The sequence below is a fragment of the Thunnus albacares genome, chromosome 17 (assembly GCF_914725855.1).
Source record: "Thunnus albacares chromosome 17, fThuAlb1.1, whole genome shotgun sequence".
In the NCBI taxonomy this organism is placed as follows: Eukaryota; Metazoa; Chordata; class Actinopteri; order Scombriformes; family Scombridae; genus Thunnus; species Thunnus albacares.
Window position 1 is genome coordinate 19,305,142 of NC_058122.1, and position 117,070 is coordinate 19,422,211.

At 40.7% G+C, this 117,070-nt stretch overlaps 7 protein-coding genes and 1 long non-coding RNA gene across 10 annotated transcripts; 6 read left to right on the forward strand and 2 right to left on the reverse strand.

Annotated features, from left to right (window-relative positions):
- Positions 1 to 416: 416 nt before the first annotated feature.
- Positions 417 to 13,066, reverse strand: dnmt1 (DNA (cytosine-5-)-methyltransferase 1). Its single transcript, XM_044332196.1, has 34 exons — positions 12,866 to 13,066; positions 12,371 to 12,407; positions 11,447 to 11,554; positions 11,127 to 11,367; positions 10,822 to 10,894; positions 10,625 to 10,709; positions 10,455 to 10,495; positions 10,320 to 10,374; positions 10,124 to 10,207; positions 9,926 to 10,035; positions 9,680 to 9,798; positions 9,471 to 9,563; positions 9,236 to 9,387; positions 8,638 to 8,825; positions 6,827 to 7,010; positions 6,609 to 6,706; positions 6,206 to 6,353; positions 6,006 to 6,121; positions 5,709 to 5,910; positions 5,484 to 5,617; positions 5,210 to 5,389; positions 4,906 to 5,130; positions 4,609 to 4,801; positions 4,381 to 4,471; positions 4,140 to 4,280; positions 3,733 to 4,015; positions 3,471 to 3,612; positions 2,496 to 2,662; positions 2,169 to 2,346; positions 1,859 to 2,054; positions 1,599 to 1,762; positions 1,099 to 1,215; positions 822 to 915; positions 417 to 709 (listed from the first exon to the last, which is right to left on the reverse strand). Exons 1-34 carry the CDS (start codon positions 12,910 to 12,912, stop codon positions 672 to 674), a joined length of 4,524 nt encoding a protein of 1,507 aa, XP_044188131.1. The 5' UTR covers positions 12,913 to 13,066; the 3' UTR covers positions 417 to 671.
- Positions 13,067 to 13,281: 215 nt separating this feature from the next.
- Positions 13,282 to 15,129, forward strand: LOC122967514. Its single transcript, XR_006398622.1, has 2 exons — positions 13,282 to 13,526; positions 14,071 to 15,129. It is a non-coding gene; the product is annotated as an uncharacterized LOC122967514 (long non-coding RNA).
- On the reverse strand, positions 14,673 to 33,297 carry s1pr2 (sphingosine-1-phosphate receptor 2). The gene is made up of 2 exons (XM_044332197.1): positions 32,717 to 33,297; positions 14,673 to 17,827 (listed from the first exon to the last, which is right to left on the reverse strand). Exon 2 carries the CDS (start codon positions 17,693 to 17,695, stop codon positions 16,580 to 16,582), a length of 1,116 nt encoding a protein of 371 aa, XP_044188132.1. The 5' UTR covers positions 17,696 to 17,827; positions 32,717 to 33,297; the 3' UTR covers positions 14,673 to 16,579.
- A 21,187-nt stretch (positions 33,298 to 54,484) lies between these two features.
- On the forward strand, positions 54,485 to 78,576 carry LOC122966987 (hemicentin-1-like). Its single transcript, XM_044331336.1, has 21 exons — positions 54,485 to 54,692; positions 57,229 to 57,498; positions 57,573 to 57,887; positions 58,208 to 58,429; positions 58,569 to 58,796; positions 58,908 to 59,171; positions 62,811 to 63,071; positions 63,175 to 63,333; positions 63,792 to 64,001; positions 64,099 to 64,341; positions 66,256 to 66,451; positions 69,192 to 69,298; positions 71,094 to 71,369; positions 71,510 to 71,836; positions 72,085 to 72,342; positions 72,610 to 72,751; positions 76,116 to 76,273; positions 76,935 to 77,201; positions 77,287 to 77,619; positions 77,724 to 77,978; positions 78,063 to 78,576. Exons 1-21 carry the CDS (start codon positions 54,632 to 54,634, stop codon positions 78,068 to 78,070), a joined length of 4,560 nt encoding a protein of 1,519 aa, XP_044187271.1. The 5' UTR covers positions 54,485 to 54,631; the 3' UTR covers positions 78,071 to 78,576.
- A 291-nt stretch (positions 78,577 to 78,867) lies between these two features.
- cmc4 (C-x(9)-C motif containing 4 homolog (S. cerevisiae)) lies at positions 78,868 to 79,493 on the forward strand. The gene is made up of 3 exons (XM_044331820.1): positions 78,868 to 78,977; positions 79,077 to 79,136; positions 79,225 to 79,493. Exons 2-3 carry the CDS (start codon positions 79,079 to 79,081, stop codon positions 79,359 to 79,361), a joined length of 195 nt encoding a protein of 64 aa, XP_044187755.1. The 5' UTR covers positions 78,868 to 78,977; positions 79,077 to 79,078; the 3' UTR covers positions 79,362 to 79,493.
- A 2,623-nt stretch (positions 79,494 to 82,116) lies between these two features.
- Positions 82,117 to 86,665, forward strand: LOC122967356 (hsp90 co-chaperone Cdc37). Its single transcript, XM_044331962.1, has 8 exons — positions 82,117 to 82,492; positions 82,750 to 83,031; positions 84,430 to 84,535; positions 84,634 to 84,749; positions 84,974 to 85,096; positions 85,710 to 85,892; positions 85,984 to 86,055; positions 86,271 to 86,665. Exons 1-8 carry the CDS (start codon positions 82,385 to 82,387, stop codon positions 86,409 to 86,411), a joined length of 1,131 nt encoding a protein of 376 aa, XP_044187897.1. The 5' UTR covers positions 82,117 to 82,384; the 3' UTR covers positions 86,412 to 86,665.
- Positions 86,666 to 90,435: 3,770 nt separating this feature from the next.
- On the forward strand, positions 90,436 to 99,765 carry tyk2 (tyrosine kinase 2). Its single transcript, XM_044330459.1, has 24 exons — positions 90,436 to 90,598; positions 91,126 to 91,328; positions 91,468 to 91,591; positions 91,699 to 91,831; positions 91,946 to 92,109; positions 92,436 to 92,799; positions 92,901 to 93,083; positions 93,394 to 93,551; positions 93,656 to 93,773; positions 93,878 to 94,061; positions 94,200 to 94,318; positions 94,426 to 94,599; positions 94,745 to 94,832; positions 95,080 to 95,207; positions 95,668 to 95,803; positions 96,309 to 96,460; positions 96,556 to 96,706; positions 96,807 to 96,898; positions 96,983 to 97,172; positions 97,532 to 97,650; positions 98,173 to 98,345; positions 98,645 to 98,762; positions 98,850 to 98,960; positions 99,058 to 99,765. The coding sequence occupies exons 2-24, from the start codon at positions 91,145 to 91,147 to the stop codon at positions 99,199 to 99,201; spliced, it is 3,507 nt and encodes a 1,168-aa protein (XP_044186394.1). The 5' UTR covers positions 90,436 to 90,598; positions 91,126 to 91,144; the 3' UTR covers positions 99,202 to 99,765.
- Positions 99,766 to 102,662: 2,897 nt separating this feature from the next.
- On the forward strand, positions 102,663 to 112,751 carry raver1 (ribonucleoprotein, PTB-binding 1). 3 transcript variants are annotated; one of them, XM_044330462.1, is made up of 15 exons: positions 102,663 to 103,041; positions 104,049 to 104,115; positions 105,879 to 106,348; positions 107,315 to 107,506; positions 107,599 to 107,719; positions 107,810 to 107,910; positions 108,080 to 108,151; positions 108,529 to 108,607; positions 108,981 to 109,183; positions 109,307 to 109,388; positions 109,524 to 109,666; positions 109,857 to 109,928; positions 110,043 to 110,177; positions 110,425 to 110,490; positions 110,617 to 112,751. In XM_044330462.1, the coding sequence occupies exons 1-15, from the start codon at positions 102,718 to 102,720 to the stop codon at positions 110,761 to 110,763; spliced, it is 2,274 nt and encodes a 757-aa protein (XP_044186397.1). In that variant the 5' UTR covers positions 102,663 to 102,717; the 3' UTR covers positions 110,764 to 112,751. The 3 variants fall into 3 exon arrangements, with proteins under 3 accessions (XP_044186397.1, XP_044186395.1, XP_044186396.1); XM_044330460.1 differs by lacking the exon at positions 108,080 to 108,151 and having other exon boundaries at positions 108,526 to 108,607; XM_044330461.1 differs by lacking the exon at positions 108,080 to 108,151.
- The last annotated feature ends 4,319 nt before the right edge of the window (positions 112,752 to 117,070 follow it).

Consider the following 117,070-nt stretch of genomic DNA (forward strand, 5'->3'; position numbering starts at 1 on the left):
GACACAAATGAATGTACCTCATTGGTGTGGTGTAGAGACATTGTCACACTGTGGGTTCTTATATTTTACCTTCATGGTTGATATTGATGTGACATTTCATCAGTTGCAATGTGATGAATTGGAGAATAATATTCAAAATATTATATATTACTTGGTTTCAAGTGGAAATGTTCCCATACTTTAAGTGTATGTCACCATATTTAACAATTTTGCTCCTGCCTTTTCTGCAAAACTGTTTGCATCAGACGTCATCGGTCACGTGGTAGTATTAATTTGACACAAGCTCCGTGACAACATATTAAACACTGCGTTCCAGAGTTAGATCTTCTGCCCATCAATACTTGACCCTTAATACCATTTTACCAGACTTGACATAATCTTCCTAACTGTCCATTGTTAATTATACACACAAATCATCAATTTCATAAGAGCTTTATTTGAAATATTACATATAAAAACTACATACAATTTATTCCACATTAGGCGAACATTTCCCAACATCATGATTAAAGCACATTTAAAACTTAAAACATGGAATGGCACTGCACAGAATGTCCACGGTGGCCACTTAGTGACACAGTTGACTGCCAGCTTATTTAAAAGAAATGACTGCCTGACATAACAGCATCAGGATTTATAGATCCGATTCTTGCTGGGAAAGGAACAAAGGACTAATCAGAGACCTCCATCTTCTCTTGTTTGATTTTCTCTGTGGAGGAGAAAGATAATACGCATTAGTATTTCTGCTTATTCTATTGCTTGAATTTAAAACATCTTTTCATGTTATTCTTGAATGACATTGAGACAGATGGGAAAGTCACCTGATGCTTGGTCTTCCTTCATCCTCTCCAAGACACACTTCTTAATCTCCAGTCCTATGGCCCTGGAGAGTGGAGGGGGGACAGCATTTCCAACCTGGGAAACAGGAAGAAGCAATCAGGTCAATCAGGTCCTTAAAATTTCAGACAGACAGACAACGCCTGCTACATCTCAGCTGTGGCCACTTAGTAATAAAACATGTTTGGGGATCCTTAAAAAAAGAGCCAAGTAGGTTGGCATGTAAACCATGACACTGGCAGCCCAATGCAATGTGGTTACCTGTCTGTGTTTGTCCAGGATGTTTCCAAAGAAGCGGTAGGTGTCGGGGAATCCCTGAGAGCGTGCACACTCCCTCACACTGACCACTCTGTGCTGCTCAGGATGCAGAACACGGCCCTGAAATTAAAATGCAAGGATTAAGATCCAGATGCAGGAAATCTGTTAGACTGGGTTTGAAGGCATCAATACGGTTGTTGTCCTCTTAGTGTACATTTTTCCAACCACATTATAAGTCAGTTGATTTGAGTTAACTTTATAACATTCAAGCATCTCCCGATATCTGGGGCAACTGAAATTTGTAACCAATGGGATCTTTGTGACCAGTGTGATTCCTTGATTTAATTCTCTGTCTGAAACTGTTCAGTCGGCTTTTTTAGGCAAATAGGATACAGGGAGGGATGTTTCACAGTATGAAACAAAGTGAATGATCTCTAAGCTAGTTTGTGTCAGTTAAGCAACATTTTGGCTGAAAATAGGTTTTATTCAGAGAGTTCATGTACCTGTTTGCCCATTGGTTCAGGGTTGGTAACAGTTGTGCTGAAGAAGCCGTCCCACTCCAACCTGCCGTAGAGTCCGGCCCAGTGGTTGTGGCGGTTCCCAGTGTGAGGCAGACACCAGGGGATCAGGGTGTTAAACTGCCTGTCTGCGGGGTCGCAAGGCTTCCCTATGACGAGGCATAAACACAATCAGACATGTCTCCACACTCGAGATGTAGGTTCTGTAATTTCCACTACAAAAGTACTTGACTAAACCTGCCTACCTCCTGCACAAGTACATACGCCTCTGAGAGCACCAGTGCTGCTGCGTCCGTTCTTTTTATCAGAGTGTGTGTAACGGAGTTTCTTGGTCATGGTGCCGTCTTTCAGTCGAACCTCAATGTTGGGTAGATCCCTCCAGTCAGAGCCTGGGGCCAAGGGGATGTGACGCATCCGAGCTTCCACCAGAGCACTCATGTCCTGAGAACAAAGATCTTCATCAGTTACAGAAGTGGCATTTGCATTTCAGTCCTACATACTGGTAAACACAGTACATCTAGATCTGGTTAATGTCACAAGTGTGAGACAGCTCACCTTGCAGATGTGATCTTTGAGGATTGGCTGATACTGTGTGCCTCTGATCTGCCTCTGGAACCAAGACTGAGGCTCCCCATTATAAGAAATCTCCAATGCCGCTGCACCATTGCGAATCTCTGGCAGATCTGACATGGTGTCTCTGACAGTGATGGTTCTGTAGATTCCTCCATTACCCCTATTGGAAGACAGGAAATTTAATCTAGTCGATAGTCACACTGAAGCATTATTATAACCTGTTTGAGGGGCTGAGGAGTGTGTGCTGTATTGGTATGTGATCTAGAATTACAGATCAAGAAAGAGGAAAGTGGATTATGTTCACATTACCGTGTGACATTACTGACGTATTTCTTTTCATCCACCACCACGCTCAGAGAGCAAGCTCTGGGAGCAAACACATGCAGAGGCTCAGGATAACGAGGCAGCTTCTCTCCAGGAGCAGCAGCCAGGATGATTGCCCTACGGCGGGTCTGGGCAACACCATACTGACCAGCCTGATAAAGAGGGAAGCATCAAGCATGTTACTGTCTAACAAAGCAGACTTCAGTCATAAAAATACAAGCATGTAGGTCTGTATTTTTTTTCCTTGTAAAATCTGTCAATTTCATCTCTTCATGCCTCTAAATTATTCATTTCAAAACAATCTGGGAGGAACTGCTTCCTGTTCATATAAAAATACTGAGAAGGGCTTGCAAGAGTACGTTGCTTTTTTTGTAGCAGTCACCAGCCAAAATGGTGGGAACAACTGCATTGTGGTGAATATTTACATCAGGTTGATGTGATGGGTTTATTGGTGAAGTTTTAAGTTATCGGTAAGGGTCTGAGGATGGAGGGTTTGTATGTGTTGGTCAGATTGTAAAGCCCTTTGAGACTGACAGCAGATTTTCAGCAATATAAATAACATTTAACTGAAGCACATGCATCACAGTGCATTGTAATGGGAAGTCTCATTTTCAGCAGCATCCTCACATTTTTAAGGAAATTCAGGGAGATGCGTTAATAACTTTTGTGTTACATTCATTTAAATAAAATGATTGTCAGGTTTTGCTATTTATTTTGCACTTTACACCTTTTTCTCTGAATTTGGCCAGTTGTTTGATGCTGCTGTTCCCACTAATGCCAACATGTTTGGTGCTTTGGAGAGAATATAGCCATGAGTCTCCTCCGATACACACTGAGTTGCCAGGCATTTTTATTTGCAGATGAGGATTTTTTTTGAGGATCACACATGCATATGTCCATGCTATTCATTCAGATCCCAAACCTGATGAGAAATACAATACCGAGTAGAGTCAGACCCACCTGAAGGACACCAAAAGTACACTGGTAGCCCATTCGTACAAGACAGCGTAGTGTCAGTTTCAGGACCATGGACCTTTTGAATGACACGAAGTTCCTCACATTCTCAAGCAGGAAGAATTTGGGCCTGTAGTAGTCGCAGTAACTGCAACAAAGAAAAACTTATTCCAGTTGGGCACACTTACATGGATATGTATGGTCTACAGTGCAACAGCCTGTTACTGCAACTCTAACAAGATAAGAATCTGCTCTTACAAACACTCACCTGAGATAGGAGACCACAAGTGAGTTCTTGAATTTGGAATAGGTGCGTGAGTTGAAGCGGTTCATCCCACTGAACCCTTGGCAAGGAGGTCCTCCACACAGCATCTCCACATCACCCTTCTGAGGCAGCTTCTGGCCAAGAGAGTTGGTCTTCTCTCCAGACATGACCAACTTCAGCAAGACGTTGCAGTCTTCAGTGAATACTGTAGTGCCGGGGTTGTTGAGCCTAAAGGCCTGTGCTGCAGGCTCCCACATCTCTATGGCCCACTCAGTCTCAGAGATACCTTAAAAAACAAGCCAGTCATAATTTCAGCATTGTATTGAAAAATAAAACCGAAGCTTTCCATATATGCTAACATTTGTGGATCAGAGAACACATTTTATGGGTAGCATGGGACAAGCATTTACCAGCCTGGTGGAAGCCTTCAGAAAGTCCTCCGCAGCCAGAGAACACGTCCAGTGTGCGATATTTGAGCACTTTAGGTGTCTGTGGTTCATTCTGGGGTTCCTGTGTTTCCTGTACTGCTGAAGCTTTTCCCTTGCCCTTACCTTGTAGAAAATAGTAAAGTTGATGGATTAGTATTTTAGTGACCCTAAAAACCTATTTCAGCTTAAGAATATATTCAGTTTTTTCATGTTAGCATTTTACCTTTTCCTTTGCCCTTTCCTTTGCCTTTATTAACAGCAGAGCGAGCATGATTTGGAGGGTCTTCAAAGCTTTTTGATTTTGCATTATAGGCCTGTGACAGGATTAAAGATTAAACATGTTAAGATTAAACACAGCAATTAAGATATTTTTAAGTGTGGGCATTATGTTTTCCAATTTTCATTTTAGATGATACACACAATACTGTAGGAACAGTGTAAATAGCTGTACCTCCAGGAAATAGAAGCGATCAGGTCTACCACTGGAATAGTCCTGGACTGATTCATTCAGGTCTTCTGCATATTCTACTTCACAGCGACCGAGCACCTCAGACATGCTGACAGTTACTTCTTCATCACTCCAGTACAGCTGATTGATGTCTGTGTGGTAACTGCCTTTGACACCTTTGTGAGTGTTCTCAGGCCTGGGACATGAGAAAAAAAAGCCAGTTAATTTAAGAGTTGCAACAGTCACTTGTTACAGACTAACCTCTGAATGACAAATCAGATTCATTGCAATGCATTATACCTGTAGAACTTGTAGAGTCGCAGTTTGACCTCTGAACTGTCTGGTTTCCCATTGCTACGTCTGTGACAGAAGATCTCCTTAATGCGCCCAATGCGGAAAGGCTGTGGGGCATCCAGGTTTGACCCCTTGATGTAGTCCGAGGACTTCCTGTAATACTCTGGGTACAACTCCTCATCAACGTCATCTTTCCGATGGGAGCGCTTCACTGGGCTAGCTGGTTTCACACTGAGAGCCAGAGACAGAGGCAGTGAGTATCACACATTTCCTGATTGTGCAAAGTTGACTTAAAGTTCACTTCACTCACCTGAAATTAAAAGCGTCAGGAGGCAGGTAGACACCGTCTCCCACCCGGAACTGCTCCCCTTTAAAGCAGGCCAGAGCATACAGAGCCTTGGAGTCATTGTCTTCATCATCCAGAGGTTCAAATGCACGAGGTGTTTCCTGTTCTTCCCCCTCTTTTGTCCTAGTACAGCTGCCACAGAACCTGAGAGCAAAATGGAGCACATTCATTATAAAAAGGTTAGAAGAGGGAACAGAGAGACTGTCAAATGTGCAGTATATGTGTGGGTGGTTCTTACTTGAACTTGCAGTCTTCTGATGGAGTGGTGTTGGGAGGTGTCACAAAGCGGGCAAAGTCTGTGTCATACCAGAACTGATAGAAGAAACTCTTCCCGTCATCCTCAATCACCTTGATGTCAACATCCATGCCACCCTGAAATAAAAAAGTAACAGTGAAATGAATTTAAGAAAACCAAACAAGAACATAATATATTACAAATTAACCTGCCTTCAATTTAACCTACCTCCATAAACCAGTTGTTAGATGGGGCCTTATACATGACGTTTACTTTGCCAAGCACGTAATTGAGCAGCATGTCTTCACACTCGTCCACAATGAAGAGCTCCAGCGGATCAGAAGACTCTCCCAGCACTGTGTGAATCCCACGAAGGAACCAGTGGGCATGGAACATCTTTCCATTGTTGTCCTCCCATAGTGCTGTGATCCTGATGGATGAAATATGTCATTAGGTTAATACGAGCCACTGTGAAAAAATGTTTTCAAGGAGTGTTTTTCCAAAAAATAAGAAAGAAGGCCATACCTTGCCAGATACAGAGGAATGGATGGGTCCTCTGATGAAACTGAGACACAGTCTCCCACTTCCAGCACTTCATCATTCACGCGGACCTTACTGTAGTACTGCTTCTTCCCCTCAGTCTGAAGGGGGCAGGAGACAAGTATGAGTGTGTGCATATATAAACCTCAATCCTCCAATAACCAACAGGGGCAGAAAGCAGATACCTGAACGGGCTCTCCAATCCATGACAGTTTGCACTGGGTCTGCTTCTTTCTCTTTGCTTGAGAAATCTTTTTGGGCTTCTCCACTGGCACATCTTCCTCTTCAATGTTCTCATCATCTTCAGCCTCCTTTACTGCAAGGTTTGGGCATCTAAACAAAGGAATCAATATTGGATTTTGGCAAAAGTGAAATTAAGGATGGAAGATGTAGCTGTATCATGCTTGAAAAGTTCCTGAGACAAACATTTGTCCCTTTTCTTTTCCATCTTCAAGATGATGTTTGCTGGATTATAGTGTTATAATTTACACAATTCGCAATTCAACTTTGAGAAAACTCAGACTACAAAACCCTTTGTGGACATACATTCACAATGCTACAGACTAAATTGCTTAGAGACATCCTCACCTTCGCTGCTTACAAGCCTGCTTGCTTTTGCCACTTCCTCCAAATTTGATCATGTCCTTGCAAGCTGCACACTTGCCACAATCAGGAGATTGGCAGACCTGAAGACACAAAGAACAGCATGTATTTCCACTGTTGAACTTTGCAGAGCACATGATCTGTTGACTCACATGTTAAAAATGCTTTCTAAACAATGGGGCTTCACTTTCAGAATCACTCACCTCACACACACCACAGCGATGTCTTTTGACCCCTCCGCTTTCTTTATCATTCTGCTCTATCTGATCAGAGAAGAAGGTATCAAAGATCTGGTAAACCAGCTTGGTGGTAGTCGCTTTAGTTGGCCCCTTGCTGTCCTTCTCGATCTTTGTTGGGTGACGAATGGCCTGCCTTCTGGCAGCTCTCCTGTTAAAAAGAGTAAAGTTTGCATTCAGACGAGAGGTCCATTTTAATCAGCACAAATACCTGATGATATGTGGAGCGATAGCATTATGAAGCCCCTGGCCGTCAACACACCACAGCATCAGGCCATGCAACATAATAACAAGCAAACAAAACCAAAACAGACACATTAAAAGATGTACAATGCAGAGTTCCCGTTAGATGCAACTGGCTGATAAAATTCTTCAACATTCTGGCCTTTAGAGATAACAACAACACACTGACTCACACTTAAAAAAGGTTTAGTAAGTGTGCTTTGAACTAACCTGGACAACCAAGAAGTTGTTTTTCCCAATAAAGTCCATCAAGATGATTCTTCCACTCAGTTTTATAAATATTAAATGTTGTGAACATTTAACTCCACCTTCAGTGTTGGGCGTTTGTCTCACCAAATGTCTCCTTATTGACACGCACATAGGCTACAAAAAGGTTAGAATAGCTTAATATACTGTACTGCTGGACTGATAAATTGTTACCTAAAGCCCTCCACTGTTTCAGAAAGGGTGCAGGTCTTTTACAAGAAACTGGTTAACAGCCCTGTGGCATCATTCATCCTCTCCTCTGCCATCTTCTCTGTGGCAGTTACTGCTGGTAGAAAGGAAGCACTGGCTGGTTTCAACCAAGTCTACGAGAATTCAACTAATTTTGAGATATGTGGCTTATTTCAATCATTACATAGAATTCGCAGTTGTCTTTAGCTTGTTCATAACTATTCTCTTTTAGCATAACAAGGACTGTATGACTGTAAAACACACTGGCTGTAGATAAAAAGGGGAGCAGGAGTTAACTGCTGGCAGAGCAGTTGAAGATGTCGCATTTCTGCACTGAACAGAGACTTCAAAGTAACTGTAAGTAACCCTAAATCCTACCAAACATTTTTTTGAATAGTGAATTGTGACAGAGTTCAAATTATGTCATGATGATTTCTGGACATTGGTCCACAAATACACACAAAGTGTTTGGCCTGAATTAAGATATGCCAGATAACAAAAATAAACTACAATGTAAAGCCAAAAAACAAGAAAATTCTAGCGTGAACTCTGGTATGATGTTCTTGTCCATATAGCTTCTAAATGCTTCTCACTAAACACACCATACAAGCTAAGGATGCATTCACAACAAGGCCTACCTACCAGTACAGCAGCATGCTGCATTAGGAAATGTCAAAGGAATGTTAGACATTAGGGAGAACAAGGAGCGAGGAGCAGTAATACAGGAATACAAGCAAAATAAAATGGATAACTTCAAAAATCCAGAAGCATGTGTTGCCGAGGAGCTGCTGCTAAATAAATTCAGTGAAGCAGAGAATGGGGAGTGTTCATGTAATTTAAAAATATGTAGCATGTGCTCTGCTCATGTTTGTTTCCACTTTGAGTTACAGTAGCTATGGAAGACTTGCTTTTATGAATGATACAATAAATTGATGGTTTCAAGTATTTAGAGTCTGCAAACTATTAAAAGCCAATAGTCTGCAGGTTCACAAGACTGACCCTCCCCCCCTTTGACTACTTCCGCTGACATCACTTCATGGCAAGGAGGAAGGGGAAAAAAGTTTTAAAAATTAAAAGAAAGAAAAAAAAAAAAATCGTACCTCTTCCCTAGTGTGACTCCTGCAAGCTTGATCAGGTCTCTCATGCAGGGAGTAACAATGATGGGCTGCTCATCGGAGTCGCCAGCCTCATCATAGCTCTCCACCTGCTCCACCACGAACTGGGCATGACGCAGTAGTGTGTCTTCGGTGAAGCAGTTGAAGTTTAGCCCTGCAGGAGGCACCGTTGTCTGAGGGCGAGACGAACAAAACTTTCAGTCCAGGGGCCGTTTTCACAAAATATCCTAATGCGCTCCTAAAAATAAGAGGCATGTCACTGCTAACTTTACATAGCATTTATCTCTAAAAAAAGTAGCCCCTAAAAAGTCCTCCTGAAAAGTTAGAGGTTTCCAAAGGACTTCTAAAGACCTGCTCACATTCAGTCAGTTGCTGCAGGTAATGCCTGATCGCATCACTGTTTTGGGGAAAATACAACGATACTGAACTTTTCAAGGTATATTTTGATTGGGGACACCCAGATTAAAAAAGGCATTGTAGCAGTGATCACAAATAATCCACAAGAAAAACAGAACCATGCTGAATATGGCAGAAATGTTCAATTCGCAAGTAGACAAAGACACTATTTCACACAATTCCTCACCTCAATCTTGTTGAGAAGGTCCTCATAAGTAGCGTCAGGGTTCTTCTGGAGGAATTCAACCACAATCTTGCTCATATAGATTTTCTCCTGCATCAGTGCAAAGATGGGCGCATACTCCTCACTGGAGTGCATCAGGATGTAATCAGCAAAAGCTGGATAATTGAGACATTACTGTTAGATCATGACATGGGTAAAGTGAATTCAAAGTCGGAGGAGAAAGCTTAAACTGTGTTACCTGTAGTGAAACCAATTAAAGCCTTTTCTCCACCATCAAACCCAGTGATCCACCAGGCATTAATGGGTCCAAGCTTCTTGGCAGGAACACCACCTGAAGGAAAAAAAAATATCACAGGTATTCAGCTTCCAATTGGTTGTAGTGGTTCAAGGAAATAAAAGTGTATAGTTACCATGGGGTTTCCATGATTTAAATGTGAATTTTCTTACCATCCATGCAAGGGTTGTCATCATAGATGGGTTTGACAACACAACTGAAGTAGAGCTCCACATTCTTCTCAATCAGTCCAGAGTCGAATGGACAAAGGTGGCCACGCTTGTCATAAACACTGCAAGACAAAACAGTTAATAAAACTGACACTGTGGTGTTAACACTATGATAATAGTAATCATGCTTGTTTCTTTAGGATAAGCCATCAGTCTGAGGTTATTTTAAACTAGACAGAGAATCCTCACCTGAAGTTTGTAATCTTGTGCTGGGGCAGATCCTCATAACTCTCAAATCCATCCTCATTTGAGTCAAACAAGGAGAGGCGCTCATCTGTTAACATTTCTGGTTCATCCAGCTGAAGATGCAAACAGCAGAATTGTTTCAGTAAACAAAAGTAATTACATTAACATCTTTAAAACCTTTCACTTCTTGAAGGTACTCACTGCGTTATCAGGATCCCCTTGAAAGAACTTGAGGTCTGAGTCATCCAAGTATTGTCTACAGTCTGGACATTTGGGGGGTGGTGTCTGGGAGAAAAAACAAAAGACAAAAACAACAATTATAGACGGGCAATTATGCAAGTAGCATCAGTACTATGCATTACAAAAAAGTGCACAGCTGAATGACCCAATTCATTACCTTTGCAGCAGAAACTGGCTTAACCATCTCACTCTTTGATTCTTCTGGAGCATCACTGCATAAAGAAAAGTATTAGTGCGTCCACTTGTGCAAGTTCCATCACAATTATTTGTTTAAAAAGGGCAAAAGACTTACTTTTCATCTGACTCAACTTTGAGACGCTTCTCCTCCCGAGACTACAACAGATTTGAAAATTGAATTATGTGGTTATGTACCAGATACTGAGAATTATACAAGCTCTCTGACTGACATTTAAACATCATGAGTACATCCCCCCCCCCAAAAAAAAAAAAAAAAAAAATTACCTCCTCAACATCCTCTTCCTGTTTTTTCTGCTCATTTTGTCCATTAGTGGCTTCTCCATTCAAGTCCTCAGACTTGCGTTTTTGACTGCAAGAGATTTACTTTTAAACAGAATGCAAGAGACTTTGTGTACATGAAAACTTTATCTTCTACTTAAAGAAAAATGTGAATGGAAAAAAAGAGAGAGACATATACGCACACTTTAGAGAACATTGACAAGATGGTTGGCTGTTTCCCACTGTTTCTTGTAACCCTGGTACTGACTGGAGACTCTAAAAAGATGATAACACGAGATTAAGTTCAACATTGTTTTTTAAAAAATTCATTTGCTGGTCATCTCCATCTTAGAATACGGTTATATGATAAATATTAATAAGGAACACTACATCACACACACACAACACCAGTGCAAACACTTATGTCCTTTATGTTTGCACTGATTCCATCAGCCTGGCCGTGTGGTAATAAAAGAAACTTGAAATTTGGAAGGAATCTCAAACTAACTTTTAGTGTCAGAGTTGGCCTTGCTCCTGCGTCCACCCTTCCCTTTAGAAGCAGTTGGTGACTTGACAGCCTCCTCTTCCTCCTGTACGTCCATGGTTACATCCTCACTGTCCTCGTCTTTGTGGGAACCATTTGTGAAGCCATTAGTCTTTCCGTTCTGCTCCTCGTCATCAGCATGTGAGCCATTTTCAAGATGAAGCTCCTTTCCCAGCAAGGCCTTTACTTTAGAGATGTAGACCTCCTGAGGAGTACACGGTGAACTAATGAGAAACAATGTTTCAGAATTTGTAGTGTTTCACATATTGTTAAGAGTCACTAACCATTGAAATCTCTGAACTTTTCATCTTCTCCTCGAGGCTGCTCAGCAGGTCCTGAGCGTCAACATGCAGGAACTCCTGCACCAGCTTGAGCTTCTCCTTCACATGATCCTGGAATAGCATTTTAAGGAAAGAGATGTACTTAGCAAGGCTTAGTTTGCCTTCAAGAAAAGAGAACCTTTAACTGTTTAAGGCGACATTAACTTGATCAGTTGTAAAATAAACGTGAATTCATGATGCAGGCTTAAAAAGTACAAACATACAATATATTGATTTTTTTTAATGTGTTGACAGACACTATTGCCATAAAATGCATCCTGTAACAGAATCAGAGGCCACTTGCAGCTGGATTTTTTTTTTTTTATGTTAAACTGGTAAATAGTTCACAAACATGCAAAACCTAATAATCCCATGACAAAACACATTTTAATTGAAATGTCACTTTTTCCCTTTCAGTCACAGCTGCAAAGATGTCTGGACACATGCTTACATAAAAATCTGAAGATGACAGCATCAAGACTTGATCCGATGACTTCTTCACATGACACTTTTGGCAATTGGCTTATTGATAGTGTTTGACATAATTAATCCATTAATTCGGTAACATTCAGGGCACCTGTGGAGCAGCTCGGGTTAGGGGGTCTTGTGTCTAGATGGCATCATCTGTACGACTCCTCTCTTTAGCATTTATGTCACGGAGAGACTCAATCAAAATCATAGATTACAGTTGAGCAAGGCAACACTACAGATTTTGGATAAGGGGAATCTAATTGAGGCTTCTCTTTAACAGAAAGACACTATATTATGACCGTACAATCATGACTTAATAGTCGTCGGCAACAACAATTAACGAGCAACTGCAGCAACTAGATAACTTGCAGGTTTTCACGTGTAAGTTATCAAAGTAACGTTAAACACAGAACTCACCTCGTCTGAAAATCCATCTTCATCCAACACCTGCAGCCTGTGAACAAAGAACATGTCCAAACAACGTCAGGGTAAGTTAGATTAAGTTAACTAAGGAGCTACATAGCGCAAACTATCTATGAGCATTATTTCCTGCGACCGGTGCGACAGGGAACAAGCAGAAAACATAGAAAGCAAAACTTTCAGAGTGGCGCCAAATCTCCCACGCCCCTCCATCCATTAAGGGGCTACGGTGCTAACTAGCTAACGTTTAATGAACGGGGCTAACGTTAACGGTATCGGTGCTGACTGTCAGGTGGCAACAAGCTAACGCTAGCTGCAACTGTCTAGTATAAACGATAGATTAAAGTGATAACCGCCAAGCCCAATCCCAAATGCACCCAGTTATCCGGGGTTTACTGTTACTATTATCGGCTTTTGAATCACGACAACAAGCTGCATGCATGCTACATCTTCAGGACATTATTAGCACTCCGGTTATTAACGACAACGTACCTTTTCCTGACATCCTCTGGCAGAGACAGGGAAGTCCTGGCTGGCATGGTAAACAGCTATCTAAACGTTCAAGACAAAAGAGATAAAAACGACTTTAAAATCCGTTAAAACCCGCCGCTGTTGACAACAGTGCAGCTCTGCCTGGCGCGTGCTGTTTCTGCCAATGGATGCTATAAGCAATTCGGGCGCGCGGGCCGTCTTTTCGCGCGGAAACCCGGGTGTTGTGGACTGTACCACTGCAAAGATCTATGGGTAAAAACAGCCAATCAAAGGGTTATAATATAACGCTGCTGAATTCCTCGTTTTATAATACGAAACACATTTTGTATGTTTTATATTTATAAACTATAACTATGACTGATATGTGGTTGTATCTTGGGAAATGTAATTTTCTTGAAATGTCAAACTAACTTCACCTACCCCTATTGTTTGCCAGATGTTGTAGACAACTGACCAAGCGGAAGCAAATCTGAATGTTGTTTACTAATGAGCAATATTAGCAATAAATCTCTGCCTTTCAGATATTGTCTGTATCTACGATTGAAAGCATTTCATATATGACGCAATGCTTTCAGTGAATGACGGTGTAAATGTGTTAGTGCATGGAGACAGCGGTAGATAACTGTATAGTGTGATGTGTGTTTATGATTCACCTGGCTGGGTAATGTTATCTCTCTATCTCTATCTTTTATATGTAGTATATATATGTATAAATTTGAGCGATGTCTATGATTTCATTTGGCAGACGTGTAGTTTTAAAAGTATATGGAGCAAAGATCCTTCAGATATGTCTAGCCATGTGACTTTTTCACCACGAGGTGGCACTATGTCATCGATAACTTGAAAACAGTGTGAGTCTAGCTTTCTCATGTTCCCAAATCATGGCTTTGAATCGTCTCCCTCATATTGTCCATGCAAACCCAAATATGAATACGTTTACCATCATTTTCCTTAAGTAAATTCAATCTACAGACCTACATTAACTGAGCCGTGATCATTCTTACAGTTTATTATAGTTAATTCTCATACTGGCCACTCCTTTAAAGGAGTACCTCTTGCGCTTGTGTGTATGTACTATATATACATAATCTAACAGAAATTATCAAGTGTGTTTTTTTTTTGCTGTAAACTATGAACTTATAAACTCACATTGGTCTAGTGTGCCATCTGGCTTGAATGTTTTGTATATACAACTTCACCTACAGGTTTCTGAGTCTGATGTCACATCCTGCAGGGCACTGGAAAGACTTGGCAGACTTCCTAGCGGCGCAGCCTCCTGGGGCTGATTCAGCCAATGTTCCCACCCAGGAATCCTGGACGTCTGACAGAAAACAGACCCAACTCTCCCAAGGCCACTATAAGTCAGCCTCTCCCCTCACTCCAAAGTCTCCCCCTTATCCGAAAACCTCTCCCGGGGCCTTTCTTTATGCTTCTCTCAGACAAACTATCTTACAAATAGACATGCTTCTTCACCGCACCCCATGTTCACTCTCCCTGCCCTCTGCCCAGCTTCCCATCATAGCCTTGTCTTGCTTTGGCCTTTGAGCAATTGGGACAATTTTATTAGGTAAGACAGCCATGATTAATAGCCAAGTAGCATTTGCATGTACAATTTCAGGCTTTCATGTTGAAGCTAGTTGTTTTCTGACCTTGTCTGAGCATGTTTGGATTAAATGCTTCATCTTGAATACTTCTCAGATGTCAGTACAATAGGGAGTCATTCCAGGACCTGCACATATACTACAATTAAATGTTTTTAGGCTTTACAGATCAGAAGTACTAGTAAACTCAAACACACAAAAACAGATTCTGTCAGTATTTTTTTTATTTTATAAAAAGGGAATGCAATTAACAAACGTTTATGTACCTACATTAGTGTTTCAGATTGTACCGATTTAACACAGGCAGCGTGCTACTGGACACACAAGGCTATTGCACACAGGACATTTCATACAACACAAATTATACAAACTGTACAAAGATACGTACAACATACTTACAAACATACATAGTTATTTATATATTTATAATAAAAAAACATAGTCAGGCAACACAATGAAGTGATAGGTACACAGATTAAAACACCTCTCCATCTGAAAAAAAAACTGGGAGAAAGCAAACGTCACTGAAGCTGCCAAAGTGCTTTTCACCATTTCTACTTGGCCATCTAAATGTAAAAGTCAACAAGAAAACACTGAGGAAGAGAAGAGTTTTTAAATGTGTGTCTACAGGAAGAAGGCTAGTTTAACCCTGAACAACAGGAACCGGACAATGAAAAACAGGACTTCCTATGACTGAAGGAAGTTGCGTGTTGTAGGAAGTCAGAGAATGAGGATGAAGCTGACCTCCCAGGGGGCAGACCCCCCCCCCCCCCCCCCCCCCTTTGCCTTGCCTTTGAAACCGGATCTTCTCCCATTTTGTAGGCGTCTTTGGAAAGATGAGACGTATTAACACTTTTAGCTGCACAAGGCATATGGCTAGCAGATTAAACCAGGATGTTCAAATTCAACAAATTATTGTTTGTGGTGCTATTTAAGACTTCACAGTGAGATTGACGGACCCTGTTCATCCCACTCTTTGCTCACTTGGTAATTCAAAATGATGATCAATAATACTGTCAACAATGGAGCGCCTGCCCCAAACACTTCATACATACATTCAGCCTAATTCCCCAAGAGGAAGGCACAAACAGAAACAGTACATTGCCAGTACGTTGCTACAACACTGTCAGGACATTGGTCCCATTAGTCTGGACAACTGTCATTGAGTAAAATTCATCAGTGCCAACTCACTTCAGGAAATGTGCTTTCTGATTAGGCCTTCCTCAAAGGAAACTGTTAAGATACAAAAGACAACAGTAAAAGCAAGAGGGACAGATTATGAGGACAAATGAGGGAAGGGGTGTTAGTGATGGAAGCTGGAGCTGGAATATATCTTAAACATTAGCGCTAACAAATGAGTTAGAATTTCATGCATTAAATGTAAGCAGATTATGTAAGTTTGTTGTACTTAATCAAATGATTTTAAGCAAGGTTATATAGGGAATATATAGCCCTGGTTTTATTGAGGGAGTAATAATTTGGCTTCTATGGAATGCAGTGCTGAGTGAAGTTGATCACTGCCTCCGGTTCTGCAAAGAATTAGTGATAAATATGTAGGCCTAATGTATACATATATCAGTGAAAGAGTACTGTGGTTAATTCTTATAAAGGACAACAATCTCTGGAGAAATCTACAAAGTGTGACTTTGCGACCTTTGTACTGATGCAGATGCATAGGCCCAAAATAGTTCACCAGAGGTGTGATATCACACACATTATAATTCTGTTTTTTGGCTTCTAATATGGGTTTACATGTTAAGAAAGAAAAACAAAAGCAAGACAGGCATATACATGAAAATGGTTTGCAACTCCATGTTAATTTATCAGAGTACCCATGACAAAGCTATTTTCACATTTCTGAAATTTGAATGTTTTTTACTCCCCTGCATGGGTGAGTCGATTGAACGCTGATTGTGGATTCACACAGTTTTGATTGTAATACGAAAAAGTCTGGATTGTAGAACACAATGCCAGACATCTTTGTTCAGGATGTGCTTGCTTCTTTTTTTATATCTCTTTGTCTCATCACAGTCTCTCTACTTGATATACACACACCTGCACACATACATACACACACACGCGCACACAAGCACCCTGATGCGTTTGCACCACATCAGACACAGGTGGTACAATCTTGCATGATGGGTGTGGTCTGGTGTTCATGTTTGTTGGTGCAGTGTTCCAGAGAGCTGGAGCTCCTTAGAGGGACCAGACAGCGGTCAGCTGGTCGTCCACTTTGCAGCACCCCCCAGCAGCACAACACACGCAGAAACTCTTTTCTCATGTCCTTACTGCGCAGTGTGTAGATCACTGGGTTAAGTGCTGAGTTCAGAGTGGCAAAGCCAAAAAAGATGTCTGCTTTGGAGAGGATAGGGCATAACTGTATCCTGCAGGATGAATCTAGGAGGAGGATGGTAAAAGCAGGCAGCCAGCACATGATGAAGACACCCAGCACTATGGTGACTGTTTTCAAAAGGGCATAGGCCTGTGAGTTGGTCGCTTCCTGGTGGCTGGAGCGTACAATCAAATAGATCCTCACATAGAGAATGAGAATAGAGAGTAGTATCAGGCTGAAAATGGTGACAACAAAGAGGATGTATTTCTTTGAGTAGAGTGGCAACACGGCTGAGCATTCAGGAAGGTTGTTAATACAGTTCCAGCCGATGATGGGAAGTCCTCCAAGCAGGATGGAGGTAACCCAGCAAGCTCCTATAAGGAGGAACATGCGGCACGTTTTGTTGGAGCCATACACCTTGACCTTGGTGATGGCAATATATCGCTCTATAGCTATCGCCAGCAAGCTCAAGACTGAAGCTGCCAGAGCAATAAATGCTGTGCCCTCCCGGATGAACCACTGCACGGGTACCAGCTCAAAGGTCTTTGACCCAGATAGAAAAATGTTGGCTATGTAAGCCGAGCCTGCCAGCAGATCTGAGAATGCCAGGTTGCCAATGAAGAAAAACATAGCAGAGTGGAACTTCTTGTTGCGGCAGACAGCAATGAGGACCAGGAGATTCTCCAGAATGATGATGGTGCAGAGTACCACGATGACAATGTTGAGGTTGGTTAGCACCTTTTTATCCTCACTGCGTTTATGCAGGTCCTGGATGGTCATGTTTTTAGCAAATGCATAATAAGAGGGGATCAGAGTCCGATTGTAGTACTGGGAATACTTGTTCTTCATGGTGACAGGGTGGTAGAGCACAGCGGCTTTACAGCAAAGATTCATTCACACAGTGGAGTTATGCACAGTGTCTAAGCCGATAATCATTGCCTTTAAGGAAAGGACAGGAAGAGGGCCAAGGCTGGGAGGGAGACTGCCTGTCCCACAGTCACGTCTCAGGAGCTCTATGTGGGTCACCTGCAGACACACAAAAAGGAAGAAAAGGCTTAGGTTACTGACAAGGGAAATTTTGTTGCACTAATGAAATAAACAGTGACAAAGCAAACATACATTTTTAGTAAAGCAGTGTACTTGCCAAAGTCAGTCCTCTAGCAAAACAGAGTATCCAGGCAACAACCTATTCCTCAGTACTCTGTAATCTGTACTCTGTACAGTGGAAACTTAACATATTTTTAAATGTACTTGAAGAGGACTCCATTGTAATGACCCAAAGTGAAAGGGTGGAGGAACAGCAATTGAGCAGAGCTGAAAAACAAAACCCCCTTGATATCATATGTCCTTGAGGCAGTTTAACAGATAAACAGGTTTGAAAGATTTGGCATTTACATTTATAGTAAATCTCAAACCGAGCACCCACACAGGAAGATAGTTGCAGCTTGTCGCAGTCTACAAGGAATGGAAAACTAATAATTCATTGGCTTACAAGAAATTTGTATTATTATCATAAAAAATGACTCTGGGGGGAAACTTTATTTTGCTCTGAGGGTAATCAACAATCAAAGATCTTCCCTGCACAGGCAGAGATCATCTTCAGGTAGAAGAATAACTGCTCTATGAGGCAGAGTGCTGGTGCTTAGACAAACGGCTCCACTCGCAGACTGAAGAGGACATTCCACTAACCCTGTCCGAGCACTCGGCTGTCAACACACAGCATTGTTGCGGGGAGCAAACCATTCCACTCCAGTGAGCTACCTCTTGAAACTTCAGCATAGCTTGTGGATCAGCCACATCTCTTCATCCTGACCTGCCCATTTCAGCCGGTTCACAAAAGCAAAGTAACAGCAAATCAAATAGATACTTGAGAGGCAAAGGTGGGAACTTCTCTGACAGCATGATCATAATAATTCCTACACACACACACACACACACACACACACACACACGCACACACACACACACACACTCTCACAAAATTAGATTATGTATTCTGGTGCTTTATGTTGTTATAAACACTTTTTAAAAATCATCAAAATCTACAAGCAAACAAGTACATAAACAAGCTTACAAGTGTGAAGCCAATGCAGGAAACCTTTGACCTAATAAAATGTAAACTTATATAATTACACAAATCTTGTGAATCACTAATGTGGCTTCAAATTACTGAGACAACTGTTTTAAAAAGGAGAAACCTATAAACCAAATGAAATAAAAATGGACTGCAGCTACAGGGCTGAAAACAAAGGAAAGTTGGAGGCTCTGGAAATCTAATTAGAGGTGGAGCTGGTGTTTTAAACCTGTCAAAAGTAACAGGATCCCTCTGCAGGCTAGCTCCAGAGGTAATTCAACACTGATGCTTCCACTGCTTGTCTTCACAGCTACACTGGATGGCTGCAGCAGCTATTAACAGGAAACCTTTAGTCAAAACTGCATGCTGCATGAGGCAGAACCTCTACTCTGTCTGTTCTGCTAGGCTTTGACTCAAAACCCGAGAGACTGAAAGATGGAGAGGGAAACGAGACAAAGCCAGACAGAGAGCATGCATGTGGAACGGCATCTGGACACAAAGGCAGGAATCTGAAACATCACTACCATGACGTGCCCACACACACAAACTCATCCATGTGACGTGTGGCACCACACAGAACTTAACTCTACACGTGCACAGACATCTCTTTTTCACACCTATTGCTAAATGTGACAGATGTAGACTAGTGTAGCAAAGCCCCTGCATACAGGCGAATTCAACACACAGCTGTTATTGGTTGCCAGTAATAAGCAGCGCACTGTTTCCTCAAGCAGGAAGAAAGAACAATAGTCTCCTTCAGCGTGCAAAGCATTGCCCTTCAGCCTTAATAATGGGACAGCACACTTCCATTTGGCTGCTGTGTCTGTATCATAGCAGATATTTATTTACAGTTGAGCTCTCCCTTATCAGAGCTCCTGTATCAGGACGGCTGGTCTACCCCCCATCCTCTTAGCTCCATTAATAGACACAAATAGCAGGCTTGAGGCTGAGCACATGTGCCAGCTGCACCAGCGTAATTACATTAGGTTGCATTATTGCAATGTGTAATGATTTTATTAATGTAAAAGTCATCTGATATAGACCAGCTCTGTATCTCCACAGTCCCTGCTGAGGGAAAAACACGCTGGATTCACTTCGTTTATATTGGTTTTTCTCTCAGCTCTGCCAGGTTTTCTCAGGAAAGTGGACTTTCCATGTGTTGTGTAGACAGCTTGAGGTCCTCCTTTCACCAAGGAGTCCTTGCAGTCTGTCATCAAGGGATTTCACAGTGTGTTTGTATGTGTGTGTGTGCATGTGTGTGTGAAACCTGATGGGCTGGTTTGCCTAGAGCACTGTCTCGTCGCAGCCCTGCCCCTCTACCTGCCGTGTGCCATTCAGATGTTTCAATGGTGATTGGCTGACAGAAGTGCAGACTTCCTGCTATGTAACCCCCCTCTTTCCAAACCCATCCACAAAATTGTGCCCTGTGTTCGACCCAGACATCACTGTCACAGTTCCACAATAGACATAATACATTGTCAAACATTTTGTCACACTGTGTCAACCAATGACTATTTCCTCACTAAGACAATGGACAACAACAGCAGTGCAACTCCAAAATAACCTCACTTCACTATATCAACTACTTCAGGTATTTAAAAGAAATTGTATACTACTGTACTATACTGCTACTGTTTATAGAATACTAAAAGTATACTTAGTATTTTATGAGGGTATTATTTCAAAAAGAACTAAAGGTATTATTATTTTAATTATGAAAAATTTTGCACCTCAAAATTGCTCAAAAGTATATTTAAATAAATTCATACATTTCATATCAAATGCTGTGTCTCATAATTATTTTTGGAACTTTCTGCTGTATATGCTTTTGCATTTAATGCATATATGCATTTAAGATATACTGTATTTCAATGTAACTTAAATATAATTTATGTGCAATTAGGTTGCATTAATAGTTTTTAAAATTAGACTTAAACAATACTTTAAATGCATTACTTTGTGACAGCATATATAAGCGCAGCTTGATTATTCAAAACTGGAATTTGTTCTCAAGTTGTTCCATAATGACTTAAACATCATGTAAATATAGCATTTACATAACCATAATAGAGCAATGCATTTACTAAATATATTAAAGTTGTATTAAGTTGTTCCAAAGTAATACATATATGTAAGCATATAGATGTTGGAAGTAAATGTATTTAAAGTACTTTTTAAAATTGCAAACAGGAGTTTTGTTTGTTGCACAAATGTCATAGCACTGTGATGTAGGTGGTAGTGTAGGTGGTTGTGTAGACGTTTAGTTTCACAAATAATACAATATCCTGTCAGGATTTCATAGCAGAGCTTAGGTGCTGTAATAGAACATGATGAAAGAAATAACTGTGGAAAGGAAGTTCAAAACGGATGACAAAGAGACAAAGGATGTTTAACAAGAGATACAGATCTGTATCATAATAAAATCTGCACCTGTTTGTCATCATTTGAGAAATAGTTCAGAGATACTCTTGTAGTGCAGGTTCACATGAACACCATCTACCAGCTTCACAGCCATGCCTACTTTCACAACCACATAAGCGTTGCCAACCATGGAACCACAGTTGCATAAAAGGTGCATATAGTGCACATATGTTTTTGCAAAAACAGACCCAAAAACAGATCCAAAAACAATTGATGGTTGCTGCTGAAAGCTGACCCTTATTCTTTCATAATCCTAACAAGAGACAGAGCTCCCCTCTCCATCATGGGAGTGAGGGTGGCACAAAAGCCACAGGTGTTTTTCTCAGAAACACCTGATAAGCCCTAATTAGCAGAATGTCTGCTCACCAAAAACCAAGGCAACGCTGTCCCACTACAACACCTGCTACCTGTCACACTCTACTTAAACCTGGCTCTACTTTCTCTGGGGGAAAGCACTTAAAACAAAGACACAGCATGCATGCCCATATTTCTGTATACTCAAACATTTTGGTCTACACTGTCATAAATTGCTGGAAAAATAAGGCCAAATTCTAACAGTAAAGTACCGTTTCTAAATATGGTAAAATACCGTAAATTTTGATGGTTTTGTAGCCAAAACCAATAACAGATATTAACAGTAGGCTACTGTAAGATTTGACAGTAAAATACAGTATTTTCATTTTCACTACCGCAGTAATGGAGGGACAGAAACCACATTCGGCCATCAACATCATTTCATCACCATTCATCCCCCTCTGCGGTATCAAATAAAAAGGTCAGGAACATCTCACTCAGAAAACAGAACTACATTTGTTCATCAGAAAATTTTCATGTAGTTTTCTTCAACAGCTGGAAGTTTGAATTACTGGTATTTAAACATTATTTTCACTGCTGTTTGCAAGTCTAGTTTAAAGATTATATTTGGATGACTGTTTTCTCTTACACTACATATCAGTGAACGCTAACGTTAGACCAGCCTGATCTATACCTATAGCTTGTTTATCCCACTTGCATTTCATAATTAATAATAGATTTCTATGTAAAGCTCATAACAGTTGAAGTTGATTCAAATATGAAACCAATTTGGTTAAGATATTTTGGCTGCTGAGCCCCGAAAGACAGAGTGGAGTGGTTATATTGGTTATTTTAGCTCAACCACAAGTGTTTTTACGCTGTTGCTAGGTCGCTGAAAGGATTCTGTAGTTTGTTGCCAAGCTGTGCTAAAACCTGGGGCATAATAGGTGATTTCCAGGCAATACTGTTTACTCATACAAGTGTTACGTGTTGTTTTCAGGAATTTCAGCGCGGGAAAGTCATTCCTAAGAAGACAAACAAGCTCACAGTGAGCTCATTACCACTCTTCTAAAGAACTTCAGAAAAAGTTTGTTAGGTAACCTTTTGCAAAATATTTCTCTCTGCCATTAAATTGTTTAATTTCTCCTTCTATGGCTCTGTGCTTGATTTTTTCTCACTCAGTGAGCTGTGAGCCTGGAAACCTGGATGCTGACCTTCTGCCAATTAAAACAGAGGACATGTTAAGGCATTAGAACATTTTTTTATCCTGCAATCTGTTTATTTGTGCTTTTAACAGTAGTTTGCAAAGCAGTTTCTGTGGATGTTTTGCTGGCAGCTCAGGATATTCTAATTAACAGATTTACATTGACCCCCTGTAGAAGGGCATGAACCTTGAGAATTATATTTTTAAACATACTTAAATATACTTGACATATTTGAAAGCCTTTGAATAAATGTTCACTTCCAGATGTTCAGGGTTGCGCATTTTTAAATGGAACACTGAGCTGATCTCATTACTGGACCATTAAGATTGAAGACATATTGTTAGTTACAGTATATGTCTGCAAATAATAGTTGTTTTTATTAATATGAATAAGAAGAAAACCTTTCAGTTGTTTACTGTAACATTTACAGTAAGAAACTATTAATGTAGATTACAATACAACACTGTAAAAATACTAAATAAAATTACTGCAGGCCCAGCTACACAATCAAACTGTAAACCTCATATTCCACAGCAGAATACTGTTTTGACAGTAACTAAATTCCGGTAGTGACATTGTAAAAAAAAAAAAAAAAGGTACAACACTGGCGACCACAAATGCCAGCTGTAGTTTACTATAACTATTGTGGGTAAATTTGTTACTGTGATAAGAGCGGTGCCAGTTTACAATAGCTTATCTTGTTTCCATTTGAATTTGTTTGCTGTTTGTATAAGCAGAAGAATCACTTTTGAGAAGCTTGTGGTCTGGAACATCCTGTAACACATCTTTTTCCATCTGCCCTTCACACTCCATGCACAGAAGCCGCTGTAGTGGCAACATTGTGAGACAGCATGGCCGAGTGTTTCTTCACAGAGCGTCCTCTAAAATGTCAGTAGCATGTGACTATAACAGAAATGTCTTTGTTAGGAAAAGTTAATCATATATTTAAGGAGATTTAATGACTTCCTGCACTCTCTACGAGACAGTAGGCCTTTCTTGGAATAGAGACTTCATCTCTCCTCGGTTTTGAGAGCAATAGATATAGATCATGGATACACAGAAAGCATCTGCTGCTGTGATTTGTCCTTTCCTGTTCTCCTCTGCTCCCAGTATCCACCATCCTCTAACTGACCTGGCCACCAAAGGACACACTGTGGGGTGCTGCTCACTCAACCATAATGACCAGCACTCATATGAGGAAGAAATATAAAGGCTACAGGGAGATTGCAGCTGTGTGTGAGGCATGGAGATTGTCTGCTAAAAAGCAAAACAATGCCTTAATTCTTAACACTAAAATAGGATATACTTTTAAAGATGTCCTCTGGGGTATTCCCACTGAGGTAAACCAAAAGGTTTAAATGTATCTACATATAGCAGAAGTACAGCAGAAGAGCTGAACCTTCAGAGAGGAAAATTCCATATGCAAAAGACAGCAAGGCAATCAGAAAGTTCCCCAAGTCAAGTGTTGACATGTCAGACACACAGGAGACAACACAGGTAACTATTTCCACCACAAAGTTTCACCACCGCTACCACAGTAGCTTCATTTCTAAGGAAATGATAATAGCGAAAGATGCAACACCCACAGCTTTTTTTTTCTCTTCACTTTTCTGTCTCTTACTTTATCAGTGTTGACATACTATACCTTCTTATATTTAAACAGCCAGTACAGCCCTCCACTAAGCTGTCAAACGCCACTGCATACATGGATCTGTTAAGGAAGGCCCTATTTTGCATTGAGTGGCTCCATGCAGTCATGCTGAAAACATAGGCACGGACTGTATTTGCTGGCAGGTGGCTACAGCGTCTCTCTGCCGCTGTGTCTATCGCTGAGCCCCGGGGCTCTGTGTGTGGAATCTTTTCACATTAGCACAGCAACACTATTGATTGACCGCAGTCAATTTCCAGGAAAAAAAACATTAATGTTTCCAGACCTAGTGTAACTGGGATGAAGAGGATTCATGTTGCTGCTGTGACATGACTGAGCACAGACTAAATAGTCACACGTAGTGTCTCTCATTTAGTAGTGTCTCTTCAGTATGGTCGAAAAAGGCCCCGAACAGTCCTCACATCCTCAGTCATGACTGTTGAAACTTATCTTGAGCTGGCTCTGTTATCTATGTTACGTGCCTCAATGCAGACAAGCGCACTGATAAAACTGATGCCAAAATCAGTAACGATAAAAAAGGACAGCTGACATTAAAAAACAGTATTTTTAAAAACAAATCATGTTTGAGGTCAAACTGAAAGCATCAGCAACCTCAACTTCCTACTGTGGTACAACGTACCATTTGCTATTCAGAGTACAAATACACGCACTTCAAGACCAGACCGCTTCATTACCAGCACTACGGTACTGTACTACAGTACAGCACTACTACAGTCATCCACAACACTAAATGCCTCAAAAAGCAGATTCATAAATGCTCTCTTTAGCAATGGACAGGCAGCATTAGAGCAAAGAACTTCTGTTCTTCCTCATCTGTTTGACTAGATAATTACAGGTGTTTACTCATATTTTCTGCACACAGGAAATCAAAGTAGTAAAATCTAGAGACACTGACAAATTCTGGCAGTGATTTCACTCACTGCAGCCTTGTACTGTAAAAAGGAAAGCGTGGGCAGTGTGCGGAGGAGTAAAAATACTGGCATATACGTTGGTACAGTCTGTTATTTTGAAACACCAGCAGTTTATGAAATCACCAGACAAATAAAAACTAGGAGTTTCAAGGGGAAGTGCAAACGAGAAAGACGAAAGCCTGTTTTAGTGTCGCGCTGAGACTTGCACAGTCGTGAGGCAGGACAGACAAGAGAGATATGAGATGGGGGGCCTGCAATATCTCACAGTTCCTAGCTTGGAGAGGAACTGAACAGGGGGAATAACAAATTTAACAGAAAAAAAAGACTTGGCAAAGAAATGTCTGTAACTTGCCAAACCATGTCCCAGACATACACAAATCAGATCCTTTTTTGTGACTTCAAAAAAATATATAAATATATAAAGAAGTATTATGCTATCACAAATTTGCATCAGTGTCATGATAACAGCATCATGGCATGAGATGAGCAGCAAAGAACAAACAGTTCCTTTTTATTGACAGAATAAATGGTTCCCTCTTGTTTTTTCCACTCTGTTCTAGATTTAATTTTAGCATCAAAAGCAATCCCTCTTCTGTCTTTGTCCGTTATATGCTAACACAATCATGCTTCATTAAAACTGTGTATAAGCTGCTAGATATAAGGGGAGTGGGTGTCCCCAATACATGTGGTTTCATCATATAATTAGGGATTACCCTTTTGCTCGTCAAACAGTTTGACAGTTTGGGTACAGCCTCTCGTGAGGGTCCAGTCTGTCAACACAGTTCTATCATCAACAAAAACGTTTTTTATTGTGTGTTTTGTGGTGACTCATCTCGTCCTCTCTTCTTCTCCTCAATCGGTTCATCTCTGCAACTTTGCAATGCATGTGTTTATTTATGGCAGCTGTTCGTGTGCTGTGGGGCTCTTAGAGTAGCGGTGAGAGGAGCTGCAGACAAAGAGCTGCATAAAGAAGGGCATCATAGAGCCTCAGGAGCCAAAGCCCGCATGACCAGCAGACACCCTCCTCCCCCCCCAGTCTGTCCCACTGGGGGTGGGGGGATCTCCAAGAGTGGCGCCTCAGAGGCAATTACTATAATATCTTCACCCTCTGACCATTTCTGTCAACTTAAAGTCACCGGCTTCCAAATTATTCATGTTTTTTATATTGCTCTATTTTGCATATTTCCCTTTTATGCTGCTCTTGGATTTGCAGAGCCACACCGTCCTCACTCTAACACCCCCTCCTCCCCTCGTATATTTTCAACTTCACCACAGACATCAAAAGACAAGGCCATAAAGATGTCATTAAAACATCAAAAAGGATTTATTTAGCACACATCTGGGGCAGACATGTTCTTATACTCCCCTATTAAAGACTTCATTACAGCACATGCTGTGTGCAATCAGCTCTCCATTCAAGAAACTCTGGAGCTCTGTAGCAAGAAACTACTGCATGTGCATCTTAAATCCTCTTGTCAAAATGTGCAAAAATGTGTGATGTTTCATGCAGCTTTACTAATAATTTTTTTTTAAAAAAGTATGATTATCATCCCTATCATTAACGCCTGAAGACACATTTATGTATTTCTACAGCATGCAGAATGTGTAACTGATGTGCAAACTGACCTGAGATTTTCTCATCACGAAAAAGGTGAAAGGTTCTCAGAATTCAAGCTTAACATGGTAAAGCAGCAAACCGCACATAAAGATGCTCTGCTGAGAATCAGACGGGTTTGCATGTGTAAAGGTGTAAGCTAGAGTTAACCACATGGAGCCCTTAACACTGGTACAGGACATGTGCACACAAACTGTTATGATGCAAAAAGAAGTTGGGTCAGGTGTGGCTTGCCTGCATTAGAAACCTCAGGTCTGAGGGCTGACGTGTGCTTGATTCAAGTTTCAGTCACAATGTCCTTCTCACACCTTCCCATGTTCTTGTCTTTACAATGAGGTCTCCCCTAATGAATGGCTTTGAACCCTCTGTTAGGTCTCTTTTGTCCTCCTATTCTACTCTGTAGCAAGACCTTGAACTCCACCCCTTCTCATGTTCTGTTGCCTTGTTGGAAAACTGTGAGGTTGCCGTGAGAGAGCTTGTGATTGTTTGTTGCAGGCCGTGTCAAGAAACACAAGACATGACAACATATATCCATGCAACTGTGTATGTTTGTAGCGAGGAGAGTTGCTGTGACTGTGACACTCAAGTTTGTTCCACTCATGTTGCTGTGATTTCCAGTGGATCGTGACAGAAAGTCACAGGACAGCATGGCAAAATCAAAGACATAGCAGAGGAGAGGGCAGGAGAGAGAAGACACTGTCGACAAAGCAAAGCACCACACAATGGAAAACGATACCATCTACACAGGCTAACACACAGGGGGCACAAAGCCGCCCTGACTGCCTCTGCCTAGCACCCGCTGATAAGATGTTAAATTGATGGAGGCCCTCCATCTCTCCTCATGGTCCAGCATAGAAAAACAGCTCCAGACTACTCTGGCAAACACAGATCCATTAAACACAGCTCTGTTGTTGGAGAAAAACATGGTTGCCTGGAGAGGGAACATTGTTGTGTCCACACATTTCACAGTGTTTCCTCTATATTTTATACAATTTAAGGATTTCTTGCTTTAAAGAGCAAATTTATTTCTTGAAAATCTCTTGTGATGTCAACATTCATAGGTCTCTTTGTGAATGTAAATATAATATATTTGCACACAGTTACGACTTGCACTTAAAAACTAGTGACTGTATGCATGAAAAGAGACCTGAGGGTATTTAAAGTTCGAGAGTTTTGGAGGCAACAATTTTCCTGGCAACATTAAGTGAGTAAAAAAAAAATGTAAAGAATTGGGCCCACAGCAGCTAACTTTTTTGTGCGGATTCACTGTGCCTTATGCAAGGTTTGGGTAGAGTGACTTGCCAAAGGACATTTTGCAACAATAACTGGTCAAAAGTGAGTATTGCTGTGTGGCTTTTCAGTGGGTATGAGAGAGCAGCTACTTGACTTTGACCGAGGCGCGGCTCATCTGAAATGTTTGAGCAGTTGTCATATTAGTTTAAAGTAAACAGCATCCACTTCCACTCAATCTGTCTGTTCCAATGGAGCAGTCTGGCCTCTATCATGACCCGGCTTGTGTTTGGCTGGAGGTTAATTCCATCATGTCTTTAAGCTTGGAAAGACTAATGCCGAGGCATTTGCAAGATAAACAATCTCAATGGCTATTTCTAACGAACAGGCTATCCCAAAACAAGGCTTATTTTTAAATCTAAAAGAGCTTGTTAGAAGGAGAGATGTTAACTTTCAGCAATTTCCACACGAAACGAATGGCTTCAACAGGCCCTTTAGACCTCTGAGCTCCAACTGGCTGCATGGGACAATTCAAAATCCAAGAAAACTGTTTCCAGCTTACTCCTGGTTTTTTGGGGAGGTGGGGTGTTGAAGTAATCCTGTTGAGTTTTCCAGCTGCACAAACAAAGCTGACTGGATAACAAAGGCTTCCAAGAGAGAAAAAGAAAGAGGAGGAGGAGTTCTCCAAAACCACAGCATCTCCATGTGTACCTGCTCCAAGATTGCTCTGGGGTGCAGCGTTGAGAATGACCAGAAATAAGGAAACCACGACATGACCACACTGATTAAGCCCGCCGCTAGAACAGACAGTATGAGGTTGTTCCCATCCAGTTCATAAATCACACTGTATAACCCAAAGAGAGGTTGCAAAGTGCCGTTGATCCCATCCAAAGCCACAGTAGTAACCAGAGACCTTCTATTCAATGTATTTGTCAACTGTATGAAAGATTATGTGTAACATATAGAGCAACATCGCAAAAAGCAAAATGCCAGTCAGAGCTCTACAAACCATTTTTAGCATTATTTCCAACTGGCAGCATTTGGGAACAAGAGCTGGCCCAAGCTTGAAATGTGACAGAAGAAAAACAGCCTTATCCCCACTTTAAAAAGCATCAGGAAATCCTGGCATGCTGCTACAAGCATCAGCGCCTGGTCATGGGGGGGTCTTATAGTTTGTCCAAGTCCCTCAAGTGGAAAAGGAATGTAACAGGAGACTTTAAAGCTAATGGAGTCTTTCATTGGGTAAAACACCTTCCTAAAAAAAAAGTCCGCCAAGTATCAGCTTATGTAAATGTTTATATGATAATCCGAACAGAACTGACATCATCTTCATGCAATTCAGAAAGGTTGTTTTGAAAAGGAGAGACAGATAGGTTAAGTAAGTGTGCATATGTATTCCTTCTACCTGCCAGCAAAGAGCAAGCACAGTCTTTAGTGACATCCTTTTCCTCAACCGTGTTCACTTTTTTTTTCAAAGGAGATATTCGCATATCTAACTATCTCAGATGCAGGTGCCTTGGAAAGTATCACTTCAGTCATGGGAAAAGGAAGATTCTGCACCCTGCTCTTGTTCAGCATATTAATGTTTCAGTCCCTCTGGACCTTCTTCAAGAGTATTAGAGTATAGAAGAGTTCCTTTCTCAAGACTCAAGCGTGTTCACAAAATGGGTAAAAAGCAGCAGAGGACGCCATATTTATTTCTCCGCTCTGAGACACTCCCAGCTCTTGGCTGTGAATCAGAAACTACATGCTGTCAGCTGTGTGTTGTGACTTGCGCTTCGGCAGCTTGTGAACAGAAGGCGTTTATTTTGCTCCAGCTGCCACACCCAAGGAAAGTGTTTTTCAGGCTAAGGGGGGAGTACCAGCTAGAGCAACTCTTGAGCCTGTAGAACACAGATGGCTGTCCAGGCACAGTGCTATTAATATCACAGAGAAAGGGCCAAAAGCAATGTAAAAATATCTGCATTGTCTCCTGTGATCTGTCATGCTTCCTATTCTTAAGTTATGTATTGACCTCTGACTGGTTTCATTTAACCAGGTAAAAGCCAGGACGCCTCTGGCAAGTCACTCCTCTGATCTTTCAATGTTGTTACCCCTCGGATCAGGCTGAATAAAGTGGTGCGTGTAGACAACAAAAGAGAAGTCAGTCTCCCTATGGAAAAGCCTTCTCGCTGCTTCCTATTAGCAGACCGCTCCCAGGCCCAAGCTGAAACCCGAGCATCCTTCAGGGATCGACACCACCCACCCGCCACCCATCTCCGCCTTCAACCCCCTAGTGACCTGTCCCAGTAAAAAAAAAAAAAAAGTCCCACAAATCCAGTTCCCACCATAGAATTATCATTAATTTATTTATCCGTCCATGCACTTACACATCTATTTATTTATTCAACTCATCTATTTGTCTCCATTTCTCACGCTATCCCTGGCAGTTCCCATTGACAAGGGTCTGATTACAGTCATCTCGTAGAGGAAAGCGGGGCCACTGAGCACAGTGAGCTGGGTCAGCAACACACAGATCCTCAACGCATGATGTCATGGGCCGCTGGAGTGAGCCAGTCTCCCTGTGCCCTGACAGAAAAGATTTTAGAGTTCCTCTATATAGACTAGTAAGACTAAAACCATGTGTGCTCCACAACTCTGCGAAAGACTTGCATCTGCCTGGAGCTGTGGGGTGTCTGGCCAATAAGGCTGCATGGATCTATTCGCAGCACCCTGGGGTTTCTCTCATCCTGGCCAAGGATGGTGAAGAGTGTGAACGCGTGTGTGAAGAAGCCTAGCTGTGGTCAGGCCTGGTGGAGTGGCGGGTGTTGTTCTGGTGCAATGAGCCATGTGGTCACATGGGCCAAATGCAGACGGCCGGCTGGCTGTATCATGCCCTGTATCATGCCCTGTCTCCATCCGGTCCAAGGCATGCTGGGAGAAGCACCTGAGTCCCAAGACAGCCGTGTACACCCCAAACAAACCAAGCTGCTCTCACCCAACACTGACATCAGTGAACCTGCTGACAGGGCCTTCCGCACTTGATAGTTCTCTCTTAACACTGCTGAGCATGCTTCCTCTCCTCCCCCTTTCATGATGTTATCAAAGATAACAAGATACTTGCTAGTCTAAATTTAACAGGCTTTGTAGCATCCGTCTACATTTCACAGTCTGATTTCTCACCCACTAACCTCAACCAAAACTCGAGATAATGTCAGCACATTCGCAAGCCTTACTGCATTTAAGACAACCTGCTAATGAGTTCCACACCGTGCAGGCTGAACCAGACCAACCACAGGATAAAGGATGACGGATGGAGGCTTTTATCTGGGCAATAAACATTAGTTCCCCCACCTTATCATCTTATCTCACCGTGACTTGAGGATTCTCCAACAACAGGATGCCTCACTGGACTGCTGACACCTACCTCTCTGCAGGGTTTACTCTTTAGGAAACACCAAGCAGCTGTTTAGTCAGTATGACCTTATAGTGGTGATGAGATACTGAACTGGGAAGAGATACAGAAAAGTTCTGCAAATATTCGCAACAAATTTAATTTCAATACTGTAAATATACAACTACAGCACATCATTATAATAAAAAAATGCATTGTATTTAAAAGGTGTATTCAATTCTTTTTGCTGGTGTTAAATCTCTGACAACAATATACTGTAATCTCTTAAGACTTTGCATGTTAAAGCTCTGTGCTGCCTTTCTCTGGGGAGCCCATCTCCAACCCAAGAGATTTACTCCGGTGCATGAGGATAATGGGGGCTTTTGTCTTATTAATACATCCTTTCAAAACAATGCCTTCTTTAGAGTGACGGATGAACAAGCCTCAACACCATCGGAGGGGTCAGAGCGGGGGGGGGGGGGGGCACAGCAGGCTGCGCAACGGCTCTAAGGAACTATGTGTGTGTGTGTGTGTGTGTGTGTGTGTGTGTGTGTAGTGTGTAGTGTGTTTGGAGGCCCCTGCGAGGACGCGCCTGCGATGCACGCAGCTCACCAGCCTCTGACAACATGATGCAGCAGACTGCACTGACCCCACCGTATGATCTGTGCTATAACCCCTGAGTGTTAATATTTAACACCGCACTATGTTATTCATTAAAACACACACACTGTGTTTAACAAACGCAGCTGTCACATCTGAATCCAAATATTCACCCTGGCTGAAGGCTGCAGTGTTTCTACTTGTGTTGCCATCCCGCTGTCATGGGTGCTTGAGAGTCCACGGCACATTTTTGAGTTTTTGAGCGTCAATAAAGACATTCACTTTATTAGTTACTGGTCGTTGATAGCCTTATCAGGGGGAACTTCATAAAGCTGACGTGTAAAGGTTTACATGCTTGATTGTTCAGCCTAACAAATTGAACAAATTAATAATAAACTGTGTACGTTTAATTTTTTTTTTTTACAGTAATACGCAAGACGCACTAGATCCTTTTGTTAGGTTGCTGCAGCACATGTATATACACTGTCATACACAATATTTTTGAGAAGGTGCCATTACTTACCCCATGAGAGATACGGGCTACTACAGCAGCGAATATACTCTCAGACAAATGTTTGTCTCCAAATGTCCTCACATGTGGTCACCGGTTTCCACATAAAGTTTAGCGCTTTCCCCTGCTCCGGTCGAGAGGCACCGATGACAATCAAAACTTTGGTGGCGGACTAGACGGCGTGTCTTGTCTAGTCAATGGTAAATCCATACCGGTCTGTGCGCCACCGCGGAAACAAAGCAAAAATCACTGAAAGCTCGAGAGAAAAAAAACCCAAGAAAGTAAAAAGTAGATGTGTGATGATCGCACTTTCTCTCTTCTCGCTCTAATCCAGCAGTCCGTCTGATTGTCCTCCTGGCTCTCTCTGGGAACAACAGCTCCACGGGGCTGTGGAGCGTCGGGGAGGCGCGCACACAATACGCGGTCACACACACGCACACACAAACACACACACAAACACACACCCACACACACGCGAGGCACAGTATGGAAACGTCATAGCCTATGCCCATAAATCGCCTCAGCGTCTAAAATCTAAGGTTGATGCGGATTTGTGGACAACAATTAATATGGAAAATAGTTTTAAGCCTATTTCTGGACCGTTCCCCCCACTTTGGAGCACACAAATGAAGTCCAGATGTTCCACCTCCACACTTCCTCTCTCTCTCTTAGCAGCATGAACCAGAGTCCTCACTTTTCAACTCATCCTGGCTCAGTTTCCCTTGTGAGCAGTGGCCAGCTGTAAATGCATAACCTACCTATAGCTCCATGACAGAAATAAACATCAGCATTTAACCTGCGCCTGCTTCTTTAAGATTTTTGTTTTCCTAGCTAACCACAATTTTATTTATTGTTTCTGATGAGTCATTCCTGTAATTTCTACATTTATCCCTCAGGTCTGGGTAGCTATAATAATGAGGGGTGAGGTGAAGGTAAGTCAGGGCTTGTTAGTCATCAGGGCTGCACCTAGACATACAGCGGTGCAGGTGCTGGATCCTGTGAAAGAGCCTCTGTCCAACCCCAGAGGAGGTAATAATGTCTTCACAGTCATTACGCTGAAAGCCAAAGTCATCCCAAGTGGCTATGATGTCATGTGTCTGTGATAAGAAGATGGAGCTGTGTAATGTTGTTATAGTTTATTACTTAGGCTGTCTAACAAAACATATAGGAGCTACCTGGCTTCTGTGTTTAGCAACATTTATTATGTGAGCAAAAGAAATAATCAAAAAGAAATAAGCGCTATTAGATTTTAATTAGGAATTGTGTGCAAATTTGTGTTTTGTTTTTTCAATAATGGACAACTCATGCTTGAAAAAAAGGTGAAAATGAGAACGGAAACTTCTTCCCCGCTTGGAAGACTTTGATGAAGCAGTCGGCTGTGATGATACAGAGCTGAACTTTTTGATATCTGTCCTTTTACGATGACCACAGTCAAAAGAGCGGAAAGCAAGAGGGACTTCAGATTCCTACATGTAGCCTCTCTGAATGAGAGCAATTACCGACGGGAAAACACCTCACTGCTCATCAGACAGTTCACTTATGAGAGTGAATGACATGAAACATCCCCAATAGCCCAATAGAAATAACCAGTAGTTCCCAAATGAGTCTTGGCGCGTCTGGTCTCCACTGAAGAGTTTCGACCACTTTGACTCATGTCTGCTGGTGGTTGACAAGGGTGAGAAAGGACTGAAGATTGTGAAATCCACTGTCATCGCACTCATCTCTGTTGTCCCTGCAGCAGCTAGTATGTGGCAAGTACTCATTCTGAAGAAAAGAGAAGAACTTTTGGGGGAGGAAAAAAAATCATAATCTTTGCACTTTTTCTGTTGCGGTTAGCAAAATTTGTCAAACAGCACTTTAATGGTGCGATGTTTTTGTTTTCTACACTCTGTGCTCTCAGCTGAAGTGCTGGCAGGTTGAATAGGCAGTGTGTAATGGATGTGTATCAGACAGCCTTTATGGACTGACTGCTCACTGTCAGCAGTTTATGATGGGACACTTTTCAGAAGCCGCTCCATTAAAGCTGCCCCACTGCTGTGTCTCTCACCAAGTTTAGGGGAGGGGTCGAGAGCCCTGACCTCACTTCCTGTAGGGGCTCCTCACAAGCATTCCATTGTCTGTGAGAATGTGCACGGGCTCAGGGGACTCTGCACATCTGGCAGCTGTTATTAACAACCTCCTATACCCGCCCCCTCACCCCCTGAGGAATATTACAACATCTGCTGGTGGATGTGCACCCCAAAATGCACCTCAAAGTCTCTCAGATGCTATTTTTTCATGAGCCTCTGCTCAGGTAGAAAGCTACATTACATTCTAGAGATTTCTAAAGCTTGACACCAAAAGGTGCAACATGAAAGCAATAGTTCAAATACATTTATTCGCTTTCTTGTGGAAAGTGAAGTGAGAAGACTTATACTTCCTCACTGTTTTAGAGCTGTATCAATTTTCTCATTTCACTTGGCAAGAAAGAAATCCCTTCCAAATGTCACCTTTACACCACACAGCCTGCGAAACGGCCTCGTTTACTAGACGCATACAGACAGACAGACTGCGTTCACATGACCTTGGTTTGAACTTACCGCAAGTGGGACAGTAAGCAGATTTTAAGTCAGAGAAATGAAAGCAGTGACATAAAGTAGGTAAAGTAAGTTGTACATCAGATGTTCAACACATAAAAAGACATTACTATTCATCTCTATTGACCTTTTTTTCAAAGAGCTCAAGACCCAAAAAGGCGAAGCGGTCTAAATATTCTATGTTCCTACTTTTAGACACGAGATTACACTGGGAAAGTCATTAACAGTAAACTCTAAAGTTCTCAGGCCCTGTGTTTTGTAAGCTGGGAAACTTTAATGCACAGTAAGCTATCCATTCAAAGCACATCTAAAGATAAAACTGTTTCCATTTCAGAACAGAAATACATATAGAAAGCGAAGGGGAAGATCTTCCATTGCTTCCTCTGTTTCTGTTTCCTCTTTTCCACACAGATGCTTTGACCAAAGTTGAAAGAGTATTTTTAGCTCTGTAAATGTTCTTCAGGTCATATGCATCAAAGTTGTCCAAACAGTCAGTCAGAAATGATGTGATCCAAATGACTTGATTCTCAGAGGATTGTAGGTCACGTCAAAGGAAATGAAATATGCTCAGTTCGCATCTGTGAAGCTGTTGTCACCACTGTTTTCTGCAACACAACGAGAAAGGTGTTGAGAGGTTTCTTTTTTTTTGATTCAAAAGATTCACACCAAACGCTGTCTCTGCATTTAAATCAGCATTTGCATTTACTGAGAGTTGGTGATGAAACAAAAACCTCCCTGCTGTGTTAAAATAATTAAAATGCATAATCTGGGGCACTGTGCGTCGAGCTAATTGGCACAGACAGTGCTTGTGGCGGTAGAGGTTTGGTTTTCTATCTCAAAACTGAAAAGCAGGAGTTCTGCCTCTAGTCATGATGGCTTATCTCTCTCTATACCTCAAACAGTGGGCTTAAATGCTGGCTGTGCCACATGTCTCTCCTGTTCACAGGTTTAGAAGAAATCCGTTCACCCTGCATTCCCTCCCCCCTGAAACCTGCAGTGTTATTTTACCGCTTATCTCTAGACCATCTTTTTTTTTCTTCCTTCCTGCACAAAAGAAGTCAAATCCTTTTTATATTTGATCTGTTTACTGTGCAGAGATTAAGTTTGAATCACTGTCAGCATTCAGGTCACTCACAGAAAATATAGGACTCATGTGTCACTAATGAATAGCCACTTGATAGAATATCTTTGTGATCATTTAAAAACCATTGTGATTTAACTCTCATCACTGGAATCTTCCTATGTGGAATTTTACCCTGGGTGCCTATAACAAAACATATTGTCTTTTGGATATGACTGAATGTCTCTACGGTGCTTTTACAATATTTCATTGCTCCACCCCTCTACTGAGGCGTCTCTCACAGGAGTATAGAGTTACCTTATTTTTACAGTCAGGCCTGAAAGGACTGCTCCCATGGTCCACTAATGCAACCGTCTGTGTACTGGTTACTATGCGTGAGTATTAGTATTGAGTTGTGTTCACTGTCCTCTGCTCCGCCGAGGGGTAGAGTGTTAGTGGATAGTAAAGTGTGGGGCCCCACATGGTTGGGGGGGACGGGGAGTCATGACTTCTGTGGCTTCCTGCAGATTAGGGCAGTGTTTATAGAGCCTTGCTGAAGTACCCTTAGCAAAACATATTCAAATCCACACATTCATTATTAGTCTTTTCCATTAACATTAGAACTGAGAGCGTGTGTTTTTGTAGCAGCCATAGGAGAAGTGATGCAACTGCTGTCAGTTCTGTGGTAAAACGGTCATTTGGCAGTTGGGCAGAGCCACAGGTAGTATCCCTGTCATTTAATCTTCAATCTGTTGTTTTGATCTGAAACCAAGGCAGCCATCAGTGGCAAAGAAACCCAACTCTGACATTTCTTCATTTCTTGGTGATTAATTGACCAGAAAGTAAGTTCAAAAGGTTAGTCATAGTCGTGCATGTGCACATGTGCGTGTGTGTGTGTGTGTGTGTGTGTGTGAATCTGTATACTCAGATTGTATAAGACAGTCATGGGATGCTGTTTGCTCTTCTGTTACATCTGTAATAGCTATATAACATCTGCTTCCACTCTTTGACCTCAGCGGTTTGCCGATTCGTGCAGTTTCGCAGAGTGCTACGTGCTCGTCAAGGTAAGAGTGAGAATTAGTGCACAGATGTTGCACAGCAATCACTCAGCACAACAGGAAAAACAGACCTGTTCTTTTTTTTGTGTCCGTTCATGAGAAACACAGGAGACAAGGTAAAGGAGTCAAGAAGGAAATAGAAAAGGGATGGTATGTGTGTAAGCAGAGGAAGTGAAATGAAGTTGGTCAATAGAGGGTAAAATAAGCTTTCAGTAAGCAGGTCAAGCGTGCACCTATTGGAATCTTGCCTGGAGAAGCTTGCATGCTAGCTGTTGGTTGTATGACGGAGAAAGGGAGGCCAGAATGAGTTGATCTCAGTGCATTTTTGCTCGAGGCAGAGCGCTGAGTATTTGTTTGTAAAAGTATGTTTACAAAAGGCTGTTAGTGCTAACACATGCGTCAAAGTTGCACATTTCTCTCCTCGAGCAGAACTTATCTTCTCTTTCCCAAAGGGAAACTGGCACTTGGCTGCTGGGGTCAATGCTGGGGGTCATAAGATAAGAAGGATCAGGGTCAGGCCGTATATTTTAATCCAACTGTTTGTACCAGCCTCTCTCGTGATCAGGACTTTTCTCCATGCGCTCGGTAAAAGAAGACCGTCCACAGAACCAACATGTTGTCAAAGTGGTAAAATGTATAATAAAAAGAAGAGTGTGAGGAGAGATGGCAGGAGGGCAGCAGGGGTCTAAACCTCACACTCTTCTGATAAAGCCTGAAGCACAAACACACACACACACACACACACACACACACACATAGATCATGACCTTAGGCCTGGATGTGGCCTAGACAATCATTTGGTCACGGAAGTGGGAGACCAAAGTTTCAGCAGGGACCATGACAAATTTGCAATGCCGGAATGACACCGAAGGACTTTAAAAAAAGAGGATAAAATAATAAGAATGTAAATTAAACAGTGAACTGCAATAATATGTTGATAGTGTTTTACAGTGTTTTTTATTATGTCATTCCGAGTCACCTTTGAACTGGTGAGAAACCCACCCAAGTTTATTGACTGCACACTGTTGCGTCCCCTGTGGTCAAGCTCCACACACCACCCGGGAAGTGATGCTTTGATCAGCACACTGAACACATTCTTCCCATCACCATCTCACTTCCCTCCCCGGTGTTTATTATTGGCTGCAGCTGGAACACCTCCAGTCACTGAGACCTCACTCCACCAAGGTCGTGCTAACAAAATCCCACTCCGCAAAGCTGGAACAGCCCACCTCTGTTTGACTTTAGCTCAAGTTATTATATGCAGTCATAGCAACACGAAGGAAAGTTTCTGTGCAGGTCCAGATCAAATGTGTCATTGCATTGTTTCAAGAAAAAGTCCATTTATTGTAACCTGGTCAGTACATTGCACATAATGGGAGATCATTTCTTCCCCTTTCCACTAATATTTTCAAACAGTTTTGCTTACCTGTTGCTGCAGCCACTCATTTCCTTTTTCCATGACCTCTGACCCCTGTGTGTGAAGGGCAGCAGTGATAAGGCTCCAATTGTGAGTGATCAAACATGTTATCTTCATGTTTAACTAGTGTGAAAGGAAATAAAGAAAGAAAGAAAGAAAGAAATGAACAAACACACAAAAACATACGGAAAGAACTGCACTACACAGTCGGTGAACAACCCTGTGTTATTCTGAGTATTATAGGTTTCTTACATAGTTCATCAGCTACTCCAGTCAAAGTTTACAAAACACACTCATTTCATGCTTCTCTCTTCTCACGGTATCTGAGTCATTTCACATTTCAGTTTTAAGATGTTTAAGCCTTGAGCTCTATTTAGATACAACTAATCCAGTGTTGCATAACTGCACAGTCAAATTAAAAGCCCTGCATACAATCAATGTTTGAACATTACTATAAGCACTCAGGATTTGTGTTTCCAAAAAGAAAGTTACGTCACAAACTGTACAGATAAGTTTGTGACATTTTGGCATTGTTTTCTCGTAGGTGTATATATATATATACATGCACTGGGTTGGTGGGTAACTTGAAAGTGCTTCAAAGGAACAGCAACAAAAGATCAGCAGCAACTTTCCCACTATAGTAAAAGGTTAGAAGGTGGAAAGGAAAATTACACTGTGGCCAAGAGAGATTGATGATATTCATACAACTGTTCATACATACATTCATACATGATTACCTCACTGGCCACAGCCAGTCCAGTTCAAAATTACTTATCACCCGCAGCCAAATCTATAATAACCATAGCAATAAAAGGAAAGTTACCAGACACCATAGAGAGGGAGCCAAATTGCAAGTTAATTCTTTCATACACTGCTGTAGAAACACAACATAAATAATACTTTAAAAGACCATTAACTCCAGCTTCAGATTCCACAGACTTGCTTAAGAGCTGGCAACTCATCCCACAAACAATATTTCATCACAAAATAATCAAGACGCTTGTTAATGACATCCAGCTGTCACTTTTTCCCCGCTGAAGTCCACAATGAGCCACGATGACTAAAGTGCGCCGCCCTCTACTAGATTTCTCACCAAATAAATTGCAAGGAGCCCTAACATCAGTGGATCTGTCAGCCCTTGGTACACATCTGTGACTGAGGTTTTCACATGATGATGAGTGTTAGCTCATGCTGCTGCTTGCCAGCTGGGCTGGTTCTGCTTGAAGATGTATGAGTCATACCATTCGAGTTTAAAGTCTGCCTGGTGGAACAAAGAGTCTGCTGCATCATTACCAGACTAATCAGACTTCAGGTTTGATAGGGATAGCATCCGCTGTGAAAAACATATAAACAATCACCCCTCTGAGCGATTAAATGAGCAAGAGTGGATGATGGGAAATACAAAGACGGAGGTGTGCATGTATACATATGTGCGTGACTTGGTTTCCACATTCGAGCGCTCAATACTAAAATGCAGAATTTGGCAACATCGCGGCTGCCACAGAGAATGCTCCATAAAACTGACGACTATCGCTGCTGGATAACAAAAAAGAAATCTGGCTTTAATTAACAGCTCACACGAATTCTTCTATGACTGGCAGTAATCTTGCTAACCTTAAACAGATTGACTTAGACTTTCTTTCTTATGATGAAGCAGCAACAGGACAACGGTTTTTCTATATTTGAATATTGTTACTAATCCAGACCTGTTACGCACACATGGACAATCAAGTATAATCAAGTATACTAATCAAGTACATGTGCGTATAATTTTCTAAACCAAGACTTTCAATTGTTTACAATCCTTTAAACACTATCACATGTTTTCATTTTGTGGTGCTAAATATTTATCCAGTCGAGGTGTCATTTCTTAAAATGGTTATTATTTAATTTTTCACCGAGGCTACTGAAATAAATTCATACTGCTCCCGGTGGAAAAGAGCAGGAGGGTCACTCATACTAACTGTGGGGCTTTTATCACTGTTTAGACAAACTCCTTGCCCCTCAGTTCCAACTTTCTTCTTCAACATTGTACTTCGGATGAATGCTAGTCACTCAATGAGTTCCAATAACATGGCAAAATTGTAGGTCTCCAGATTGGAGAAACACCCCTTCAACCTCCAGGGACTCAGAAAGGCCTTGTAAGTCAAAGAAAGTTGCAAAAGGACAGAATGTTCATCGGTTCTCTAGCTTGGCTCCTGCTGGAGGTGAATTGATTTAACGGCCTGAGTGAAATATTGCTCTTATCCTAGCCTTGGACCACTCTTGCCCCCTAACCCTTTCCACAGCCCCCCCCCACCCCCCCACCCCCCCCACCCCTTCAGAACAGCCCCGAATTCCAGGAAAAAGTTGCAGCAAAGTTTCTGGCTCCTATAAATCACTGTTCCACTCCCCAGCCGCTCCCTGCAGAGCACCGAGGGAGAAACATCATCCCCTTCCCTTTCCCTGACCCCCTACAACTCCACCCCCCACCCTTCTCTGACTGTTTTACAGCAGTGTAGAGTGGCAGATGAGAACTTCCTCACCATTTTACCACAACCTCAACAGGTCTCTGTTTCTCTTGACTCACTCGCTGTGCGCTCAGATCTTTATGGCCCCGTCTGTCACACCACAGTGGCGTCAAAGTCATGCTGCTTCAATCAGTCTCCATGCTTTATTTACCTGTTAGCGTTTCTGCATGTGGTCATGGTGTCGTTAGGCTTTTATTGCCCACAATCCACAACAACGGTGCCAGTCAAGTCTGACTGCCTACTAACAGTAGTTTTTACAGTGAGCACAGAGGCAAACGACAAAAAAAACTTGACCAAAAACCCCTGCAGCAGAATTGCTAGAGGGAGGCTTGTGTTGCAAAAATTATAGAAATAACTGACAAAGACAAAGCTGCAAAATGTTCCATGACACAACACACTCTAATGGAATAAAAATGTGTTACACAAGCATTGTTTTACGGTACTAGTGGAAAAGCTTTTCATTGATTAGTCTGCGATTATGCCTAAAAAGAGCGTGTGAGTGCAGCGCTGTAGCCCAACCCATGTGAGGGATAGACCTGTCTTTGCATGCCCATTAGAAAACAGGAAACCTGATTAATACACAAGGTTGAGTTTGCATATGAATGACATATCCATCACATGACAGGGTTTCTGGGACAGTCAGGCCAAAGGTTCTGACAGGAACTCTTGACACAGCTCTCATGAATAGCACATAAACAGAGAACATCCGTAAACAGTTTAGAAGACCCGTTTGGACTTTGTTCCAGAGGAGTGGGTGGGAAGGAGGGATGTAGAAAGGGGACTGGGACAGGAGGGGTGAAAGAGTGAAGTACTGCAGCTGATATTCCCTCTATGGCGGCCAGTTGGGAGGAGCAACATCAGGCTGCCTCTGTTCTCCTTTGGGACGTTCCGCCTGTACAAACAAACTGATCCCGGGCCTCTGGTCTAATGGGAACCAGACCTGCTCAAGGACCAAATCCCCTCTTTCTTCGTCCCTCCTCTTCTTCTCTCTCCCCCTCTCTCTGTACCGACACACACTCCAGCTGAAGGACGCACTTCAATTATCCCAAACAGACCTGAAAATATTCCCCTGTTCTTTTTCTCAGTTTTCCCACACAGCAACGGTTCATGACGTTCCACATTTCTACATCAGCGCTGACCTTCTTGACCTCGGAGCAGCCAGACTCCTGTGACCCACACTTATCTCCACGGACACACTTTCTCTCACTTTCAAATGCTTTCACTATCACTCCTCCTCTCTTCCACTTTATTTCCCCTCTAAATGACACACAAAGCCTTCCATTGACTCATGTTGAGACCTTTCATTTTTTTTCAGATCAATCCATATCTCTCTATCTTTTCAACAAGTTCTGTTGAAATGTGTTATTTTTAACCCAGTTTCACATGACAGTTAGGGGCATTTTCCATAGAAGTACCGGCATAATTAGATCTCGAAAGTGTCCCTAATCTGTGGTGTAAAAACGGACTGGAGGCATCATGGTGACCTGCTGGGTGCTGAGGGAGAGTAGCTCATCCCTGGCTACAAAGTCTAAATGTTCTCATTGTGAAGGTTCAGAGTTTATCAGTGAATGTCCTCCCAGTCTCACTGCAGTCTCTATCTGAATGTTCTGTTTCACGAAAGTATGAATATTGGCATAGAGTCAGACAGAGAGGAAAAAAGGCTCTTAAAACACATAGAGCCTCCACATTGACGGCACGTCTGAGACAGAAAGGCTGATTGTGATATGGCCTGGTGACAGTGGGCCTCACAGACATGTGGTGCTGTTTAAATTGCATCACTTTATCACTACATTCTTTTTCCTGAATGATAAGTCCAAGATAAAAATACATGTTAACGCTTCCTTCTGTTACAGCTTTTACAGTTTTTTTTTTTTTTACAGTGCATGGCTAGTGTGCACTAGTGTGTGTGCGCGTGAATGCTATTTTCAAGGCCAACCTTTTATATGTGCGTGCAAGAATCAGTGATCAAGTCACTGACGCCAAGGTAGCTGGAAGCCTGGAAGTATGGCAGATTTATTTAGGAGAATGGACCGTGTCTGAAGAGTTGGAACAAATTCACAAACACTGGATAGCTCTGTCTCCCTCCCACACATCTGGGCACAAACCCGTCAATGTTCCCATAGGCAAAGATCTCTGATGAGCTGAGTTGCTGCCCAGCACACAGTCATTTTACATTCATCAACCCACCCCCCCCCCCCCCCCCCCCACACACACCCAAACCCTCCATTTGTTTTTTGCCTGGTCTTGTGAGCTCCTCCAGGGTTCTCTGTATTGCTCTTTTTCTGCATGGAATGGCTGTGGGCTTTCTGGCAGTGCTTACGTCTTTGTGCCGTGCAAGCCGGGAGTGGCCAAGCCCAGACGCAATCCTCTGGAACTGAAGTGTTTTTGTGCAGAGTCAGCACAAACCTAGACCTGCCGGTAACAAACGTGTTGCAACTCACTCACTTTTGGCTCCCTGAATGAGTGGGAGGTGTGTATATGAGATGTGAAAGAAATTAGTCTCAAAGTGTGTTTTCAGCTGTGAGTGCTTGGACAACATATTGTATGTTGGGACTAATATATAATCTGCATGTGCTTTTGGTAGTGTGCATTTGTAAAACTGTGTGCTTGCATGATATAGCTCCAGGATACATTAAATTGGGGCTTCATTGATCCACTGTAAACATGTACTCACATGCCACATGTTTGAAAATGGATCAATACAGTAACAGAAACTCCCTGAACAAAACATGCAGCAGTTTTTTGCTCTGTACTTAGTGTTTATGTTTTGTCACATGTGGCTTTGCCTGTCTTTACAATTTCAAAAAAACGTAATAAAATCTTACAACAAAAAAATAACACTAGTAGTATGCTAGCCTTGATAGGACCAGGTGGGTGTGTCCAGGCAGGAGTTGGTTTATATTCTCACTGATGTCATTTGTTGAGGCAACAGTACTTTGGCAGGAAGGGACTGACAAACAGTCAAGGTCATTGACCCACTTCAGGAAAAAAAGCCACCAATCTGTTTGCGTGTCCCTGATGTTTCAAATTAATGATTATTCCCTGATGTAGGACCACAGGCAGGGGAACAGAGCAGTCTTTGTCTATTAATGGTCATATATATATACCACATCTTTGTCCATTAATGGTTAAATATACACAACCTCTTTCGTCATTTGTTAAAAGATCCTTCCTCTTCTGCCCTTTCTTTTCCAATCTGACCTCTTCCTCCACATTGTTCCACTGCCACGTTGCAGCCATTTGGAGCTTGGGAAGTAGAGACACCTGGATCTAGCTAGTTTTCCTCTGAGATTGTTCTCCTTCCAAGGTAGTATAAGCCATAGTCGGTGGTCATGTGATGACAATGATGATGTGGCAGGGTCTGATTTTGAAAAACAAGTGAGCATGGGGACTCCACACCCCCGTAGCCCCACAACGCTCTTCACTCTGCTGAATCAAATATGCAGAGATGTGTGGGATTACTCTCACAGGAGGAACTTGAACCCCCTGACTTCCTGCCCGCTGATGAGGTCACTGGTCTCAGTGGGAGTGTCTGTGAAATGCCTGCTCAATAACAGCAGACTGATGGTAGGGCATGGTGGGAGAGGAAGGGGGGACAGAAAGGAGGAATGGGACATGTAGTGGGGGTAGGTTAATGTAGGGGTAGAGGAGCAGGAGGAGGGGGGAAAGGATCATCCAGTGCCTGTCTCTAGTGAGCCTGAGGGTGTTGGCGAAGCACAGCATGTGTTCATGATATGGAGAGGACTCAGCGCTCTCCCTCATAAAAAATTGACAAAGGGGGTGGGGGTGTGAAAACTACACGGCCAGGAAAATCTCACAAAATGACTAAGAATGTTCCCGTGCTGTCTGACAAAACTGTTTTTCATGAATCACATATGGATCACTTAGTAATTGCTATCCTAGGCAGTGAATAGACCTAAAATCTGACTTTCTGTATTAATCTGTGACCTCAGATAAGGATCAAGACTTCATATGCCAGAATGCTCAGCTTTGCCCTGAGGCGGCATGGCCTCATTTATGACCGACAACATGGCCATAAATGAACCGTCAACAAGCCAGATGAGCATTTACAACAGTTGTACTGTCACAATATATTTTTGCACAAAAGGGGAGAGTCTTATATGTGGCATAAGGAACGTCAAACTTGTGGTAGCACATGCTGCTCCCTGTCAGCTGGTCTGTCTCTCTCTGGCTCCTGGCTTATGTCAGAGCACTCTTGATTAAAGAGCAGACTGTCTTTAGTCCCAGTGAAGGTCAGGTTGCGCTGAGGTAACTTCTTCTCCCTATAAGTAACAGGATTTGAGCTGCTGTGAGGATAACGAGGGGGAGCACCTGGTACGCAATGCCTGAGGCTGCAGCCCTATAGGTAGAGGTCAGGGGAAGGAAGGGAGGAGCAGGATGGCGATCACACATACAAAGCCATCTTGTTTTAGGCCAGACTCAAATGGAGCTGCTCTGTTGCCAAGGGTCCAGAGCTCTACATCCTGCTACCCAGTGAAAGACTCAGTCTTCAAACAAGTTGCATGAACAAAGAGCCATACAGGCTGTGTGCTGTGCCGCACATATAAGCGCCCATACACCACCCCTCCACCATGAATAGAAAGAGTTTGCTGTGTTTCTCTATCTCCCTTTATCTTTGTTTTTACTTCCAGATGCCACCCTCATTCAACTCCAAGTATTTCTCAAGAGGTCACGGTTTCATAAACCTAACTCTCACAAAACAATGTAATTAAGTCATTCTCTGTAAAACACACACAGCTTGGTCAAAACACCCCCCCCGTCATCATTTCCCTGTGTTTCACCCTTGGGTAGGAACAGCATAATGCCTTCCAGATGTGCAGATGCTGTACTCTACAGCCTCACCAAACCTTGGAAGTCAGTGCCCCTCTCTCATGGTGTTAATGGTGCCCAGGAGGCCTCTGGGGGTGGTGGGTGGGAGGGTCACAAGACCTTTCAAGCTCCTACTGAGCCTACAAAAAGAGCTTGGCATCCTTTCCCTTTCACAGGGTAATCGCTGATCTGTCTCCTCTTTTTCACTGATCAGCAGGGTTTCCAGTGAAAAGCTGCATAAGGACCATGGGTGTGGTTTAAAAAGACATCCTGGTAATGTTTGAGAAAAGAACATGTGCTTACAAACAGGGTAACAAAGTCCTTTGCAGCTGTTGTCCATCCAGATGGGTAGTGGTGGTAAATAATATTAGGTTTCATTTGTCTGCATCTTCGGGTTGGGTCTGTGGGTATCTTGTGTCAGCTGCTGCTCATCAACTTATCACAACCAAGCCTGTCTCTTCTTTCCCTTTTCCAGTCTAGTTCTATGAGTATCAAGCGTGGAAAATCAATGGCTACTCTCAGGAGCTAGCTTGTGTTACTGCCTTCCCTCCTTTTCCTTTGATTTTTACTAAATGATCTTGTGTCACAGTCTCAGATTTATGCTCCATACAATGTCCCGAGCTGTGTTCTATTAATCTGTAAAAGGCCGACCATTAGGGCCCTATCCGTTTCGCAGTATGGATCCTAAAACGCCAGGGGACATGGTAGACAGCCACAGTCCCTCAGGCCCTGTTTTTTAAATGCTAATCTTTTCTTCCTCACCAGTGCTGGAGCTCAACTAGCTGTTGTGAAAGGTATTTATCAATGCTCATTTGTTACAGTAGTTTTGTAGTGGTTAGATGATATATTGTGACACAGGACTGCTTCCAAAGATGGTTTGGGGGTGTTTTTGTTGTGTTGGCAACTTGCAGCAAAACAATAGCAGACCATTCGACATATATTAGCATGGCTGGGGCAAAGGGACACGAAGCGAGACGACACAATAACATTTTGGCTGGCCAGTGGATCCACTGAGGCCATGAGTGAGCCCCAGACTCAAACCCAAAGAAGAGGGAGTGAGCTAGAGAGAAAAAGCTCCAGGCTGAGGAGCTCTGTGAGAAAGTGTCCATCTGCAGCACATGTTGGAGGCGGCCCAAAACAAACAAGTTAAAATTAAACCACAGAAAGACAGCCAATCTCCATGTTTAAAGTTCTTACAAACAGAGGATTACCGTGTTACAATTTCAAAGGTCTGAGAAATTGTCAGTTTTGTGGTTTTCCCCTACCACAATACAACCAATAATCTCTGTAACGGCTACACCACTGGCTGAGGCACAGCTGGTTGGCACAAAACGTTTTGAAGAAAATGAAACAGGTACTAGATTAAGCAAGATGTGAGTCATACATACGATGATGGTAAAGAGCTATATCTCACTTTCATTTCCTTAAGTGAAGTATTACTCATTCCCTGTATCAAATGCTCACTCGATACTGCCACCAAGCTCTCAAAAAAAATCTGTGCATGTGTGTGCTAAAGGAAGGCAAATGTCTGTTCCATTGGGATACAACAAAACCAAAATAAGTCACACCAAAGTTTTTAATGACAGGAAGAAAACTGTATTGTCTCCTTACACACAGAGGCTGATGAGCACATGTGAGCTACGAATGATTGATTAGTTAAATCTGTCAAACAGGGATCCCACGTTTTAACCCAGTGGGCTTTGACCTTGCTAATTGAGTTGTCCCAGAAGCTTTGTTATGGCTTTAGTGGTCGCTGTGGTTGCCTCCGCTGAGGTTTCTCAAATCCATATGATATGTTTGCAGCAGCCCCCTCTTTCACCTTTGCCAGAGGCCTTGTCTGCCTCTCAAATCTCTGCACAGCCATCCTTCAGAGAGAGAGAGAGAGAGAGAGAGAGAGAGAGAGAGAGCGCAATGGTGTAGTAGAGAGTATACACAGGAACCTCTTTTTCTGATAATTTTCAGCACACCCACTTATCAGCCAAAAAGCCATTGAAATATATGGGAGAGTATATTCACTTTCTCCATAGTGATATACCCATCTACCTAATAGTATACTCACCTCATCGACTGTAACTAGTGTAACTACAGACCTGAGAGAGAGAGACATAGAGAGAGAGAGAGAGAAAGAGGAGATCAAATTTGTATGATGGTTAAAGAGTGTGTGTGAAGTTTTGGCTTTTGAGTTGACACTATGCTGCTATCTAGTGGTGACTAACAATTATCAGGCACAGTGTTGGTGGTGTGTCCTTGAAAAAATACTATAAAATAAAGGAAAACTGCAGCCATTTCAAATGTTTATTTAGTTATGCCAACATCAACTAGTTCAAAAAAATGTAATTAAAAGAATCTTAAATGTGTATCTCAGAGTGAAGACATTTAAAGCGGTGGATTGCGTCCTGTGATTGTCTTTGGGATCACTTTGTTGAATTCAACACATGGTGGAGCCAGAGTTTAGTGACATCATGAACTTCAGTGCAGTGGCTTCTGCAAGTAAAACACTCAAATATAATCCCCTTGACAGATCTTCAACAAAGAGCCAAAAGATGAAACATGCACATATGTTTTTTTCTTTCTCCCTATGGATGCATTTAAACTCATGAACAGATGTCATTGGTTTTGGAGGACATCATGCAAAGGGTTTGTTTGAAATCATTAGATTTCTTCTTGGATCAATCTCACCCATATGATGTAGGAGAGTCTTTGCAGTTCAGCTGGAAAATATTTATATTTATTACTCCCAAAATGCATGAGATCATCTTTTACAATCTCTTCACGCAGCACATGCCCCGCCTAAACCCTGTTTTTTCACCTTGGGTAAATAAAACTAATCAAACTGAGGCTATTGCAAATCTACATGATCACTATAGTTTAGTATTCTTTAAAAACAAAACGAAACTCTTAGTTTGGAGAAACTGAATAAGGTTCGTTCAGAGCGCTTTGTGTGTCCCCCAACATGCAGCCTCTAAACGTTCCCATATGGCTATGATGTCAAGTTTTACGTTGCAGTGCAATGATCCTCTCTCGGGACCATCAGGCTCAGATAGGGCAGTTAGACCACCCCTCAACAGGGGGATCTGGGTTTCAAACCTGCTGTCAGCAAGCGTCTGTCCTGCTGGGTTAGGGTTATTGTTAGGGTTAGGGTTGTTCTTGAGACAAACATTTTATTTTAAAGGGTGTTCTTTTATTTTATTTTTTTTAGATTTTCTGAAATCCCTGGAATAGGGCATGGTAGAAGTAGAAAACATTTATTTCCACATACAAGGATGAGTCAAGTACTATACATATGACACATTTTCTCTGGAATCCATGCAGCATTGTACAAATCTGTATGTTTCTACTCTAGACTTCTACAGCTGTAATCAGGCGGCTATTTGGCAGATCTTCTGACTCATCCTCCCCCACCAACTGAGATTCTGGATGTGTCTGATTATTGTCAGTACACACTTGCAAAAAAAAGGCAGGGATGGGGGAAGGGCCAGATTGTTCTTGAAGAGGCCTACTCATATGCCTCAGCTGGACAGGAGTGAGCCTCCCTTCACAAAACAATGTAACAAAATGATGTAATTACTGTGAGGTCTTCAGCATCGGCCAACCCCCAATGGCTCTCTACTCCTTCATTTCCAAGTAACTGATGCAACTGTTGCATTCTAAAGAAAGGAGCAAAGTGGAAAGTAAGGGGTGGGGTGAATTAAAACAGGAAACTTAAGACAAGAGACTGTGTGCTAACTTCATACTGGCAGGCAGAGATCCAAATTTACTCACTCATATTTGCACACTCAGTACATAGGATGTATTATCTCAGCAAAGGTGAATTAAGCATGATCATTTCAAGTCAACTAAAACAATGCAATCAGGAACTGACAAACAGAGGATACAGTGATTGAAAGAGGAGGGAAATCCACTGCATGTGGAGATTATCTGATAAGAAATGGGATCGAGAGAAGAGTCTGCGGTGATCTTTGCCAAGGCTCCAACTCTCACACTGATTTTTAGGACACTCTTCCTGTCTTTAGTGGACTCCTTACAATGTCCGCAATGCATTGGATGTTTCCTGTTTGCTAACTGGGTCCTGCACTTATCCTGATAACATTGAAAGTTCACTAATTATGTGTTATACTGTTTCAAGTTAACTGACTGACCGAGTTCATTTTGGCACAGAGAACTTAAGGACATAAGGACATGCCTGAATATCCACAAAAGAAAGTCAGTTTTTTTTAATAACTATACATTTTATTGTTTTCTCTGTACTCTGCCAAAATTGACATACAATTGTATAAGTTTTGCAACTTGCTATTTTAGCATTGTAATAATGCAGTTGTTTAATATTCTCACACAAAAGTTTGAATGTGTTTGCATGAAATCAGATATAATGTATATACAGTATCCTTTCTAAAAGCACACACGCATTCCATAAATGACCTGTACTCTGTTTAATGATTGAGGAAAAGAATGCAGTCCTTGGCAGGGGAATTCATCTTTCTCAACGTTTGTGGTATGTAGAGTCTCAACTCTCATGGGGGAGTTTGTGCAGTGAGAGGTCAGGATGGAAATCAAGAAAAGTGTGTTAAGTGAATTCAAACTATTTGGACACAGAGATAAATGGCTTCCTTTGCAGCCAGTTGAATCATGAAAAAACAAGTTGTAGTCTTAAGAGCTTCCGATAAAGCTGGGAGGGGAATTAGATAGAGCTGATGAGTAAGAGATCTTCTGGATGAGTAACTTAACCTGTATTGTTTGACTTAGCAGCTACCTCTCAGTAGGCAAGATAAAATGACACTGTGTGTCAGACAGAGCCATATCTATGATTTCCCAACCATGCAAACATTTTAAGGAAATCATGTTCATGTGAATAATTTCTCTTGCACAAGATACAGAAAAAGGCTCCAAAATGTCAGCAAGAGATACAAGAGACACAAGAATCTGTGGACACAAAGAGACCTCTGTTCGACTCATGCATTTTCCATGATCACATTACAGTAAGTGTTGCTTCAGTGAGTAAATGGTCAACACTCACTCATTGTTGCAATGTGAGTGTCTCTTGTACCATTTTATTTATGCACAAATCTACTGGGTGAACTAGGCACTCAGTTTTAGAACACAGTTACAAAGCGGATGAGAAAAGAGCATCTGGCTGCTAAAGCTGATGTGGCTTTAAAAGTCTCTCAAAGTACAAGGTCACCCTATCAGTGTTTTGACAAGTCGTTAGTCTCTGGATTGGGTCCCCTCACCCCTCATTCTTTTACATGTTGTCATGTGTTCTTCCATATCCTTTTCATTGTTATATTTTCACTCTCATTTCCTTTATTTGTCACAGGAAATAATATGTCCACAGGGTCTTGTAATTAACTTCTATCCACAGCCTTGTTCCTTTTACTCCCCCCCCCCCCTCCCCCATGGCATGGCATGTGTACAGAAAACATGTAGATCAGTAACTAGCACTGTTTACCAAAAATGAGACACTGAATTTTGGAGGTTTTCATGAGAGTCACATGGTTTATTCCCTCTGTTACTGATCCACTACCCCTTTGCCCCCAGCTTAATTTCCATTCTTATGTGACTTCTCTGTTCAGTCTTATAGATAATACATAAACAATAATAATCACCCTTTTGTGCAAGATTGATGAGTGAACCAAACATGGAGAAACTGATATAAAAGTTGAATCATGTCATGTTATATATAGTCCATTGTCTTTCAGATTTCTCTTACTCTGTGTAGAAACAACTCAAAAATACCTACTGTGCTGCTGGAAATGGTTCAACATTATCACATCATCAAAACTAACCCTAAGCCCTGCACTCCAGCTGCTATTTTTTTTACACCATTAATTATTCTGCGGCTCACTTGTGTAAACATCTGAACATAGTTAATCCAAATGAGCTCCATAGGTGGGCTAAAAGGGTCTTTGAGGTCATGCCCTACATGTCTTTGGATATGAACAGGAAATACTGTGGAAAATAAAGCTGATAGTGATCATGACACAGACTTGATAATACTTAAAAGAGTCGAACACTGAGCATTTCAGTTATGTTTGGCACTACTCTGTTTAGTTTTCAATTCTTCTGTGTTTGTTGCTGGGGAACACAGACCCCTTGTCAAGAGATGAAAGTTTACTACTGGCGAGTGACCAATAACAATATAATGAAATTTTAATACCAAACTTCTCTGTCTGTAGAGTAGAGAGTGGAGAATAGTGCATGTGATGCCTGTTCTTTTTTTTTTTTTTTTTGTGACTAGGGAGTGTTTCACCAAACATGACTGGAATCTCAATGCTTGTTTTCTTAACTGAAGTCCCCTGTTTGTCTTGCAGGACCTCCCTTGTTGGATATCGTCTTCTAATATTTCCTTCTGCTCCCATCTCATGGATTGTTCAAATAACCTTTGACTTTAATTGTATTAAAGACGACTCACAATGCTCAGCTGTTTATTCTCAGCAATCTCTGATTTTAACTACAAACACATTGTTCTAGTTTCTGTTCATCATTTCTGTGTGTCACAAGAGTTAAGAGAGGATGTGATTGCATTACATATTCTATGTCTTCCTACAAAATCTGTGTCTAAGCCTCCAGATTTATTGCCGTAGTTATGGTATGTTTCTCATGAATTTATCACCCCAAAGCGACTCATCAGCAATCATCAATCATCAGCAAGCTAATTTCCTCCTACTTCAATGAAATTGTGTCCCGGAGAATAACCTGTACTTCTGACTTTGAATAAACTAAAAACAGGATGTGACTGTATGCTGCGTAGCATGGAAATTCCAGAGTTAACATCTTCTTCTTCCTGAAAATGAATGGTGTCGTCTTGTGAGTAAATGTTTTTGGGAAATAAGCCATGTCTGTTTTATTAGAAACCCCTAATTATTGATACTGTGCTGATAATGGATCTCAGTCAGAACATACATATGAGCCATATCTCATCTCTGAAAAACTTTTTTTTTTATGATTTTAATGACTCAACAATGATCCATGAATAATAAAAAAGAATGTCTTATTTTGGTCTGCAACACGTCGGATAAAATATGGAAACATGACGTTGGTGGATCTGCAAACATTCAATCTGTCTCCAAATGTGGGTGTGTGGGTGTGAATCTCTGTGAATCGCTGGTGACCTTAAGAAGTGTGGGCATAATGAAGTCTTCCAGCATGCATGCAAAACATTTTTGACAGTTAAGCCTTATTGAGAAAAGGAGCATGATACCATCACTGTCACCAATGTTGTTTCTCTTTTTTTTTTTTTTTTTAATTATTTCTAGGCATAAAGCAGTCTTTTACATGAATTTGTTTCAATCGTGTGGTTGAATGAAATGTCATAATTAAGATAAATTATGCAGTCATAAGGAAGTATTTATGTATGCAAGTAAAATTACTCACAGTGAAGGACAGTTATGGATTATGCATCAGGTGCCCATGTCATCCAAATACCTCCATCACAGACTGCATGTAAGAGGTATTTTAATTGTGCTACCCAATCTATTGCTGAGTAGTTTTAATTGTAAAAGTGCATCAAATTTGCATCAAATGACATATTTTGCAGTGAAAATCTCATTCTGCAAACTAACTGGTAAACAGTACATATTCCCTCATATTCCACATCCTTTCCATACAGTGAGATATGTAATTTGCATCAGATTGTTTAAACAAATCGGGCTGTTAATGTGTAACATTACATCAGTAATATTAGTAAACACAAAACAGGCCTATCATTTCAATTACAATCACTTGACGACCACCAAAACAATTTGGAGATGACTCTCTTGAATATGCAAGTTCAGCTCAAATTTATGTCTTCAATAACAAGGATTGGGACTTTTCCAGTTTCAAATCTATTTGCAATTTGGCTTGCTGAGCTCTTATTAGGAACAGAGAAAGTATGAAGTTATAGCAGTTATATTTTAAAGATATATTTTATATAGCCTAATTGTTTAATTTGTCACCTAACAATCTTAAAAGAAGCATCTCTAAATCCTAAACCACTCCATCTTTTGCATAATCACACATAACTAACAGACTCACATATAATGAATATAATATAGTTAAATACAATTACATGATTCTGTTTAATGGTGAAGAAAAAGACACATCAGGACAAGACAACTAGATGTAACATCGCCTGACTCATGAATAACAAAGAAACCTCACACACAAACCTCCATCAGCTGCCACAGAGAAAGTGTGTGTGTGGAAAGTGTGTGTGTGTGTGTGTGTGTGTGTGTGTGTGTGTGTGTGTGTGTGTGTGTGTGTGTGTGTGTGTGTGTGTGTGTGTGTGTTTGTTTGTTTGAGAGAGATAGAGAGGGAGAGACAGATAGAGAGAGAGAGAGAGAGAGAGAGAGAGAGAGAGGGAGAGGGGGCATGTAAGCAACATTCACCCTCCTCTAAATGTACTCCGTCGGTGTACTACCATTCAAGACAGCCCAACCACAGAAGAGAAGCTGAGCAGACCTGGAATAAACGACAGGAGGGACATTGTTCGGATGAAATGAGTGAAAGTAGGACATCATTTGTTCGACTCTTCTTGGGGTTCTTCCTCAGTGCGACAGGTAGGCTGTTTTCATTTTCTTCGCTTTTCTTTATAGAGGAAATAATTGTATAGGTTACTGTTTTTAATGTAAACTATAGGTTAATGTATATTTTGCGCCATATTATGTATTTTTCACAGAACGCTAAATGATCAACCGAGAGCTCCCTGAAATACATTACATGATAAAAACGTGGTAAGAGGTAATCAAAGGAGCTAATTAGCAGGTAAAAGTGTAATTACGTGCCATATAGATGCAGAACTTTGTTTTAACCACAAGGGAGCAGTATCATGTGTAAAGAAACTGTCATATTATTATACACTGTGCGCTGTTCCCAACGATGTTATTAAATCTGAGACTGAAGCATCTTTTCACAAGTCCTTCAATAAATGTGATCAAGAGAACATTGAAAACGATTGGTCAGTAAAATCGACTGGGGGTGCATTTAAAGGCTCTTCTCAAAACAATCTCATGGAAAAGTTTGAGTCTCCAAAACTTTTCCATGGTGGGGTGGGGGTGGGGGGGTTCGGGTATGCAAATGTGCGTAACACATACCCAGTCACACACAAAATTCTGTTTAGATAAAAGATGTTAAATGTGTTTAAATGTGTTTTGAAAGTTATTAGAGAAGATGACGACTTCAAAGTTGTACTCAGTGAATTCCAGAGATGAGGACCTCTATATTTGATAAAACATTGATGATTGGAAGTGCGACAATAAGGTAAATGAAAGTCCTTTGAGCGCCTCATTGAATAAGAGTGAATGCCTGACGATAAAAGGGGAGAAAATGAACTGTATCTGGAAGGTTTTGCCTGGGATATATGAATTTGAACATAAACACACATCTTAGAAGAGTAAGAATAAATTGACAAAAGTTTAAATTTCCTAAACAAAGGTGCAGATGGCTCTTGGCTAGTAGAATTTGAAATCATTCTTTAAAAAAAACTTTTTTGGATTAAAAGTATCTGATTGAGGTGCGAAGGATAAGTAGCAGCCCAAACAATATTACAATAATTGATATATGGATAGATTAGACTATAATACAGTTAAATAAGGCTACCTACCTATCAGCCAAAAAGCAATTGAAATGTATAGGAAAGTATATCCACTATCTCCTTAGTGATCCTCTATTATAAGGATAATATCAAGGCTACTAAAATTTCAGTCTGATTTGATCGCTTTGCTGAGTAAAGTCTACATAGTCAACATAAATATATTTTTTAATCTTCTATATTTTGTGTTACTAAATAAGGCAAGTCAAGAGTGATTGAAACACTCTTTGTTAATCTGATATTTACTTTGCCTGTTTTTGATTATTATAAAGTTTGCTGCTCATTGGTTTTGTTAATAAAGTTGTATTGTAAAAAAAAAAAAAAGTTATACTGGAACGTTTCAGGGAAAGCACACGACGTAAGCAATGCTAGTGAACAAGTATTTTTGATGCGACATCAAGTCGCCAGCAGTAACTGTTCACTCTTTCCTGCCCAACTGTGGCTTCCTGTGCCACCCTGTCTTTGAGTGAGGCAGTGCAGCAAAGTGAGAAGTGAAAGTTTTAAGGTCAAGTCAAGGACAATCTGGTCATGTCCTTCTTGCATTATGAGATATTGTATATAGTCCGGGATGACTATTTGTTTTTCCTTTTAATTCTTCACTATATATCCTTACTGTGGAAGCACCATAGTAAGAGTAAAAGTTGTAAAAGCCATCAGTAAAAGTTGGTCATGATAAAGATAAATGCTCATGAAAGATAAAGGCTCTGTCAACATTTTGACTCATTAAGTCAAATGCTATGCGATAAAAAAAAGTCAAACTTATGAGAAATAAAGTCAGAATTGACTCAGTAGCTTAAGCTAAAATTTTGAGTTAGTAGGCTAAATGAAGATTCTGAATTTGTATTGCATAATTTTGACTTATCTTGTAATTTTGACTTTTGTCCTCGTAATTTTGACTTATTCTCTCACAATTTTGACTTTTCTCATATAATTTTGGTGTAGTAAGTCAAAATTTAGACTTTTTTCTCATAATTTTATCTTACTATCTCATTGTTTTGACTTTTTTATCTCATAATCTTGACTTAATACGTCAAATTTTTTGACATACCATGAGCACTTAAATAATCATGACTAACTTTTTTTCTTTTTCTGACAGAAATGGGCTTCCACAATACACTGTATAGTTCCTCTGATTAAGAAATATAGTATGTTGGTGATAGACAAAATATTTTAAAGGTCCTCTTCAACCTGACACATTAAGAAATTACCACATTAGCCGAGATGATTAAGGGTTTTACAAAGTAGGCCTATTGCATAACTGCAGAAACAATGATGAATAACTAATAAATCTTCTGTTCAGCTCTGTGACTGAACTATAATTAAGGTTTCCATGAGTCTTTGAAAAACAATGGGCAATCACTCAAAACCCACATGGGAGTTTGATGAAGTGCCTTCCTTTTTTTAATTAACTTACTGTCAATAGGTAAAAGGCTAACTTTGTAATGAAATGTTTCTCTTAGGGAACTTATACAAATATGACACATGCTCACACACTCACACTGCAGGTGCCTGCTGTCCCATTGAGTTGAGCCAAACCAGTATTGTGGTGCGATATGGAGACCCAGTCTTAGTCAACTGCAGCACATCAGAGACTATGCATGGTGGAATGGGCTGGGAGGCTTCAAGTGGAGGCACAGGTGCAAAGATGGTCAACCATTTGCCCTGGACTGTGGAGCACCTCACACAATGGTCCATCACAGCCGAATGCTTCATCAATCCACCTCAAAATAGTACATGGGTTCAATGCACCAAGACCTTAAAAGTTGTTCTATACAGTAAGTCTGGTTTATTTTTTCATATAACAGAATGATGCTATGATTGTGTCTGATAACTTCTACTTTGTCTCCAGCATTCCCACAAACCATCAGTATCAAGTCCGATGTTGAGATGAACAAAGGGGAGCAATATAACTTCACATGTTACATTGGCGATGTAGCACCAGTTCAAAATCTCACTGTGAGGTGGTACAAAGGAGATACAATCTTCCACACACAAACTTTTGACAATCCAAGTCAGGAACCAGTGGATCAGTCACCTGTCCTCAGCTTTACACCTACTGAACAAGATCACGGAGTCAAGTTCAAATGTGAGGCACATTTGGACCTGGGGCCAGAAGGGCCACAACTTAAAGTATCTTCAGAGGAGTTTACTACTACCGTTAGGTGTAAGTATATCATCTGTACTTAACTATATTTCTGAAGGGGAGGTTTAAACATATTTAGGTTATTTATGGCCTTTAAGAAGGTCAATTTCAATCCCTGTTGTGTCAAAGTCTGAATTTCAAAAATGACATTTTATTATATTGTAGTGCTAGTGCTAGTTTTTCAGGGAGTGCAGCTGTAATTTCTTTTGGACCAACAAGACGAAATAGTGGACTACATGTCTAAAAGCCAGTTATCATGCCTCATTTGTGTCTTAGCTGCTTTTCATCTAATAAACAAAAGTAAAATTGCATATATGGTTGCTGTCTTTGCCCCTGTTTAGTTGGACCAGATATACAATGTTCTTTTGTGGAGGTACTCGAGGGGGGAACTTTGTGGGACCAATGCCCTGTGGCAGGATATCCTGAACCTTTCATCCAGTGGCTGAAAGATGGAAAGCGTGTAGACTCGAACCAAACTATGACCAGGGAAAAGGCAGGGCAGTACATCATCGAAGCTGAGGGTAAAGCCCTCAGCCAAAAGAAAATCCAGGTCCTTGTGATATGTGAGTGTCTTCCCTCTTTACAACAGTAAAGCATGAGGAGCATTAAAATGGAAAAACATTTTGTTTTATCAACGTGGAGACATGCAGGCATTCAATATCTGACATTAAGATATAAACAGATTTATTCATTTGTTTACAGATGGACCAGAGTTGAAGTGTCCAAGCAATTATACCGCACTGGAGAACGCTCCTCACAACCTCACCTGCACTGTCGAAGGGTACCCTGAACCTAAGACGATCTGGTACAGAGATGGTGACGAGGTGGAACTCCCAGAGAACCTCACAAGAAGTGATGCAGGGCAGTACTTGATCACTGCTTCGAACCGTTTCTCAAGTGTCAATCACACAGTGGAGCTTGACATCTTATGTGAGTTATTTTGATGAAAATCCTAAATATCTACTAATAGCACGGAATATGTTATACTGGTGCACTTGCTTTTGCTCTGACATGTACATTCTTTAAATTTGCTGTCTCTAGACCCACCATCACAGATAGTCGAGCTTGAAGACTCTGAAGTTGAGGTTGGTTCTGCCGTGTGGCTCAAGTGCTCCTCCACGGGAAACCCACGGCCGACGTATTCGTGGTCATATTACCAGGCTGGCAATGTGATGAAGGAAAATGACGACGGAGTGTCCCGTCTGCTAATCAACAGTGCTACTGCGTACAACATGGGCTTCTACACGTGTCAGGCCTCGAACGAGAAAGGAAATGTCTCTAAGACTGTCAGAGTCACTGTAAAAGGTAAGATTAATGTAATGTATCTACCCCTTTAATGCAATAAGAAGGCTGATGCAAGAATTGAAATAGCTTGTATATTATTGGTAGCCTGCTAATCATATTATTATGCATAATCAGATAGAGTGAGATAGAGATACAGTGCTTTAGACTTTTTTTTTGTAAATGACCATACTCCTAATATTTAATTGTATTTATGATGAAATGTATCCTCTTAAATAGCTTATGACCCCTTAAAATGAATCTGTCTACTTGCAACTTCTCATCAAAGGTTGCATATGTCCACCAAAGAGTGATTTTCCTTAAAACATAATAGTGAGGTACAATATCCATCTATCAAGTGGTGGAATGCAACTAGTGTATTGCTCCAGTAGGGTGATGTCAGATAATCTTTGACATCAGGTATAATGGGACATATACGCTTTTAGGAACTGTGCTCTTTAAAAATTAGCAGCCAGTCACTGAAAACGTCTTTGAATTGTTGCTACAATACTACTTAACATAAAACAATCATTTTGATCGGTCTGTGGTACCCAGGAAGTGTGTGGTAAAACCTTCAAGGTCATCAGGCCAGGCAAATCGGTCAGTAAGCGCTGTGACATATCGAATTTTACTTTTGCAGAATAAGGGTGCTAAACCAAAAACAGACTATTTAACAATTGGCAGAACTGTATTATGATGAAGTGTTTTAGGAAGTCTTTTAATTATAATAGACATATTTGCCAAATACACATTGTTTTTTGTGAATAAGCATTTGAAGCACTGAACAGAAGTTTCGGCTAAGTTGGGACAGTTGCTTAAGTGTTAATATTTGCAATAAGATTGTGATTTAATCAGTTATTATAGGCATCTTCTTGTATTATATTGACCATGTCACACATTTTGCCTTGCACAGATACACAATACGCTAGGCTAATGTATATTAGACTAGGCTGATGTAGCAATAACAGTTGATCAGAGTTTATTCATTCATGCTAGCTCTGTTCGCTTGCTAGCTCTGAACAGTTTAGTAGCCTAAAACTAACATTTTACACTTTACCCCTGTAAGGTCTGTAGGAGAATGTATGGGGACAAAAGTGACCCCAAGGCGACAGAGAAGTGGATTAGCTGTCAACAGTGCCATTGCATAATGGAAGATGAGGGGTTTGTCTGCAAAGACTGTGTATAATTTCACAGTAGCAGTAGGCTATGCGCAGTAGGCCTATGAACAGTTTCCAGTATTCTGGCTTGTTTCACTGGGCCCTTTTAAGTTTTAACAATTAAGACTAAAACTCAACTAAAATAGTAGGATGAAATATGATAAATATGAATTATGAAACATTTAAGAGGTTATGTTAAGGTTTAAGGTTAAATCAATTGTTAATTATTTTTGTATTCATACAACACCTGATTCCCTATTTTACTCTGTTCAGCCCCTCTATTACTATGTTAAACTGTACAATATACTATATGTTCAAATAAAAAAAGATATTTGAACTGAAAATGAATGTCTCAATTTACCTTACCAGTTGTCCCATTTTACCTGAACATGCCAACAACATGAGAAAAGAGGTCTTGGTATGTTTGAAGGTCTGTAGTTTCTAAACAAGTATACTTAACAACATAATTTCAAAACAGAAATACTGCAGAGATCTGTGATAACTTATAAAAACATCAGTGAGTAACCAGCTTTTTTGATGGTCTCCTGGTAATTCTACCAAAAGTGTCCCAAATTACCTGATTCCACCCTACTGTATTTAAGTACAATTTTAAGGTACTTGTACTTGAGTAGTTATGCCTCTTTATACTTTTTACTCTGCTGCATTTATTTGACAGCTTGCTAGTTACTTTGCTGATTTAAGATTTTACATACAAAACATATAATCAGTGTATACAACATGGTGCATTATCATAGGTTAAACTGCCCCACAGCATATAAAGTAGTTGACAGTAGCTTCACCTCAGCAGCTACAATATGAAAATGCAATAAGTAACAATAATTCGATAAAATGATATATAATGATATAAGTCTCTGAATGGAGCTATTCATGATAATTTAAGTAGATTTTGCTGTTTGCTTTACAATTAAGCAAGTAGGAAACTTGAAGCTTCCTGTGCACATACACTGAGAGCACACTTTTCAGTGAAGTAGGAGACATCTTATGACCTGTGGTTAACTTTTGAAATGAAAAAATATTTGCAGATTCACGTATTCTTGATTTTCTTTTTTAATGAGGGAGAAGGAGTACGTCATTCAAGAAACAAAGTGAACTTTTTTTTCAATTAAACTGAACTTTTTTGGGAGGGAAACACATATCAGTTATAAATGATTACTCCAAGCAGAGATTTATATGTGTATGTGTATGTTTGGGGGGCGGGGGGCATTGTATTTTTTATGTCTTAAAACACGCCTGTAGGGGGTTTTTAAGTAAAGAACTGAAAATATCTTCCACCCTGTTATGTATATATGTGTCTATCTATCTATAGCAATGTTCCTTCTCTGTGTCAAAACGCTCCAACTTGCTACATTTATAGACGCAGTTGGGGTATGTGTGTGAGTGTGTGTGTGTGTGAGTGTGTGTGTGTGTGTGTGTGTAAGTATGAGTGTGCCCACTGCCCACTGCCCACTTTTGGTGGGGGGGGCTTGGCAGGGCTGTTTCCCAGCTTCCTCTCTTGCTATGTGGAGCTGGAAGTTGTGCAGTGCATGTAGCCATAGCTTAGCTTAGCTTTCTCCCAAAAAGTCAACAAATCGCCGCTGGCTCAACCCATGCAGCTGAGGGGAAGCGAGGGAGACACTACAGCCGCTCAGAGTAACGGAAGAGAGGCGACAACTTGTTGGAAAAGCCGCTGAAACTTTAACCCAATGGAGGGTTTAAACTGGCTTCGTCTTATTTCAGCCCTTTTGACTTTAGAGCTGCTATCGCTGTCTAACGGGACGGAGTCGAGTAAGTTATAGACGTCATGTTTGCTTCTCTGTCGAGATTGAAATGGCTCGTTTAAAGGCTAATATTCTTATAGTTTTGTTTTGGCCTATTTATGTGGCCTGTTGAGGGATGATGAGCAAACTAAAAACAACTCAGTGGTATTTTAAGAGGTTTAGGAGAGACAGGAAAGTCACATAGACATGCTTAATGTCACATAGCCTACACTTTTAATAGGCATTGTGACGTGAAGTGAGTGTTTGAAATACTAGTGGAAACTCAGAAACATTACTTAGGTGGTGTAAGGTGTGTCTGGTGAGATTATAGTGAGATTTTTTTTACCTTTTTGTTGTTATTCTAATACTTTAAACCACCTCTCACACCCTATTGACATTAGAGTTTCCCTATAGTACAATATATTTCTATTTTAGAGTTATTGTACATTGCAATAGAGGGAAAAGGGCTTGGTGGAATGTGACGCATTTTACTGAGATGTTAGATATTGCAATAGGGTACGGCACAAAGACCGGTGGGCAGCAAGTGCAGACTTTCCTATGGGAGGGGTATCCTTCCTGAGCCTTTTCCTGTTGCCTCTTGAGACTCCGCCGCGTTTGAGCTACAGATATGGAGCTTTGTAGCTTTACTCCATGGCTGGAGTAAAGGAAGTGGAAAGGATTGTGTCAACATAACAGATTTATATTGACTTTGACTTGAATAACACTTTACTTTACTTTACATTCCACAGGTGCCAAGCAAGCATGCCCTATCGATATAACTCCAGACACAATGGTGATATCCTATCGAGACAAAGCCAAGAATGTAACATGCACACCAACATCTACCATCTCCACTAATGTCAAAAAAATACACTGGAAGGGCATCGGGAAGACCAACAGCACAGTTTGGCGTGTTAACACCAATACAGACTGGGACCGGACGCCTGTCTGTGCCGCAACATTTGAGGGACTAGAACCATGCGAGAAACCCTTAAACTTCATCCTCTACAGTGTGTATTGGGAACTTCTTTTGCACTTATCTAAAAAGGCTTCTCAAATTGTGTAACTATCATGATAATTTTTTTTTAACTCCCAAGTAAATTACCTCCCCAGAAACACCAGACAGCGCCTCCATCCGTCCTGTGAATAACACTAACTTGGTGGAGGGGGAAACGTACCAGCTGCAGTGTGACATCATCAACGTTGCTCCTGCTCGAAAGCTCACTGTGCGGTGGTACCTCGGGAATGAAACCATTGAACCACCATTCAAAGGTGGGGAATCTCTCTCAACAAACTGGATAAATCTATCAGCGCTAGTCTAACTTCATCAGACATTTATTAACATGGTATAATTGTTTTATATTCATGAAGAAGAAATGACAGCTATTATGGGAAAAAAAGCTACATAGACACAGCCCCTAAGTGCATTTATTGTGATGATAAATTACTATTAAAGGATAAGGTTGGTCTTTCTTATTGTTAACTAATCCTATGAAAAGACCAAATCCAACAACGTAGTCATGTTCCCCTTGACAAGTCCAGTAGTGTGTACATGTCAAATCAAGACAGAGTTAATGTTGGCAGAGCGGTATATTTTATCAATGATTGCAGCCCTGCTGTTATCAAAACTGCTTCACTGTCATCGTAAATGGAAGGAAATTACAAATTTCTGATGCAAAACATTAGGCGGTATCTTCCTTTTCACCAAAATGTTTATGTTCTTTTATCAGAATCACTGCGAGTGACTGGCTGCCAACCTGAGAACAACACAGACTGTATGAACCGCCGGACCCTAGTGAATGTGTCATCTACCATCAGTGTCATTCTGAACAGAAAGCACAACGGAGCGGAGTTCAGATGTGAGGCTGAGTTGGACCTGAGACCAGAGGGACCCCAGCTTCCTTACTTGAAGTCCAGTCCTTTCAACATCACTGTCTATTGTGAGATCATATTTTCCTTCTAAATTTTTTTTTTTAAAACAACAGGACAAAGTGTTAAATATTGAATACTGCTCTGTCGGCCTTCGTTTCTCAACAGATAAGCCGGTCATCAATAACACAAAACTTCCGAAGGCGATCCCGGTGTTCAGCGGTTATCCTGAGAGGCTTGTTTGTGAAGCTGACGGTCATCCACCTCCAAAGATCCAGTGGCTTTACAGCTCCGACAAGTTGCCACGTGTTTCTGGAGGCGTACTCAACGTTTCGGAACCGGGCTCCTACATCTGCAACGCCAGTAACGAAATCGGTTCCGTATCCCATGAGGTCGAAGTGATTTTAAAAGGTAACAACACTCTAAATCTAAACTGCACTGTATCTATCTACTAAAGGAAGAAATGTCTGTCTGTATGTCTCTGCACTTCATGATAAGAGCTGTAAAACCTTGCCATGAGAGAGACGAAGGGGACGACATCTCTCTTTGTTTGATAACCTTAAAAGTTACGCTTTGTTGTGGGTTTCCTGACTGATTTTGAAAAAGAGAGAGGGCAAGAGAGCTAAGAGCACGAGTCAGCGTGAGAGAGACAGTGCTTCTCTCAGAGAGAAAGCCCATGAGTGACAGTTGACAGTGATTGTTTCAAGGCGGTTACATTCCAGAGCACAAATAAACAACCATCAAACACTCAACAGGTGATTTACTGTGGAGACAGATGCACTTTTGGTGCAATTTGGACACGTTTAATTTTAATAAGCTCTGAATAAAGAAGCGAACAGCGAGCCGCTCAGCTCTGTGTCTGAGTGCAGCGGGGGACAGTTTGATATCCACCGCCGCATCACGGCAGGGCTTCCGGGCTCTCACTCAGCTTCACACTTCACACTTGTCGGATGTACTGCTAAGGACAGAGGGAAACGCAGTGTCAAGTGTGAAGTTGTCTGAACACGCGATACTTTACATTAATAAACTTTGAATAAACACACGAACAACGAGCCACTCAGCTTCGGGTCTGAGTGCAGCAGGGGCTGTTTGATTTACTGTCACATCACAGCGGGGTGGGGCTTCCGGGCTCTGACTTGCTGAGTGGGACAATGGCATGTAAAACTAACCAATGGGAGCGCAGACATGTTTGATTGGCAGCAGAATCAACTAATGGAAGGTCCTAAACTGCTTCTACGGTTCAACCTCAGTTTCGTCTCACTGGTTAAATCTCTGTCTGGATTGGTTTTAATTGATACATTTGTCAATTGATACATGTATATGTGATTCTCGAGAAATAATAAGCAATTGGCCCGTTCTGAACAGGTGCATTTCAAATGGGTGCTGCGCTAGTCATTTTTGAATAAAATTTGCACCTATGACTAAACAAATATATAATAGATATTTTCACTAGTAGTAAAACCAGATCTCTGACAGGAGATTTATGATATGATATGACATGATTGATTTATGGATTACAGACACAGAAACAAAAATCCAAGGGATAACATGTTAAAGTGAAAACACTTATTTCCATCATGGTCCCAAGATTTGAAGTCATTAAATGTATACTACGCTCTGCTCCTCCATATACAAAATGTATAAGGATTATCATGGGTTAATGCTGCTCCAAACTTTCATCTGACTAAAGGTTCAAGCACATGTAAATGATTACTTGGTCATTTCCTCCCACAATTTCTCTGTGCGACTGTGAGGTAGAAAATGGTCATTAGAGCAAAATAGATGTAATATATTCTGAACAGTAAATTTAGGTTGAGCAAAAGACAACCAGCTTCAACCAGGGTTCTGTTCACAGCCATATACATTTATTTAAAAATGGCAGCGTTTGATTTCTCTGAGCAGAGCGATACAATGCTGTGTGTGTACAGAGACAGAAAGGAGTTTGGAGTTTTGGGTAAGTTTTGTTGAAAAGGTTTAGCTTCTTTTTATACACTGACTTGTTTTCTGTTGTGCGATATAATCAGAAGGGCGTCCATGTTTTCATAATACTCATACAAATAGCTTCTTTCTGTCTGAGCGTAGGTTATGATGTTAAAATCATAAGTAGATAATTATCAGCCTTTTCATCTTTGCATCTTTATACATTTTCATTGATCTTCTTGTGGTAGAAAATGAGAAACAACTGGAATGTTTGGAGTAAATGACTGTAGATGTAATGTTTAACTGATCTTATGCATGTCAGAAATGGAGAGACTTGTGTGTAAAGCAGGTCATTTACTTTTTTAAACATTAATGAGTGATCTGTTTGATTAATTTTTGTTACAGAGGACTACCTGCCCCTCATAGCTGGATTTGTGGCCGTCACAGTAGTGGTCATCTCCGTCATCTTCATCTTCATCTACTCCATCTACTACAAGAACACCAAGATGCGCCGTTACAGTCTTAAAAACCCCAAACTCAGCACCCACAATGGCAATGTAGCTCACAATGGCTGGGACCTGCAATTTCCTATGACCAAACTGTCATAGCAGCACATCTGTTTACCACTCTGAATGAGCTGCACCTCTGCGCCACCAGAACAGTGGTTAAAAGGCTGAATACCACTGAGTCAGCTGGCTCACACTGGATTCTTTGGAAATCTATTTTATTCCTCCAAACTTCACACAGTCTGTTTTTCTCACATCTGTTCTCCACATATAACTTAAAATATAATTTTAAAAATTAGTAATCTAGGCTTGATCTTCTCAACTCAATATTTACTACTGGATTTGACCTGTTTTCACTGGACAGAAAGAAGGAAGAAGGAGAAGAAGGAGGAAAAAGAAGGAATCAAAATCTGGCTCTGACCTGCCAGAGGAACTGTTATGCTATGAAGAAAAATACCAAAACAGTATCTCTTATTACTTTTAATAAGCACAAAGGGAATTTAATATGATATGAATGTTTTTCTTGACTTTGTTTCATGGATGTTTTTTCTGTCCCCCATAACGTTCACTCAAACTTAGATCTGTGTATGTAATTATTTTACAAACTCAACATGAATTTAAGTGTGGACCCTGAGACTGCAGCGGAAATGCACTATTTCGCTTTCTTTTGCTTATTGGCTCTGCTTGAAGTGTGACATTGAATCTGTGAAGGAAGCTGTGGTGAATTTGTTAACACTATTTTTTTGTGCATACCATTATTTGAGCCCACTGTTGTTTCACTTCACTTTGTAAGCCACTCTGCACTCCTTTCTGAGTTTGTAGTCTTCTCTGTGTCTGACTCTTTGCTGTGCCACGCTGCGTCAGGCTCTGAGTTTATGGGGGACATTGTCTTATTTGCGCGGTTGTATGCTTTTCTATGAATGTCTGCATCAGAACTGTATATTCAGTATCATATTTTATGTAAATGTAAAACCTTGTATTTATTTGTGGGAAACAGTGATAATGGAACAATTTAGTATTGAAAATGGACTGCATACAAGGATGTAAATGTTGCAAATATTGGATCAGTTAGTGGAGTTGAAGTCCTACTTCACATATTAGGGGGCATGAGGACATCAAAATATATGTGAATACTGCTGTAAATATTTATGACTGATGTAAAACAATATTTTAATATTAAAAATTTGGCTTTTTAAACAAATTGCTTTGTTATTGATTGTGCACTCCAATAGGGTTAAACATATCAACAAAAAGGGAAAAATATATCATTTAAGGACTTTATAAGAAAACATGCTTTACCTATGGCTTTAAGTTGGGCTTCAATTTAATAATTCACAAAAATACTCTGAGTATGTGGCTGTAGCTGAAATAATGGTGAGAATTAGATCAGGAAACCTTACAGTCCTGAATATTTCTGACATGCATGAGTTGATGTTGTCATTAATAATACTGTACAAGGGGGATATGACAGGGGCTCCAATATACCAGTCTAAACTGGGATAGTGGAGGTCAGATACTGAGATTCTCTTTGTCCTATTCTGTCCTGCAGAGTCGGGTTTAATGTTGCTGAGACATGTGGGAATCTTGAAAACTGTTCCAAATACTAAACAAAAGGCGCCAAGATCATTGTGTTTTGTTAGTCCTCGGAAGTTTGTTTTGGTAACTGTAACCAGGAACCAGCAGGTTTGGCAAGTAAAGTATAAATAATGCTGCTTTCAGCTGCTGTCGGAAATAATCCAGTTGCTCATAAAGTTTCGACTTGGGTGAGTGGGAGTTTTATGATGCTGTAATCATCAAGACTGGGGTGTGGATCAGACATAAATTGTATAAACATATTATGTGTAACATGTATCATCTTCTGGCTGTAAAATTAATGTATTTGCACGACAGTGAAAACTCTAATTCGCTTTATTGCTGAAATTTAATTGAGAAAATCCATGGATGTATTATAAGAGCTGGATACCGAACTAAAAACGGCGCCCATTCAGTCCTATAGGAATTGCTCGCTCGGCGCATACGCCAAAACAAGTTTCTAGCTTCCAGGTTTGCTTCCGCGTTGTGCGGCCCACTGAACATGCGCAGTAGTGTTTCCCCCGCTGGCCCCGCCCGCGAGCTCCCGCTCCGCCCATAGAATTTACATTGTGATGAAGTCCCAAATCGCTTTTCTCGGTTCGAGGAAAGTTTTACAAAAATAAAACCTCCATGAATCAAAAGTTCATAATAGAAAGAGTCATAATTGACATTGTTTGCAGTTTGAGGTGTCCTGTCAACAGTTTTACAGACGTCTGTTTTACAATGGTGGTCTATGGGGAAAATCCTTTTTGGGCCGCAGGGGGATTTTTCACTGCTATATCGCGAATGGCCACTGGGAAAAATTGGCTGCAAAGCTGAGCAGCAGCGCCCTATCCAGCTCATATTATACATCCATGAGAAAACCACAGTACACTTTCTAGTTTCCGCTGGTTGCCTGGCAACTGGACGCTCCCTGTTTCCTGTCTTTGTGCTAAGCTAAAGCTAACCAGCTATCCAGCTAACTTACATGAGACTGGTATCTTCTCTCGGCGGGTAAGCGTTTCTCAAAATGACAAATAAGTTATTCAAGCCACCTTTCCTCAAGGCCAGCCCCCGTCTTGGTTACCCCAAAAACTGTCCTGACACGCCACTCCGACCAGATGTGCTTCAGAGTAGTGCAGCAGGAGTTTACGAGACGCACGTTAACGCAGCACGAGGCTGGCACAGTTTGTTTTCGGGACTTTTTATGATCAGTCACCAGGTGTTAAAGGAAAGACGACACGTATCCGCGTAAGGAAATACTCGGAAATAATCTTTGATCAGCTGGACCGTTTCTAGTTTTCTTTTAGCCGTGAAAGTGTTCCTGGTTTACTTTTTTGTCAATATCACCATGCTGTTCTTCATATTCGCTGGCTTAATTGCGTGTGCAGGTAAATCTGTTTTCTGTTCGTTAACTTTTTATTCAGTGACATTATTGTGTCATGTTCGCCTAAACGTAAAGCGTCGATGTCGGTCCGGCCTACGCCCATTATTTAATTATCGTAATCTGCTTTTACATTCGAGGATCACAGTTTAACAACCGCATGGCACCGTTCACTTTCTCCTGTTAGGGCAACTTGGTGTTTGTCTACCTAACTTTCACTCGCTTCAGTAGGTCATTATCCCATATTTTTTTAACAAAAGGTACGCGGAACACAAGAACTGGATTTGTAGTCAATTAGTTTTAATGTAGTTTTTTCACCATAATTTGATATTTATTATGCAAGTTTCTTTTTAATGAATGTTATACTTTATTAATGTGAAAACGTCTTGTTTTCACATTAATAAAATATAGCTTGGGGACACACCCAGAATTAAAGATTGCACCCAGGGGGCCCCATATTACAGTTGCAATGAACAGTGGTGGGAGAAGTATTCAGATCCTTTACTTAAGTAAAAGTACCAATACAAAAATGTAAAAATACTCCATTACAAGTAAAAGTCCTGCATGAAAAATCCTACTTAAGTATCTTTTGTCAGCATGATGTGGTTAAATTATGAAAGTGGAAGTATTTTCTGGTCCCTCTGGCTGATATGGTTTTATATATGAGATCTGTAGATTACTAATACTGAAGCATCACTGTGTTAACAGCATGTTGTAGCTGCTGGAGGTGGAGCTAGTTTGAACTACTTTACATACAGTTTGTTAGTTTAGTCTAGTGGTTTCCAACATAGGGTGGGGCCCCTCCAAAGGGTCACCAGATAAATCTGGGGAGTCATGAGATGATTAAGAGAGTAGAGAAAAGAATAAGTTTAGAGGGAAAAATCACTATTTGGTGGAGATGTTAACAACTCAGACATCTGAAATGTGACCTCGACTACACACTGCTTTTTGTAAGACGTCAACAGGCAGAAAAGTTAGGAAACCACTGGTTTCATCTTTAACAATGAGTTGTATTTTAAAAGCTTGTTATATTATCCATTGTTTCAAATGTTCATCTGAAAAGTAACTAAAGCTGTCAAATAAATGTAGTAGAGTAGAGAGTATAATATTTCCCTCTGAAATGTAGTGGAGTGGAAGTATAAAGTAACATCAAATGGAAATACTCAACTAAAGTACAAGCACCTAAAACTGTACTTAAGTACAGTTGTTGATTAAATGTACTTTACACTGGCAATGAATAATCACCAACTATTAAATTAATCACCAACTATTTTGATAGATTGTTTTGAGTCATTTTTTAAATAAAAAATGTCCAAATTAACTGATTCCGGCTTCTCAAATGTGAATATTTTCTTGTTTCTTTAGTCTTCTATGACAGTAAATTGAATATCTTTTGATTGTGGACTGTTATGGACAAAACAAGACATTTGAAAACATCACCCTGGGCTCTGGGACAAGTGATAGACATTTTTCACCATTTTCTGACATTTAATGGACCAAACAACTAATTGATTAATCGAGAAAATAATTAGTTAGTTGCAGCCCTACCACATATTAGTGCAAATGCTTTTTTATAATTAAAACACGTGTATTTACAGTGTTCCAAGTCTGTTTCATATCATTCTGTCTGGGACATCAGGGGAGATACTTCATTAACTGGTGACCACTCTGTAACCTGTTCACCTGCTATGAGCCACAGCTGGATCAACATCCAGACAATGCAATAACGCTGTGTAAAACACTGCTTTATACATGCCTGCTTGCACTGGAAGCTATATAATCTGTACTATGTGTACTTATAGGAAAGCCTGTGAGTGCCTCCTGTCCAATTGAGATAATTCCTCCTAGAGTTGTGGTGAGATATGGAGACCCCATCTCAGTCAACTGCAGCTCACTATCGAACCAGATAGAAGGAATGGGCTGGGAGTCACCATATGAAGGCGTTCCTCTGACACCTGGGGTCTCTTTTCTTCCCCTACAAATAAAGTCCTTGAAAGCCTGGGAACTAGACCCAACGTGCTACATCAATTTCAATACTGAGGGCCAGTGTTCAGAATCCCTATCAGTCACCGTTTACAGTAAGTAACCTTTTACTTAATCTAAAGTTGCAAAACCGGCCACTTGTAGTTTTTGATCATTCGATACCACAAATGTCAGGACTTGTCGTAGTTTTGTTAAACACTTTGGCACTTGTCTTCTCTTTTTTATTTTTTTACAGGAAAGGCAGACAGTGTGTCTATGACTCCGCCAAGTAAAACGGGCCACATGGTGGAGGGCAAAAATTATCGCATGCAGTGTGACATTGCTAATGTTGCACCAGCAAGGAACCTGTCTGTGTATTGGTTCAAAGGAAATGAGATATTAAGATATGAGTCATTTGACAAGGAGTCAAATCTATCTCCAGTCAATCTGTCATCTGTCCTCAATCTGACGGCCCATAGAGGTGATAATGGAAGTCACATCCGGTGTGAAGCAAGGCTAAACCTTGGGCCAGCGGGACCTAATCTTGTGTTGCGATCAAAGTCACATGATGTGACTGTACTCTGTGAGTTTTTAATGGCCTCTTCTTATAACAATCATAGTATTAGGACTGAGAGAATATTGGGTGTGTTTTGTCTCGACTACTAACCTGACTAGATCCTTGCTTGTATTCCTTGCTCTCAGATGCACGTCACTTTGGATAAAAGCATCAGCTAAATGAAATTGTAAATTGTTTTGCCTTTCCCTGATTGTATTTTAATCACCTTTGTTTTTCTGTCTCTGTCTGTATTTTAATTTCATTTATATCCTCAGACCCACCAGCCTTCGTCAAACCTGAAAAAGAGAATGTGACACTTATAGCTGGTGGCAGAATAAGTTTAAATTGCACCGCTACAGGAAATCCCATGCCGTCTTACAGTTGGCAACTCTCACATGTCATTCAAGAGGAGAATAAGAATCAAGATGAGAATCAACCCACTTTGACCATCTCCTACCCAGGGACCTACAACTGCACAGTGTCTAATACCCAGGGCACCAAAACCAAATATTTCACTGTCACCGGAGCTGAAAGTAAGATATAGTTACTAAAGTCATTAAGTTTCTCAGCTTGTTCTACTCCGTCATTGTCTTGCATTGTTAATCATTCTATAATTCCTCCATGCTGTTGTTCTCCAGCAGGTCAACCTGGGACCACTGCTGGGATTTTAATAGCTGTGTTCTTTGTTTTCATTTTTATTTTGGGATGTATGGTTTATCATAAACAGAGAAACTCTCCTATTGCAACGTCTGCATAGGTGAGCTCAGAGAGACAATAACATAAACTCCCATCTCCCACAGGGAATTACACGACCCTTGCAGCCATGATCGGAGTATTTCTGACCCTGGCAGCCCTGCTCTTCCTTGGCGGGTATTTTTTCGTGACACAGGACGGCACATTTTCTTTCTGCAAAGGCAGCTATATCAGAGGACAGCCTACCTCGTCAGGAGCTATATGAGGAACTCTTTTTTTTTTTTTTTAATTCAATTTTGCATGGCTTTGCAATGAAATGGTACCTTTTTTTAAAATGTTTTTTTGTGTTTGGAGAAGCATGATAAATTATGGTCTGTTCCGCATGCTCAGCTTGTGGGTTGCTGCTCATGTTTGTCCACTGTCACTTTAGAATGCACGATCCTATCAGCTGTCTTTAAATCTCAACTAATCCGTATTGTTCAATTAACAAACATTATGGTAACACGCACTCAAGAAACCAGGATATGCAGATAATGAGAGAATTTGTTTACATGCACTGAAGTAACCTGGTTACTGTAATGCATTTATACATGCAGCAGGTCAGTAATTCGATTTCTCCATTACACCAACCTTATTTCCTGACTTTCGCCTTTGGTGTACAGTACCAGTCAAAAGCACACTCTCCCATTCCCTTGAATGAAAAAGTGTGTCCAAGCTTTTTCACTGGTATTGTATGTGTCGAAGCAGAGGACAGACAGCTTTCCTTGACAGCGTGAATGTGTCTGGATTTCACAAATAGTCAAATGTTCATCAGAGGAAATTGACTCATGTGGAGTTCAGAGGCTACTTGTGTTCATGTCAATTTGGGATAAAATTACTTTGAATAGGAGGATGCATCTGTGCGTGTAGCTGTCTCTCCTTTGATCCTACTGCGCTGTCGTCACAGTGATACTTCCCTGAACTCTTTCTCATGCCCATGCACAGTTCACACATATTAAAAGCAGCTTAGAAACTTGGTTACACACATATATGGTCAAGAAATTGGCTTTCTCAAGGATAAAATCTAGCTAGGGGAAGTCGGGTTTCTTTAATCCACTACTCCAATTACTTATACTTGAAAGCCAGCTGTAACCCAGTTACGCAAGTGCATGTAAACACACTGAGTGAATGTGTCATTGTTGAATCCAGAGTATTAACACACTACTCTCTACTGAGCTTTTTAGCTTCTTTTAGGTCATTGTTTTGGTTTTATTGTCTGCGTGTTTAATGTATGGTTCAATCTGAAGTGCTCTGCAGCAGCAGCAGGCAGCTGTTTCAGACAAACAAGGCTCTGATAAACCCACTGCGCACCGACACCAAATACAAGACACAGTTAGCGACTAGATGGTGATGAAATTTAAACATGGAAAAGGCCCACATAGCCTATATTTGTAAGGAGTTGGTATAGATCTTAGACTGCATGGTGGAGACTAAATCAGATATGAAAGGAGTATGTGTATTGGACACATTAGCCATAATAGGTTTTAGAAGGCCACAACAGGTCAGGACACTGGGTTTGTCAGCTTGTTGTAGAGTTCTTCTGCTTCCAAGGGGCCAAAATAAAACATTAATGCTTTGCAAATGCCTTTTTGGTCAGTAGCTGCCCTCCTCTGGAAAAAGGTCTGTTTATTATTACTGAAAATGTCTGATGATAAGTCATAGGAAATATATTAGTGGGTATTTCTTGACTGTACTGCTTTAACAGCCATTGTTGTCTTATTGCTTGCATTATTTCCTTGTTACTTATCCTTTTTTTCTTTCTATAAGCAACACAAGAGCTCTAACCCCACACAAAAACAAATTTAAAGGCAAAAATTGATTTTCTCCTTCTCATGTTTTCATCCACTCAGGTAAATGGTGCTCATTTTTTTACCGCATGCTTACCAGACACTCAATAATACAGGTATAGTAAATACTTGAGAGTGTTCTGAACTATAATGTATTTCTGTTTAGGTGTTTGTGTGATTATCATTTTTGGTAGATGTACTTGGGAAAACTTATGCTCATTTCTAGCTGTGTAGAATTGTTTTAGATTTAAGATTTTTATGCGCATTGGTACAGTTTCTGGGATGTTTAATTATTTTTTGCACTGAAAAGACTGACCACTCTGTGATGTGCCTGCAATTTTAGATATAGACATTCAGGTGTTTTATTGAAATTACCTGGCTATGAGCCACCAATAGGTGATTTCCATCAGTATGTTTTTGTTGTTGTGAAAGTTGAATTGATTGAAGAAGGGAACGCTTGTGTGAGAGAAGTTTTACGCGGAATTTAACTTAAAATGTTACTCTATTGTGTGCACGTGCAGCTTGAGCATATACATGAGTTGTTAAATTAAACCAACTTCTCTGTCAGAATACTGATTGAGGCAAAGTCAAACCAGTGTCTTTCACTACTATGTTTCCCTGCCATCTTTTGTCAACCCCTTGCACCTCTCTTTCCCTCATTCAATCTGGCTTACATTATACAGTTCTGGGACCGCCATACTAATTAGCAGTGAACCAAGTGAATCTAAAGGAGAGTATTTGCTATCCTTCTTCCAGTCACTAGTATAAAACAATTTTTTTTTTTTCCTGAAACCGTGTTCTTTATGTTCAGTCCCTGTCGCTGACACCAAAGGTCTTACCAGAAAGCACTGTTTGTTTATGCTCTGACTGTGTTGCTATAACAACCTGGCAGAGGTTACTCAATTTGTCATGGAGTTTAAAAAAAGAAAAGTTTTATTATAGACGCATAAGCTGAACATATTTCTCTGGAGAACTTGAAGAAGAAGTAGCATATTCAAACTGAAGTGAGCATGTAATCTGTACATTGAGATTCCCAGCTGTGTTCTCCATGAATACACCAAAAAAGAAAAAAAAAAAAAGAAAACCAACTGATTATTTGCTCGCTTGCACTGCAGTTGTGGTCAGAGCTGATATGCTGTGTAGCATTCTGGTCACAGTGTGAGTCCTGCAAGCTACAAGCTGCACAACACCAATACTCCTGCCTGCTGGGATTGTACAAAACATGGAGTTCAGAAGCAATAGGAGACAAGTATGCAAGCAGAAGTGAAAACAAACTTTTGCTCACAGCCTGTCATGATTTGACAATCAAGAGGCAAATCATCATCAGTGGTTTTACAACATACGATGGCTACGCTTGACAGCATAATAAATAATTATGTGGTTTATCTCCATGTTCAAAGGTTATTCTGTCAGTTTAAAAAAGAAGTTTGGGCTACAGAAGTATTATGATTTGAACTTGCTATAAATTGTAGTGTTTTGTAATTATTATGAATATATTGAAGATGTACTAGTGCGATACTTCAAAAGTGCCAACTATCCCTTGTGTCAACCACATTTTGCTCTGCTTAGATAACAATAAAGCGGATACTAGTACTGTGTAGTGTTGCCTGTCTTCATTATTTCTGTTTGCTGTGGTATTTGTAGGCCATGATTTCCTGCCAAAAAATGGCCAAAGGCTCACTGAACTACAAAGGACTGGGCTGTCTCTTTTTTTTTCAGAGGCCTACCACCTGTTAAATTTCCCTCTTTCCCTTTTACCCCCACCCCCAAAGTCAGCTGGGATGAAGGGGGCCCTTTTGTTCCAACATAGTTCCCTGCAGAGTTGCCAAGCTTGTTCAAGTTGGAATTTTCTTTCCCTGGCTCCTTAATCGACGGCTCTCTGCAAAAAATAACATGGGAGACAAGTTTCTGAAGTGGATTCTGACGCTTTGCATGTTTTACTCAGGTAAGACGTTGGAGGCAGCGTGTTTTTTCCTCACTTGTTGGAGTTATAGATGACGTTTGGTACAGTAATTGTCTTATGAAATAGTTGTGTAGTGATAAATGGAAACGGAAGAAAACGTGACATCCAGTCGATGATAATATTACGACCATCAGTGCAATAAGTTATTGTCTCTTTAAAAGACAGTCCTCGCATAATTTGATCATTCTGAATTATTTGGTATTTATTCTGGAGCCATGTAGCCTAAAATAGGCCTATTTGTGTTTAAGTGGCTGCACTATATCTGCACCTAAAATCATAACGGGACTACCGGTTAGTTAACGGTAAACAACAAAAACACACTTTGTATGCACGTTTGCAAGTTGGACTTTATGTATTACAGCTAAAATAAACAAGGTGAAATTCTGTATAGATGAGTCAGGCCTACTAAGTAAATCTTCACTAAATACATAATTAGCAGAAAGCTCTAAATTCACTGTTGTACACAGATGTATTTTATAAACATTAGGCCTATTCTTGATTTACTATTTGCTATGTTTTAACAGGGTTACATAATAGGCACAAATAGCATGCTACAATAAACATGATGGTGCTAGCAGTGGAAGGTGGTGATGACACCAGCTGTGATGATAATGATGATGATGATTGCAGCTGTTTGTCTCAGTGTCAGGTGATGGTTGCTCCTTAATCCTCAAGCCCTCCAGGGTTGTGGTGGGCTTTGGGGAGCCGGTGTCAGTCAGCTGCGAAGCCGCTCGCCCAGTACGTGTTCTGGGCTGGGAGTCGGCCATCAGTGCTGCACACACTCAGCAGGAACTGTCTGTCCAGTGGAAAGTAGACAGTCTCATTGATTGGATAGAGGAGCCCATCTGCTATGGGGTGTTCTTCACAGCTCCACGACAGTGTGAGGAGAAACTCAACCTTGTCCTCTACAGTGAGTCAACTCCTGCATAGTGTAGAGATAGACGAGTGGCATGGCCCTGTTTGAATGACACGACCTTTGTGTATTATTCATTTAGAAACCCCAGACAGCGTCTCCATCAGGCCTGTGAACCACACTGGCCCCATGGCGGAAGGAAAAGAGTACCAGCTGCTCTGTGAGGTTCAGAATATTGCTCCTGTGCAGTACCTCACCCTGAGGTGGTACAGAGGGCAGACCGAGGTTTATAACCACTCCTTCTCTGACCTTACATCTTCCTCGCCTGTCCAAGTGTCTTCTATCCTCCTGATCACGCCAACCAAAGCTGACAATGGAGCACAGTACAGGTGTGTAGCAGAGCTGGAGCTCGGACCAGAGGGACCACAACCACCTCCCACTGTGACCTCGGAGCCTCTTAATGCCTCTGTGTACTGTGAGTCATGAATGTTGAACTCATGAAGCTATTCCTATCTTAAAACAGGCTCTCATGTGTTTGCAGAGTGACAGTACATCTAATCTTTGTGATCTTTTCTCCAGTTCCCCCAACGTTCCTTAGTCCTGAACCAGAAATTGTGGACCTTACAGTGGGTAGTGAAATTACTTTAAACTGCACCGCCACAGGAAATCCCACACCTGTATACAGCTGGCAGTCCTCCCATCCCATGCAGGAGAGGATGGAGGATGAAGCTGTTCTTACCTCCTCCTCACTGCTCCCAGGGACCTACACCTGCACCGCCTCCAATACGCTGGAGAAGAAGAGCAAGCAGTTTATTGTCAAGGCCAAGACCAAAGGTAAGAGGAAACTCTGAAGTGCAAATGTGCAAGTTGTCTTGATACACCGCGTCCTAACCAGCATCTTCTTTTACTTTTACTTAGGGGTTTGAAACAAGCGATCCTGAGACGGGATCAGATACCAGGAGAATGCAACTACGGGGATTTTACTGTTGCATCTTTGGAGAAGGAATGAAAATGAGTGCATTCATGACTCAACAGATATTTATAAGGGTCTTGTTATCAGCACACACTAGATCTCAAAGAAAAACACCTGAATAAACTTTTTTTGGTAAATATCATTTTAATTTGTCAGTATTTTAACATGAATGGATTCTGCGATGAGGTAGAGTGTTGGTTTACGATATAGTGGATGTTGTTCGTGTGATATTCTGTTTTGAGAAATCTAATTTATATTGTCTTTTGCTAGACTTGTTTTCCATATTAATGAAATCACATTGTGTAACATTACAAATGTGTAGCTACTCTTTATATAGCGATAATGACTACATTATCATTAATGTATGTGGTAAATTTAATTAATTAAGGCCATTACTGTAAATATGAACTGTTTCTTAATTTGCTTATCTTTATGAATAAAAGTTGAATTTAAAACATTGTTATATGTAACATTTTTATTTCTATTACAGTTATTATGGTATATGACACTTGACTGTTTTTCAAGTGACAAAGTATATTTTAAAAAACCATGCAACGCTAACATTTTGGTCACATAATAATGTAGAACAATTTATCATAATGTTTATATTAAAGCTTGGATTACACGTTAAAAACTTCTGGTTCAAAGCAACTTTTTGTGCCATTAATTTCTTCCCAGTATTAATGGAGTTTGTACCATATTATTTGACTTTGATACCACTGGGTGTCGCTGTTGCACTTTTCCAGAGATTCCATTGGCTCGCTACACGTCACGTGATCAAAACATTGCCTAACAGGAGGAAGTAGCATTAGCGGCTACCATACTTTCTTCCTACAACTAGCTACCCTCAAACGACAAAGGTGGCTGTCAGTTTTGGGTCATTTAATGCCTTACCTATTCTGCATTAGTCCAGCGCCCATTATAGCGGCTTCTGAACATTATTGTCTGCTTTCTTTCAGGCATGCCAAAGAAAGACCCGTGTCAAAAGCAAGCGTGTGCAATTCAGAAGTGTTTACAAGGTACAGCACACTTCAATGTCATTATAAAGATTTTAAAGCAACGCCCACATTATTTTATTTTTTTGTTAACTTCGTCCCCTTCCTACAGCTAACAAATACGTGGAGAGCATGTGTGAGGATGTGATCAGAGAGATGAGACGGTGCTGTGAGACGCATGCTGCCAACTCCATCTGCTGCTCCGGCTTTAAGGACTCAAAACCCACGGAGAACACAAGCAAAACATAGCCTCTTGCATGACGGGGACAATGTCAGAAGGAAATACTGTGTAAATGTTGTAATAATTATGTAACATTGTGTGTATAAGGCTGAACAAACAACTGGAATTTATTGTTTAAAGTCCCCCTCCACTCAAAATGATGTTTTTCTTCTTGTTCCTTCAATGAGATGTTTGAGCTTCAACTGTGCAGAATGATGTATGTGCAGAGTTTGACACCAGAAGGCTGTTTTCATATTCATCTGCTGAAAGTGGAAAGTTGCTCTGTGCTCACTGAAAATCCAATTTTAAGAGATGTGAGAGGTTGGAAGCCAATACTGGTCCAATATTCAACTTACATAAGTGTGATGTGGAAACTTGAAGCCTCCAGTGCACAAACACTGAGAATTGACTTTACAGTGAAGTAGGAAACATCTTGTGTCCAGCAGTTAAACTTTTGAGATGAAATATATTTGCATATTTATAGATTCTGGGATTTTTAATGAGGGAGGGAAAAGCAGATGCTATTTGAAGGATTTTAACATGATAATTTGATTTTTTTTTTTTTGTGGAAAAACTATCAGACATAAATTATTATTCAAAGTAGAATATTTTACATACATCTTAAAACATGTCTTAAAGCCACTGGAAACCCAAATCCACAATAGCCTTGTAACTACGTAATTTAGGGTCTTATGTTAGGGTCTTAGCAATCATCTAAAAAGTATTAGAAATTAGTTTCAATCCAAATTTGAAATTTTGTCACTTAGGTTTTAAACTTTCCTGATACTAAGTTTGAATTGGGTATGGTTATGCTTGGACATTTATTACAAAAATTAAGCAATAAATTCGGCAAACCAATCATAAACAAAATAAAATTGGGAGAATTTGATGTTCTAAAAAGCCTTAAAAATATATCAGATTGTTTAACTGTCTGTCATGGCAGGCATGTCAGTTTTTGCATGTCACTGCAGGAAAGACAGGTATTATTAATGACATTATAACCCACCTATTTGAAGTGAAGTCCATGATAAGGTTATTAGTTCTACCTGTGTTTGATGAGTGAAAATGGCACAACTCTCTTACACAGTCACAACAAAAAGTTTAACATGATAAGCTGACAAATGAAGTATTTATTATAAAGTAGTCGTTGTGTACATGCCTTGTTATCAAGTATGAGGCACACTTGTTTGTGCATGTCAGCGCTGAGCTACACATACAGTCAAACTGCAGATGTGACTTGCTGAAGGCCACGCACATACCTTTAGTATCAAATGTAAATACACATTTGATTTTCACTATGTGATCACCAAGTATAAATATAGAAAGTCTGCTGTTTTAGCTGTCTGTCCTTTCAAATGAAGTATTTGTTAAAAGGAAGTTTGATAGAATTATTCAGCTTTTTGTGTCACTGCATGCATGTCTTGTTATCAAGTATGAGGCACACATGTTTATGCATGTCAGCGCTGAGCTACCAACACAGTCAAATTGCAGATGTGACTTGCTAAAGGCCCTGCCCACCCACAGTAAACTCACCCAGGAGATCTAGATTGTTTCGGCTGATTAGAATAACTGAAAACAGGGGTGGATCTTTACTATCAAATGTTAAAACACAGTTGATTTTCACGATCACTAAGTATAAATATAGAAAAAATGCTGTTTTAACTGTCTATCTTTCAAATAGGTTGGCATCATTAGGCGCCTCTGATGCAGGATGCAGTTAATAGACCTATTTTTACATACAAAGATCAAATCACTGAAAGGCATTAGTTAACCTTATATGAGAAACTCATTTAGTGATACATTTAAAATGACCGTCATTTATAGATGTCTGTATAGGCGATACATGATGTAGAGAGTAAAAATATTCCAGCTTTTGTTTGCAGGGCTCAAACATGCATGTTACAAAAAACACATGTTCAGCGACAGGAAATGAAGAAAATGAACTGAAACTGAACTGAAAATGAAATGACTGAACCTTGAGTGTCACCACCATCACATTAACACCATCAACATCATCCGGTGCAGTAAAACAATGTTTCAATCCATTCATAAGAACTGGCCCAGCTCTTACCTTATCAGTGTCTGATCACTAATAAAACTAAGGTGTTTTTTTCAAGCATAGATTTTTCCCACCTGAGATATGTTTTTAGAAATTCAGAAAAGACATTGATATAAATTGTACATTTTGTTGTAATTCCCCTGAGATTTCTGTTCATTTATTTTGGCACTGCCCTTTTGTGAGACTTTTTTCAGAACAATTTTTGTGCTTTTATCAACAGCCACAATGATGAATATGGCTATTTTGAAACATATAATTGAATGTAATATAATGAAACATGTATTGATACATGTACTATTTGATATCCTAAAATATAATACAAATTTGAATTCTCAACGGTATATTACTAATCTTTTAGTTTTCTTCTCATCTTTCTAATTTTATTGGTTGAATTTCATATTCATAAATGCAAATATACTTCATGAAGAAGATCAAAAAGTAGGTTACACTCAGGCTATTTTTTTAAAAAAATTATTATTTTTTTTTTTTTTAAGGCCTTGAGAACTGTTAATAGTTTGTTTGTTTTTTAATCTTTACATCTATTAAAATTCCCCTGGCTTGGACTCTCTAAATTATAGGAATTATACTTGAATGGTTATTTTGTCGTATAAGTAAATTGCATTTGCTCCTTTGTGCCAATCAAGAAGAAGGGAGTTAAAAAATACAAAATAAAAAAGCTCCTCCGCCTTCCGGCGTCGTACGTCCATGTGACGGAGTGACGTCCCGACGTGCTGACGTCTAACGGAAATTTGCAGCAGTTCTTTCTAGAAGCTTGTAGCAGTCTGACGCTAGCTCACTCCAGAAAAATCTATTTAAGTTACTCTTGGCAAAACGCAGCCGGCCGCAGCATTGAATATAAACACACATTTCAGTGCAGCGTCCTTCTGTTATATGCTTTTTGATTAAACACTCGGGTTAGCCTCGTTTAGCCCACTAACTTAGCCGAGTCATAACCCAAGCTAACGCTGTTTGCGTTAGGTTGTTGCTGGCATAATGTCCAGAATAGACTACAGCGTGTGGGACCACATTGAGGTGTCAGACGATGAAGATGATACCCACCCAAACATCGACACCCCCAGCCTCTTCAGATGGAGACACCAGGTACAGTATTAACATACGTGACATAAAGATGTTTGTAGTTGACATTAACATAACATTAAGTGTATCATGTGCTCACTTTAGTGCTATATGAAGTTGCAGACGGTCATGTTAAAGTAGGCTAGGCACGATTAGGAAGTATACACTTTTTGTAGTTAGACGTGAGAAAGCAAGTAGCAGAGGTGCGTTAAAAGTTAAAGACTGTGGTGGACATGAAGTACTTGTAGATTGTGACTGGTTTTATAATATTTTCACCTCAGGCACGTGTGGAGCGAATGGAAGAATTTCAAAAAATGACTCTTGATTTAAGCAAGGGACTCAGTGAATGCCGGCGTAAGCTGGCTGAGACACAGAAGAAACTACAAGAGCTGAGCATCTCAACAACGGATGATGCCAAAGCAGAGCTGAGCAAAACCCAGGCTGAGGAGAAGAAACTGAAAAAGGAGGAACGGGAGTGGGAGAAGAAGTTGGAGAAGCACCGCCGGGAAGAGAAAAAGATGCCATGGAACGTGGACACGCTCAGCAAGGATGGGTTCAGTAAGGTGAGGCAGATGTAGGGTTCTGCTAGAAGCCACAGCAAATTCTGGGAGTCTGATGTTGTCTTGTTGGCACACATACACATCAAAACATGACATACAGCCTGTTTCTGAATGGGTACACTCCACACTCCCCTCCTCCCCAACCACACACACACAATTCATCTTTCAACCCCTACCTCCTAGTGATTCACAGTATTGAAGCCACATACTTAGAAGATTGCAATAACACGGTATTAACAGGCAAATTAATTGTTAAATGGTGACAGTGACATTATTTTATAGTTTTATCGTCCCCAAAGAGACCAATCAACAATGAATTTATCCTGGTAACAAGTATCATCTGCGTAGGAAGAGTCTGATGTAGTCTGTGCCTTTCTGCCATATAAATGAGCCAACATATTTCTTCATTATGAGGAATATGGCCAGTTTACAACACTGCCATGTTTCTTGATCTCTGGAGAGTAGCTTTGTGTAGAGCAGACGTCACTAAGTGTGCTCAGGGAGAAAATTTTGTGTGTACACCCCTGAGATGAATAAACTTCACTGGCAGCCCAGATGCAACAATACTTATCACAGGGATAGATAAAGTGTTGGTTTTTGGCTCGTTTCATGAAGTTTGTTGCTAATAATGAAAATATGAGGCCAGACTTATCCTTAAAAGTCATACTTTTTGGCATACATTTTCTTTGGCGGACCCTAATGATTGTAAAGGTTCAGCAAGTGATACCTTGCAAGGTACACATTCTCAAAGCAGGATATACCATTTCCAGCAGGAGTGTCTAGCTAGCCCTCTCAAATGCTTAAATACATGGTCTGTAATAAGGTAAAATACAAAAACAACAGATATATTTTCAAATATGCAATATTCTGCGATTTATAGGTGATTTAATATGATGTGGTTGTCCAGGCTCTGTATTATTCAACCAAATCTGAAACTTTTAATAACACTACATGGATGCCTGTCTTTAAATAGTTTACTGCTTCAATCATGGCCTCTGATCAGAAGGTGTTAGGGCAAGTGTGCTTTGGAAGTAGCTTTAGTCGCTCTGTTGTTCGCCTATAGCTGATTCGTGGCAAGGTTAGCAGTGCCACTGGTCTGTTTTATGTAACTGCTGCATGTTTTGTCTTCCATGTGGGATATTTTTGTTCATTTTCAGAAGTGGATTACTGAAAACAGATAACCCTGAGATGGTTCTTGACAGCTCATATTGATTTTTCTCAGATTCCACACTGACTTTGGTTCAAACCTGTGGTTTTGTAATGTTGGACACATCTCTCACTCCTCGTCCAATTTTCTGATACACATTAGTTAATACTTCTACCCCAAATTTCCAGTGATGTCTGATATGACTTTATCTATTGTTTCATGGCCATAGTTTCTAATGATTATTTTCTCCATAGAGCATTGTTAATGTCAAACCTGACAGTGCTGAAGAGACCGAAGAAGAGAAGGAGCAAAAGCATAAAACCTTTGTGGAAAAATATGAGAAGCAGATCAAACATTTTGGTAAGAATAATCGACATCCATTCACCATTGTTCTTTACTGCTACAGGATATTAGTAGTTGAAAGTATTGATGATCTTTAATTGCTGTCTTTACTGCAGGTATGTTGCGACGCTGGGATGACAGCCAGAAGTACCTCTCTGACAACCCTCATCTAGTATGTGAAGAGACTGCCAACTACCTGGTCATCATGTGTATTGACCTTGAAGTTGAGGAGGTAAATACTATATAACAGAATTTCTTCTTCACTTTCTTTTAAAGGCACTGAAAGTAGTCCATACTTTGCATGCATTTTAATATTTAAATATACTAAAGTCAGTTTATGGGCTATAACTCAGGGATCTGTTTTATTCTTTATTTGCCACAAACTGTTTTCTTCACACAGACATCGTGACCTTTAAAATCTGCACATTATTGAAAAAATGCTTCCTCTTTTTGTAGAAACACGCACTGATGGAGCAAGTGGCTCATCAGACCATCGTCATGCAGTTCATTCTGGAGTTGGCAAAAAGCCTCAAAGTGGACCCCCGCGGATGCTTTCGTCAATTCTTTGCCAAGATTAAGGTGACTTTGTGTTTGGATGTAGGACTGCAACTATAACGATTATTTCCTCGATTAATCGATTAGTCTAGTTTGGTATATAAAATGTCAGAAAATGGTGAAGAATGTCAAACACTGTTGCACAAAGCCCAAAGTGCAACCTCAAATGTCTTGTTTTGTCCTGATCAACAGTCTACAACCCAGAGATATTCAGTTTACTCTCATAGAAGACTAAAGAAACCAGAAACTATTCCCATTTAAGAAGGTAGAATGAGAGAAAATTTGTTTTGTTTTTTTCTTCGAAAATAACCCAAAATGCTTAATCAATTATCCAAATAGCTGGCGATTTATTTTCTGTTGATTAACCAATCAATTAATCAACTAATTATTGCAGCTCTATAATTATGCTTCATCATCTAATAAAATTTTGAGTTATTGGAGGTAACTTTGTGTTCCTCATTAAAATGCGGAATGTACACATGCCTTTATAAAGCATACTCACACTCCAAGGACGAGAGAATTTAATCTTTTCTTTTCCCATCCCCTGTTCAGAATAACATGAAAACAAACACCAATTGATATGTTCAATTAAACGTTCGAGCGTAGCCACTCACACACCAACCATGTGTCCCCACAGACATCAGATCAGCAGTACCAGGACGCTTTCAACGACGAGCTGGAGTCATTTAAGGACCGGGTTCGTGGCAGGGCGAAGATCCGCATAGAAAAGGCCATGAAGGAGTATGAGGAAGAGGAGCGACAAAAGCGCTTGGGACCCGGAGGGCTGGATCCTGTTGATGTTTATGAGTCCCTACCAGCCGTAAGTTCATTTTCAAGAAGCCTCAACGTTCTCCTTTTATCTCTTCCTGTTATTCAAAATGTCTCACTTTGGTTTTTCTCTTTAATTGCAGGAGATGCAGAAATGCTTTGATGATAAAGACATCCAAATGTTACAGGATGTGATTAGCAAAATGGATCCAACGGTAGGTTACTTTGTTAAAGACTACTTTTTTTTTTTTTTTTTTTTTTTTAATCTCAGCTTTTTGTGTGTGTGTTTATGAATGGACAGCAGACTGTTTTGAGTAACACAGTGACCTGATATATAGATGTATAGTTATCTGATTCACATGTGTATTTTTTTCCTATTTTAGTTCAGTTAATTGATGATGAAGTGATTTTTTTTTTTCACACAATTTAGGAGGCAAAGGCCCACATGAAGAGGTGCATAGACTCGGGGCTCTGGGTCCCCAACTCCAAGACGGACGACGGGGATGAAAAAGGGGAAGATGCTACCTATGAGGAAGTCAAACAGGAGCAGGAGGAAACTAAGAAAGAATGACCAACATTGACCCTATGATGTGTTGTTTGTGCAAATGTATTTACCCACTGTATTGCAACTCCACTGTGTGTATGACTAGTTTGCCAATCAAGGAACAATGAAATGACTTCTCCAATATACTTAGCTCAGACTTAAGGGATTAGCATTCACCTAACTGCACAACTATGTTGCATCTGTAACTCCTGCTTTGAAAAGAACTGCAGCTTGTGTGTAGGTCTTTTATTTGCTTTGACATCACTAAAGCTGTATTCTTACACCTGTCTCGTTTGTGGGGGTGTGTATGTGGACATATGCCTGTCATTTGTGTGGTTGTATAGCTGAAGACCATTATATGCATTTTCAGGTTGTGCTTTTTTTTTTTTTTTTTTTTTTTGTCATTTCCAAATTTAAGAGTTTCGTTTTTGACTTTCAGGGCTTGAGCAACCAATGTATTCAGATGGTTCTTTCCAAAAGTGAAAATTTTCTACAAACTTGCTTAACTAAAATTTGAATTGTATTCAACTTCTCAAAAACAAGGCTGGTTGTGGTTTTGCGTGAGAACTTGAGGTGTGGCTGACATACTTTTCAGACAATGAAACTGGATGCAAAAAAATGTGAGTCATATTTTGAAAGGAAATGATGCATTTGTGAGACCTGTGGTTGCATTAACCACTACTTTTTAATAAGCGTTAACAAGCGCAAGTCTGCATGGGGTTTTCTCATGAAGCATCTGGTATGTAAAAAGGACATTTGCTCTGCATGGTGATTCAGTGGTGGGTAAATATTTGGATGTGCTATGACCTTCAGTACGTTACAAATATGTTCGTAACGATGACAACCAATGTTAAACACAATTCGTCACTCACACTTGCCCCACCATTAGTATATAAACGGATATATCACTAAGGAGAGCCTTGGGGAGCTTGGTGATGATTGACGGCTTATATGGAGCCCACATGTTCCCACCTTGGCCAAATTAGAATCCCTATCAAGTGAAAAAGGGACAATGTAGGTCATAAGAATGATTGTAGTTGGAGGCTTCACTTTCAATGCTTTCAATGCCTAATTGGAGTTCTGCTTGATATCACAATGATAAAAAGAAACAATGCAGTGAAACAGCTTCTACAAAGACATTATTTGACAATCCTGGAAATCACTAAATAAAACTGCTCAATGGATATTATTGCCAAAAGCTATTGTGCCCCGCCTGTGATGTCTGCCAGTCAGGTGTGTTTTCTCTCTGTACTGCTAGAAATGGGCTTGAGTATTTTTTTCTGCACACTTTTGTGCAAAGGAACTGTATGTGATGAAGGACTGGGAGCATCTGATTATGAAAACAGGACTACCTTGCAATGCAAACAAACTAAGTGAGCCAAACCTCCATTTAGTCTTGACAAAAAGCAGAATACACGAATCAAAACCATCGAAACTTAACACTACACCGACAAAGATGTCATGAAATAGCCACCGTACTGTATTTCAGTCTGGGTTAAACTTCTGAATGAGAACAATATTAAATATCAAACACTTGTAAAGCCAAATGTCCACTTTAAATGTTAAAATCATGACATCTAGTGATTGACAATAGACCCACACCATAACATGAAAACTGGTTGAACTTGGTTAGTACAGGCATATTTGTGGAAGGGTTTTTGTTACTGTTTTTTGTATGTTTTGATAATACATGAAATAGCAATGTGGGCCTATAAATGCTACCTCCATACTTCCAAAATGTTCAGGACAGCAGCTTGATCCCCTCAGTAACCTTTGTAGACCTTCACTTGTCACAGCAGGATGAGCACAGATGTGACTTATATCATTAATTGTGGCTCCATGCCATTTAAGTGTCATCTTATCAATTAAACCTGTGCTTTTCATCTTATAACCAGTTAAATGTCTGCTCTGAAGGACATGGGACAATACACTGAGATCGTTTAAAACAATATAATACTACACCTTGTAATATCTTCTTTCTTTGTGATAACCCTTCAGTAACTTTAAATGCTGTAGGTGTTGGAATGATTCATTTGAAAAGGTGCTAATGTATTCTGTCCCACCCATGTATGTAAATGGGGATGGACAAAACATACATATGACGCATGTATCCAAAATACTGCAGAAACAGAAAACATAAGAGGAAAGAGAGGGACTAAATTGCTAAAGCACCCGTTTAAAAAAAAAATTTCTTTGGTTGAGTCTGTTTGCAAAATTACTGCTGAAGAACCACTTCCTTCGAGCTCAAGTGGTGCTTCTGACGTCAGTGCTGATGATGAAAATACATCTTGTCCTTGTGGTGATGGTGATTATCACAAAGTGAAATTACTCAACCTGTAGCATTCTCATGTTTGGAATAGAACAAAGCCAGGAAACAACACCTTTTACAACAACAAGCATTTGTAGCCAGAATTTCATGCCAAGGGACCTGAAAATGACTTTTTAAAATATACAGTACTGTGCAATTTTTTTAGGATCTAAAAGTAAAGTGAAGATGCTTTGAAAAATTGTGCCATGTCAATTAACTTCATGCCAAGTGCAGTGGACCGAAAAAACCTAAGTCAAATAAACATTTGGTGTGACCACGCTCTGCCTGTAAAACAGCACCAGTTCTCCTGCAAACAGTTTTTTCAAGGTACTTGGCAAGTAGGTTGTTCCAAGTGTTTTGGAGAATTTGCCACAGTTCCTCTGTGGATTCAGGTGTCTCAGCTGCTTCTGTCTCTTCATGTAATCCCAGACTGACTCCATGATGTTGACATCGGGGCTCTGTGGGGACTGCATCGCTTGCTGTATGATGGATCATAAATCATATTTAAGTATATACAATTTTTTGTCACACATTGTCACCTCTTTACACAAATTGTAGAATATTGTGGAATCTGCAGGTTAAGAAATAAAGAAAATATGATAAAAGATAATATCCATACCTTTTCCCTAGTCATACATGAGACCACACCTTCAAGTTTTATTTAAGGAAATATATTATGTATTAAGTTTGTTGCATAATTAGGTTTGTAGTATTTTCAACTACCTACCTCTATATTTTATAGAGTGTATAGTATTTTCCAAGTTGGTTTAGTCTTGGTAAATGAAACTGTATATGCCTGTATCACATTGCATACAAAGTAATAAAGAGAATCAGATTTATTAACCCCCAAATGTCAACAGAAAAAGCAATAAACATGAACACAAACATAACAGTGTAAGAAAGACAGGGACAGTATTTAAAAAAGATTCCGTGTAGTGGGGGTGGACTACGTGCTTGCATATTGACATGATAAAATCTGTGTTTACAAAAAAAAACCCAGAACATAAACAGAAGTATAATGCCAATGTAGATATAAATATATATTCGAGTGTAAATAAACTATGTTTGTGTATTAACAGGATATATTAATCAGTATATAATATATATATATATATATATATATATATATATATATATATATATATATATATATATATATATATATATATATATATATATATATATATATATATATATATATGCATCTACACAGTGCAGGACAGACAAAAACACATATGAAGTTGAGTGATATATGGAGGTGAAGTGTAGTTGCTGTGTTTATGTGTTTACAGTCTGTTACTGTCCTTGTTAAAGATGGTAACTGCCTGGGAAAGAAAGCTGTGATGGTAGCAGATAGTCATGGTTCTGTGGGCTCCCAATCAGAACGGCATTAAACTTTAACTGCTTAAAATCCCAAATGACCACAATGAGCACTATTCCCATCGCTTTTATTATATGCGTGACGTTTCTTTTAGCTATGTGTACGTGCGAGTGCGTATTCCCCCCGCCCACCCTGTCCAACAATCTGCATTCTGCAAAGACCCACCCTACTCTGCCTCTGATTGGCTCTGACCTTAATTCTAACCAATCACACTCCTCATGGCTAAACCTAAGTAACGTAAGCAACGAGTATTAGCCAATCAGAGGCGGAGTAGGGCGGGTCTTCACTGAATGCGGGTGGGGAAAGGAAATACCGCCTGCGTCCTGCGTGCCCGTTTGGAGGGCGTGTCGTTGTTGGGTTCGGGAAGCAGTGGTTTTGTGTCATCACTGTTCATAAGAATCGGAGCGAGTAGGCGATTGGGGAACTACGCCGAAACGCTAATGAAACCTGGCCGTCAGTTTCTTCTCACCGTGCTAGGTTGTTGTTTTTTTTAATGTAACGCCTTCAAAAGCTCGCCGTTAAATGGTAAGAAATTTGCTCGTCATACATGCTGTTAAGTTTATGTAAATGCCGTTAATGTTAATACATTTCTGTGTCATGGCATTGGATACTCAGTAAAGTAAAGGAGGTTTCGTTTTTGGGCCACTCGGTGACGCAGTGTGCATTTATGTACAAATTATTATATGTTGATGTGCCACACGGCGCTGTTGAGTAATATGTATTGTAAACAAGTTTGGTACAATGTAGTCCCCGGAAGGCCTTTTGACAAATTGATCCGATTACCATATTTCTACTTTTTTGCCATTTGCTAATCTACCAAGTTATGTTTCTAAACTTAATACCGTGTAAAATGAGAAATACTGGATAGGTTAGTTGAGAAAAGCGTAAGGTGTCGCTTTAAATTGCTCTTTCATTTGTACCTACGTAGGCCGTGGTACGTACGTGATTGCAACAGTCACATAAGTTGCTGTGTACCTTTACATATGTATATATATATATATATGTGTGTGTGTGTGTGTGTGTGTGTGTGTGTGTGTGTGTGTGTGTCTCAGTGATTTGGCTGTCCCCACCATGTCAAGAAGTGGATGGTCCAAGCGTTCAAAATCAGGGGCTTTACCAGGCCTGGGTGAGCCTCCTCAGGGTAAAGGCATCCATGTTTACCTCTTCTGGACCCAGGAAGGAGAGAAGTATTTGTCCCACACATCTGGAGAGGTCACAGCGGAGGAGCTGTGCATCTCCGCTGCAGAGGCTGTAGGTGAGAATGGCAGCTTTGACCATATAAGCCCAGACAGATCCATTCAGATTAAATCAGTTGGTATTGAGTTTCTTTTCATGTGGTGTATAAACCTGCTGGGAGAAAGTGTGCCTGTGTAACCTCAGAGTCTTTTCCCCAGGTATAACGCCTCTGTGCCATGTGTTGTTCGCTCTCTACAACCCGCTGTCACGCTGCTGGTACAGTCCAAACCAAATTTTTATTCCAGAGGAGAACTCCTGCCTCATACTTCACTACTGTATGAGGTTAGTTGATGTTATTATAACAGTGTATTAATAAATCAGATGTAAAACTCTTATCATGTTAACATTGGCTGCCACAGTTTCCTCAAACAGCTGTTTCTTTGAACCAGGTTTTACTTTCGGAATTGGCACGGACTCGATGAGAGGGAGCCAACTGTATCCCGTTGTGCTCTCAGATCTGGAACAGATCAGGGGGGTTCCCCTCTGCTTGAAATCACCTCCTTGGAATATTTGTTCTCCCAGGTTCGTGTTTAAATATGATGTTTCTGGTTTTCTAATCGTTAATTGTATCCATGTACGTTATTGGTGGTGCTCATACTACTAGAGCAACCTCTTTGCTTTCTTTGTCTCCTGTAGGCTAAATATGAATTTGTGAATGAGGTTGTACCAATGGAAGACGTTCAGTCAGAGGACGAGCTAAGTCGCTTCAAAAATGAGAGCTTAGGGATGGCTGTACTTCACCTATCACATCGGGCAATACAAACAGGCTGTACCTTACAAGATGTTGCCGAAAAAATCAGGTAATAACTTTGGATGGAAGCATATGCTCTTTCAGTTATGACGGTTATCATCTATACACCAGAGAGTAACAACGGTTAATTACACTGTAACTTGTAAATCTGTAATCAGAGATATTTTATGGTCTATTATATTTGAATAAGCTCTGATGATAGATATGTTTTGGTTTCATTTTGATTATGTTGTCTTTTTTTGTACTGTTATTTCAATCCTATTTTCTGCTGTTGTGGTAATCCAGTTTTCCCCTTCGGCTCATTATAGCTTCTTCTAATCTGATTTATTCACTGGATCCAGGTAACATAAAGGTGTCTCGTTTTTTTTTTCTCAGCTTCCAACGCTGCATTCCGAGGTCTTTCGCCAAACACATCTCTAAAGACAACTTCCTGACTAAAATCAGGATCCGACGGGTGTTTGCGGACTTTGTGCGGACTTTCCAGCAGCACACTGTAGATCAGGGACGTCTGGGCGCTCAGGAGATCATGTATAAGTACATCTCCACACTCGAACACTTGGCGCCACGTTTTGGCACAGAGACCTTCCCTGTATCCCACCTGGAACTGAACGAGGATGGGGATGTAAGCACCACCCATGCCCAGGGTGTCTCAAAAGACAACTTCAGAGGTCCAGCCACACATGAAATATTGGTGTCTGGCACCAAGGGGATTCAGTGGAGGAAGATGTGCAGCCAGAAGGTTTGTCAAAACACAATTATACCTTTCTGCTGTCTGAATTCCATAGCATGTTGCATTTCCTGCCAGCGTGGACTTTTCGTTCATTCCATCTCTTTACCTAGGCGCAGGCCAACACTTACTTAAGAAATGACTACATGAGCTACAGCAGGAAAACAAAACAGCCCAGCCAGGCAAATGGAAACACTCCCAATGAATGGTCCTCCTTCTGCGATTTCCCTGAAATAAGTCATATAGCCATCACTGGAGATAATGTGTGCATTAGCACTCAGGACAACAACTGCATGGTGAGAGTACTTCTTTACCCATTTATCTAAAAGCTGCAATAAATTAATTTACTTGGTAAATGTGGTCTTGTGATGCATTAGTCTAATTGATACACTGTGTATTAGCCATTCTACTCATCAGATTCTTTAAAGTCCGTACAGTCTGGATGTATGCCTAGATTCTCATATATTCTCCAATTCTATATGTGTGTGACTATAAGAGCTTTGGGTTTTCTTACGCTTTGGGCATTTTATTATGTTTTGAATTTGTATGTGTCTGTAGGTGGGAGCTCTGATTGTAAGCTAGTGGTGTTTCTGTATGTGTATGTAGGAGGTTCAGATGAATTCCAGCCAGGAGGCCCGTTCCTTCATCTCCCTCCTAGATGGATACTACCGGCTGACTGCAGACGCCCACCACTATCTTTGTCATGAAGTGGCTCCCCCAAGGGTAGTGCTGAGTGAAGCAAACGGACTACATGGACCGATGCAGTGAGTGTTTTTTTTTTTTTTTTCCCCTTACACATGCACATACAGACACGCACCGGCTATAAAGAAACACAGTGTGTTATATCACAACTCTGGTGTGTTTCCAGGGATGATTTTGTGCTACTGAAGCTGAAAAAGGAGGCAGCAGAGGAGGGAGCTTTCCTCGTACGGTGGAGTGCTCTCGACTATCGCCGCATCATCCTAGCTGTCCTGAACAAAAACGAGGTAAGTCAACACCCACACTCTTCTCTTGGATTTATTGCAGTGCAGTGATGGTGGAAATTTATTTTGTGTGTGTGTGTGTGTGTGTATGTACTTGTGCCCAATAGAATGAATCGACACCAAGCCACAAGCAGTTTCGGATTCAGCATAAGGGTTCGATGTTCTGTCTGGAGGGCTGGGATCGAGAATTCTCCAGTGTGAAGGAGCTCACAGACGGCCTCAAGACCTTTGTACTCAAGTCTGGTTCGGACAGCTTTACTGTCAAAAAGTGCTGTTTGCCAAGACAAGGAGGTTTGTGTTTATAGGATCTCAGTTTTGCTGCTTTATGCCAAATTTTTCCAGTATGTTTTAAGGTTGCTGTGTGATTGAATGGCTGTGTTGCGGGATATTTAGGTCATAGGTTTGTATATTTGTGTTTGTGTAATGCAGAGCCATCCAACCTTCTGGTGATGAGGCAAGGTGTCAATAACCGTATCCAAAACGACTCTTTGTCCCTGAACCTGACACAGCTACGCTTCCACCAGATCAAGGACAAAGAGATCACACAGGTGATGAGAACCACTCGCCACATCCATATGACCACCTGTTTCACCTGACAAGTCTTGTGTTCTCTGCTCTGTGACTGATCCAGTGGGTGTTTTGTATTTATGAGCAGGAACAGCATTTGGGCCGTGGGACCAGAACGAACATCTACTCAGGACGTCTGCTCCTGCGCGGAGGAGGAGAGAACAATGAGGACGATGAGTTCAACAACAACAACTTGGCTGATCGCAAAGGGATCCGAGTGGTTCTCAAGATTCTGGATCAAACCCACAAAGATATTGCACTAGTAAGAAAAACAACATGACAAACTCACTCAGAGGGATAACAAAAGTAGTCGATTGAATCCAAGCAGATATTGATATATCCAGTCATCATCCTAACTCTTTGTTTATTTGATCTTTGCTGATTCAATATTCCCTCCTTTGTCGTAGGCATTTTTTGAAACCGCAAGTCTCATGAGCCAAGTATCCCACAGACATCTGGTGTTTATACATGGAGTGTCAGTGAAGGGATCTGAAAGTAAGGGCACTAACACTGTTCACTTTCACTAACTTCTATTTTCATACTTCCTCATTTGCTATTTCCCCATCACACATAATGAATGGCGTTTATAGGCAAATTTACAGTTCTAGCATCAAGTGAATCATGAAACAAATGCAAAACCTTCACACGCAACACACCCTGTTTTACTTTGACGAGAACGCTGCTTCTCGACACGTTGCGTGTGGCCATGTCAGAGCTCTCAGACTTGTTCCTACCTTTACAGACATCATGGTCGAAGAACTTGTGGAATTCGGGCCTCTGGATGTTTTCTTGCGCAAAGAAAGGGCATCAGTGACTCCTCAGTGGAAATTCATTGTTGCAATACAACTTGCCAGTGCCCTCAATTATCTTGTGAGTTCAGAAACTACTTTTTTTTATTTGTATGCCACAGATTTTAATTCAATACAATTCACTATAACGACCACGCAGCTAAGTAGCTAAGTGGCCATTAAAATGGATTGATCAGAATTAAGTTGTAGAGTTTATCTCCAGATAGTCTTACACTTGAAAATCATTTACAATCACCTGCTGTAGGTCAGTTGGTAAAATATTTAGAACATCAGAAGCAGGTGGTGTATGATTCAATGCATGTGCAGCTTTTTAACTGGACACTAAGTTTTGAATTTGAGTTGCTGCATTCAGATAGGAAATGAGATACATCTTATTATCAAAACAAGCTTTAAGATAAGTGCTGCAAGTGAAGTTCATTTCTGCCTCATGAATAACAGTGTCAATAGTTTGTGTTTTAACTTATTTTAACAATACTCTGCATCCCAAACGGTCCTTTCCTGCACCGTTTATATCATTGTAGGAGACCAAAGGGCTGGTTCACGGAAACGTCTGTGCCAAGAACATTCTGGTGGCAAGGCGTGGTCTGGAGCACGGTACCACTCCTTTTGTCAAGCTGAGTGACCCAGGAATTGCCCTGAATATCCTTTCACGGGAAGGTTAGTAACAGCAATCAATTTTTTAATTAACCTCACTTTGCACAAACTCTTAATTAACCTCACTTTACAAGAAAGTTGCTCAACTTCAGATGCTCTGTATTTTGTATGCTGTTCAGACTCATTTTTATCAGATTAATCAGGAAACTTCAACCAGACCGCTTCCTTTGACCTATTCCCTGTCGTCATGCAGTTTTATCTCATAGTGTATCATTAAGGCTGTCCAAAATAACACAATCTCTAATCAGTGATCAATGCAGAGGAGTTACTTCAACCGATTTGGTTCATGTTGTCTAGAGTGTATGAAAAATAACCTGATATCATTAAGTGCTATTTTTTGCAGCTGCTGACATTGAACATGCATAGATAAACAACTCTGTAGATTCTTTAGAAGTGCACAGCATAAGATGTTTGGGAACTAGGTGTCTTTCTTTTCTATGTTTTGTTTAAAATAAAAGCAATAAAAGATTCTTTGTTGCTCTTGTAAAATTTCTATTCTGCACTGCAGAGCGTCTTGAGCGCATCCCATGGATCGCTCCCGAGTGCATTGACAGCGGAGCACCCATCGGCAACGCTGCCGACCAGTGGAGCTTTGGTGTCACGCTGCTTGAAATCTGCAACAACGGCGATCTTCCCATGAGTGGCAGCACGTTATCCGAGGTAGGACCATGTCACAGCTTTTAAGCATTCAGCCGCTCATTTTATCCTCCTGACCTCTTAAGTGTAACACCGGATCCTTCGCCCCTCCCTCACAGAAAGAGTGCTTTTATCAGCAAAAGGGCCGATTAGCTGAGCCATCCTCCCAGGAACTCGCCCGCTTCATCAGCATGTGTCTGACCTACGAGCCTGTGGAGAGGCCTTCGTTCCGCTGCGTGCTCAGAGAGCTCACAGAAATCATGATCAAAAGTGGGTTCTTTACTCGCTCACCTCGCTTTTTGTTTTTCTTTCACCCTGTCTCGGTGCGTTTAACGAACAGGTGTTTTTTCTTTCTTTATCCTGCGCACAGATCCTGATATATCTCCCAGTGAAACTCTCCCTGACACAGACCCTAGCGTGTTCCATAAACGCTACCTGAGAGAGATGCGGGTCTTGGGAGAGGTGAGTTCTGACACTACATCACCAGTAGCTTTCTTTTTCCCTCTATGTCAGAGAGTAATTCATTGCCCGTTATTCTGTCTTCAGGGTCATTTTGGAAAAGTGACTCTATACTTGTATGACCCGGCCAACGATGGGACAGGAGAACGGGTGGCAGTGAAGGCTTTGAAACAAGAAAACGGTCATGTGCCTGAGGGCTGGATGAAGGAGATTGAGATCTTAAAGTCCCTTTATCACAGCAACATTGTCAAGTACAAGGGCTGTTGTACTGAACTGGGTGAGTCCTCAACTGTTATCTGCCTGCTTCAAATATGTAATATAACTGAAATATAGGTCAGCATACAGTGTTTGTGCAAAGGAGAAGTCGGTCAGTACTTCTCTTTTAACTCGCGGTGCTCAGTAGGTAATTCAGGGAATTGATTTTAGGATGCTGCTGTTCCTCTGTAAATATTGAAAATCTATTAGTAGTGCAACACTGTTTCCATTGTATGTCAATATTTTGAGCTTTCATCACAGCATGCTGAGCACCACAGAGGTTGTGGTACTCAGTACTCGTATAAGAAACAGGACATTATTTCCTTTAAGAAAGTAATGGAAATAGGAGGATTAAAGCAATGTTACACTGTTCATTGACAGGAGGACAAGTGGTGCAGCTGATAATGGAGTACCTTCCCCTGGGGAGTCTGCGAGACTACCTTCCCAAACGCAAACTGGGTGTTCCTCAGTGCCTTCTGTTTGCCCAGCAGATCTGTCAGGTGAGTTCAGTTGCTTTTTTGTAGTTTGTGATATTCATCTGTTTCCACATGATCCTATAATATTTTTGTTGTTGTGTGCAAACTGCAAAAAATGTCAGGTTATGTTATCCTGCTTTAGGAATGACCTGTGTTTTTTTCATTCACTCTTGTAAAGTATGTTGACTTCAGTACACTTGAAATTGCCTTAAGTAGATATTCCATCACATGAAACTTTAATTTCGTTTTTCAGCACTCTAGGTTTCTATGTATTGTCATTAATTCATTTTGTTATGTTGAGTAGTTTTCTCAAAAATCTCACAAAAATCTCCACCAGGAAATAATTCTTCAATGTGTTCTGTCTTTTGTCAGGGACTTTTTCCATTTTGTCAGCCAGTCTGCTCATTTCAAGGCTTGTCAGGCTTGACATTGTAAAATTGTCATATTGTGATCGAATTTACTTTTTATAATTAAGTTTTTGGTTTCAAATTCACATATTGTCTCCTCTCAGAAATGTTATCTATTTTTTATTTCTGTTTTTTAAAGGGGATGGAGTACTTGCACTCAAAACGGTACATCCATCGAGACCTAGCTGCTCGAAATGTCTTAGTGGAAAATGACAGTTTGGTAAAGATTGGAGACTTTGGCCTGACGAAGTACATCCCCGAAGGAGAGATCTACTATCGTGTCCGTGAAGACGGGGACAGTCCAGTGTTCTGGTGAGTTCATGCAACACTTAAAGAATACTCCACCAATTTAGCATTGCACTCCCATAGCACTGTTGGACCGTTTAAAGAAATAAAAGTATCAAAATTGATGCAGCGGAACCAGAACTTTAGTCTTAAGCCCCAAGTTAATTTTTTTGACACATGTAGTAGCACTCCCCAAGACCTGTAAACAGACTTTGATGTCTAAAATCACCTTTATCATACAAATCATCTTTAACAGTGTTATTTAATACTTTGTTCCATGACTTTAACTTACTTACTTACTAAACTTTATTTTTTGTACTGTATAGGTACGCCATTGAGTGCTTGAAAGAAAGCAAATTTTCCTTTTCCTCTGACATTTGGTCCTTTGGCGTTACGTTGTATGAGATCCTGACCCGCTGTGACCAACGCCAAAGCCCTCCTAACGTACGTCATCACTGACTTCATATATCAAGCTCAAACGTGCATATATTTTCATGTGACAACTAAATTACTTCTTTTTTTTTTTGGTAGAAATTCTTCGAAATGATGGAGGCGGTCCAGGGACAGATGACTGTGATGATTCTCATAAAGCTGCTGGACAAACAGCTGCGATTGCCTTGTCCCAAAGAATGCCCACATGAGGTAAGATTAACATAACACATCCATATACACAAAAAAGACATTTTTTTGGAATTATGGATAGCCTATTTTCATACATCTTTTTTTAAATTAACAACAGGTGAAGATCATAATGGACCAGTGTTGGGCTGCAGATCCTGGACAGCGGCCATCATTCAGATCCCTCATTGAGAAGTTTGAGGCTATTCGCCGAACATACGACTGGCAGCCTAATATAAACTTTTCCTTGGCTCAGATTTGCTGATCAGCACTCCGTGAAGGGCTACTTGTCTACATATCATCACTTAACAACCATATATTACAGAGTAGCCAAGAATGCGTTTCCAAGCTGTGCGATGCCTGCTGCCTCCATTTACGTGGCCCAAATCAGAATTTATCAGATTCCATGTGATTTGTGCTGTTCACACTGTTATGAAAAAAACAGATATGAGTCACATATAAGCAAAAAAAGTCAGATTTGGGCCACTTTTGCCTGCAGTCTGAACGTAGCCATAGTCTTTATAGGCTTCTCTTTTTATAAAAGCACACTGCTCTCTTCTCATATGTGATATTAACACAACAATAAACTCAACCTGTGTATTTGAGGGGAAAAAGGTGATGTGAGAGCGTCATACTATGTATTTCAAAAGTTAAAGGTTTGCAAATGTCACAGTAAGTATTAAGAATGTATGTAAGGTTGGGAGAATACTATCTTTTACGTTAAGTTTATTTTTTGTACATTTTTGACTGTAGGTTATATACAGTATATGCATTTAATTTTGTATAAACCAAAAGAACAAATGATCAATCTAATAAACCATTTTCCAAATGCTCCTTTCATTTGTGCACATCAAAAAAATGCATAAAATTGTATTACACAATGTGCCGGTCCGATTTGTGTGTCACCGGGTGTCCTACATTCAACAAAGCACAGCTACATCTCTGTTACATAAGAACTCATTGATCACCAACTTAGGGATGTACTGTAACAAAAGTAACATATGCTAACATTTTTTCTAGGTCTGTTCAAACTCCACTTGTTTAAAAAAAAAACAAAGTTTATCCCACTTGAAGAGTGAAAACAGGTAATACCACTGATTGCACCACACCAGTCCATATTGGCAACAAAACACCTACAACCTTACTGCAAAGTGAAAAGAAGATCAACAAGAACACGTCTGCTCTGACAACAGATCAATTTAAACACATTAACCACATTTAAATTTGTGGGTATGGGACTGACTGGCCAATTATCCAGATGCATCACAGACCAGCATAGAACCATCCGACACAGCACCTATCCTGTCAATCATGTCATATAGAAATCATTCAGAGTTATAAAACAGTAAAAAAATGAAGTTCTAAAACAGATAAACATGCACATGCACCTAATTGAAAGCAAAACTAAACAAAAATGTGAGTTTGAGTTTATTCCGAAAACGGCACAATGTAGATGCAAACCACAAATCAGCTGGCAGGTTGCTCCAGCAGGCAGGTTGAGGACAAGCACTGAATGCTCTGTCACCAGATTTTGAATGAACTCTGGAATTTGGAGAAAAAGGTTGTCCTCAATATGTCAAATATACTGTATGTATTCAGGGGCCAGGCCAGTGTTTTATAGACCAGAAGCACAGTCTTAAAGTCACAGGTAGCCAGTTTAACTGTTTGACAACTGGAGTGATATGTTGTTGTTTTTTTCAAGATATTGGCATTTTGAAAGCACTGAAGCCCTTGAATGGCTTTTACAGAAAGACCAGTGAAAAATGGTGTTACGGTTGTATAGTATGCTGGTGATACAGGCATGGACAAGTGTTTCTGAGTCAACCTAGGGGAGAACAACAGATTTTGGAGATATACTTGAGATGATGGAAGGCAGTTAAAGTGATATTGCTGGTGTGTGACTAAAAATTAAGGTATCTCCAGGTTTTTGACTTGGTCAGTCCAACAGTTGACAGCAGCCAAATACATGGTATTTTCAAGTTAGCAGGTGCTTGAACCAGTGATCCACATACACACCTGGAGAAACACCCAGACCGTGCTGCAAAAAGTTTCTCCACCAGACAAGGCTGATTATACTGCCACAGTGTTGTACAGTTCAAATGTACAGTCATAGAAAGCCCTCTGTTAAGGCAGGGGCTTTCCAATCACACTAACATCACAACAAACCAGCTGCAGGTGGCTCACCATGTCTTCAAAGCAAAGTGCCAAAAGGACCAAAGGCTAACATGGGGAATATAACACTGAAAATGTCCAACACCCAGGAATAGTCCAGTGGTGTCACCATCAGCTGAGTCACTGAGTGCATACTACAGTACAGCACTATAGCAGTACGCTGTTGTGCATTGTGGGAGCATACTGCATGGCTGGCTGTCTCCTGTCTGACTCTCTCAAACAAGGAGGATTAGTAGAGGATTGTATTAAAACGACAAAAGCAATCAAAAAAAAATACAAAACACCCTTACAAGGATGCATTAACAATTAGAAAAGATTACCCATTAAAACATATTTAAACAAACACCCATATCTTTCACCTATGATTAAAAAAAACCCTGTAAAGTTCAAGTTTAAGTATAATAAATCCACCATTTATTAAAGTTACTTATTATCATCATCATCATTATTATTATTATAGCCTGGATTGTGTTATTTAACATGTGTTTTTCTCTTTATCCTATTAATCTAGAAAACAGGGTAGGGGAGAACAGGGTTGGTAGTCACACTTTTTACTTTCATTTGAATCCCTCAAAAACTGTATCCTTAATAGACTTCCTTTCAATCTGTAATGGAAGCATGAAGCGTAAGGTAGGAATGGAGTGACCTTACTCTCCTTAAGCTTATTCTGTTCAAAAGATGTGGACTGTCAAACATGTCGTGCACTTGTGACAACCATCCCCATCGTGGGGTTGGTAGTCACACTCTATGGGATTGGTTGTCCCTATGTTATTTTAATAGGGGAAAATAAAATAAAAATGGAGGCAATCTTAAAAATGAATTTAAAAAGTTTAATTTCATGTTGAATGTTAATGAATGTGACAAGCACCCCCCCAACTGAGCTTTTTTGCTACTGGTAAAGCTATCAACCACGTAATAACGAAACTAAGAAAAAAACTAAACTATAGCTCTCCCCTCACACTTTTTGATGGTAATAATTGTTTTATTATAAACCCATTGTGTAAAAGCCTAGAGGAGAAACACAGAAGAGCTGGATATTTACATTTTGACATGAAAAACACCTCACCTCACCTCAATGTGGAGTGTTTTACTCCTGAAATGACCTTGTAGCTGACCTCTGACCCCAATTCTGAAAATTTCATGACCAATATTTTTTTTAACAAGGAGCGACATTTAATGAATGCCATAACCAACCCTGTTCTCCCCTACTTACAATCAAGGACTATTCAAGTCTGACCTAAACATATTCATCATAGAAATGCAGCATTGTTCACAGTTAAAGGTTGGGAGACAATTATATGTCGCCGTCCTCGTGCACAGATTTACTCAGATGTAGTCTGTCTAATTAAAATGCCCCTAGAGTTATATTTATGGTGCCCCACTGACTCTGAGACTCAACTGTGGAAACCTTCAGCATTTCATATCCAGCTTTGAGTGTTTTTCAGGGAACACCCGTAGCCCCACCCCCACCCTCCGTTACGTCGTAGTCATGGAGAATGCGTCCCCCTCTCGTCCAATCAGAAGCGGCGCTGGGGCCATGTGTGTATTGTTTAAACTGCTCAAATCGGACCGAGTTCCCAGACCGAAAAAACTTCCACCAAACTGAGTGATGGCGGCCGTCGTGTCTGTTAGCACAGCTGCCAGAGATGAAAGCACAGACACAGGGCTCAGTTTCGCCTCTCGCCCGCTTCATGAAAATTACGACCTCGCCGCGGATCATGAAAACTGGAGAACCGGAGACCGCCGGCACCCTGAACTCGAACCCGGCGAAGAGGACGCGACACCGGGACGCGAGTGTCAGCGGAGGGTCGACGAAGACTTGACATCACTGAGCCCCGACGAGATCGAGAGCCGCTTGGAGAGAACTCGCCGGGAGTTTTACAACCGTAGAAAAATCATCATGAAAAATCTGCCCTCCGACGTTAGCAATCAGGTATGTGTGAAAATTAGCAAACAGCCGGAGGTTTAAATCTGTGGATGATTGATTGATTGATTGACGGGGTTCGGCTAACGGCAGCCTAGCTCCACTATGCTACCTATGTTAGCCTGCTAGCCATTTAACTCGTTAGCTGCCTTTTAAACTTTAGTTGATGCTATATTTGACTTTTTTTTATCTCCAACTTGTTTAAAAGCTAAAACACCGTTAATTGACACCTATTGTACACAATGAGTGTAATATTGTGTTCAATTTGTTTGTGTTAGTTGACTTACACGGCTTAACTGCCAGGTGGTCAGATAACTGTCACCTATGGTCATCTGTGGCCTGTATGACCTGCCAGTCCGGCCTTGTAGGTAGCAATTTGGTAACTTTGATATTCGTGGTGTAATTTCACCAAACGACTGTCTAAACTAAGCTGTCGGTAATTATACGTTTTACTTGAGGGTTACAGGTGCATTGAATACTTTTCATCAGCCCATCAAAGCTCTTGTTTAGTTGTATGAACCAGCCTGTGATTTACTCATGATGCCACATTTTTTTTTTGGGAACGTGCCTGACTCGTGGGGAGCGGTGGGCCTGCGGGCGGTACCATTGTTCAGAGAGGTGGAGGGGGGGGGAGTAGTGGCAGTTCGAGATGTGAGTTGCATTACAACAAAAGGTGGAAGGCGTGGAGACAAAACGTTTCAGAAAATGCTAGACAGCATCGCCATTTCGTTTGTGAATGGGCAAAAGCAGCGCAGAACAATTTCTCCTACAACAATGAGTCAGTTATTCACCTCCCTCATCCCCCCACAGGTGCACTTGCGTTGCTTGTTTCCCAGTGAACATGAATGTGTTATGTGATTTACCAAAATCTACAAATGAGCAGTGATGCTCAAAATTTACAACTGAGAAAGTAATAGTTTATGTGGAGAATGATACCCTGTTTACAAACTGCATTACATCACTTTAATGATTAATTTAAACGCCTGGATGTGACTATTTTCTTTCACTATTTACAGGAGGTCCATGAGCTGTTGGGCAACTATGACTTGAAGTACTGCTTTGTCGACAAATACAAGGGCACAGGTTGGTTTAACTGCTTGTCCATCATGTTAGACGCCGCATGTGCTTTGAGTTCAGATACAAGGAGTAAAGGACATATCACAGAGATTCTAACTCCCTAATAACAACACAAACTTGATAGTTTGTTCAAGCAACCCAGGATGTCTGCATTTAGATAAGTTCACCATTTAGAGTAAAGTAATGGAGCTACAGTCCTCTCAATGTGGAAGACTTGCTTCTCAGTTTATAGGGCTAAGTTCATAATGAGGATAAGGTTCTTGACTACAAGCAAGACGCTGAACAAAATGAACAAACAGCATGTGGAGGAGATGCTTTTTGTTTCGAAACATCACTTCATTTGCAGCTTCAGTAAAGATGTAATCTAGATGGTGAATGTGCTCCAGTATTTCATCACTGGCGGTGACTAGATTTTTGGCCCTTCACTAAATTACCATAATTATATCCTACTTACTCCATGCTGATATGTATCCTAGCTCTGTGGAGGTGTGACTGTAGTCTGTGATGTACACAACAGTGTGCTAACTCTGGCAGCACTGGCAGAGATAGCAAGCTGTTGTGAGAGTCTGCTAGCAAGGAAAGTTGTCCAGCTAGCGATCATTATTCCAGTGAGTAATTTTCTCCAAGTGTAGCTTGTAGAACCCATGTTGTGAAAGTAATCTATTGGTTAAAAGTTTGGGGGAAAATTGTTGCAAAGTTTATGTGGCTGGACTACATGAAAATATGCTCTCAAATGCCTACATTGTAGGAAAAGCTGAACAGAATGACTTGACAAAATTGGAGGAATAAGAATTTATTCCAAAAATATTCCAAAAACACTTTTATACCTTCTGACAGATACTTCTGACATTCTTATGACCTTTTCTGCACGTTGTCAGTTACTGATCTGTCTTTTGTTGACAGATGTTGAGCTCAATTGTCAGAACATATTTATCTATTTGTATGCATGAATGCCATCATGATATTGGGTTTTAAATAATCCTGAGGGGACCTTGTATTGCCCCTAACTGTGAGCTGTGTCTTAATCCAAGGAGGTTGCAGAAAAGACAAACAAAAACTGAGCACCAGAAGTCAGCTTAGACTAAGCATGTAAAATGTTTTTACACATTGGATGATGGCATGGTATCCCACTGAGAAGTGGCTGATTTATAATGGGTCAGATGGTAATTTCAGGGTTGGTTTCTACAAAGCTGTTGTGTTAGATAACCAGTCACATTTTAGATGTGTTTTTTTTGTAAACTGTCTCGCCAGTTGGCTGGTAAAATATTATCTTTAAAACACAACAAATCTTTTTGCTTCTCTATCAAAACATAGGTAACAGGATGATAGCTGTACTTGAGCCGCAGCACACTATCGGGCTCTAGTATATTTGTCTGCTTTGTAACAATAGTCTGTAAAATAAGTAGACTTTCTAAAAGTTGGTGCCAATAACATTAAAACTCATACAGGTCTAGATGTGACTTTTTAGCTGTCAACAGTGGAGATGGAATGCCTTTGATTCTTGTCAGGCCCTGTGACAACCATTGTAGTTTCAATGAGGGGAAATGTTGCAGTGACATAAAAGCTGTTGTGCGGTGACATCGTGCCACCAGCATTGTCTTTTTTATCAGACCTGCTAAAGGAGGAATGAGGTCACAACCAAGGTTTGCTCTCCAAGAGTAAAATCGATCTTGCTCTTAGTGCTGACTGAACAAATGTCACACTCTCACTTGACACCAAATTGTGTTTTTTATTGTCCCTCTTCCTCCCTCTGTCCCTATCGCCCTCAGCATTTGTGACACTACTCAATGGGGAGCAGGCACAGTGTGCCATCAAAGAGTTCCACCAGCATGTGCTACGGGACCGGGAGATCTCTGTGCAGCTGCAGCCGACAGACGCTCTACTGTGCATCGCCAACTTGCCCCGCGCTTTCACCCAGCAGCAGTTTGAGGAGTTGGTGCGACCCTTTGGAAACCTGGAACGCTGCTTTCTGGTATACAGCGCCTCTACCGGGCATTCCAAGGGCTACGGCTTTGTGGAGTACATGAAGAAAGACTCGGCGGCCAGGGCCAAGTCAGAGCTCTTGGGGAAGCAGCTGGGCTCCCGCATGCTGTATGTCCACTGGACAGAGGTGGGCTCGCTCACATACCCGCTGCTGCACTCCAAATGTCTGTGTGTGGACCGCCTGCCCCCGAGCCTGCTGACTGCCCAAGACCTCCGCAACGCACTGGCTGACACCCATGCACCAGTCTTCTGCCAGGTCAAAAATGTACCAAATAATTGTCTGTGGGGATGAGTTATAAATGCCAGGAATGATATTGTAAAGTTTTATTCCATATTTGATCTGTCAATACCGTTCACCTTTACCCCATATTTCATGTGGCCACTCAAAGTTTCTATGGCAATGAGCATTGCTGGTTTCTATGGTGATGACCACCTGACTCTCCCAGGTGGTGTCATTCAGCAGGCTTTTCTGGAATGAGAGAGAGGGGTGTCCTTTTAGCACGACACACATAGTAGTACTTTTCTGCTGGTTCCAGGGTTTTTTAGGATTGTGGTAAAAGCGGTGATGATTAAGGGTCATGTGATAGTTTAAAAGAAAACGTTGAGTTTCCCAACACTTGTTTGAACAAGCTACAGCTGGCCTGGTTTTGAGGGTATGAAACATGGTGGTATTAGATCATGAGGCCACTCATGACAGATGGTGAGTGGAGGGCCTTTTTAGAGGGAAATTTTAAAAGCTACATGGTCATCATATTCCCAGAATAGTACCTATATTTAAGCAAAAGAATGCGAAAGAAATATTTTGGATGGACATTTTGTCTTTTTTAGAGGAAGTCTTGAATAACAGCTGGTTTACGAGAAACGGGCAGTGCCACTTTTTCTTTCTTTTCTTTTTTTTCCCTTTTTTTTTTTAAAAAGGGAACCTGTATTATTAATAAACAAAACCCAGAAAAAGAATCTGTTGAGATTTTCAACATCACTTTAAATTTAGTTTGAGCAGTGATTCCAGTACATTCCAGGGGTTTTACAGGACATAAATATGCTTTTAGATAGCTGTTGCACTCAAACATGTGCATTCACGGTGTAAGTGGGGGGAAAAAAACGCAGGCCTGGCAGTCAGCCCTAACTTGTGTGTGTACAGTATTTATTGGCAGCAGAACTTTGGCTGATAATGTTTCCGTGAGATTAAAATGACTTTTTCTTCTCCACCTCACCTTGACAGTTGGCTCAGGGACAAGATGGAAGTTTCCGGCGCTTTGCGGTTTTGGAGTTCGCCACGGCCGAGATGGCCGAAGAGGCGCAGCGACTCACTGACGGCAGGCTGCTGGGTGGGACACACATCAGGATGTCCTTCTGTGCTCCTGGCCCTCCCGGAAGAAGCATGTTAGCCGCTCTGATTGCTGCCCAAACCACGGTATTCACGTCGCATATTTCTAATGAATATCCAGATTCATGTAGCCGTTGCTCTGGTGCTGAATGTCTTGTCTTGTGGCCCCTCTCTCCAAGGCTGTGAACAGGGGTAAAGGTCTCCTCCCTGATCCCACAGCCATGCAGATACTCACAGGCCTAAATAACCCCGCCACCCTCAAAATGCTGCTGAACCCGCTCTCACAGGGACACAAACAAGGTGAGGAGTCCTCGCTGGCTCTGCAGATACTTTTGAATAGTGTTTTTAGGTTTTGTTCTGTCGATCCTGATGTGCTCGCTTTGTATGCAGGCCTTCTCGGGGCAGCTCCTACGATGCCGCTGCTGGCCAACCCCGCCCTCTCCGCTGCCTTGCTCCAGTTGCTCCTTCAGAACCAGGCCAAGGCCCAGCAGGTAACGCTGCCTTTCTTCCTCCTTTTTTTTTTTTTTTTTTTTTTTTTTTTTTTTCTCTGACATCATCCTCTCAGCCGCACAGCCTGTTTTGACTCATCCTCTCCTACTCATACACCCTTCCCACCCCACCCCACCCTCCCTACTCTGCTCTTTCCCACTTTACCATTAGCATGCCTTTCTGGGAAATCATCTTCTGTGGGCTCAGGTGCTACACAATAAAGAAACCCCTCTAGTGCCTTGTGTGAGTGATAATGGTGTTTGTGTTTGGCTATCAGTGTGAGGTGGTGGTGGTGAAGCTAGACAGATCCTGGTCTTTTATGTGCTTGGTGATAGAAAACGCAATGCCTGAGTGGGTAAGCTCTCGCTAGGAAGTAGGTTTTTGTGTGTGTGTGTGTTGGGTGGGGGTGCTTTTGAGTGGTGCTGACTGATGTGGTAGGTGTTGTGCTCTATTGTGCACAAAAAGTGTAAATAACTATTCTGTAAGGACTTCATTTCATATGTGGTGAGTAAGCCTCAGTGCTGATTAAGTGTGCTCGTGTAGTTCAGCAGTTTTCCGCCACTTAGGTGTTGCTGCCAGGTTGTGTGACCCTGAACTCTGTTCTCTCCTTTGGCCAGCAGGCAGGACTCATTGGGGAGAATCCTCTGGCTGCTCTGCCTGTCCAGCAGGGAGTCCATCTGCTCGGAGACCTGCCCCAAGGTTTGGCATCCGCCGACTCCAGCCGTAGCTCCTAGAGCCACAAACTGCATGTTTTTGCTTTGCTTATGATGCTAAACATCTGTAACTCTCTTTGCCAGTTAATCATGCTTTCTGATCTTTACAATAGTCCTGATATTTTGGTCACAATGCTGATCAATCTTAATGTCACATAGTAGAATTCAACAAATGTATTGAAATTAACTTGATTTTTATGTTAACATTTGTGGTTTTAAAAAAAACAATCAAAGTAATTTTTGCAAGTTTGATTCACAAACGTTTATGACAAACATGGATTCAGGGTAGCAAAACAGATAAAAAAAAATGTAAATTAAATTAATTTTAATTTACAGTCATCTCTCTTATTCCTTTTTAGGCGGTGTTGTCCCAGGTCTTGGTCTTCAGGCAGATCCTCTGGCCCCCCTAAAGCCAATGCCACTTGGCAGAGCCCTGGCAAGGGAGCAGGAGTCTCCCACTGCAGCGTGCACCTTCCCCCAGACTTCCTCTCCCACTCTGCAGGGCATCTCCATGCCTCTGATGGGTGGCATGATTGGGGCAGATGGCCTCACAGCACAAGGGGTGAGGTCCCAAGTAATTTACATAATAGGCTTTCTGCCTCTTCTCATCCAGCTTTTTGGTTAAGTATAAATGAGAAACTGTCTTCTTTTTATATCAAAATTGAGGAACTTTCTCTTCTCTCAGGTATCCATACTAGGAGATCCTCCCAAAGAGGTGAATCTTCCCCAGAACGCCTTTCTCAATGTCAGCAATGTTTTTCCTTCAGGTGAGATGCTCTTTTTGTACTCTGCCGTTCTGGTTTTCTTGCTCAGCAGTCGGTTTTTGTTTGCTGCATCAACTCAGGTATTCAGGCAAAATATATCCAGCATCTTTATGTCTGTCTGCTCTCCCCCTGTTCCAGGAGGAAACTGCAGACCTCACCCCTATAGGAAGAGGCCTACACTAAGCAACGTGTCCAACCAGCACTCACACCAGAGCATACAGCCAAATTACAACCTGCGCTACCAGGAGTCCTACAGCCCAGAGTACCCTCCTGTACACCAGGTAACCACTGAATTGCCCCTCTTCGTCCATAGGAAAGACTCACTCACACTTTTGTAGCTTTTATTTTAACATTATAATGTACTGCTTCAATTGAAATTACAATGCAGTACACACCATACTGTTTTTGCTGCTCATTCAATGTGCTATATGCTGTGATCTGGTCTAATGCCCATCTGGTGTTTGTCCTCAGGATCCCTTGACCCACTTGTATGAACAGCAGGAGAACCTTGATACCGGGGCCCTGGCAGGATTCGGACAGCAGGTAGTGTTTAATCAACCATTACGAGAAGACGTGAGCAAACTTTTAATGCTATTAATTTAAATGCGTAGCGCCCTCCAGTAATGCAGCTGTGGACTTGTTTGTTTATCTCCGCAGCTCTCTCGTCACCCCGAGTACAGTGAGCGGTTTTCCCACTACAGTTACCCTCCCAGCCCTCCCCTGTCCTCATATTTCAGCTCAGGGCCTGAGACCCCCAGTAACGGTAGCCTCCCTTCCACCCAGCTCAACAGGGTAAGACAAAAGCTTTGGACTGATTTGGACTTTGTGAAATGAACCTTTTTTTTTTTTTTTTTTTTTTTTTGTTCCAAACTATTCATTACTTGTCTGTGCAAGAACATTACGGCAGTATTGGGAACAGATAAAAAGTAGAGGGTTAGATTCTAAGAATAAGCCAATGTTCAATAATTAATGTTGGTCTGGGTGAATAAGTCTTAATAAAGGAAGTTTTAGCCACTGAAAGTTGGTTGTTTTTCCTCAGGCTGTGGGAATGCCTCCTGTTAGCCACACCACTAACTACCCTCCAGGCCTGGGGAACGCCGTGAGGGTAATTTGGACATTTTCTTGTCTATGCTTTCTTTTGCGTCTCAATTTTTTGTGCACATTATTTGCTCTATATTGATTTCTCTCTTTTTTTTTTTTTTTTTGTCTTCTTTTTCTTTACAAATTGTAGACTCCCATCGGTAGCCACAAGCGTGTCTTCTCCCGTCTGATCCCGTCTCCAGAGCCAAGCCCCGAGGGCGGGTACGTTGGCCAGCACTCCCAAGGCCTCGGTGGCCATTACGCAGACTCCTACCTTAAGCGCAAGCGTATATTCTAAATACAGCTAAGTGCTTCTTGCTGTATGAGTAGCCATTCAACAGCCAGGACACAATGGAAGCTCCTCCGGTCTCCCCTAGTGAACTCTTAACTTGGCAGTCCTTGGATTTGTCTCCTGTGTACTCCTGTGAGTGACCCCTGGAGGGCGCTGAGGAGTGCGGCCTGTTTGTATCTGGACAGTTGTCACTCCATGGGAATTCTTGGTGGTTGTTTTTTTTTTTTTTTTTTTTTAATTTTTTTTCTGTTTGTGTGTGTGTATATATGATTTTAGTGTGTTGGTAAATTAAGTTTTTACCCTTTTTTTTTTTCTTTTTTTTTTTTTTTTTAATTTGCCTTTAATTTCTTGTTGAAAAACATGTACAGTGACGGAAAAAAAAATATCAGTTAATTAGCTAATGAAGTCTTTACTCCAAAGCATTTTTTTATTCCTGTGTTGAGTGTGGTGTGTCAGCAGAGCTACAGATAGTTTGGCCAGTTTTCAATGGCAGTCATAGGCTGCTTTTTATGATGTTTGACATCTCACTAAAGTGATGCTGTCCACAATTTCAGGCAAAGGGACTTGCATAGTATAAAAACAAGCTTTATTTCAAAGGCTCTACACTTTTTTTTGATAGCCTTCCTTATTCCATGTAAAAAGTTCAGTAGTTTGTTAAATGATATGGTGTTCTTTGTGTTGTTGTGGTGTTTTTGTTCCCCTTCCCTCCCACAGGGTTGTATATTTTGCTGTATGCCTCTTCTTTCTCGCTGTGATTCAGGCCTCTCCTCACTGGTTAACATTCAGCTTTCCATCCACCAATGACAGCTGTGTGTACCTGCCTGTGTATTACGAAGGTGAACCTTTTTACCAAAACCATTCTGGCATATTTTTTCTCAAGCCTAACTTTTCCACGTTGTTCGTCTTTTGATCCACACCCTCCAACTTGTTCGCGGAGTCTGTTGTCTTCACTGGTTGTCGAGTGACTTCACTCTGAGGGTGCAGGTCATGATCCTAATCTGTTCTCAGCTTTATAAGATGCCTTTTTTTTTTTTTCCTTTTTTTTTTTTCTTTTTTTCTCTCTCTCCAAGTCTCCTCTCACTCATATGTTGAATATTTTCTGTGTTGATGTGAGTTCTGTTTTTTTTCCGCTAAGTTAAATTTTGAATGTCTTTTTAAAAGTCCAAAACACCACACCTCGGTGGTTGAGTTGGGGTGGGTGGGGTGGTGGACATGCGCTGTGTGCCATTTCTTGAGCTGCCAGCAGATAGTGAATACAGGAATATTTCCCATCTCTCTTCTTCAGCGAGAGGCTTGACTCTGTTTAATTGGCTTCTCTAGACGGGTAGATGGCAGTTGGAATGATGGAGATGGCCCAAGTTTTCCAATGATGGTGGGACTTAAGTCTGTCTTAGGGAAATACTAATGGAAGCTACTGGCAGGTGATTAGTCAGTGACATAATAGTCCTTGTTTTTTCTTTTCTTTTTTTTTCTTTTTTTTTTTTTTGTTTGAATAATTATCTGGTTGACAGTTTGATTGTGAAAACCCATTACCTCTGACTTCTGCTAGGAAATGCAGCTACACCTGAGCCTTGACAGTGTTTTCTGTGATCTCATCCTGCCCTGTGTTGGCTTCCATCTACATTTACCATTTCTGTGTTTATTTGCTGTGTAAATAGTTAAGCTTGATAATTTTTTTTTTTTTTTTTTCGAGTCCAAAACTTTTGTTTTCTTTTAATCATACCTGCCTCTGGTCTGGTGTTTTGAATGAATTTGCTGCTCGTTGTGTTTTTTTTGTCGTTTGCGTGTATGTTTTTTGAAAGCTGACGTGACCAAGAGTGGCGCCACAGCAGACTGCTCATGTTGTGTATGGACCATGAGATGAGATACAGCTGTACTGTATGATCGTCATTCATTTGAGTGATCTGAATCAAACTGCTATCCTCTCATCTGTACCGCCATGATTGTCTCTGTATGTGTGTGTGATGTGAGCAAGTAAATGTTATTTAAACTCATGTTGTTGTGAGTTCCTCATTTAAAAAAAAAAAACAAAACAAAAAAAAATACTGAAAATATACTGTGGCTCTGTGATATCTGTATCTGACATTTTTGGGTTAACGTTGGGAAAATGTTGCTGTATTTTGCCCTAAATGCCTCACATAATGTTAGGACCTGCCCCGAGAAACAGGATAAGACTTCAAGAGCACACAATATGCTCTTTGACCACAAGATCCTCAAGCCTTTAATTTTGGCATGTGACACAAATTCTTTTAAGGGTCACTTTAACAACATCGCTTTAACAGATTTGCTTCATATGGACTTGAATTTCTGCCTTGAAACCTTGATTGCAGGATGCAGAATGAATGTATAGCCATCTACATTACAAATATATCAAATGAATTAATGATGTGATCATTTCACATAGAACCGATTAATAAACATTTTGAAGAATGTAATTTACTGCCAATAGTATTAAAAGCAAAAATAAATCAGCACGTGTGGTTAAAAATAAAACTTTGTGTCGTCTTTAGTGATGAAATCTTTTTATTTTCTTATCTGTAACAAGTGGCTCATCCAAGTCCAACCTTTGCTGCTGGTGTAAAAGTGAAAAAAGCAAAAAAAAAAAAAAAAAAAAGGTAACTACAACCCACACAGAAGTGATTTTATATTTTAGCATGATTATAGAAGTAATGAACCAGATGTGCCTCTTGTCAATTAAGTCATTCAATGCACAGCCGGCTGATGTTTTCCATCATTGGATGGGTAATCATCTACAAAAAATTATGCTTCTGCACCCTTTTAGACCAATCTTCAGGAACGTGTGTGGCAGAAAGAAACCATTAAAGAGGAGGATACTCATTGATAGTGTGCAGCATCTTTTTTTTACCCCCAATATGGAAATAAACTGGAGGCTAATAACTGCAAACAATAGTTGTATTAGTAATAATAATAACCAAGCTTGCCTCTGCAGCTATTACATCTGTGTACCTCAGTTACACAGGCAGAAGTCATGTGTGGCTCTAATAAGCTCCATCAGTACAGTTTATAGTTGTGAATGCGGCCTGTAGGCTATGAATGTTAAGCAGGTTATTGCTGAGAAGATGGATGAATAATTATTTAACGACAAACTCAGTCAGCTATGATGGCTGATAACAGGTTACTCAAAAAAAAAAAACAAATCTGAAGAAATATGTCAAACTGAGAAGTGAGTGAATATGCATTTGATTTTTAATTAAAAAAAAACTAAATTAAGAATAACTTGAAATGTCAGCCGTGTTCATATAAGCTCTGTTCAGCCACCCCTGAAGGTAACGGCAGGTCAATTGAGGGTTTTATCAGCCAGAAATTGAGCTTAAAGTCATCTGCCAAGATGATTGGCTGTGTGGCACTAAGCCCTTTGCATTACTGCTCCTCACCCTTCAAACTGAGGTGCTAGGTGGCAAGAGGCGGTGAAGAGATAGCTCGTCTTCCTCTTGGCGGGCATCAAGATGAAGGGTTTTGATTAGATGTTATTCTTGTGGTCCCACCGAGCCTCGAGGAGCAGAGCCGCTGATGGAGCTTTCCCCTGATGGACGAAAACACAAATGCTACACACTGGTTATAAAACTCTCCTTTTTAAAACATTGATGTTGTTTGTGACATTTACTCAGCAAGCAAAAAAAATGACTTTATCTTTGGTCCTGTCAAGGCACGTCACTTAAGAAATACGTCTAAGGGAGAAATACTGTTGTTTTTATTATCAATCCGTAAAGGACAATGGAAATGAGAACGTTGTGAATAAATGATGGGGTTGTTTTTTAGACCTGCCTGACATTATATTAATGTGTTTTTCCCAGCCGCTGGGTTTATTTCTGTAATACTTGTCTGTAATGCTTCAGGCACCCCTGAATTATGTTCTCATACCTGCAGCCAGTCTACCCAGAGTTCTCAGAAGGATCCACCGAGGCTCTGTGGACGCTGTGTCAGACACATTTAGATTTCTGCCTTTCATATTTCCACCCACACAGTCACCCTGCACAGTTGCTGGTGAATGCTGCTGAAACCTGCAATTTTCCCAAATACAGAAAGGAAGGAGGAAGAGCTCTGAAGGCAGATCACTGCAGCATTATTTATCACAAATAATAAACATACAAATAAAAGAAATGTTGCGTTTCTTATGCTTATGTGTGTGCTGTAAATGTAACGGCTCCCCTACCACTTTAGTGCTCATGTGTGAGCTGAATGGAAATGTGCGTATTTAAGTTGACAGTAATCAACATGTAAAACACACACACTGAGTTCTGATGCGTAATGATTTATTACAGCTTTATTCCAGTACACAAGCAAAAAAAAAAAAGTGTAACCAAATAGAGTATGTCACCAGAGCTGTTTATAGCAGGATTAGTCATAGAAAAACAGCCCACTCCCCCCTCACCCCCCCTGTGAAAAACAGTCTATAAAACAGTAGAACATCTCAGTAGCCCAGGAGATGGCTACTAGTTTCCCCTTTTGCTTAACTCAAAAGAGGGGAAAGCCACTCTGTTTGAATGGCGCTCCTGCTTATACACCCAAACAAGATTATATTATGGTTCGGATTTCATTTCCAAGCCAGAACACGTACCCTTATCCCCCTTGAAATAAGCTTGGATATTGTTACACTCTCTTCATTTTCATCTCTTCCAGTCGGTCTTCTGTGTAACTGTATTTATGGAACATAAAAGCAATGACTCAGAACTCTCAGCTTTATAGTTTCTGTCTCAACCAAACTCCACTCTGTTTGGCTCCTTCAATAACTTTGCTCATGGTGAATTTGCACATCTTTATACTCCTACTCTACTTCATTGCATCTATACAACTTCAACAACTTTGCACACTTGTCTACTGTATATAGTATGTTATCCTATTCTATCTATCTATCTATCTATCTATCTATCTATCTATCTATCTGTAAGCATTGTACATTCAGTCAGTCTCACTTTTATGGCTGAAGATGTGTGCATTCAGTTTTTATTATGAATTAAACGTCTCCTGTACACACGTATAGTAATCCAATTATTCACTGCAGCAGTGAGACGAGTTTCAAATTTAAAGCAAAGCCTCAGAGTAATAATATAAAGAGTCCTGAAATTCTACCACCATACAGGTAAAAAAAACAAAAAAACAACTAATCTCTTCAAGAAGTATCTCTTGTCCTCCTCTCCCCTGTTGAATCATATCCCCTGTCCCATATCATCCTCCTCAACATTAATAGTCTACACTTGAAGTGCAGCTCTTCTGCCTGTTATTTCCTTTGCTGCCAGTTGTCTCTTATATGATCACTATTAAATTACAAGATATTGTAAGAACACTGCAACTCTAGTCATTTTGCTCTCCAGTTTTGACTGCTTCATGTATGCGATATAAGAATTGTAGTGCTTTATTTCCCTCTGTTAATCAGCTATTAAAATACCTAAGATCTGAATGTAAAACTAAAAGGGTTAAAGGTTGTTTTTATACATCTGTATTACCAGTTATGCAACACATTTTTATTCATGATTCACTTTCTTTAATTATATATTTGAATATATGTGTTGTTTATGTAGTCATAAAAAATGCTGATTGGTCCTTTAAAGCTTCATTTATACAGTTTTCCTTAGTTTTCATGGTGCCTTATGTTTAATCGTTAATCTTTTTTCCACCAGTGACCATAAAAGTACATCGCAGGAGCATGTTTGAAAAAAACCCAACTTGCGGTCATCCTGACACTTGACTCCCATCTCCAGTTGCCATTATAGATCCACAGTGTCATTAGTGGAACTTTTTAGAAGCCCTGAAATCTAGTTATCGCATCATTTGTGGTCTCACTGGTCCTCAGCTTGTCCCCAAAGTGAAACACTGCCTCGCCTTCCTGATGCAACATTACAGCCTTTCCCATCTAACTCCTCCCCCGCCTTCAGCTGAACAGACACTCATCGAGATCTCATTGGTTTGGAAAAAAACAAGAACATATCAAAAACGAGGTGAAAAGTGGTGGCTCGACGCCAGCTGCTCCCAAGGTCCCACATCCCAGAGTCACTGCTGAATAATAATGCTTTAACATACATATTGCTCAATGTGTGACAGATTTCTGCAGCTATACTAACAATATTATATTAACTTTGAGTCTGTGAGTCTTTACACACATGCACACAGCATGCACAGGAGGACAGTCCACCGCCTCCGCTGCACCTCCACAGAAAAAGACAATCTGAAGTTATTTCAGGAATCCTTTCACCACTTAATAGAAATGACCTGATCGCCTGCTGAAACACTGTTAAATATTACTGCAACCACATTCAACATGAATTTATTTCACCATCTCTTCCTCTCTCACTCT

What these genes read in the sequence shown, in the direction of transcription:
- LOC122966987 (XM_044331336.1), top strand. Translation starts at nt 54,632, where the DNA reads ATGAGTGAAAGTAGGACATCATTTGTTCGACTCTTCTTGGGGTTCTTC. An exon ending in CCTATCAGTCACCGTTTACA is followed by an intron (nt 71,370 to 71,509) that starts GTAAGTAACCTT and finishes ATTTTTTTACAG; the next exon opens with GAAAGGCAGACAGTGTGTCT. An exon ending in TCTTAATGCCTCTGTGTACT is followed by an intron (nt 77,620 to 77,723) that starts GTGAGTCATGAA and finishes TCTTTTCTCCAG; the next exon opens with TTCCCCCAACGTTCCTTAGT.
- cmc4 (XM_044331820.1), top strand. Translation starts at nt 79,079, where the DNA reads ATGCCAAAGAAAGACCCGTGTCAAAAGCAAGCGTGTGCAATTCAGAAG. An exon ending in AATTCAGAAGTGTTTACAAG is followed by an intron (nt 79,137 to 79,224) that starts GTACAGCACACT and finishes CCCTTCCTACAG; the next exon opens with CTAACAAATACGTGGAGAGC.
- s1pr2 (XM_044332197.1), bottom strand. Translation starts at nt 17,695, where the DNA reads ATGAATCTTTGCTGTAAAGCCGCTGTGCTCTACCACCCTGTCACCATG.
- tyk2 (XM_044330459.1), top strand. Translation starts at nt 91,145, where the DNA reads ATGTCAAGAAGTGGATGGTCCAAGCGTTCAAAATCAGGGGCTTTACCA. An exon ending in GTGGCAGCACGTTATCCGAG is followed by an intron (nt 96,461 to 96,555) that starts GTAGGACCATGT and finishes CCTCCCTCACAG; the next exon opens with AAAGAGTGCTTTTATCAGCA. An exon ending in TTGCCCAGCAGATCTGTCAG is followed by an intron (nt 97,651 to 98,172) that starts GTGAGTTCAGTT and finishes TGTTTTTTAAAG; the next exon opens with GGGATGGAGTACTTGCACTC.
- LOC122967356 (XM_044331962.1), top strand. Translation starts at nt 82,385, where the DNA reads ATGTCCAGAATAGACTACAGCGTGTGGGACCACATTGAGGTGTCAGAC. An exon ending in TCTTCAGATGGAGACACCAG is followed by an intron (nt 82,493 to 82,749) that starts GTACAGTATTAA and finishes TTTTCACCTCAG; the next exon opens with GCACGTGTGGAGCGAATGGA. An exon ending in AATTCTTTGCCAAGATTAAG is followed by an intron (nt 85,097 to 85,709) that starts GTGACTTTGTGT and finishes GTGTCCCCACAG; the next exon opens with ACATCAGATCAGCAGTACCA.
- raver1 (XM_044330462.1), top strand. Translation starts at nt 102,718, where the DNA reads ATGGCGGCCGTCGTGTCTGTTAGCACAGCTGCCAGAGATGAAAGCACA. An exon ending in ATGCACCAGTCTTCTGCCAG is followed by an intron (nt 106,349 to 107,314) that starts GTCAAAAATGTA and finishes TCACCTTGACAG; the next exon opens with TTGGCTCAGGGACAAGATGG. An exon ending in GCCTGGGGAACGCCGTGAGG is followed by an intron (nt 110,491 to 110,616) that starts GTAATTTGGACA and finishes TACAAATTGTAG; the next exon opens with ACTCCCATCGGTAGCCACAA.
- dnmt1 (XM_044332196.1), bottom strand. Translation starts at nt 12,912, where the DNA reads ATGCCAGCCAGGACTTCCCTGTCTCTGCCAGAGGATGTCAGGAAAAG. An exon ending in CACAAGATTACAAACTTCAG is followed by an intron (nt 9,799 to 9,925) that starts GTGAGGATTCTC and finishes TTTGTCTTGCAG; the next exon opens with TGTTTATGACAAGCGTGGCC. An exon ending in ATCGCTTCTATTTCCTGGAG is followed by an intron (nt 4,472 to 4,608) that starts GTACAGCTATTT and finishes ATCCTGTCACAG; the next exon opens with GCCTATAATGCAAAATCAAA.